The 136,900-nt window shown below is 44.5% G+C and overlaps 4 protein-coding genes and 2 pseudogenes across 8 annotated transcripts; 5 read left to right on the top strand and 1 right to left on the bottom strand.

The window, feature by feature from the left end:
- Positions 1-8,460: 8,460 nt before the first annotated feature.
- LOC132480829 (vomeronasal type-1 receptor 4-like) lies at positions 8,461-9,717 on the top strand (annotated as a pseudogene).
- A 6,826-nt stretch (positions 9,718-16,543) lies between these two features.
- On the top strand, positions 16,544-49,339 carry PPP2R1A (protein phosphatase 2 scaffold subunit Aalpha). 2 transcript variants are annotated; one of them, XM_060085253.1, is made up of 15 exons: positions 16,544-16,716; positions 28,389-28,479; positions 31,428-31,528; positions 36,671-36,903; positions 37,907-38,054; positions 38,174-38,329; positions 40,140-40,254; positions 40,364-40,434; positions 40,878-41,012; positions 44,349-44,522; positions 44,854-44,914; positions 45,631-45,785; positions 46,620-46,762; positions 48,644-48,735; positions 48,873-49,339. In XM_060085253.1, the coding sequence occupies exons 1-15, from the start codon at positions 16,639-16,641 to the stop codon at positions 48,905-48,907; spliced, it is 1,788 nt and encodes a 595-aa protein (XP_059941236.1). In that variant the 5' UTR covers positions 16,544-16,638; the 3' UTR covers positions 48,908-49,339. The 2 variants fall into 2 exon arrangements, with proteins under 2 accessions (XP_059941236.1, XP_059941237.1); XM_060085254.1 differs by having other exon boundaries at positions 16,545-16,716; positions 48,891-49,339.
- Positions 49,340-70,682: 21,343 nt separating this feature from the next.
- On the top strand, positions 70,683-71,628 carry LOC132480828 (vomeronasal type-1 receptor 4-like). Its single transcript, XM_060085327.1, is given in 3 exon segments — positions 70,683-70,883; positions 70,886-70,955; positions 70,958-71,628. Coding segments are annotated over 3 exon segments (942 nt in total).
- Positions 71,629-92,232: 20,604 nt separating this feature from the next.
- On the bottom strand, positions 92,233-110,731 carry LOC132480784 (zinc finger protein 677-like). Of its 4 annotated transcripts, XM_060085220.1 has the most exons (5): positions 110,588-110,731; positions 106,727-106,852; positions 106,325-106,416; positions 102,186-102,351; positions 92,233-95,207 (listed from the first exon to the last, which is right to left on the bottom strand). In XM_060085220.1, exons 3-5 carry the CDS (start codon positions 106,337-106,339, stop codon positions 93,121-93,123), a joined length of 2,268 nt encoding a protein of 755 aa, XP_059941203.1. In that variant the 5' UTR covers positions 106,340-106,416; positions 106,727-106,852; positions 110,588-110,731; the 3' UTR covers positions 92,233-93,120. The 4 variants fall into 4 exon arrangements, with proteins under 4 accessions (XP_059941203.1, XP_059941202.1, XP_059941204.1 ...); XM_060085219.1 differs by lacking the exon at positions 106,727-106,852; XM_060085221.1 differs by lacking the exon at positions 106,727-106,852 and having other exon boundaries at positions 102,225-102,351.
- LOC132480515 (tigger transposable element-derived protein 1-like) lies at positions 96,628-99,314 on the top strand (annotated as a pseudogene).
- Positions 110,732-114,089: 3,358 nt separating the features above from the next.
- On the top strand, positions 114,090-135,367 carry LOC132480806 (zinc finger protein 160-like). The gene is made up of 5 exons (XM_060085274.1): positions 114,090-114,167; positions 125,120-125,354; positions 125,859-125,946; positions 129,063-129,189; positions 132,817-135,367. The coding sequence occupies exons 3-5, from the start codon at positions 125,932-125,934 to the stop codon at positions 134,244-134,246; spliced, it is 1,572 nt and encodes a 523-aa protein (XP_059941257.1). The 5' UTR covers positions 114,090-114,167; positions 125,120-125,354; positions 125,859-125,931; the 3' UTR covers positions 134,247-135,367.
- The last annotated feature ends 1,533 nt before the right edge of the window (positions 135,368-136,900 follow it).

Below are 136,900 nucleotides of genomic sequence, written 5' to 3'. Positions count from 1 at the left end.
CAGCAAAGTGATTCAGTTATGTATCTAGGTATATTTTTTCAGATGATTTGTCATTGTCAGTTATTACAAGATATTGAATTTAGTTCCCTGTGCCATACAGTAAATCGTTGTTGCTTATCTATTTTATGTAAAATAGTTTGTCTGTTAACCCCATACTCCTAATTTATCCATCTCCCCACTCTCCCCCTTGGTAATCATAAATCTGTTTTCTATGTTTGTGAGTCTTTTTGTTTTATATATAGATTCACTTGTATTACTTTTAGATTCCACATATAAGTGATATCATATAATAATTGTCTTTCTCTGTCTGACTTACTTCACTTAGTATGATATTCTGTGAGTCCATCCATGTTGCTGCAAATGGCAATAATTCACTCTTTTTTACGTCTGAGTAATGTTCCATTGTATATATGCCACATCTTAAAAAAAATTTTTTTTAATTTATTTTTGGCTGTGTTGGGTGTTCATTGCTGCACATGGGCTTTCTCTAGCTGCAACAAGCAGGGGCTACTCTTTGCAGTGCGCAGGCTTCTGATTGCGGTGGCTTCTCTTGTTGGCAGAGCACAGACTCTAGGCGCGCGGGCTTCAGTAGTTGTGGCTCACAGGCTCAGTAGTTGTGGCGCACGGGCTTAGCTGCTCCGCGGCATGTGGGATCTTCCTGGACCAGGGCTCGAACCCGTGTCCCCTGCGTTGGCAGGCGGATTCTTAATCACTGTGCCACCAAGGAAGCCCACCACATCTTCTTAAGCTGGTCATCTGTTGATGGAAACTTGGGTTGCTTCCATGTCTTGGCTGTTGCAAATAGTGCTGCTGTGTACATTGGGGTGCATGTATCCTTTCTAATTAGAGTTTTCATTTTTTCTGGATATATGCTTATGAGTGGGATTGCTGGATCATAGGGTAGCTCTATTTTTAATTTTTTAAGGCCCATCCATACTGTCTTCCATAGTGGCTGCACGAGTTTACATTCCCACCAACAGTGTTGGAGATTCCTCTTTTCTCAGTGGAGATTACTAATGAGACACCTTTGTCAAAACACAACCTGTTTATACATTGAAAGAGTTGAATGTCCGCTGTTACATCATGGGCTGTGGATAGCTGGCCGTGTTGCCTTGTGCACACATGGATTATCTCAGTTGTTCTGAGGGATGGGACTGCTTCACCACCATGATTCGCAATCTCACTGTGGGTGCATAATTGCTAAATTGCTCGTGCAACTGGCTGTAAAATGTAATACCCTACCATCTGTGTACCCACATACTCCCACCTTTCATTTAATGATCACTTTTCATTTGGAAAAATTTAAACACGGAAATTTTAAAATACAGCAGGAAATACAGACCTACAGAACGTTGAACCTACCGCATACTCTTCATCTAGATTCACCAAACATTACTATTTTTTGCAAACATAACTGTTATCACAAGTTTTTTCACCTGTTTGTTTTTGCTGTTTCATGTGAGAATAATTTGTACACATTTTGACAATTTGCCTCTTGATATCTGAATATTTTCCTCTTTATTTCGAGGTCATTCTCTTATCTGACACAATAAACCATCATGCTTAACAAATCAACGCTATTGTGACACCATCATTGAATAGTTAGTCCATAAACAGATTTCCTGCAGTGAGACAGTGATGTGTTTTCTATCTGCTTTCATAAATCTAGGATCCAGTCATGGTATGAGGATTGCATTCCATTGTCTTGATTCTTTAGTTTCTTTAATCTAGAATACTTGCAGCTCTTTTTTTCTTCAGTGATACACTTTTTTTTTTTTTTTTTCGGTACACGGGCCTCTCACCGTTGTGGCCTCTCCCGTTGCGGAGCACAGGCTCCGGACGTGCAGGCTCAGCGGCCATGGCTCACGGGCCCAGCCACTCTGCGGCATGTGGGATCTTCCCGGACCAGGGCCCGAACCTGTGTCCCCTGCATCGGCAGGCAGACTTTCAACCACTGCGCCACCAGGGAAGCCCAGTGATATGCTTTTGAAGAATACACACTCACTGTTTTGCAGAACATCCTTCAGTGTAGATTTCTCTGATCGTGTGCCTCATCTTCAGACTCAGGTTTAACATTTGAGTAAAACTTCTACACCCAGATGACGGTGGAACCTTCTTGTTACATCACCTTGGAGGCACAGATTAGGGATATTTTCTGTTATTGGTGATGGGTTCGATTATTTGGTTTTGACTGCATACTAGGTTTACTTTTTTTAAAGGTGACTTTTCCCTGTGTAAGTGATAATGATCCCTGGAGTGATACCTTGAAGTTGCCTGAACAGCTTAAATACTTTGACCAAATTATTGTAGCATCCACTGTAGATAGTTCATCTGAATGAATCATCAGATGATGATTGCAGATCATTTTTTAACATTCTCCTATCTCATATGTATATTCATTGCCATTGCTCGGTAATGAAGAGATTTTTCTTGTATCTTTTGATAGTGGATTCAAGGATTCCTTTTCCTGTGAAGTGATATAATATTACTGTAATTTTCCTTTTTGGTGCTCAGATTTTCGCAGGTTTTTCCACTGGGAGATTCTTCAGCCTGGCCGTATCTTGTCAGGATTTTTTTGGTAAAAGTTTTTATTGAGTTAAAATACACGTAATGTGCAGTTCACCATTCTCAGGGGTACAATTCAGTGACCTGGAGTACATTCACAGTATTGTATAACCATTACCACTGTCTTGTTCCAGAACGTTGTCATAACCTCAAAAGGACATCTAGTTCCCTTGAGCCCTGCACTCCCCCCTTTTCTCCGTCACCCTGCCTGTCCTGTCAGACCCACCGTGTTTGATCTGATACACGGTACCCTGAAAGAAAAGAGAAAATACTGTTGAGTGTTGTTCACCCAAAATTTTAGATGCTGTCCTCTCTTGTAGAGTCCATTGAAGGGTACTGAGGGGTATTTTATCTGAGCAAGATTTTTGCCCATGAGCTGAAATTAAAAGCCATAAGAAACGAAAACAGCTTATTGAAGAGGTTTCAGCAATCCCTTGTTTATTACATCATTTTCACAACCTCCAAGATGTGGAAACAACCTAAATGTCTGGCAATGAATGACTGAATATATATTTGTAAAATATACACACAGAATGGAATATTATTCAGTCATGACAAAGAAGGAAATCCTGCCATTTGAGACAATAAGGATGGATCTTGAGGACATGCTAAGTGAGATTATTCAGACAAAGACAAACACTGTGTGATGTCATTTATATGTGGAATCTAAAGAAGCCAAACTCATAAAAACAGAGTAAAATGGTGGTTACCAGGGGTGGGAGGTGGGAGAATAGGAGAGTTGTTGTCTAAGGGTACAAAGTTGAAATTAGTAGGCAACTAGGGCCTGGAGATCCAACACAGTATAGTGATCATAGTCCACAATATTGTGTTTTACTCGTCCAGTGTAATCATTCTAACGACCTAAAGGAAGTGATCATTATGTGATGTGATACAGGTGCTATCATTCAGTGGTGATTAGATTACAATTTATAAAGACATGAAATCAACACATTGTACACCTTAACTTTACACAATGTTATATGTCAAATATAGGTCACTAAAACAAGGAACCAGCACTTTCCTGGTGGTGCAGTGGTTAAGAATCCGCCTGCCAATGCAGGGGACACGGGTTCGAGCCCTGGTCCGGGAAGATCCCTCATGCTGCTGAGCAACTAAGCCCCTGCACCACAGCTACTGAGCCTGTGCTCTAGAGCCCACGAGCTACAACTACTGAGCCCGCGAGCCACAACTACTGAAGTCTGTGTGCCTAGAACCCGTGCTCTGCAACAAGAGAAGCCACCGCAGTGAGAAGCCTGCGCAACATGACGAAGAGTAGCCCCTGCTCACCGCAACTAGAGAAAGCCCGCGTGCAGCAATGAAGACCCAACACAGCCAAAAATAAATTAAAAAAACAAAAAAGGAACCATAGATGACTGCTGTGATTTGATCATAAATGAGGGACTAGATGGAAGGCATAATCAGTTAGAGGCCTCCAGTCTCCCTCTGCCACCTACATCACTCCTGACTCATCCATGCTCTCACCCTACCTGTCTTCTCCCTGCTACATCCTTCATCTCCACCCTGTGATGTTTAGGCCTCCACTCAACTTCCTCCTGCTCTCTGACCTCCATCCACCTCCTTTAGGTTTCCGTATTGCACTCTCTACCTCCATTCTGGGACCTTTTTGATGCCCACCCCTCCATGACCATTATTCTAGGGACCTCTGTCTAACCCTCCTCAGCTGCATCACCCCAGCAAAGTCCATCGTCCATGCCCTCCTTCCTCTTGCTGTCCATCTGCACTCAGTCCAGAGATCTCATCCCATGCCCTGTGCCTTCTGTGCCCCTGCACTCTTACTTGCCTTGGCCCTCACCTCTCATCATCACCCCCATGGACCCAGTCCACATGCTTCATCCTTTGTCCTCAGCCCTGTAATCCCTGACCCTCTGTCCTGGACTCCTCGGTTCCCTCAATGCCCACTGTCCTATCCAGTTCTCTCATGTCCTGTGCCCCTTATTTCCCCTGGGCTCCATCCCCTTTCCCACACTCTATCTCACTGGGACTGTTATCTTCTACCAGGACCTGCCTACCCCATCTGAAGTCACCTTCTCCCTACACCGTGTTTTTGAAACCCATCCCACAACTGACCTTTGCTCACTTTTGCCCATTAACTTCTCATCCCCGTTGGAACTTTTGTTCCCATGACTCTGCACCCCTTAGCCCGCAGGTCCCCATATTCCCAGTATCTTAACTTCCTTGCCCACTTTGCCCACTTATATTTTCATCCCTGGCCTTGCACTTTAATACTTAACCAACATTAAAAACTCTCTGCCTTTTTTCTCTCTGCTTTCTCTCTTCCCCTGCACTCTCTATAGCCCCCTGCCCCCAGGCTCTCTTCACCACCCCCTTATCCTTAAGGCTCCTTTTCCCTGTGGCCTGTTCGTACTCCACTCTGTCACATACCCTCACACAGTCACTCCCCCAAAGACTCTACATTTCCCAGAGTGTGTCTTGACATTGGGTGGCAATGTTCACTGCACATTTTAGGTACTGTGCATTATAGTAAATATTGTCCTTGTGATTGTTGCAGGGTTGGAAGAAATGTAAATTGTAGGAAGGCTCCCCCTTTCAGGCATCCAGAAGTTTGGAGATACAATTATTTTTCTATGTAAGATCATGTCATTCACACACACTCGTGCATGTTGACTGTGCTTTTATGAAAGAGTATAATTCTGAGTTTCTGTGTATGTGTTTATATTTATGAGTATCTGTACATGTGAGAGGGAATTTTCATGTGTTCATTGTGTGCATTAATGCTTGTGAATGTGCAGTTGAAACTGTATGAGGATGTGAGTGATTGTGTGCATAAGTATGTGAATGTGTGTGACTCTATGTTTGAGTGTGTGAATGACCCTGCACGTGTGTGTAATTGAATTTGTGTGGGTGTGCATGTAGGATGGGTTGTCCACCATTATGGCTCTAACAACTGACTTAACAATTGGGAGTGAAATTCAACTCATATAAATATTTTTTCCTTGACCCTTCCAGAAGGTATTTCTTTTTTTTTTTAACTTAAAAGAAATACATTTATTTATTTATTTATTTATGGCTGCATTGGGTCTTCGTTGCTGCGTGCAGGCTTTCTCTACTTGCAGTGAGCGGGGGCTACTCTTCGTTGAGGTGTGAAGGCTTTTCATTGCAGTGGCTTCTCTTGTTGCTGAGCACGGGCTCTAGGCGCACCGTCTTCAGTAGTTGTGGCTCACAGCCTCTAGAGTGCAGGCTCAGTAGTTGCGGCGCACGGGCTTAGTTGCTCCGCAGCACGTGGGATCTTCCCGGCCCAGGGCTCGAACCCATGTTCCCTGCATGGGCAGGTGGATTCTTAACCACTGCACCACCAGGGAAGTCCGGGAATGTATTTCTTAATTAAAAAAGCAATCACAATTCCCTAATGAAAAATTTGCACAATAGTAAGTGTAGAGGACCGTATTGACCTCTTGATGGTCTTGAATTAAGTGAGTAGCATTGGCTTATCTGACAGTTATGGGAATAGTAGAATCTCCCTGGTAAACCATCTGATGCTGGTGCTTTTATTTGCAAGGGTCTCTTCTGGAACCTTCTCTGTTTCTTCTATGGATATTATCTACTTCGGCTTCTAAAACTACTGTAGGTCAGTATCAGTGAAGTTTATTTTCCTAACAATTTACATGTTCACTGATACTGAGTTGTGCAAATAAGTGCAGTGATATCTAATGTAGAGTGTTGGCATCGTGCTTCTTGTTACTCGTATCTGTTTTGAAAACCTTCTCAGATATTTGGACAAATTGCTTTGCTGATATGTTAATTGATGGTGCAGATAGCTCAGTTGTATGAAATTAGGAAAGAACTCTCTTGGGTAGAATTTCTCAGTGAAGCAGAACCTCCATTGAGACACATACTTGCAGCCAGTCTCTTACCTGTCAAACCTAAGTACTTCCTGCTCCCTACATGTGAGCCCTGTCTGCCTCCAGAGATCATGGAAAAGTAAGTGGCTTGTCACAAACCCTCCAACAGCCTCTTTAGACATATTGGCTAGAAACTTATCATTGTCCTTGGTAATTAGCAACTGGGAAACTGTTTTCAAAAATAATCACAGCTCCCAAGCCTGTTCCTGCCAGTGCTGCTCCAGGTGAAGTGATAATTGCAGTTCTGAGAGGAGGTGAGGTCACAGGATCACAAACTCATATCTCAGGGTGGAGCTACCCATCTCGCACGTGTACTGATTGCTTTGACCTTCGCATTGAGCCCACCATCCAGGCAGCAGGAAGAAGTTGATGGTTTTCTCTGTATTGGTATGAGAAGTAGGATTTGTATCAGGAATCTGGTAAGCGAACATATTGGACAAAGGGAATGTCCCGTGTATGAACCTGGTCCAGCACCAAAGCCATGCAGGAAAGTGGGATAAATCCTGAGGTGTGAACTGAGATAGTAAAGGGAGATGGGGTCCTAGAGCTTCACCAATCCCTGACGGCTCCTAATGTAATGTATGTAATCCTCGCTAACTGATTTTTGTGGTTTAATCCAAGTGATAATGACATCTGATTTTTCATGTGCTTAAGGACTGTATTTCCCCAGTCCATCTGCTGTTTCAGTCTACTTTTCAGGAATCATAGATATAGTTTTTAGGTTGAGAAGTACGGCCATAGTACTCCAGACTTGTAACAAAGAGTAGGATGAATCTGTAGGAATCGTCCGATCCTGTGCAAAAACAATGTGTTTAGCAGCCGTTGCTGGAATATATGATAAACGTTTTCTCTAACTACTGCTGTATGAAGTGCTGAGTAGATTTAATAATTGTGTCTCTATTGATTATGGAGAGGCTCTTCCCACGTAAAGTTAGGGAAGCAGAATTTAAGAGAAGTGGAACTTTATATGTTTCAGATACCATTTTTAGGCTCTGAAATATCTTGTGATATTTATGCTGCTTTTAAATATTATAATACTGATCAAAAAAATGTATGTCATTTATACAGTACACAAGTGACTCACGTAACATTCGATTTTGCATGTCTTGTAGTTTCATATCTTTCACAAACCTTGCCGTACTGCTAATATTTTTATTTGACTTAAGTATTAATAAATATATATACATATCTGAAAATAATAATTTTGTTTCTACCATGCACTTATTAATCAGGTATCAGTGTTTCCTTTCCCATAGTTCCTGTGACTTGTGCCATTGTACTTTTGTCCAGGAACGAAAGTAAATGAGTCTTTCAGCTTCCATCCTAATACTGAGCCATTCTTGTATTAATTAAATCCACCTTGTCATGGGGGCAGGTACCTGCAGTTATACTGCGGTCAGTACATCTACATTTAATTAAATCTCTAAAGCTTTATTCAGAGTTTGTATTTGCATATAGAATAAGTCTTTTTCAATGCGTGGAAACATGTCACTACCAACATTTTAAAATAAAATACCACCAACATAAATTGAAATGGCAAGGTGCAAAAGCAAAACTAAATTTAGATCTGGCTTATTGGAAGAACACAGGTGACCAGTATTTGAGTGTTTTCTGGATTAAATGCACCCCAGCCAGGGTCAAATCCTCACTAACCATCTGCCCCTAACCAGTGAGTGAATTTAGAGGAAATACTTCACCTTTCAGTGCCGAAGTTTGCCTCATCTGTATAAGGAATATAATAGCGTCTGACTCATGAATTTGTGAGGAATAAAGAAGTTAACGCATGTGTGGTTTCATCCTAGTGATTAGTACATATACGTTAGTGCATATACGTTCAACCCTTGGAAGCATTTACATGACAGGAAAACTTTAAGTAATTACTTCACAGTAAGAATTATTGGTAAGTGGAGAATGTTGGGTTTCAGTTGTCCTGGTACCTGCAGTCCATGCCTCATATTTTCATTCAGGATCCTCTAGCTCAGAAGACAACCATCAGTCACTGAGACCTGACGGCATGGCTGCGAGGGATTTGGCGGCAGGAACGACCTTTTTATTACAGACTGTATTTGGAATCCTGGGGAATTTCTGTATTCTTTACCATTATTTCTTGCTTGATTGCACTGGGTATAGGCTGAGGACCATAGATTTTATTGTCAGGAATGTGATAACAGCCAACATCTTGGTTCTGTTTTCTACTGGATTCCACAGTGAGAAATTTTGGGTGGCACCACATGGACAGTGATTTTACTTGCAGATTTTTCCCGTATGTTGGTGCGGTGGGCAGGGGAGTGTCCATTGGCACCACCTGCCTCTTGAGCATCTTCCAGGCCATCAGATCAGTCCCCGGACCTCCAGGTGGGCAAAGCCGAAAGTGAATGCTCTCAAGTGCTTTGTTCCTCCAATTTTCCTGTGCTGGATCCTGAACATGTTGGTAAATGTCATTTATCCTAGGTACATGAGTAGAATATTGAGAAACAAGAGCATCACAAACAGAAAAAGTTTCAGACACTGTTCTGCTGTTTGTCACGACCAAACCAGAGACGCATTATATGCAGCATTGCTATCCTTCCCTGATGTCTTATGTTTTGTGCTCATGATCTTGGCCAGCGGCTCCACGGTTTTCCTCCTGTACAGGCATAAGCAGAGGGTCCAAAACATTCATAGGATCAGTGTCTCCTCCGTATCCTCCCTTGAGTCCAGAGCCACCAAAACTGTCCTTCTCGTAGTGAGCACCTTTGTGTATTTTAACACCCTTTCCTCCATCTGTTACATTATTTTGGGTCTTTTGGACAATGCTAATTTGTTCATTTCCAACATCTCTGTAATAATCCCTTCATGTTTCCCATCTGTCAGCCCCTTTCTGCTCATGAGTTGTGACTCCAGAATATCCAGGCTCTGCTTTGCTGGGAAAAGGATACAAATTCCCCTGCCCTTATGAGAAAGATGTAAATAGTATGTATTTTCACTATGGGTCCAAAACATTCATAGGATCAATGCTCTGTATCCTCCCCTCAGTCCAGAGCCACCAAAACTGTCCTTCTCCTGGTGAGCACCTTATCTATTTCAACACCCTTTCCTTCATCAATAATATTATTTTGTCTTTTCTTTTAACAGTATTGAGTTTTTCTTTTTGAAAACCTCTGCAATAAATAGTTCATGTTTCCCAACTGTCAGCCCTTTTCAGCTCATGAGCTGTGACTCCAGAATGTCCAGGCTCTGCTTTGCTGGGGTAAGGAATAAAAATTCTCCTAATCCTATGAGAAAAATGTAAAATGTGTGTATTTGGACTGTATTCACTTGGTAATTCACTCACTTCTCTCAGAGTCCTTAGTGAAATTGTGAGTGGCTTACCAGAGGATGGTAAACAGGACATGGGAGCATCTTCTTCAAAGTAAACAATGTTATAATAGTAATTGTAATTAAATATCTAATTATCATGTAAATACTTATGTAATGGAAGTTTTCCTAGTACTTTTATTGGAGGAGCTCAGAATTTATGCAATAATAAACATCAGGTCCTGAAACAATCTGGATATTTTGGAGAAGTGTAGGAGTGTATAACTTAAATGTATCACAGTACATTTCTGAAAAATGTAGTAGACATGGAATATTAAGAAAACGTCTGTGAAAAGGGAAGAGCGTGTGGCAGATCATTACTGAAACTGAAGACAATAGTGCTGGAGGGGAAATTCAGTCCTTGAGTAAAGCTTTTGGGAGCCGGTCATGAGTTTTTGTCCATTGTGTCCTTAGAGAGACGGCAGTTACGTATTTGAAATGATATGTTATATAGGAAGGTGAGCATGTTTAAACATTCTCAGGTAGAAATGGCCAGACTGAACTGGAGTCAGCAAAGGAGAGCATAAAATTGCATTTTACCATATTTTGAAGTAATATCAGGTGATTGTGACAATTAAAAAAGATGTGAATAGCATGGAATTGGGATCTGTAGAAGGCACTTTTTCTCTTTTGTGAAGATGACCTGGGCAAGTTGTCAAGAAAGAGGTTTATAGGTATTGCTCGCGTCCCTAAAGCGATGAAATTAGTTTCTGCTGGAGACTTCCACTAAATTCAGAGCATCGCAGGAGGAGCCATTTGAAAGGGAAAGACATGGATCCATTTTGTGTATGTGGAGTTTGTAGTTTGGGGTTCCTTGATTATTTTTTTCTTGCCCCGCCCCTCAGTTTGTGGGATCTTAGTTCCCCGACCAGGGATCAAACCCGGGTTCCCTGCAGCGGACACGCAGAGTCCTAACCATGGGACTGCCACGGAATTCCCTGGGGCTCCTTGATTTTAAATGAGCAATGCGGATACTGCCTCAAAATTAGGAGAGATTTTTGTATGGTTTTCTCTGTATTGATATTCTGAAGCCAGTGACAGTATTGAGAATTCAACAGGTTGAAAAGCAAGAGTTATTCTGACCAAATTGATATATAGATTGAACCTTGTATCACAGAGAGAAATCAATATTTTTATTTCACATGAGACACTTAAATATTTACCAGACACTAGATCACAAAGGAAGAAGAAAAATATATAGGTAGACACATACCTACAAATGTGTATATATGTGTCTGTGATCCATGTATATATATGTATGTATGTGTGTCTAGATATATATATACACATGTGTCCCCTGCATTGGCAGGCAAATTCTTAACCACTGTGCCACCAGGGAAGCCCAGGAGTGATCTTTTTGATGATAGTCATTCTGACAGCATGTTCTATCTTTTTGATTGGCAATATTTTAAAATTGTGAAGACACATGCACAGTTTATACGTGCAGAGCTCAATGAAAATCCAGAGTGAACACATTTTGGTACTCAGTACCTAGATCTGTAAATTGAATATTGTCAGGCTCCCAGAAACTCTCTGCTCTTCCTTCCTATTCACTATTCCTCAGGGTAACCACTGCTCTGACATCCAACAGTATACAGCACTTTAGATTGTTTGAATTTTACGTAAAATAAGTGATGAAGCATAAACTTTTTTGTATTTGGCTTTTGTCATTTCTCATGTTCATGAATTTATTGCTGGGTGTTGTTATTGATCATTCGTTTGCGTTGCTGTGTAGGATTCTATCATGTGAATATAAAACAATTACTTTGGGCTTCCCTGGTGGCGCAGTGGTTGAGAGTCTGCCTGCTGATGCAGGGGACACGGGTTCGTGCCCCGGTCCGGGAAGATCCCACATGCCGCGGAGCGGCTGGGCCCGTGAGCCATGGCCGCTGAGCCTGCACGTCCGGAGCCTGTGCTCCGCAACGGGAGAGGCCACGACAGTGAGAGGCCCGTGAACCACAAAACAAAACAAAACAATTACTTTAATCATTCCACCGTTAGTTGGCATATGGGTTGTTTTCAGTTTGGGACTATTAGGAATAGTGCTGCTATGTAAATCGAGAACATGTTTTGATGAGGCGCATACTAATTTCTGTTGGCTATATATGTAATAACAGAATTGTTGGGTGACAGATTTACATCTTTACCTTTTAGAGACAGTGCCAAAGAGGTTTGGGAAATGTTTGGCCCAATTTCCACACTCACCAGCAGTGTAGGAGATTCTTGGTTTACCCACATCGTTGTCAACACTTCCAATTTTTTATTTTCATTTTTATTTTGGACTTCTGATGGTATGTGTTGGTATCAAGTAGTAATTTTATTTCCTTCACTGTTATGGAAGTTGAGCATATTTTCACATTTACTTCTCTTTACTGGGAAACCTCTTTGAAATGTATGTTTTAGCTTAGTTTTATCCATTTTTTCTATTGTGTTGCCTTCTTATTGATTTGTAGTAGTTCTATATAACTGTTGGACATGATGCCGTTCTTGATTGCCTTTATCTCATGTTCTCTCTGTCTTCCTGTGTGCGTGTGTGTGTGTGTGTGTGTGTGTCAAAGAGGAGAAAGCCTTAATTTTAATGTAACTTAATATTTCCTCCTTTATAATGTTTATTATTCTGTTTAAGAAATATTTCCCCATTCCAAGATGACAAGAGATGTTTGCCTTTGTTTTATTTTAAAATTTTTATTTAGCTTTAAAATTTAGATCAGCAGTCCATCCAGAATTGACTTGTATGTGTGGACAGTGAATCATACATTCTTCTGATAAGCCAGCAAATTTCAGTTCATTCAGAATATGTGACATTATTCTTTCTTTTCATTTGCTCTCACCTCTCACTGCTCACCCAGGTTAATGTCACCTCACCCACAAAGTCTCCTGATACATCTGTCTCTTTCTTACTTGTCCAGTCTTTTAACAATCGCACAGCACCACACAACCAAGGTCAGTCTTGTTATCAGAAATCTTCAATGAATCTCTTTACTTCTTCCCAAAAGTTGAAGGGGAAGGTGCACCTTATCGGGAGACAGTTCTCCACGAGCCTCTCGATTTTTTTTTTTTCTTCATGTCTTATATCAGCTTCTGTTCCGGACTATTTTGAAAGGGTTTTTTGTGTAACAGCCTTGGAAGATAGCAGTAGTGTCTGTCTTGGGGGCAAAGGCAGATTCATTACCTAACTAATATAATAAAGAGAATGCCTTCCTCACAGGGAAAGGTTGGTTGGTGTACTTACAATCCACATTAAAAGATAAGAATTTCTTAAGCATAATGTTCTCCATCTGTGACACGAAACCCCACTTTGTGTGCGGCATCCACTGGGACCTCTTTGCATGGCCCCCACGGGGCTTATGGGAGCAGTGGGGACAGGTGTGAACTTGCTGCCTGTTGTGCCACAAATAATAATATTCTGTCTCAGTCCCAGGCGTCTCACGTCTTGTGCCAGCATCTGTGAAACTGGCAAGTGACTTGGCTTGCAAATGGGGTAAAATCTTACACCCTTTACATTTCTTGAAAGTCCTGGCAATGAGGATGGGGTAGTGACTGAGCCATACAACCAAAAACCTTACTGCATTATCACAATTGCAGGGGGAAGCTAAATCGGTGAGGTAGTTGGGGGTCTATCTCAGTCTGTTTGGGCTGCTATAAAAAAAAAGTCCACAGACTGGGTGGCTCATAAACATCAATTTATGTCTCCTAGAGGCTGGAAGTCTGAGATGAAGGTGTCAGCATGGGCAGGTGAGGGCCCTCTTCTGGGTTGCAGACTTCTTGTATCTTCACAAGGCAGAAGGGGGCAAGGCTCTCTCAGGCCTCTTTCGAAAGGTCATTATAATCCCATTCATGAGGGCTCTGCCCTCAATGACCTAATCACCTGGCAAAGGCTCCACCTCCTCATACCATCACCTTGGGGGTTAGGTTTCAATATTTGAATTTTGAGTGCACACAAACAGACCACAGCAGGATCCTTCGGAAAAATTCAACATTCCACATCAGAATATATCAGGAATTGTTGTGTTACATGCTTGTGTTTCCCTATCCCACAAGGGCCAGAGGTGAGTATTCCAGTAAGGGTGAGATGCTGGTAGACAAGTGTTAGTGAGACAGACTACCTTTTTACTTGTCACCAGAGGTAACAGAGGGTGGGTAAGGATTTCAATCAAGTGCCGCTAACTTCTGATGTCCAAAGTTTTCATTATATAAATGATATTCTCTTTGTTGGCAAGTGAGAGGCCCCAGTCTCCACAGCCCTGTCTAACTTGTCATCACATCTCTGCCAGTTGGGGCAGCTGATATAACCTGACCAAATTCAAGTCCTGTTTTACAGCGAAAGTTTAATTTGACTCAGTGGGACTCAGATTACAATGCTCAATCCTTCCAGCAGTGAAGGAAAAACTGTTGTCTTTGACTCCCCGTTATCCAAAGGAGGCTCAGCCCTTACTAGACTCCTGGGACATGGGAGACAATGTCCTGATGATTTTGTCAGTTAGAGCCTCTGGCAAAGGGATGCAGCCTCCACCTAAAAGTCCCCATTGCTTTATGAACTCAGGGCCACTCTGACACTACCAACCAGGTGCACTGCTTTTTAAAAGCAGTAATTAGGGCCTCCCTGGTGGTGCAATGGTTGAGAGTCCGCCTGCTGATGCAGGGGACACAGGTTCGTGCCCCGGTCCGGGAGGATCCCATGTGCCATGGAGCGGCTGGGCCCGTGAGCCATGGCCGCTGAGCCTGCGCGTCCGGAGCCTGTGCTCCACAACGGGAGAGGCCACAGCGGTGAGAGGCCCGCATACTGCGAAAACAAACAAACAAAAAACCCCCCAGTAATTAGCTTGCTAGTAAATGCACCTCAAACCTGAAGCCTGATCTGTAGAAGCCTTGTGATTCTCTGGCTTGATATTCCAAATGTGGGGATGAATCAACTTGGACTCCACTACCAGCAAGGTAGGAAGGGCCCCCAAAGTCCTGCATCTCATGCAACGCACTTACTCAAGAATGAACCCAGACTGGCTCCAGCAACATCCTGGCTTTACAGGAATAAGTGGTACCTATCCCTTTGGGGGAAATTTTAAGCTCTACAGTACCCAAAGCCACTGGCACTACCAACCCTCAGTCCTCTGAGGCTTCCCTAAGCGCATGGTCTGACTATACTGATGGTTTAAGTAAGCTGAAAGCTGACGGTGTCCCCTGGGCCACTGTGGCTGGTTAGCCTTAGTGCCAGCTCTGCCAGAATAGAGAGCAGATGTGATTGTTCTCATCACTGGCCAGAGACTTGGACTGCTGCCGCTGTGTCCACGTGGCCCACAGGTGTTTACTGTGCCACTTGGACATCCCTCTTTTAGGACGTGAACTGTGCAAACAAGTTGCAGTGCTGAGAGAATTGTCTGGGTCACTCATTTAGATGCTCACGGTCAGGGCCTGCTCTTTGAAGAGTCTGACCAGAATCTAGCTGCTGACTGCATCTGTCCAATGCAGAGACTATCTCTGCAAGGCACACTTGGGACTTTTTTTTTTTGGGGGGGGGAGCTTTACTGAGGTATAACTGACAAATAAAATTCTAAGGTATTTAAAGTGCATCCTTAGCTAAGGAACCTGTAGTCTCAGTGGGCTAGCAGGGTTGGGTTGGGGGAAAGATCCTTGGAATAAGGACACCCCCTTTTATAGGGAGTAGTTTCCTAACTGGAGTGGGTAGGGGTCTTTGGAAAAGATGCCTGGACCTGTCCTAGAGTCCTAGCTCAGCTGTGCCCTTGAAGTGACACGATAAGGGGGAAGGTGCATCCCAGGCCTCCCCATCCCCCAACTCTGTTAGCGTGGTTCTAAAATTGCGGGTGAGGGGCTGTGTTGAGTGAGGCAAGGAACAGAGATTCGTCAGCCCCACCCCTGCTCTCACGCTGTGGGAGGAGACAGACTCCAGTGTACGGTCACAGCCCCAGCCAAGGGACAGGAATTTTGAGAGAGCGAGCCAGCGAGATTGATTACGTGGCTCTGGGGCTTGAGGACCAAGCCTAAAAGAGAGGAAGGGAAAGGGAGATATTTACGTAGAGATCGGACAATTTAATAGGAACTGCTCTCCAAATAGAACGTACGGTTTGGGCAAAGACTTGTTGGCATGAAAAAGCATGATGTGCTCAGGTAGCTAATTTTCCAGAACCGCTGCAGAGTAAAAAGGGAAGGTGGGAGACGTGCGTTCGGTAAGCAGATCCACATACCAACCTGAGGGGCGTGAGTTTTGTCCAGAGAGTAAGGCAAGTCGCCACCCTTCTCTGGGCCTCGGCATAATAAGGCAGAAATGAAAGACACACTCTCTCCTCCTCCCGCACAAAGGCTCTGGGAGTCCGCCCGCCAGCCGGAGGGGGCCACTGCCTCCCAAGCCGAAACCTGCAGACTGTATTGGTTCACCACCCCCCATGACGTCACGCACTGCTAGCGACGCACTCCTAGCGACGCACTCGCAGAAGCTTTCTCCGGGACTCGGAGAACGGGCTTCGCCACCTCCCAATCCTGCCCCTCATTGGCTAGAAACAACTGCTCGTCTAGGCCGTTGTTAGCGGCGACGTAGGCGGGCACAATCTTTGTCGCTAAGATAGTACGTACTTCCGTTTCCTCTTCCCCCTCTTCTAGGCTCTGGCAAACTTAATGTCCCTTCGGCCAATGGCAAATAGGCGGTAGGCGGGACTTCCTTTGTTCGGACCAAAGAAACGCAGGCTTGGCCCGGTCATTGGGCAATGACAGTGGGGCAGCCCCTGTAAAGTGGCTCGGGCGTCCCCACGCCCTCTTTTCCTCCTCCCAGCCCAGCCCAGCCCCTGCCTACCCCCGTTTTAGTAAGGCGCTGGCCGCAGTCTGACAGGAACCGGACGGAGCCAAGATGGCGGCGGCCGACGGCGACGATTCGCTCTACCCCATCGCGGTGCTCATAGACGAGCTCCGCAACGAGGATGTTCAGGTCCGGAGGCAACGGGGGACTTGGGGAAGACGGGAAGGGGGACCTGGGAGCACGGGCGTCCCTCGCGGAGAGGGTTCAGTGTTCGCCGAGAGTGGTGGAAGGGGGCGGCGGCCAATCAGCGTTCCGCTCTCATCTTTCTCGGTCCCCGGACTCAGTGAGACGGCGCCCGGGATTGGGTGTCAGCCCAGCGGCGCGCGGGGGCTAGGGCAAGCTTGGAGGGTCCCGGGCCTGCCAAGTGCGCGCGGCGGCCCCGGGCCTTGGGGGGCCGCAGCCCAGCAGGGGCTCGGACGTCTGGGTCGGGGAGAGACGAGGGGAGGGTGATAGGCGGCGGCCCTTGAATGGCCCCTTGGGGATGGGGTGGGCGCGTGACTTGCTCCGAGTTTGGGAGGGGCCGCCTGGTTGATGGGGACCCGGGTAGGTTTTCTCCCTGCTGGGGCTCAGCGCTGTGGGGTGTACCCTCCAGATGGGGACTGAGATGTGAAAGCTGACTTTCTAATTCCTGCCCTTCCACCCGCCTCCACTTGTGGTGTAGACCTCCGAAGGGGAGAGGGAGACGGAAAGTCCATTCCCAAGGGGGCAACTAGCTAAATTCAGCAGCAAATTACTAGGTGGAAAGTCGCCCCCCTTCTGGGAGCCTCCCATTGCCTGGGGGGTGGGCAGTGTACTAAACGGGCTACCATTTCTGGGGAGGGGGGGAGGGGGCTCAGGGCCCTGAGGCCAGCCGGCGAGGGATTGAGAAGAGGTAGGGTTCTAGGGTTTGCCCATCCCAGCCCCGCCTCTCACCCGCCGAGTGACCTTGTGCAGATTACCTCACGGATCTGGGCCTCTGTTTTCCGTAAACTGTGGTCTAATAATAGTCCCGGCCTCATTGGGTGGTTGTGAGGCACTGAACGAGTTAATAATACGAGTCACGTAGAATGGCGCCTGGTCTGTTGTAAGGGCGCAGTAAATGCTAGCTGTAGTTACGGGGAGTGGTGACTGAAGAGTTCGCATCTGGGCCTCAATTTCCCCGTTTATAAAATTGAGCGGGTTGCGCTGGCCCAGCCCCCAGCCTCTGAGGTCCCGGCTCTGTGACTCTAGTTCAGTAGTCAGACAGGCAGAGGGTGAGCTCCTGGCTGTTCCACTTCTTGCGGATGGACGTGGGCAAGTTAATCTCTCCAAGTCTCGGTTTCGTCTTCTCTCAAATAGAGGTGATTGTCTGACTCATAGGGCTGTAGTAGGAATTCGTTGGTTCAATAGACACCTGCCACATATCAGCTGTGGTGCTGAGGATGTGACTGATGGTGAGACCAGTAGTTATACAAGAGACAGATGTGAAACGGAACCGAATACATTATTCACACGTATGAGACGTGGTGGACAGGAAACAGCAGGATGTTGTGATAGCGAGTCAGTAAAAATTATTGGGCCTCTGCTGTGTGCTGGGCACTGTTCTAGGCACAGGTATACAACAGGGAGAAAGTCAGACAAAATCTGGCTTTGTGGAGCTTACCTTATAGTGAGGGGAAAAAAGACAATAAACAATAAGGAAAATACATGTTATGTTAGATGGGGATAAGTACTATGGAGAAAATAAAGGAAGCGGGTGGAGGATGCGGATTCGGAGTGGTCATTGGAGGCCTTGCTCAGAAGGTGGTGTCTGAGCAAAGATCTGAAGGGGGCAGGGGAAGGAGCCTTGAGGCTCTCTGGGCAGAGTACCCAGCAAGCACGGAGTGGGGTGGGGAAGATTCATTTTAAGACGGTCAGTCAGGGAAAACCCCTCTGAGGATGCAGTTTAAGACAAGACCAGAAGAAGGAGTCAGCTCCCAAAGGAACATGGGGAAGAGCCTTCCAGGAAGAGAGAGGAGACAAGTAATGGCACTGGCTCTCAACCCACGGTGATTTGTGCCCACGAGGGGACATCGGCAACGTCTGGAGACATTTTTGCTTGTCACAACTGGGGAAGTGCTACTGGCGTCTAGTGGATAGAGGTCAGGGATCTGCTAAACGTACAATGCATAGGACCGCCTGCACAGCAAAGGATCATCCACCCAAAATGTCCATCGTGATGAGATTGCGAGAAGCCCTCTGTGGGAAAGTCCTGAGGTAAATGTAGTGGTTTAAAAGAACACACATTTACTATCTTAGAGTTCTGGAGGTCAGTAGTCTGACACAGGTCTCACTGGGCTAAAATCACAGTGTTGTCAGGATTGTAGTCCTTTCTGGAGGCTCTAGAGGAGAATCCGTGTCTTTACCATTTTCCAGGTTCTGGAGGCTGCCCGCATTTCTTGGCTTGTGGCCCCTTTGTCCATCTCTAAAGCCAGCAGCGTTGCGTCTCTGTGACTGTTCTACTGTAGTCACATCTCCTGACCAGCCGGGGGAGGGTCTCTGATTTTAAGGATCCATGTGATGAGATTGGGCCCACCTGAGTAATCCAGGATACTCCCCATCTCAAGGTCCTTAACCTTGATCACACCTGCCAAGTCCCTGTTGCCATGTAAAGTGACATACAGCTTCTAGGGCTCAGGATATGGACATCTTTGGGAGGCCATTATTCTGCATACCATAGTCGCTGGGTTGCAAGGTAGAGATTGAGAGGGAAGAGCAGTAGGAGTCTGAGGATGGTGGTGAAGTGCTCCCTTTTTTTTTTTTTAACATTTTCAAGTAATTTAATTTTTCTTTTTGTTTATTTGTTACTTTTATTGCACTGAAGTCAGAAGGGGAATTCTTCAGGAAATAGGTAAGGAGTGCCGGGTGCGTGCTGGCTCCCTGAGATGGGGGCGTGCTCCGTGAGTTCAGGGAACAAGGCCAGCGTGGTAGCTGCAGTCAGGTGTCAGGTGTGGACTCATCCTGGGCTGGGTCAGGTGAGGCCTGTGGACCAGTGGGCAAAGACTCTGGTGAGGCGGGGGAGCCACTTCGAGGCTTTGCGAAGAGAAATGACACGTTCTGACTCCTGGCTGCCGAGAAGGGGCCGGGCAGGAGCAGATAGACTTACCAGGATGCCACTGCAGAGCAGCCAGGACCAGCGCTGGCAGGCAGGGAGTGGGAAGTGGTGAGATTGGGGGTATCTTGAAAAGGAGGGTCGTTGAGATTTGCTGATGGATTGGATGCACCGTGGTGAGTGATGTGGAAGGAGGAGTCAGGGATGACTGAGGTTTGAATCCCAGCTCTACCTGTTTGCTCCCTTTGAGCCCTGCACCAGTGCCTTCCCCATTTCTGGGTCCAGATTCCTCATCTGTAAGGCATAATGATGAGGAAGCAGCATCTACCGGCTTGGGAAGTTGCAGTGGAATTGGCATGGTAAGTGGCTGCCTCAGAGAAGGCGTTCAGGAAGTGCTGACCTTGTTCAGTTGTCATGGTGGCTTGGGGTTTTATACTTGGGAAAGTGAGCTGCAAAGAGATCGCCGCCCCAGCCAGTAAGAGGCAGTGGCTGGATTGCATTATCTCAGGGATGTTTGGGGCTCCATGTTTCTTAAAATGTGGTCCACTGGTTGAGAGGCCAGGTGTCTGTGTTATTAATACTGTCTCTGCCTCAGTTTTCTCATCTGTAAAAGGGACTAGGGAACTCCCTGGCGGTCCAGTGGTTGGGACTCGGCACTTTCACTGCTGTGGGCCCGGGGTTCAGTCCCTACTTGGGGAACCAGGATCCTTCAAGCTGTGCGGCTTGGCAAAAGAAAAAGAAAAGGAAAAAAAATGGGAATAAATTTTAATTCAGCAGTTCAGAGGGGTGTTGCGAGGATTAAATAGGTTCGTACGTGGAAAACGCTTAGAACAGTGCTTGATGTATTTTAAGTTTTCATTAAATGTCTGCTGGTGGTGGTGGCGAAATAAGGAAGGCCTCAGTTGTCCGAGGTGAGGTGCTGCAGGCCTTTTAAAAGCTCTTCCTCTAATGGTTACTCTAGAGCAGCAGTTCTTACCAGGGGACAGATGTCGGGACATTTTTGGTTGTCACGGCTGGTGGGGGGAGTGCTGCAGGCAGCCAGCGGGGGAGAGACCAGGGATGCTACCTGACACCCTGCACTGCCCAGGCCCTTCCCCGCCGCAGAGGATGGCCCAGCCCCGGGGGTCCGTGGTGCCAAGGTTGAGAAACCCTGCTGTATGCCAGCCTGCTAAGTGTTTTGTGTGCATTCGTTGAGTCTTCACAAAACACATCTGAGATAGGTGCTAGTTTTCTTTCCAGTAAATGTTTTTTGATTGTCAAATTTCAAACAACAGAGAAAATAGTACCAAATCCAGATTCAGCAGTTTTTTAAAAGTTTTACCATATTTTTTCACCTGTCCCTCATCCTTCTCCCCCCAGCCTTTTTTTTTTTTGGCTGAATATTTTAAAAATAAATCCCAGGCCCCAGATATTTTCTCCTACGTCTTTCGTCATGCACCTATAAAACAACAGACATTTAATAACCACAGTGCCGTTATCATAGCTAACAACGTTTTTGTTTCGTTTTTTATCATAGCTAACAAAGTTTTTACAGTGATTCGTTGGTATCACCTAGTAGTTGGTTCAAAATCAGATTTCTCTGATTGTTCCAGAAGTGTTCTTTTACAGTTAACTTGTTTAAATCAGATCCTGAATGTGAGTATGAATCTTCAGTCTGAAATTCTTCCCCCTTTTTTTTTTAAGGGCTTCAAATGCTTGGCTTTTTAATTAATTAATTAACTTATTTATTTATTTTTGGCTGTGTTGGGTCTTCATTTCTGTGCGAGGGCTTTCTCTAGTTGTGGCAAGCAGGGGCCACTCTTAATTGCGGTGCGTGGGCCTCTCACTATCGCGGCCTCTCTTGTTGTGGAGCACAGGCTCCAGACGCGCAGGCTCAGTAATTGTGGCTCACGGGCCCAGTTGCTCCGCGGCATGTGGGATCTTCCCAGACCAGGGCTCGAACCCGTGTCCCCTGCATTAGCAGTCAGATTCTCAACCACTGCGCCACCAGGGAAGCCCTCTTCCCATTTTTTACATAAGGCTACTCAGTCATTGTCCTACCACCCAGTAAATACTGAAACTAGGACTTAGCCAAGGGCACTGGGTTTCAGGGCAGCACTCTTCACCACCGAGCTGGGCCCCTGTGGGGACAGCGTGTAGGCCCAGAGGAGACAGAGGAGGCAGTGCCATGGGTGGACGCAGTCCAGGGCTTCAGATCCTGGACTGGCCACTTTAGGAGTTACTCTTCTGGGCCTTGATTTTCTTGTTAAATGAGGAAAAGGGTGGAAGACACACCTGGCAGGGCTGTTGTGAGGATTAAGTGAGAGAAACTGTAAAGACAGCAGGTGTTCACCACCATCAAAGCCATCGTGGCAGCATACCCGTGTCCTCATCTTAGAAGTACGGCTCCGACTTCTTTTCAAGGAGTACATGGAGATTTGAAGCAGAACTTAGGAATAAGGCTGCCCTCTGAGAGTTTAAAAAGAAGTTGGTATAGGGTGATGGTGAAGAACATGGGTTCAAGTTCCAGGCTCTGCCATGCCTTCACTGGGGGACCTGCATTTTTAAAAACTTGAAACATACGTATATTTTTGCTTTTTGATGTGCCCAGCCCAGTACTAGGGTCAGGAATCACCAGTTGGTAATAGTCGTGTCCCTTCTTCATCCCAGAGACAAGTCACCTTCCAAAAGGGGGAACAGGCACATCCATAAATAATTGTAACACCAGGCAAACTGCTAGGGAAGTGTTTGTTTGTGCTGCAGTTTCCAAGGGATGGTGAGATTACTTTTTCTGTTTCAATTTACCTTTTTCTTTCCCGTGCTCAAGAAATACAAATACGTGAGAAATAACGATGAGAATAATGGTTAACTCTTGGGTGCTTGCTACGTGCCAGGCTCTGTCTCTGTGTCTTCCTTATTTGATTATCCCAGCGGTCCTGTGAGGCAGGCATTGTTTGTAATAACCATCTTACAGTGAGGAAACTCAAGCTTTGAGGTGCCTGGGATTTATCTGGAGACCCTTAGCTGACTGGTGAAGCCAGAGTACCTGCTCATTCGTTACTTTAAAAAAGAAAAAAAAGCTCCAGAAAGAGAGATTGTGGTGCCCATTTCACTCTTGGGTGATGCAGAACTTTTCACACCCATCCACCCACACGTACCCACACACATTATGTTCATTTAAAAGCATGATTCTTCATGGAATGAGATGGAAGGACGTTTAGGACTTTTTTTTTTTTTTTTTTTTTTTTTTGGCTCTGTTGGGTCTTCATTGCTGCGTGCAGCCTTTCTCTAGTTGTGACCAGTGGGGGCTGCTCTTTGTTGTGGTGCATGGGCTTCTTATTGCAGTGGCTTCTTGTTGCGGAGCACGGGCTCTAGGCGCGTGGGCTCTAGAGCGCAGGCTCAGTAGTTGTGGCGCACGGGCTTAGTTGCTCCACAGCATGTGGGATCTTCCCGGACCAGGGATCGAACCCATGTTCGATCAGGCGGCAGGCGGATTCTTAACCACAGTGCCACCAGGGAAGTCCCGGTGTTTAGGATTTGATAGGAGGTGAAGAGGCACTTGTGTGGCTCACTGAGCATTTCCCCGGGCTGAGGCTCACTGTTAAAGCACCCACGTTGCAGACCCCTCCACACTGCTCATTATCAGCCACCAGCTCTACCAAACAGTAACAGTTTGGAGCATATTCCTCCACATTCTTTTGGACTCTTACTCTTTGCCAGGCACTCTCCTGGGATTTGGGGGCACAGAGTGCAGAAGACAGAGTCCCTGCCCTTGTGAAGCCCGCATTCTAGTGGGGAAGGATAAACAGTGAACAAAGAAGAACAGTTGACCCTTGAACAACACGGATTTGAACTGTGCAGGTCCACTTATGCAGATCGTTTTCAGTAGTAAATACTACAGTGCTACGTGATCTACACTTGGTTGAATCCGCAGATGTGAAACTTCAGATACGGAGGGACCACTATAACTTATACTCAGGTTTTCAAGTGCGGGGAGGGTGGGCACCCCTAACGCTCTTGTTCAAGGATCAGCTGCATATGTCGGAAGTGATGAGTTAAGACGTATAGGGAGTGACGGGGGCATGCTGGTTTACCCAGGGTGGTCATTGGTGAGGATGAAGCAGGGGCCTGAATGCAGTGAGAGGGGCCCTGGGCTGTCTGGGGGGAAGGGTGTCTCAGGCTGAGGAAGCAGCAAGTCAGCAAGCATGAAGACCTGGGCTAACAATACGTTTGCATTTTAGTTACTGTCAAGGGAACCACTGTGACAGGAGCCCAGGGAGCCAGAGGAGGGCGCGGGAAGTGAGGGTGGATCCGTGGACAGGGACCACGTCATGCTGGGCCTTGTAGTCCATAGCAGGGCCTTCGGGCTTTATTCGCTTGTGGAGGGAAGATGTACTGCCTGTGGGCTCGTACTGTACGTGGTCGTGTCAGGGAAGCTCCACGGATTGAACGTGACGTGGGTTTTAAAAAGTGAGTAGTGTTTCTATGTGGATGTAGTGGTGGGGAGGGAGATTTTATTGATTATTTAGTATGTCTCATGTACTAGCCTGAGGGCTGCTGGGGATGCCTGCATCCCCAGCCCATGGTGATAAGCGTGGCCATGGAACCATAGATGAGCATTGTGGTAGGTGTTGGTGGGGACATGCTTGGGGACAGTGCACAGGGAACTCGTATGGCTACAACTGGATGAAGGGACAGTGAAGGGTTCTTATTGATTTTAATAGCTGCTCTCTCAGGAACGTTCCAGAGAACTCAACCAACAGTCATTTAAATAAGCGTTCACTTTGGCCTCATGTAACCAGTTCGGCAGCTCAAGGATATCACAGAATTGGGTCAGAGTGTGCAGTTCTTTTGACCTGCTTCGTGTGGTCACGGGGTTGCTGCATCCATCTGCCGCCTTTACGTCCTCGTGGGACCACACTGAAAGCAGGGGCCGACTGGGACAAGGAGGCGGTTCTGGTCCTCCTCCCTTTTGTCAAAGAGGAAAATCTTTCCTGGAAGCTCCTTGGCCAGTTTGTCCTTATGTCTTTGTGCCCAGAACTAGGTCATTGACGGGGTTAGTTAGGATTAAGGTTGGCTGTGAATAATAGGAAAATTCTATAAATATATGAGACTTAAATGAGCTTGAAGTTTATTTCTGACTCACAGTCAAAAAGTCTAGTGGCAGTCCAAGCTGGTGTGTCATGCTAGGTGTTAGGGTCCCAGGCTCTTACACATTGTTCTCTGTTTGGCCTCCATCCTGCCCTCCCCATTCTCAGGTTATCTCAAGACCCCAAGATGGCTGCTGAAGCCCCAGCCATCATAGCCCCATTCTAAACAGGAAGGAAGGATGAAGGATGTGACCCTGTCTCTCCATAGGGACACTTCTAGAAGTCACACACACCATTCCCACTTGGATTTCACTGGCCAGACATTAGTCTCATGGTCATATCCAAATGCACAGGGGATTCAGAAATATCTTTGCCAGGGTTCATGCGCACAGGTGAAAACCAGAGGTTATATAGCCCAGTGCAGGAGCTCTTAACCTGGGGCCCATCTGGCATTCAGGGCAGGTCCAAGAATTTGGATGAGAAAAATAACAACTTTATTTTCACCAATCCCTAACTCAAATTTAGCTTCTCTTCTATTATGAATTACATTTATACATAATAGTGTATTATAGTGTATTATAAATAGTGTTAGCAAAACCTATGACTGTCACCAGTGGTAATCATAACTCTCCAGAGCTCATTTGAGCTGTTGCAAATACTTCTAGTGCTGTTTATGCTCACCTCTGTTTCAAAATTGTGATCATTTAAAAACCTGCTAAGGGGTTCATAGTGCACCTCCCAACTGAAAAACACCATAAAACAGAAATATGCATTGATGGTATTGGCTCAGAGCCAAGTGGCTGCGGTTCCCATCTTGCCACCTGAGAGCTGTGTGAGGTTTTGTTTTTTCTGCCCCAAGATGGGTGATCCTGTGTTTACCTCACAGTTGTGAGGGTCAAATGAGTGAAAACATTGGCCCCTAGAACACGACTGGCACATAGTGAGTACCAAGGAAATGTTGGTCATTATTACTGTGTCACTGTGAGAGAAGGGAAAAGAGACGTGGGTGGCCAGCTGGCCAGCTGCTGCACGTGTCCTGGATACGTGGACGAAAATCAGGGTGCTGTCAACGGAGCAGGGTTTCCATAGCTGCCACTATTCATCTCCCTCTGGTGCGAGGCTGTTCCCAGTATCATGTCACTTTGTACTCACAAAGTACAAAGGATAGGTATTATTACAGGCCCCCATTTCACAGATGAGAAAATTGAGACTCAAAAAGGTACAAAGAGTGGCCCAAGGTCCCACAGCTAATGTGAAAAGCAACTTAGCCTTGAACCCAGATAGTGTATCTGAAGCCCGCCCTGTTGCTGCCTTTCTTAAGCATTCACGGTGCCATTTATACTGAAGAAACCAGCAGCTGTTCTTAAAACCGAAAGCAGGATCTCCAGAGACGGCAGTGGAGGGAAGCGGGCTCTCCACCACGGCAGAGTCGGCCTGACTCTCCTGGGCCGGGTCCCTGGGCGTCGTTCCTCAGTGACAGTGTGATGTTGAGCTTAATAAGATCAGGGCATCTGGCTTCTGGGCACGGCTCTGCCCCTTTCCACCAAGTGACAGCTTCTCTGCACATCAGCGTGCTCACCTTTAAAAGGGAGGATTCTAGGAACAGTACCCACCTCAGAGCACAGTTCTAAGCAGTGAATGTGTTCATTATCCGTGTCAAGCACTGGAATGCTGCCAAGCACACAGTAAGCAATCAATAAATGCTAGTGGCTATTGTTACTGTCATTATGATTATCCCCTGCCAGCATCCTGTGCCCTGGCCCAGTGTACTTTTGCATGTAGCCCGGCTGAGAGAAGAACACAGAGATTCAACTTGGGGGTGACAGAGAAACAGGCAACTGAGAGTCCATACTTACTCTGATGTACTCTTGAGGAAAACTTGAAACGTACAGAACGTCGAAGGCCTAGCACAAGGGCCAGCACACTGCAGCCTGTGGGCCAGGTTCTGCCCCGCACGCGGCCTTGCAAGTGTGGCTTTATTGGAATGCAGTCATGCCCACTTGCTTACATCTTTGGCTGCTTTTGTGCTACGGAGACACAGTTGAGTAGTTGAGATAGAGACCGAGTGGCCTGCAAAGCTGAAAATACTCCCTGGCGATTTACAGAACGTCTGCCCACCTCTGGACTGGTGCAGTGAGCACCTGTGTGCTTACCTCTCAGGTTCACTGAGAGTCCTGTGCACCACATTTAGTTGTTTATCTGTTTCTATAGGTCTGTCTTTATATACATTTAATCTGGGGCTAAAAATAAGATGCAGGCCTTGTAGTACTTAATCTGAAGATCCTTTTACTACCAGGATGGTGAGTGCTTGGACGACCTCAGGCCCAGGTGCTCCAAAACCCAGTGACGTGGTATGAAAAGTGCGGTGTGTGTGTTTTTCTGAGGTGAGGCCACCATAGCATTTCTTGAGGTTCTCATCCTTGTGATTCCCACAGAGAGTCTTAACGCCTTAAACCAGAGGGGATGCAGGACGCCAGTCACCTGCAGACCTCTTCGCAGCTGCGTGGGGCCTGGGAGAGAATGGGCTGGGGGAGCCCTGGCTGCTCTCCTTGACCTGGTCCCTCCTATTCTTTCCTTCCTTCCGGGAGGAGGATTCCCGCTTGGCCTGGCGCGGCTTCCTCACCCTTGAGGGCGTCACCTTCCACTCACACACATGAGCTCACTGCGTTCGGCCGCAGCCCTGGGGCCTTGGCAGGAGCGGCCCTGTGGTCAGGATGGAGACACAGGAGGAGAGGTTTCCCAGTCAGACGGCAGCAGCTGGGGCTGGGTCTCAGTGCTCGCTCAGGCAGCTTTCTGTGCCTCCATCGTGGTGGAAATTTGGCGCTAGTCCTGCTCCCGGGGACGAGAGGATCAAGTGAGGTCCTAACACCGACAGGCTGAGCCTGAGACCCGCCGTGTGTCAGCGGAGTGTGTGAGATTCTGAGGGTCACCACAGCAAAGCATCACATCTTTGGTGGCTTAAAACAGCCAAGAGTGTTCTCTCTCAGTTCTGGAGGCCAGAAGTCTGAGATCAAGGTGTCAGTAGCGTTGGTTCCTTCGAGAGGCTGTGGGAAGAGCTGTCTGAGCCTCTGCCGAGCTTCTGGTGGCTGCCCGCCATTATAGTATTGTTTGTTCTGTTGTCACTGTTAGCCAACAGTCCTGGTTACAATCCCGCTCTACACCATCTAAGCTGTGTGACCCTTGGAAGGGACTTTCATTCCCTGAGCCCGTTTCCTCTTCTCTGGGGCAGGGCTTGTAACCCTCTGCTTGTCGTGAGAGTTAAATGAGACAGTGCAAGTGAGCGCTTGGGCTGGGCCTGGGCCCACAGTAAGCTGGGGACGTGGCTACCGCTGTTAGAGTCCAAGGCTCAGTGTGTTAGCCTTGCTGAGCGCAGGAGGGGGCAAAAGCAGGAGGGCGGGGACGGTGGGGAGGCGGGCGCAGTGTCGGACGGAGTGGTCCTCGGAAGTGCCACGAGGGGTGTTGGCTCAGTGAGACCCGAAGGATGCTTTTGCTGAGGCTGCTGCCGCCATTGTAATGTAATGACTCAAGGTCACAGAGGGACTTGGTAGACTTGCCAGGTTATTACTCAGCACCCCACACATGCTTAGCAAGACTTCCAGGGGCTGACTGGGTCCAGGGGTGTCAGACTCCCTTAAGTCTGGGCTTGCTAACATTCTCCCTTCCTCTTGTTGTTCCGTCATCAGCTTCGCCTCAACAGCATCAAGAAGCTGTCCACCATCGCCTTGGCCCTTGGCGTCGAAAGGACCCGCAGTGAGCTTCTACCCTTCCTCACAGGTACGGTCCTCCTGGGGCCCAGGTCGGCTGGGGGCTCCCGGGGTGGTTCCTGCCATGTAAGAGAGGCCCCTCTGGAGTTAACAAGCTGTTTGTAAGTGCCGTGTGCTGGGGGCTGGGGCTGGGGCAGGGACTGGTGAAAAGCGCTCTGGAGGCAGATAGAGCCAGGTCTGAATCGAAGCTCCAGTAGTTAGAAGCTGGTGACTTTAGGCGGGTTACTTCACTGTTCCATAGAGTTCTTATGTGTAAAATGGGCATAGTTGACATGTGATGTAGCATTGACGTGAACATTAAATAATAACAGTAACAGCTAACACTTACTGTATATATACCTGACGTGCCAGGTGGTGTTCTAAACCCTTTCTTGTGAGGATTGAGTTCGTTCACGTAGAGCTGTGCTCAGTAAATGTACACCACCATCGTTGTCCAAGTTAATCTCACAGTAACTCCTTAAGGTAGGTAAGACTGCTGCCCCCAGTTTATAGACGAGGAAACCGAGGCATGGAGAGATGAGGTAACTTATTTGGTCCTACAGTTAGGAGGTGCTCCAGAGGGGATATTTATCAAGTCACGCTGGCTCCAAACTCGACAGTGTTGGTTAATGACTCATAGCACAGACTTGGGTCCCAACTACCTGGGCTGAAATCACAGCCCTGCCACTTTCTAGCTGTGTGACCTCGGGCGAGGTATTTCGTATCTGCCCGCCTCCGATTCTTCATGTGTGAGAAGGGCATTAATAGTACGGCCTAATATGCAGATGAAGTAAGATCCCACGTAAGTGCTGCTCAGGTGTTAGCGATTAGACTGTTCCTGCGCTCTCCTGTCTGTGCAGATGTACTTAAAGCGCGTGACCCAATGTCTGACACAGACTGGATCACCGGTTAATGGTAAATGCTCTGTTCCCGTCATTCCTATTATGACTTCGTACCTCACACTAATTAAAATTGCCAGTAAAGGCTCAGAGTTAGCTGTGCTTTGTCTCTAGTGAAGCTCTTTCATCTCTGATCCTCTCACTGGGGCCTAGTGATGGTGCTGGGGGGCGGGAGGGAGGCAGGGAGTCTCACCCTCTCATTTCACACTGGGGGAGTTGAGGCTTGAGGCGATGTGCAGGGACTTGCCCACAGTCACAGCTGATGACTGAGGAGCTCAGGGGTGTCTGCCTCTGAACACCACATGGGGAGGAGGCATCTGCACACATGACATTGAGCAGATGACCTCAAACCAGTGGCTTCCACTGGTGAACTGTTGGAGAGACTTGAAGGCTTTAGAACACTGAGGCCCGGACGGCCTCGGGGGCAAGGGGTACAGGGAGTGTGGTACGGCAGTGTAAAGCAGTGGCTAAAAAGTTGTAGAGAAAAGAGTTGGAAGGACCTGGGTTTGAAACCCAGCTGTGCCACCAACCTGCTGGGCACACCTGGCTAAGCCATTCCACCTCTCCCAGCCTCAGCTCCCTTCTCTGCAGAGGGGGATAAAGCAGGCCCTAACTCACAGGGTGGCTGGAGGATCTGGTGCTCCACGCAGCACGTGCTGCTGGTAGTTTTTTGGTGGAGGTGGCGGGGAGGCTGCCTGGGAGGGAAGCCGGCAGGAGTGAACGGCAGACGGAGCCAGGATTGAACGTGGCGCTTTGCATGTTGAGGGCGCAGGGAGAGACGCAGGGGCAACGTTAGGGTGGAGGTTGAGAGGTCTGGGCCAGAGAGGCCGGGAGGGCAGTTGTGTAGAGGTGGGAAGGGTGGAGATCTGAGGTGCTGGCAGTTCCTGTATATTTGGCTTTCAGGGATGCAGCTTGGCCAAGGAGTCTGGACTGGAGGTTGAGTTGAGTTGAGTACGAGTTGAGGATGTCCTTAAGGTCTCCAGGAAAGGAACAGAACAGGGAGGGTGATCTGAACTGTCCACAGGGGGAGCCAGCGAAACCGAGGCTGGGAGGGAGCCTGAGAGCAGGAAACGCCAGAGCCACGCCGGCCAGAGTTTACTAAAGCACTGACTCTCGTGCTGAGCCCCACGCTGAGCTCTTCACAGAAAGCAGTTACTTCCCTTCAGTCTCAGAACAACGCTGTTGTTGTGATTTGGGGGATGAGAAGAGAGTCTCAGGCCAAGTGAGTTGCCACACACGCAGCCAACGATAGAGCAGGATCTGAACCTACCATGGGATGGGCACATGCCTCACGTAAACTCGGGGAGCTGAGATGCCAGCCTGGACGCCGGGGATGCTGGCATCTTCTGCCGTCGTCGTTCCCGTCGCCTCAGCGAAGGGAGGGTGGAGCTTGAGAAGGGCCTTTGGATTTAGGTGTCGGGACAGAGCAGTTCTCTCCGCGCACAATCGTCCCTTCTTTCAGCAAAGTTGAGCAGGTGGAGTGCCCGCTGTGCTCACCTCTGGCGGAAGCTGGGGCACAGAGAGGAGCCAGTCCTGGACTCGAGGGTCGTAGCCCGTGGTGAGGTCTCTGATAAGGGTGGCCTGGTCGGGCAGTGAGCCTGGAGGAGGGACCTGACCTGTCTGGGTGGCATCCTGGAAATCTTCCAGGAAGCGGTAACTAAACCAAGTGTCGAAGGACAGAGAAGACTTTCTCAGGCTGAAGAGAGCGAAGTTCCTGGCAGAGGGAACAGTGCTGAGCGTAGAAGCAGAAAGAGCTCCCGTGTACCGGGCTCTGCGCTCACACACATGGTCGCGTTTGCTCCTCAGTCCGGCCATCACTGCAGTGGAGGTGATTGGCACCATTTTCCAGGTGTGGAAACCGGGCTGCAGCGAGGTGGTCTCACTCCCCCAGTGTCCCACACCTAGTCACAGGCACTCTGTCAGCTGCCCCCAGCCTCTGCCTTCATCTCTGCCCACCCAGGTGGAGGGTGGCTGCCAGTTTGAGGAAGCAGAGTGGAGCCTGCTTGTTCCCAGCTTGGGTAACTGAAGGGTGGGGTCGTACTTGGGGTGGAACTCTAACCCAGTCTGTCTTGTCCCACAGACACCATCTACGATGAGGATGAGGTCCTCTTGGCCCTGGCGGAACAGCTGGGCACCTTCACCACTCTGGTCGGAGGCCCTGAGTACGTGCACTGCCTGCTGGTGAGTCTGGAAGGTGGGGAAGGCCCCTGCCTGCCCCTGGCGGGGTCAGACCCATGGTCCTGGCAGCCAGGGCGGGGAGGGGAGAGTGCAGGAGAGGCTGGGGTCAACTTCTCGGAATAGAAGATGGGCCTTGGACATTCACTTTAATCTGGCAAGTCAGCAGTGACATTTAATACATCAGCACGAAAACGCGGGTGTCCTCCTGACCGTTGACCGGGCGTGCCTGACCAGCGCCAGGCCCCACCGGCACTCTGTGCGTGAGGCTTTCAGTTTGGAGCCAGGCTGGGTTCTTCCACTGGTTGCTGTGTGACCTGTAAGTTACTTAACCTCGAGTCGTTAAAACGTACCTTGAGAATCGACTCAAGAAGCCCTTAGCACAGCACTTGGCATGTAGTAAGTACTCACAGATCTTAGCTCCGTTGTCATTAATGCCGTATGTTGAGAGGTCGTGTCCACCCTTTGGGGTAGAGACAGCCGCCTGGAGCACCGAGGTTCAGCGTCGAAGGTCGCACGGCTGGCGAGTGGCGGAGCTGGGGTTCCAGGTGTGTCCACCCACTGCCTGCCTGTGTGACCCTGTGCTGGGGGATGGCTGGGGACAGCGGTGGTCAGATACTGGTGGTAACTGCTGTTTGGGAGAAGAGGAGGGAGGCAGTGCTCCAGTCCTGTGACCTGGGTTGAAAGCCCCTTGGAGGCTGCTCGGTTTTCACTGTTCTTCAGAGCCGTGGAACAGCTCTCCCTCCGTTGTTTTCCTCCCAATAATTCTTCCGTGGTTCCTGAGGACATGTTATCATACTCTGGCATCTGCACTTGACGGTGTTGTACAGTTACTGTCAGCAGGCTTTGTTCCTCTTCGTGGTGTGTGAAATAATGTGCTCCTTATTGGGGTCTTGGATTGGAGCAGATATGGTCATTTGTTTTTTTCCAAACATGCATTAAGCATTAACTCTAAGAAACTGTGATAATTATCATTAGATTCTGGTATCCTGCCTCTCGTCTGAGTGCACATGTATAATTGTATATGTACGCACAGAAAATTGTATGAGAATGAGGTCATTTCATATATTTTATACAGAACAGGACTGCTTAACACCAGGAACGTGATGAGGTCCCTGGACCTACTGAAAGGGGTCCCTTGAACTCCATGGAACTATCTGCAGCCCCTGGTGTTTATCAGTCTTTCTGAGGAGAGAATTAATAGCTTTCAGCAGCTTCTCAGAGGACTCAGGAGCAGAGAACACTGTTGAGTACCCCACAGCTTCAACCAGAGCCACAGGCCTGCAGACAAAAGGCTGGAACCTGGCTTCCTTCCCCTGCCGAGTCAGGGTCTTCCACTGATCATTCCCAGTGAGGGAAACCCCTGTCATCCCGTGCTTCTGTTTGGGGAGCAGTCATGTGTGACCTCTGGAACTGGTATCCGTGAGGATCCTCTGGGCCAGGCAACACTGGGAACCCGCAGGCAAGTCAGGTCAGAATAGCTTCAGCCCACTCAGCACCTGCAGCGTGTGTTCTGAGTGCCTTATGTACAGTAACCCATTGTGTCCTGCAGCGACCCTGTGTGGCTTGTGCTGGTGTCACTTCACGGATGAGGAAACCGAGGCACAAGCTGGGAAGTGGCAGAGCTGGGATTTGAACCCAGGCCCCCAGCTCGCTGCCGCTACCGCTCCTCTGTGCTGTCTGCAGAGGCTCCTGGTGGCCCCACAGGCTGGTCCGAGCTGGAAGAAAGGGAAACCAGGGACCCGTAGAACCCAGAAGAGGCGGCTGGCCTGGGTTAGATGGGATGGGGGAGCCGTTGAGGAGGAGCTCCTGGAGGAGGTGGATTTGACAAGTTACGGGAAATGCCTCTTTTGCAAGCTGTTCATTCCATGAACATGAGCAAGGACTGTGGGCTCCGGGAACCCAGAGGTGGGTCACACCCGATCCCGGCCCTCGTGCTCTGCGGTGTGAGTGAGATGGAATTTCACAGAGATCCGTGTAGCTATAGTGTGAGGATTACTTCTGTATCAGCAGCTCTTAACCCTTTTGGAATCATGGGTCCCTTAGATGGAAACTCCAGACCCCCTCGTCAAACGAGCAGAGATGATTTTAGGAGGTTTGTGCCTTTCCCCCTCCCCAGGTTTGAGAGCCCCACCCTCCATTGCACAGAGGCCTCATGGCAGTGGGTCTTGGTTATGCAGGAGCACCATTTGGGGCTCCCTCAGTGTGCGCCTTCCCGGGCCCTGCCCCCAGAGTCTGACTCCTCAGGTCTGCGCCGGGAGAGGCCTCCTGGGTGGTCCTGCCGTGGGCGGTCTGGGAACCACACTGTGAGAACCTAACCTGTCCCTGCAGGAACCCACTGGGGCAGAGACCCTTGGGTGATGTAGCTACTGCTTAGCCTTGGGCCCCAGGCCTCTGTGATCGTGACAGGTTACCATACGTTCCACTTACAGTCACTTGCTGAGTATTAATCAATTCTTACTCAGTATTTACGGAGGGGCTCTAAATGGAAGATTGAGTGCCTCCCGTGTGCCAGCCTGGGCGGTGGGAAAACAAGGAAATAGGAGGAGCCCGCTCCCTGCAGTGACACCACGCCTGCAGCCGCACCCCTGTGAGCCGGCCCTGCACCCAGAGCCCTACGCTAGCGTGTCCCTGTGACACAGGCCGCACACTGAGGGTCCCCGGGCAGGCGTGGCTTTGTTTTCCTTTTGAATCATTGCCCCCTCCCTCCCTCCCTCCCTCCCTCCCATGGCTGTGTTGGGTTCCCGCCATTGCACGGAGGCCCTCTCCAGCTGCGGAGAGCGCGAGGCACTCTGCGCCGTGGTGCGCGGGCCTCTCATTGCAGTGGCCTCTCCTGTTGCGGAGCACAGGCTCTAGGCGCGTGGGCTTCAGTAGTTGTGGCACGTGAGCTCAGTAGTTGTGGCTCACCGGCTCTAGAGCGCCGGCTCAGTAGTTGTGGCTCACGGGCTTAGTTGCTCCGCGGCATGTGGCATCTTCCCCGACCAGGGCTCGAACCTGTGTCCCCTGCATTGGCAGGTGGATTCTTAACCACTGTGCCACCAGGGAAGCCCCCATTGCCACCTTTTTAAAATGAGTTTTTAAAAATTCTGTTTTTGATTTTTTTATCATGGTAAATTATAAATAATATTTACCATTTTAACCATTTTTAAGTGTACTCTTCCATGATGTTAAGTACATTCACGTTGTGGTGCAGCCATCACTACCATTCATCTCCAGAACTTTCTCATCTTCCCCAAAGAAACTCTGTACTCGTTAACCAGTGACCCCCAAGCTCCTTACCCCAGCCCCCATCAACCACCATTCCACTTTCTGTCTCTGTGAATCTGACTACAGACATACCTCAGAGATATTGTAGGCTTGGTCCCAGACTACCATAGTAAAGTGAATATTGCAATAAAACGAGTCACATGAATTTTTTTGTTTCCTAGTACATATAAAAGTTATGGTTAGGGCTTCCCTGGTGGTGCAGTGGTTGGGAGTCCGCCTGCCGATGCAGGGGACACAGGTTCGTGCCCCGGTCCGGGAAGATCCCACATGCCGCGGAGCGGCTGGGCCCGTGAGCCATGGCTGCTGAGCCTGCGCGTCCGGAGCCTGTGCTCTGCAATGGGAGAAGCCACAACAGTGAGAGGCCCGCGTACCGCAAAAAAAAAAAAAAAAAAAAAAAAAAAAAGTTATGGTTACACTTTACTGTAGTCTATTAAATGTGCAATAGCATTCTGTCAAAAAAAGGTACATAGACCTTAGTTAATACTTTCTTGCTAAAAAATACTAACCATCATCTGAGCCTTCAGCGAGTTGTAGTCTTTTTGCAATAGTAACATCAAAGGTCACTGATCGCAGGTCACCATAACAAATACATTACTAATGAACAAGTCTGAAATATTGGGAGAATTACCAGAATGTGACACAGACTTGAAGTGAGCAAATGCTGTTGGAAAAGTGACGTTGATGGAGTTGGTAGACGCCAGAGACCTTCAGTTTGTAAAACAGTGCCGTATCTGCAAAGTGCAGTAAAGTGAAGCCCAGTAAAACGAGGCGTGCCTGTGCTCTGGACACCCCACATAAAGGAGTCATTCAGTATGGAGTCTTTTGCAACTGGCTAATTTCATTTAGCATAATGTCTTCAAGGTTCATCCATGTTGGAGCATGTGTTAAATGAGGTTTTTTTCACAGATAAGAACCTGCCCCTTTTGGCTGCTTTTGGGAAACCAGATTTGCTTTTACCAGCCATGTTTCCCCATGGTGACAGCTGACAGAGCTGGAAAGCAGCTGTACTCCCTAGACTGTATGCTCTCCAGTTTGCCCCGGTCTCTGCCTCAGTTGTCCCGACCTGTCACCTTTGCCCATTGCTTCACTTCTGTTTCCTGCGTGGGCCCTGGAAGCGTTTCCATTTATCATTTCTTTCTACTTTCTTTACCTGTCAGGGCAGGGTTGACTTCAGACCACAGACCTCCACATCTTTGTTTGAACAGATTAGGGTAAATTGAGTCTCCCTTCATTAGGTCAGTAATTCCCGAGTTCCTGCCCTGTGCCAAGAGGTCTGCTGGGGTCGGGGGACACGGTGGTGAGCCAGTCAGATGTCCATAAAAGAACGTGATCATTCCAGGCCTCACAGTAACAAACCAGTGAGAGGCACGAGCCTCAGAGCCCCCAGTATTGTGAGATCCTGATGCAATTGCCTGTCAGAAACCACACCTTTGCTTTTCAGCCCTTTGGAGGTTCTGGAGCCAGCTGGCCCGGTTTAGATCCTGACTTGTGGCTGTTATGCTTGGGCAAGTTATTTAGCCTGTCTGTGCCTCAGTTTCCTCTTCATAGGACCTGCTTCATAGGATTCAGTGAGTTAGAACCAGTGCCCCCTAGAGGTGTGGCCCTGCTCAGAACACGTAGTAAATAGATGTTCCAGTCCACGTCAGCGATGATTCCTGCACTTTGAGAAGCTGATGACAGTTGCAGCCCTCTCCTCAGAAAGTGACGTGTGTAGTTTTGAGGTGTGTGGACCCCACTGAAGCGCCTCCAGGGACCTGTGAAAGAGGTTCTTCAGGAAAGGCAGGCTGGCTTGGGGCTCAGGGAAGGCCTGTTGGAGGAGCTGAGCAGTGTGGGTGGGGTGGGGGGAGGGACTTGGGCGGTGACCTCGTGTTCTGCCTCCAGCCACCCCTGGAGTCGCTGGCCACGGTGGAGGAAACCGTGGTGCGGGACAAGGCGGTGGAGTCCCTGCGGGCCATCTCGCACGAGCACTCGCCCTCCGACCTTGAGGCCCACTTCGTGCCGCTCGTGAAGCGGCTGGCGGGCGGCGACTGGTTCACCTCCCGCACGTCGGCCTGCGGCCTCTTCTCCGTCTGCTACCCCCGCGTGTCCAGTGCCGTCAAGGCGGAACTTCGACAGTGAGTCCCCTGGCAAGACCCAGCCTCCTCCCTCTGCTTGGTCCCCTCCTCTCAAGCCTCGGCCCCCTCTAGGCCCATCCAGGGCCCAAAGGCCCCGGAGCTCTTCCAGCCCCCACTCCACTCTGCCCACCCCTCAGAGACGTGGTGTCTGGACACAGCTGGGTGTGAACCCAGGCGCTGCCTCTTGGTCACTTAGGAAGTGGAGATAATGATGGTTCTTCCTCCCATTGGTTATTGTGAGGATTTAAAAGAATTACTACATACAAAATGCTTAGAACAGAATCTGGTACACAGAAGCACTCAACAAGTGATGTGCGATGCTATCTTAGGCCTGTTTCCACTTGGCAGACAGGAGGCCGCCTCCTCCACTACCCTTCTCCCCTTTGGCTTGATACCCCAGGGAATTGCTTGCATGTAAGACTTGGCTTCCAGAAGAACCAGTGAAAATATTTTTAATTGGATTAAACGTTCCTATTAACGTGTGTTTCCCCTCCCTCTGGACTTGTGTCCATCCACCATCTTCTTGAACCACTGAGCCGCCAGCCCAGGCCCTGGGCCAGCACTCCTGCCAGAACACTGGTTTACAGCTGCCTGCAGGCACGTAGGGGGCTGCACGTGCCCCCGTGCGTCTCTAACTGGGGCAGTCACTGCCGGAAGGGAAAATCTTTGAGTAGCCTCAGCCCAGCACCTTAGCCAAGCAATTTTATGTGGTCATAATAATATAATCAGTACCTACCATTCACTGTAGACTTAGTGCAGAAAGGCTGCTGATTGGTCCGTGCACATTGTCTCATTTAACCCTCATAACGACCCTGTAGGGTAGGTACTGTTATCAGCTCCATTGTGTAGGGCTGGGAAGATTCAGAGGCCTTCACTCGCCTAGGGTCACCCAGGCAAAGCCAGGAACTGCGTGACTACAGCGTCTGTGCTCGCCCTCCATGGTGTTGCCTGCTGCCTTGGGATCCCAGGGATCCCTCCTCCTGAGCCCCATCCCAACCCCCAGGTACTTCCGGAACCTGTGCTCAGATGACACCCCCATGGTGCGGCGGGCCGCAGCCTCCAAGCTGGGGGAGTTCGCCAAGGTGCTGGAGCTGGACAACGTCAAGAGTGAGATCATCCCCATGTTCTCCAACCTGGCCTCTGACGAGCAGGTGGGGTCTGCTCCACACCCCTCTCCTCTGTCTCCCTCCGGTGGACCCTGAGTCTGAAAGGTAGTCCCAGGGCTGATGGGGCCTCTGCTGCACTCTCCCTGTTCCCATCCTCTCCTCAGGACTCGGTGCGGCTGCTAGCGGTGGAGGCGTGTGTGAACATCGCCCAGCTCCTGCCCCAGGAGGATCTGGAGGCCCTGGTGATGCCCACCCTGCGCCAGGCTGCTGAGGACAAGTCCTGGCGCGTCCGATACATGGTGGCCGACAAGTTCACAGAGGTACATGAGGGGGCTGTTGGCAGCGTCTCACAGGTGCGGAGACTGAGGCCTTAGGCAAAGGGGAGGGGCCACATACAGGAGCTGGGATTTAGTGAAGCCCAGGGGAATCGTCGGGTGGTCAAGCGGTAAGGTCTCGGTAATCATCCATTTGGATCTCACTTCGCTTGCCAATCCTGATTGAAGGGTTCTGAGCCAACTTAAGGTTCTGTGGGAGAGAGCCACAGGAGCAGAGAAAGGGTAGCATGTATGTGTTCCTGACCTAATCGAACTTTATCTCCTTTTACAAAAGGGAAGACATAGTCTGTTTGCTGGGGCCGCTGTGGCCGAGTACCACAGACTGGGTGGTACTTTATTTCCCCACCGTTCTGGAGGCTAGAAGTCCGAAATCAAAGTGTCAGCAGGGCTGGTTTTTCTGAGACTTCTTTCCTTGGTTGTAGATGGCTCTCTTCTCCCCGTGTCTTTAATTGTGTGTCTGTGTTCTCATCTCCTCTCTTCTTATAAGGACGTTAGTCATTTTGGATTAGGGCTCACCCTAATGACCTTATTTTACCTTATGACTTCTTTAAAGACCCTGTCTTCAAGTACAGTCACATTCTGAGGTTCCAGGGAGGTGTGGAGTGTGTTAGGACTTCAGTGTATGAATTTCAGGGGAGAGACAGTTCAGCCCCATAACACAGCCCAGAGGTTAGACTGGTCACAGTGACACCATCAGGCGGGCAGAACAGGGACAAGATGCCACGTGTCCCAGGACAGTGCTCTTTCCACAGAAATCTTAGTTTGCTTATCGCACAAGCAGGTTTATTGAGCACCAGCTCTTTGCTGGGCATTGGGGTACGGTGAGTTCAGTACATCCCTGGCCTTCAGACAGCCTGAAGGGGGAGGCCAGCTGAGACAGAGGGAAGTGTAATGTTGAAGTGTGAGAGGTGCGGGGCTGGCGGGTGTTCCTGGGCCTGGAAGCAGGTCCTGGAAGATGAGTGGGTGAGGGCTGGGGTAGGGACTGTGTCTGGCCTGGGCAGCGGACACTGGGCGGTGAGGGCAAGTACAAGCAAGGACATGTGGGACTGGCTTTGGGGCGAGGGGACACTGGAGAGCTGGGCACCAGGCCCCCGGGGTCCTCACCTCTCCCCTTGGTCAGGAACCACCCTGCCTCCCCCGGGCCTCCAGAAGCGGCACGCCAGCAGGACCTGTGCGCCTGTTCTTGCCTGGTGTCATGAGATGCGGAGGGCCTAGCGTGCCTGCTTCCCTCTTGACATTTAGTATTTCATCTTCGTTACAAAAGTCACATGGGCTCTGGTAACCAATCTCAGAAAACACAGAAATATTTAAATCAAAAAGTGAGAGCCACCACACATCATTAGACTGTTTTTGGATCACGTAACAGAAAACCCAACCCCGAATAGCCTGAACAGGAAGGAGGTCTGTGGTTCTTTCTAATGCAGACAACAATACTGTGCAGTAAGTACCCTCGTGGTTTGAGGAGACAGAGGCCCAGAGACGTACAGGGACTCACCCAGGGTCGCACAGGTGGTAAGTAAGAGTAAGAATTTGAGCCAGGCAGTTGGACTCCAGAGCCATGCTCGTGACCACTGCACTACCCAGCCCAACTCGGCACTGTACAACAAGGAAGCCAAGGCTCAGAGAGGCTCCGAGACTTGGCCGAGGTCACCCCCATGGCCCTGGCATTACATCTCAGCAGTGATTTCAGGGACTGTTTTTACCCCATTCGTGGTGCCTTTATCTTTGATTTTGTTCTCATTCATTTAGAATACCTGCCAAGCCCTTTGACCCCCCTGACCTTCCCTTTCTGCAGCTCCAGAAAGCAGTGGGGCCTGAGATCACCAAGACGGACCTGGTCCCTGCCTTCCAGAACCTGATGAAAGACTGTGAGGCCGAGGTGAGGGCCGCAGCCTCCCACAAGGTCAAAGGTTGGTGCTGGCAACCAGGACACAGTAAGCGGGTGGGCGTCCGGGAGGCTGAAGGCAGAGCCAGGACGTCGGGTCTTACCTGCCGCCACCTCCCTTGCCCCGCCCACAGAATTCTGTGAAAACCTCTCAGCCGACTGTCGGGAGAATGTGATCATGACCCAGATCTTGCCCTGCATCAAGGTAACAGGGAACTTGGTGGGAGGAATAGAGCAGATCTGAGCCTTCTGGAAAGAAGGGACGGGGCTTGAGCATTAGTGGTAGCCAGATGCAAACCGAGTTCCCGGCCGTCCAGGAGCGGGCGGTCTTGGGTTTGGGGCAGTTAGGGGCCCTGAGTGCAGGCAGCGTCTGGGGCTCAGGGCTGGACGTGGGGGCAGGGAGTGCTTCCCCCTCGAAGCTCACTGGATCTCCTCATCCAGAGAGCTCTGGGATTGGGGTGAAAGCTGCTGGGAACAGGGGTCGTTGAACTCTAGGCAGGCCGGACACGTACGGACCTGCAATTCCCCGTGCACACCAAGCCTGCCCTGGATTGAGATGGCGAGAGTAGGCTGTGTCTAGGGCTTCTTAGGAGTTGGAGTCTTCTTGGCCACGGACCCTGTGGCTCCCGCATTCCTTCTCCCTCCCAGGAGCTGGTGTCAGACGCCAACCAACATGTCAAGTCGGCCCTGGCCTCAGTCATCATGGGCCTCTCTCCCATCCTGGGCAAAGACAACACGATCGAGCACCTCCTGCCCCTCTTCCTGGCTCAGCTGAAGGATGAGGTAAGGGCACCGGGAAGGCTCTGTGCTCTGGCTGTGACAGGTGGAGCAGCTGCTTTCCCAGGTTCGCCAGGATCTTCAGCAAACACCCAGGTTGCCAAGGAGTTGAATGTTTGTGGGCATGATGAACTGCACGTTAGCTTATTTGTTTATTAGGCATTTGTTTTGCATGCCCTTATTCTGTACTAGTCCTTTTTTCCTGGGCACTAGGGATTCCAAGAAAAAAAAAAGAACGAGACACTTTTGAGCCTCAAGGACCTTCAGAGACTGGCAGTGGAGAGGGACAGACGGGCAGTCCCATGATGCCCTGATCATACAGGTGCTGTGATACATTCATCATGATCAGAGTTCAGGCTAAGATGCTGTAATAGAGACCCCAAAATACAGTGGCTTAAATAAGAGAATTATTTCTCTCACAACAGTCCAGAGGTGGGGTGGACCTACACTGGGGGGTTGGCCCTGCTGACCTTGGCACTCTGTGGGTCTGAGGTGGCTGAAGGGGGAGGGCACCGACCAGCAGCAGGCCCAGTCCTCTCAACAGTAAGACCCCAAAGAGGGCACCCATCCTGTCTATTCACACCCCATTCGCCAGAGCCAGTCATGCGACTGACCTCAGCTAGCTATTTATTTGGCTTGGAGCACAAAAGATGAGAGAGAGCACCGCGCGATGGCTGGAGAGGCCGTGGGGTGACAGCCAGGGCAGGAGTGTGGACTTGAACCTGAGGTGGAGGAGGCGGAGCAGGTCTGGGTGTTGGGAAGGAGCCCTGAGACGTGTCGAAGGAAGGTGCAAGTGCTGCAGCCTGAAGAGGCGCAGGGAGACCAGACCGGAGGCTGCTGCTGGAGTCTGGGGGTGGGGGGGAGGCTGCAGAGGTGCGGCTGGTTTCGAGAGGTAGGAGGGGCCGTGCCGGGGCCTGGGGGCCCGCAGGCCCCCTGCTGTTTGCCTTGGTGGGGACTGGGCAGATGGTGATACCACAGGACCCGTTAGTGTAACTTCTGTGTTCGCAGAGACCTCACCCTGACATACATGCACATGCACACAAGCGTGCATACACCACACACACACACGGGCACACATAATGCGGTGCACTAGGAAGTTGGAGGGAACATTGTAACAGTTCATTTCTTCACAGGTGAGTCCCCTGCTGTACACACCCCTCCCCCAATTATGACAGTTGAGGCTTTTATAATCATTGGATATAACGTCCTTTTAAGAAAAGATAAGTAAACTTAAAATTAAATCATCTATGTTATTTATGTAAACAGTGTTTCATGAACATTCACAGCAGCTATATCTAGTGGAAGATTCAAAGGACTGTAACAGAAAAAGAGTGAAACTAACAAGCTGATGAGCCCTGGGCCGGTTCCTTCCCTCTCCGTCTCCCTGAGTATCCTTGGCTTTAGGAAGAAACACATTAATCCAGTGAAGGGGAGGGGGAAGTTGTGTTGGCTCTGAGAGTCGTCTTCAGTTCTTAGACTAGGTAGTAGGAAACTGGCTGTCTTTCATTCCTAAAGGAGACTATTGTTTTTGAGAAGCAGGACTTAGTGCTTTTCTCAAAGGATTTGTGGAGAGGCCTTTTGGGAAATCTCACTTTGGAGCCGGCAACTGAGGCTGTCTTGTCTTTTCAGCGGTTGCCATTACTCTTCTTCATTGCGTGCTGGGTCTTAGTCCCCATGGCCACCCTTAGCTCCAGTGACTTGCCTGAACAACCTTCGGACCTCAGAAAAGCTGTTATACTCATGGTCACTGTTGATTACAGTGAAAGGATACAGATTAATAGCAGCAAAGGAAGAAGGTGCATGAGACCAGGCGCCAGTTTCCAGTTATCTTCTGCCAATGGAGTTAAACATAGTGCGTTTAATTCTCCCAGCGCCAACGTGTGACAGCACATGAGGAGGCTGCCAGCCAGGGAAGCTCGCCGAGCCTTGGGTTCCAGGACTTTTACTGGGGGTTGGTCACTAGGCATGGAATGGAGCCATTCGCGTGGCTGACCTTAGGTTACTCTGTCTCCAGCCCCTGTAGAGGTCAAGTTGATGCCACATGGCTCAAGGTCCTCACCATAAATCACATTATTAGCATACTCTATCTGGCATGGCCCAAGGCCCCCAGGTAAACAAAAGACCCTTTTATCAGGTTGGATAGTCCAGGTGCTTAGAGATCACCTCCCAGGAGCTGGTCAAGGGCCAGTCCTTTGGAATGTGCCAAGTTTGAACAGCCTAGACCTGTCCAGTTAACCCTTTACTGCACACTTGCTTATTTGGTTCACTGATTCATTTCAGTGTTTGCTTCCTTACCCCACAGCTCCCAGAGGGATATGTAGAAAAAATTAACTGTGGTGTCTGCCATCCAGGAATATATGATGTTGGACAAGGAATTAGTTGTGTTTATGTGCCTTTTCTTAAAAGTTGCTTCAAAGGCTTTTAGAAGCAGATGGGGGCACAGATTTCCCTGCTATCCTAAGATAGAGCGTTCTCATGAACCTGTCATAAGTCGAAATGGTGTAGAGCAAAGGACTAGTTTTTTTCTCTCGTAAAAGCAAAAATCCTCTTTGGGTTTCTTTTGGTTAGCAAAAGCAGGCACCAGTGCAGGTCTTTTCATAAACTCAAAGTGGTGTAAAGCGAACTTATGAAAAGTGGGGGATACCCGCATATGTGCACATGTTGTAAGTCAGAGCTCATAATATTGGTAGTCACCTAGTTGTTCAAAAATATTTCTTTATTCCTTCGTTTTTTTCTTTCAGCTGGTGTATTGAGCACCTACTATGGTTCAGAAACTCTGCTGGGTACTGGAGACATAAGGATAAATGAGACGTGCTCCTTACAGAGCTCAAAGACTAGCAAAAAGAGTAAAAGCAACAGAAATGATAAAAGTAATAAACTCCCACATGCCTAAGCCCTTTGTGGATCAGGCAGTTCAGTAGCCTCTACCACCCTTTGGGATTAGATGGACGTTTCTGTGTCACAGATTGATATCCAGGAATGTTAAGCCCCTTGCCAAAGGGCTCCCAGCTAGCAAATGGCAGAGCTGGGATTAGTATCTTGTCTATTTTTCCCAGGGCACCGTGTTTTTGCACTGTGATTCCTGCAACTTCTTCAAAAGGGCTAAACATTTCTTGTGCTTCTATGATGAGATTTGAAAAGCTGTCCCATTTAATAATTCATGTTGCTTGCTTTGTGTGTGCTTTTAATGCGTCCCCAGGGCCGGGAGCTGGGCTTGGGCAGTGGTAGTCTGCCCTGCAGAGATGTGTATTCCACGAGGTCGGTGTGGTTGAGCCCTTTGTGCCCTGCCCTGGGTTCTGCGTGTGTTGGCCTTCTCCCAGAACCCTTCTGTCCTCTCCTCAGTGCCCGGAGGTGCGGCTGAACATCATCTCCAACCTGGACTGCGTAAACGAGGTGATTGGCATCCGGCAGCTGTCCCAGTCCCTGCTTCCCGCCATTGTGGAGCTGGCTGAGGATGCCAAGTGGCGAGTGCGGCTGGCCATCATTGAGTACATGCCTCTGCTGGCTGGACAGCTGGTGAGTGCAGAGGCCTGGTGCCAGGCACGCTGCCCTGGGAGAGGTGGACGGTGGAGTCTAGTCACAGTGCAGTGTGTCCTGGGCTGTGCCGGTGGACCTGGGGGCCGTGAGGGCTCAGTGGAAGGTGTGAGGACTGTCCGGGGAGTCGGAGGAAGGTGCACAGGAAATAGGGCCTTTATAAGGGATAGAATTAAATGAGAGAGAGGAGAGAGAGAAGCCCCTCAGGTGAAGCTGAGCAGTGTCCCGGCTGCTTGGGGTGGGTGTGGTTTCCCTGAGGTTTGCTGGAAACTACCCGGTCTCCCGTGATCCCTTACTTCCTTGTCTTCTGCAGGGGGTGGAGTTCTTTGATGAGAAACTCAACTCCTTGTGCATGGCCTGGCTTGTAGATCATGGTGAGTACTTCTGGTGTCTCTGGGAGGAGATGGGGGCTCCAGGAGGAAGGCAGGGGTGGGTTGCCTGGGGCAGGTCGGGGGAGGGAGGAGGCTAGAGTCACTCTCCCATGCTGTCAGATGCTCATGTGGACCAACTCCTTGCTTTTTGGAGTCCCAGAGAAGCGCAGGGGTCGGAGGTGGACATAACAGGTCACCCCGGGGCTGCCTGCTACAGTCAAGAGTCCTAGGGCCACCAAGCAGACAGCCTGGGTTTGAATCCCATCTCCTGGCTGTTGAAGCTTAAGCAAGTCACTTGCCATCTTTGAGCCCATGCTCATTCTGTGAAACATGGGACTTCTCATCCCAGTCTTTGAAGGCCATTGTGAGAACTGCTCATTGTTTTCACTAAGAGTGGCAAAAATAAAAGTTAACATTTTTCTGTAACAGGCAGGCTCCATTCCATGTACTAAGTACTAAATCATTTGCTTGGGCAAATCACTTCTCAGAGCCTCAGTGTGCCCGTCTGTATCTTGGAGCTCTTGAGGAGGTACTGTGTGGAAAGGAAACCCTACATTTAGCACACAGCAAGCCCTTTCTTTCTCTTGGAGTTTATTGGTTCGTATGTGGCCTGGTACCTAGGACTGCTCGGTAGGCAGTAGTAAGTGTGACTGTGACTCCCCGCCCGAGTCAGTCCTTCACCTCTGAATCACCGCCCCCTGTCCCTCATCCTTCTGCAGTCTATGCCATCCGTGAGGCGGCCACCAGCAACCTGAAGAAACTGGTGGAGAAGTTTGGGAAGGAGTGGGCCCATGCTACTATCATCCCCAAGGTCTTGGCCATGTCTGGGGACCCCAACTACCTGCACCGCATGACTACGCTCTTCTGCATCAATGTGAGCATGCCCACCTGCCTCTGGCCTGTCCCTGAGGGATGGGGAGTACCTAGGAGAGGAGGAATGGCAGAGGGTCCTCAGGGGAGAAGCCTGGCTTGGGGGTGGGGAGGTGATGGGATCTGGGGTTGCAGGGGTGAGTCCTTGGGGAACTGCAGGCCAGAGGTTGGGGCTCCCCAATCAGAGTCACAGGGCCTCTGGGGGTGGGGACCTGACGTTGTGGGAGGCCCAGGACTAGGGAGACTTGGCCTCTCGGAACAGTGATTGCCAAACCTTTCTGAGCACCCTCTCCTTCCCCACAAAATGTGTATATATTTATTTATGATATAATGGTTAAATGTGCAGTTTATAGAATCAGACCTGCTTTTTAATTCTAGCTCTGCCATATATTAGCTATACTTAATCACTTAAATAAACCATACACATAACTAGAAATTAAAGGATAGGATTTCAAAACTAACTAAGTGTTCTGATAATTTCTTCCCATGCCTCACTTTGGAGACCACTGCACTGAGGAAGGGATCCCAGGGGTCAGGAATCAAGTCCCATCCCAAGAGGATGAAGGGAAGTCTGAGGGTGGGGAGACAGAATGGGACAGTGTGGACTGGGGGTTTGCAGGGCAGGGAGACAGTGGTGTTAGGAGGGTGTTAGGGGAAATGGGAGCTTCTGGAGAATAAACTACCCTCAGGGTGGGCGAATCTGGGCTCAGAACTCCCCCTGTTGCTCAGCTTCATCCTCTGGCCTGACAGTCACCAGAGTGGCCTGGTCAGAAAGGGAGAGAAATGGGAGTTAGCCATGCACTTTGGGTAGTCACCCTCTGCTCCTCACTACCTCCAGGTGCTGTCTGAGGTCTGTGGGCAGGACATCACCACCAAGCACATGCTGCCCACAGTGCTGCGTATGGCTGGGGACCCCGTCGCCAATGTCCGCTTCAATGTGGCCAAGTCCCTGCAGAAGATAGGGCCCATCCTGGACAACAGGTGAGGCCTGGACCCTCCTTCACACACCAGCAGTGCTGGTTTTGGGCATCTTAATCTTTGACTTTTGAAGGCAGAGCTTAGGGTTTGAGGCCCGGCACTGCTGTTTGCTTGCTCTGTGACCGCGAGGTCTTAGTTTCTTCAAATGTAGAATGAGAATTCACATGACCTGCCTCACATAGTGGGAGGGGGTGAGAAGGTGGCAGTTCTATATAATAGCAACAAATCATTAGAAAATAAAATTAACAAGTGTGTGTGTGTAATTTACAATTGCACCACAACCATCAAATACCAAGTAATAAACTTAATGAAAGATGTGTAATACCTCTAGTGAAAACTATGAAATGTTGCTTTGGGAAATTAAAGAAGACATACATAATATTCATGGATGGGGTGGTTCCCCAGACTCATAAGTTTAGTATAATCTCAGTTCATCTCAGCAGGTTCTTTGTTGAAAAATTGACAAGTAGATTCTGCAATTAACATGAAAATGCAAAGATCTGGAATAAGCAAGTCGATCCTAAAGAATAACAGAGTTGGAAGACTTATGCTACCAGATACCAAGACTTAACTATGATGCCACAGTAATTAAAAAGTGAGGTGTTGGCACAATAATATTCAAATAGCTCAATGGCACAGAATTGAGGGCACAGAAACAGACCCTCGTGTATACCACAGCAGCTGCTACTGCAGTTCAGTGGGGGAAATGGATCGCTCTGTCAGAATGACTAAACTAAAACTCAGTGGTGCAGTGTTGGTGAAGGACACTCTGGTGTTGGTAGACGGCTGGAACTCTCATATCTTGCCGGTGGGGCTGTAAATAATAAATGGGTCTAATCATTGAAAATTAGTAGAGTTGAGTGAAGCTAATTAGACGTACACCCCATGAGCTGGCGTGTCCTCTCCCGGGTGTGTCCTCTCCCGGGTGGATATCCGAGAGAAAGGAGTGCTTGTTTCTAACAAAAAAATGTTCATGGTAGCTTTATTCATATTAACCATGAAGTGGAAACAGCACAAGTGCCTATCGACAGTATAGTGGATAAGTTGAGGTTTATTCATATGGTAGGAGACTGTATTTAGCAATAAAAAACCTCCTTCCTGCTGTATGCAGCAACCTAGGTGACTCTCAGAGACTCACCTGCGTGAGAAGCCAGGCCCAAGAAAACCTATCCTGGGATTCCATTCATATCAACTTCAAAAATGGATGAAGGGGCATGTAGGTGATGGAAATGAGAAAAGTGGTTATACTGGGGTGGGGGGGAGCTCTGTCAACTGGAAGGGGACATGTGACACCTGTACCTCTGACTTCTGTCTCTGTCCACGACACAGCTTCATACCTTTAGTTTCTCTCTGAAGTCCACCTTCATTTCCCCAGACAACCGAGTGTCAGTGCAGATGCGTTTCCTTGGGCCCCTTACCTCCCTGGGCCCCTTACCTCCCTGGGCCCCTTACCTCCCTGGGCTCCTGTAGGGCCAAGTCCCTCCATTTTGGCGCTTGCCTCTCCGGTTACTCTTCATCAGTTTGGTCTGTGTCTTCCTCCCATCCCAGGCTCCACGTGGGTGAGAATCAAGAGGGTTGGATTTTCCACTGTGTTCACATCTAATATGCAGTAGGCCTCAATAAATATGTTAAATGAATGGAAGGTACCGATTGCCAAGGCTCAGAGACTTGTGGGTTCTGGATTCCACTTTTCCACACTGTCTGACCTCCCTGTACCTGTTCTGGGCCCCAGAGGCCTCTGTCCTGGTTTGTCGGACTTTCAACCTTCAAAGTAACTGTTTCTCTGGCCCCTGAGACTCTTAATTCAATTGTGTGTCTGTCTGTGCACACCTCGTGCCCCCGGCCCCACCTGGCTGACCCCTTGCCCTCCTCTTCTCTTCCCAGCACACTGCAGAGCGAAGTCAAGCCCATCCTAGAGAAGCTGACCCAGGACCAGGACGTGGACGTCAAGTACTTTGCCCAGGAGGCTCTGACTGGTAAGGCATTGAGAACTCCGAGACCCCAGCGGCAGGGTGGTCTGCAAGGATGGCGCTAGGCCTGGGAGCAGCCGCTCCAGGTGGGGAGACACAGGAGCAGCTGTGGGCAGAGGGCTAGCTGCTCTTCTGACTCCCAGCTGTTCCTGTTCCCCCAGTTCTGTCTCTCGCCTGATGCTGGAAGAGGAGCCAACGCCGGCCTCTGGTGTCCACCCTCCCCCCCAGTCCCTCCCTCAGGGAGACACTGGGGGCCTTTGGCTGTCACTCCCTGTGCATGGTCTGACCCCAGGCCCCTCCCCCAGCACGGGTCCTCCCCTCCCCAGCCTGGGAATCCGACTTCTCACCGTCCACCTCCCAAGGGGCTGAGGGGAGCGCAAGTTGGGACAGGGCAGAGACCTTGGGAGGAAGGGGCCACTGCCGCCCGCGCTGGGGGAGAGATGTGAGCATCCCGGGTCACTGGCTCCTACTGCTGTAATGGGGACCCCCTCCGCCGTCTACTTCTCCACCTCCCTTCCCTCCCCTCAGTGGTTTTCTTTGTGTCAACTGTGTTGTTTTTATTTTATTCCTTCTTTTCCCCTTTTCACAGAGAAATAAAGGTCTAGAAATAGCTGGTCCTCTGGTGTTAGTTGCTGGCATGGAGAAGAGGGCACCACCTCAGTGCCACCGTCTTGCCCTTCTCTCTGGGGAGGACCAATTACTGGGCTCGCACACCCCTGTGTCCTGCGAGTGAGGAGGGTTCTCTGGGAAGCCGATGGGAGTGCAGCTGGCCCACTGGGTAGCGGGTCCACGAGGTGTCTCTGGCCAGCACAGTCCTGAGGTGCAGTTCAACTTCACAGACGTTGGCTGAGTATGTGGTGGTTAAGAGCAGGTGCCGTGGAGCAGACTGCTTGCATCCACATCCCAGTTCCTTCACTTAATAGCTGTGTGGCCTTGAGTAGGTTGCCCAGTCTTTCTGAACTCAGGTTACAAGAGTGTGTAAAATGGGGATAACAGTAGAACCAGATTGAGGGGCCAGGTGTGAAGACTCAATGAGTTAATACACATAAGGTGGATACTGACTCGGGCGTGAGAGGAGTCACTCGGGAGCTGTAACTTGCTGGAGAACCCCCTGTGATTGGGAGGTCTCAGGATAGTCACGGCTGTGACAGGGAGCAGGCCGGGGACTGTGGCTAGACAGAACCAGTTATCCCACAACATCTGTCTGCCTATTTCTTTACTAAGATAGACACCCTGATTTTTAGCTGGGCACATGACTACCTGGATTCAAGGCAGTTTCCCAGGGTCTCTTGAAATTTGGTGTGGCATTGCGACTAAATTCTGGCCAGTAATATGTGAACAAAGTGGTATGTGCAGCTCTTAGGAAGGGTTCCTAAGCGGGGAGGAGATAGGCTCCCCCTCCTTTCCTCCTTCCTGTGCTCTGGAATGTGGAACAGATGGCTGGAATGGAAGCAGCCATCCCAGGCCTGGAAGTGATCTTAGACGTGTAGGCCCAGCAAGGCAGCAGAACAAGATAGGCGGAGCCTGGGTTCCTGATGCTGCCGAGACCCACACAAGTTACCAGTCGCCTGGGAGAGTTAAACTGTTTAAGTGACTGTTTGGGGTTTCATCACTTACAGGTCACCCGAGTTCTAACTGATGCAGGGACCAAAGAGCCCCAGAGAGAGGAGCAGCAGACGTAGTGGATGGTGGTGCGTGTAAGGTTTCACAGAGGACATGACACCTGAGTGAAATCTGGCTCCGCAGGGTGGAGGGGAAGTTGGCATTGGGTGGCAAGGTGCTTTCACCAGCTCAGTCCTCATGTTACTGAGTCCCTACTGTTCGTTAGACCAAATCGAACCCTGGGGGGTGAGGGTGAAAGGGACTCTGTTCCTCCTGTTATTAGCTCACCTTCATTTCCTAAGGGCAGGGCCTGTGGTTTAAACTCAGTCCCCCCACCCCACCCAACCCAAATGTACCTTTCCTGGATTATAAACACGTGAAGGACTGGACGAGTGAAGAACTCACACGGTGGGCAGGCAGGCAGTGTACTAATCACTTGCAGCGTGATGTTGAACGTTCAAGCTTCGTCATCAGCCTGCCAGTCATGGTTGGAGGAGCGTTCACATGAGTGACTGTGGTGTCCCACTTAGTGTTTTACTGCGTGACAACCCAAACCCCCAAACTCAGTGACCTAAAACAATGGGATGTGTTACTCCTCGTAACTCTGTGGCCTGGGCTTGGCTCAGTTGGGAGGTTCTTCTGCTCCGTGTGGTGTCTGCTGGGGCTGCAGTGTTCAAGATGACTTCTTCATTGCCAAAACCCCTGTGGTTGCTTCTGCCTTCCAGGATAAAGCTGCAGTCTTCAGCTTGCTCCAAAATACTCTATATGCCCTGGAGTCAGCCTCATCTCTTTATGCTGTTGTTGCGTCCGCACGTCAGCAGCGGAGCTAAGGTGTCTCTGGACCACACATGGTAGGACTGTTACATTGGCGGCCTCCAGTGGACCATACTCTAGGGCTCACACCTTGAGTGGTCCCCTCCCACACTGGCTCTGGGCTTGGCCATGTGACTTGTTTTGGCAAAGGAGTGACAGTATCAGAATTGAAGGTGGGGAGACTTGAGGCTAAGAGATCCAGGAGGATTCTGGTCTAAGTGGGCTGGAGCAGGTGGAGTTGGGGAGGTGGCAGGTAACGAGGGTAACAGGAAAATTCCCAAGGAGACAGACTGGGACTTGGTGGCACCTGCATTAGGGGAGTAAAGGGAAGGTTGCTGTCACCTTGGCACCCAGGATTCAGATCTTCCCAGTCTCGCTACCCACCACTCCCTGGCAGACATTCTTGGCTCCTGCAAACCCACACATGCTTCAGCATCTCCAGCCTTTTGCCTGTAACATGAAACTCTACCTGGAAAGCTTTCCCTCTTCCTCCCTCATCAGGGAAACAAGTAATTAGTATGGAGAGTGGGGAAGTGAGACGGAGTTACCTGGGGAGCATGGAGGAGTAGGTAGGGGCCAGATCCCGAGGAGCCTCTAAATAGCAGGGCGCAGGGCTTGAACTTGGCCCTGAGGGACGGGGTCCAGTAAGACTTGGGGAGATCCTTCTGGGGTCAAACAAGGCCAGGAGGCCAGGGAAGAGGCTGGCATGGTGGTCCTGGAGGGTGAGGACCTCAGCTGGGCTGTGGTTGAGGACACAGGGCAGAGGGATGGAGGAGGTAGACCTGATGCCACTTCTCCTTTTCAAACCCACAAGAAATTACACAAGGAGCAGCCGGAAGGAAGGCCTGGTCTCTCTCCTGTCCTTGGTTCTCGTCAGAATATCTGAAGTTTCAGCACATACCTGTCATCAGCCCTCCTGTGTGGAGGAAATCCCCACGCCAGCCATTCCCTTAAGTGCTTCCCTGTCCAGCTGTGTTTCCCAGATGGGGGAACAGACCCAGAGTGTGTTGGGTGTGTGATGTGGGCCCTTACGGACCGACCAGACCAGAACTCCATAAATCTCCCAGAAGAAAGAAAATGCCTTGATTTCCTCTTGTAGCTTGAGATCCTCTTCAGCCCAGTCAAAGAAGGAAGCTGGCTTGACAAGGTAGACGAAGGAGGGACACGGCATGGCTGGCTTAGTAATACTACAGGAATACAAGTCCTGATCTCTTAGCCGTGTTGCACGTTGTGGAAATCCTTTTTAATGAGTCAGGGGGCAAAACCTGATCTGACCTGAACTGCTCTAGTGACAAAACCTGACTTAGGCTGTTATGTAGAGTTTTATCCCTTTTCTATGGAATATAAAGCACAACAGAAATGTTCCTGTGTTTGGAATATGTGGAATACACTGAATTAGTCCTCGAAGAAACTATCCACAAAGAGAAGCCCAGACCCAGATGGCTTTACTGAATTCTACCAAAACATTTAACTAATTAATACCGGTTCTTCACAAACTCTTCCAAAAAACAGAAGGGGAGGAAACACTTCCCAGCTTATTCTGAGACCAGTATTGCCCTGATACCTAAAACCAGACAAAAACGCCAAATGAAAGAGATCTACTAGACCATTATCTCTTAAGAACAAAGATGCAGAAATGCTCAAAAATACCTGAATTCAGCAACACATTAAAAAAAATTATACACCATGACCAAATGGAATTTATCCCAAGCATTCAAGGTTTAACATCAGAAAAATCAATGTAATACATCATTAGAATAAAACGCAAAACCACATAATCATCTCAGTTGATGCAGAAAAAGCATTTGACAAAATCCAACACCTTTTTGCGATAAAAACACTCAACAAACTAGGAATAGAGGGGAACCTCCTTAACATGATAAAAGACGTCTCCAAAACCCCACAGCTAACATAATACTTAACGGTGAAAGACTGGGTGCTTTCCACATAAGATCAGGAACAAGACACTCTTGTCCTTTCTACTCATTGTACTGGAAGTTCTAGCCAGAATATTTAGTCAAGAAAAAGCAAAGGCTTGCAGATTGGAAAGGAAGAAGTAAAACTGTTTGCAGATGACATGATCTTATATATAGGAAATCCTAAGGAGTCCACTAAAAAAAAAGATTGAGCTACTAAACATGTTTAGCAAGATGGCAGGATACAAGATCACAGAAATCATTTGTATTATTGCAGACAATAGCAAATGTTTGGTGAGGATGTGGAGATAATTGGAGCCCTCATGCACTGCTGGTGAGAATGTAAAATGGTGGACCCCCTTTGGAAAACATTACCAAGCAGTTCCACTGCTAGGTATATACCCAAGAGAATTGAAAACATGGCCACAGAACATGTACACGAATGCTGCTAACAGCATTGTTCACAAGAGCCAAAATGTGGGACCCACTCAAGTGTTTATCAGCTGATGAATGGACAAATAAAATGGGGGGTATCCATATAATGGATACTACTTAGCTATAAAAATGACCCAAGTACTGACATGTGCTACAACATGGGTGAACCTGGGAAAAAAAAATTACGCTAAGCGAAAGGAGCCAGACACAAGCGGCCATATATTGTGAACTTCCATTTACATGAAATGTCCAGATAGGCAGATCTATAGAGACAAAGTAGATAAGTGGCTGAGGTCGAGGGGTCGGGGTAGGGGGTAGTGGGCAATGGAAAGTGACTCTTTAATGAGTATCAGGCTTCTTTTGGGGGTGATGAAGCATCCTGGAACTAGTGGAAATGGTTTCACAACTTTGTAAATATACTAAAATCCATGTAATTGTACACTATTATAAGAGGGTAAATTTGATGATACATGAATTACATCTCAATGAAGAACGGTCACCACTAAGCCCTATCTGGCTACCCTGGTCTAGGTAAGTAGGTTTGTAAGAATAAAACAATTTTCTTCTGTCCTTTCCACAAAGTTATTTATACTTCAGTTGGCCCCCTGCACCGTCGGGTTGAAAATATTTGGGGGGAAAAAAATTCCAGAAAGTTTCAAACGCCAAATCTTGAACTTGCTGCATGCTGGCAACTATTTACATAGCGTTTACATTGCAGTAGGTATTATAAGTAATCTAGAGATTATTTAAAGTATATAAGAGGGTGTGCGTTGGTTATGTGCAATTACTACGGCACTTTATTTATTTATTTATTTATTTGCGGTACGTGGGCCTCTCACTGTTGTGGCCCCTCCCGTTGCGGAGCGCAGGCTCAGCGGCCATGGCTCACGGGCCCAGCCGCTCCGCGGCATGTGGGATCTTCCCGGACCGAGCCACGAACCCGTGTCCCCTGCATCGGCAGGCGGACTCTCAACCACTGCGCCACCAGGGAAGCCCTACTATGGCATTTTATATAAGGGGCTTGAGCATACATGGATTTTGGTATCCATGGGGGGTTCTGGGGTTAACCCACATATACCAAGGGATGACTAGTTTTTTCAGGTGCTGTTTAGAAGAGGACTTTCCTAATATTTGCTATCCATTTCTATCTTTGCAGTATAGTTAGAGAATATGTTTGATATTTTTTAAATCGTTTGATAACAGCTGAGACTTACCTTACGGGGCCCAGTATATGGTCAAGTGTTGTAACTCTCTTTGTGTCATTGAGTAGAGTCCGCAGCTGTGAGCAACATTCTGCAAGGTCCAAAAGACCAAGTTTATTTGTGGTAGGCAGATCTGCTATTCATTTCTAAATTTAGCTTTTAACAAATTAATACTAAGAAAATTGCTAAACTCCCACTTTAATTGTAGAATTGCCTGCTCTGTTTCGTAAATTTCTGCTTTATGTATTTTGAAGCCATGTTTATAGAGGCATTTTAAAATGAAGACTTTATATTTTGGTGAATTCAGTCTTATCATTATGAGATTACTTCTTTACATTGAGCAGGGACCTTTTCATGTCAAGTCTTATTTCTCTGATACTAATATAGATCCATCAGCTTTCTTTTGATTAGTATTTGCACAGTATGCTTTTCCCATCCTTTTGTTTTCAAACTTTCTGCAGCCTTAGGTTATATATATAGCGATCGTAAATGGCATATTTTTAGAAAATCCAGTCTGACGATCTTTGTTAACTGATATTTAGTTCCAATTATATTTAATGTACTTAGCTAATATATTTGTGCCTAAATCTGCCACCTCCCTTTATGCTTTCTATTTCTTCTACTCTTCTGTTTTTCTTTTTCTCATTGCCTCTTTGTGGATTGACTTAGGATTTATTTTACCAATTCTTTTCTCCCCTCTTCCTGGTTTGGAATCCACAGACTCTGTTTTTATTCTTTTAGTGGTTCCCCTACAACAGTGTTTCCCCACCTGAGTACTGTTGATATTTTCAGCCTGATAATTTGTTGTAGGGGTGGTGCTGTAGTAAATTTATCTGCATCCCCAGCTTCCACTAGTTAGCAGTCACACCTCCCACCTCCTCCATGGCCAGAATTGTCTCCAACGTGGCATTTATGCACTAGGAGGCAAAATCCCTCCCAGCTGAGACCGCTGCCCTAGAAATTAGCACACGCATAACCAACATATCAAAGTCTAACAATCAAAACCTTTATCCTCGTGTTAATACAAGAGCCTTAGAATCTTTTTTTTAAATTTATTTTTATTTTACTTTTGGCTGAGTTGGGTCTTCGTTGCTGCACGTGGGCTTTCTCTAGTTGTGGCGAGTGGGGGCTACTCTGTTGTGGAGCACGGGCTCTAGGTGCGTGGGCTTCAGTAGTTATGGCTCGCAGGCTCTAGAACGCAGGCTCAGTAGTTGTGGCACACGGACTTAGTTGCTCCGTGGCATGTGCGATCTTCCCGGACCAGGGCTCAAACCTGTGTCCCCTGCGTTGGCAGGTGGATTCTTAACCACTGTGCCACCAGAGAAGCCCAGAACCTTAGAATCTTGATACTCAGAATGCGGAATGGACCAACAGCCTTGGCATCCCCTGGGAACTTGTTAGAAATGCAGAATGTCTGATCACAACCCAGATCTGTTTGATTTTATATTTATGGTACTTCTTTTGTCTTTTATGCTGAAAAGCTTAGTTTTTAATTACATTGACATAATCATTTGTTTTATTCACATTGCAGGATATGTATATAATTATATAATACTTAGAATTACATTTTAGGATATTTGGAAACATTAAATATAATTATATAAAATATATAAGTATCACAGAGTATATGTTATATAATTACACATTCCGTATATCAGAAAGGCACATAAAATATTTGTAATAGTTCCAGAATGACTAACAGATGTACTAATAGTCTACTGAGTATAGCTTAACGTTTCTTTTTTTTAATTTTATTTATTTTTTTAGCTTAATGTTTATGGCTCTTTTTTTCTTTTCGTTTTTTTTTGAAGAAATTTCCCACTCATTGTGACCTGAGGTCAGTCACACGGCCCTTCTAATCCACCCACTCTCATTTGTTGAGAAATGCCTCAGCCATGGAGTACATGGAAAAGGTCACTGGCCCTCGGGGCCCATCCTCTGAGTTCTCCAGTCCTGTCTTTTCCACCTAGAGGGTGACTTGGCTTTTATGAACTTCAAGTTGGGAGAATCAAATAAAATGATGAATGTGTGATATTAAGTGTATTGTTATGAGCAGCACTCCCGGGCCACAGGCTTTGTTTGCTCTGTAAGCCGACCCTTTCTGTAAGAGCTGATGTTTGCTGCTCCAAGTCCTTGATCCGGTCAGAGTGAAGAGACCGGGGTGGAGATGGAATGAGCTACGTGGCCCTAATTTCTCGTCCCCCTGCAGGCTTGAATCAGCAGTGGTGCATCACTTGTCTCCAGTGGCCTCTTCCACAACACCATTCATGAGAACCCCCCACCCCAAAGTAACACTGTCTCCCTTTTTGATGACTCCACTTCTTTGGCTGGATTTTTTTTTTTTTTTTTTTTTTTTTTTAACCACCGGCTTCTCCATTCAGCCCTTCAAATGCTTCGACCTAGATGACCTGGAAGTGGATGAGTTTGAGGAGCCAGTTGGTACCTTTGGCTGCTTTAACTTCAATAGTCTGAGTAGAGGTCCTAGCAGAGCCCTAGAATTACTGTGTTCTCATGAGGTCAGCCTGTGGTGCATGAAATGCACGTGTCTCCTCGGAGGAGAATTACCATGGCTGCCCAAGCAGATAAGGGCCACAAGGGGGCGCTTTGTTCCTGATGTGCAAACTGTTCACAAGAAGGACAAGATTCTAAATATTGTCATCAAGTATGGATGGAAGGAAGGCACCGGGATCATCTTCCCAAATGGGTGATGACAGGCCTGAAAACATCTCTCAGACGTCTTTGTGCTTAAAGACAAGTTCCATGCACGTTTCTGCAGGGATGCATCAATGTGGCCTAGAGTTCATCCCTGAGCCACAAGGACATGGGACCTGGATCTGTGTGTATGGGGGGGGTGGCGAAGATGAAGATGATGGGAGTGTTTTCATTCATTCCCACCAGGCTGGCTGTTCTTTCCCCCCTTCATTCATTTCCTACTCATTCTATCTCAGCTGCTTTCTTACTCTCTGCCTCATTTTCACTACGGCAGCATGTGGTTACCTCATGAACACTCCCACCATTGCTCATTCTTCTGGCCAGTGTTCAACGGTCAAATAGCGGGCTACTGCAGACATACTCATGCGTCATTACCCTTCTCGCAGAACTGTTGGCCCAGACTCTAGGTTGAGATACTAAGGGAGAGGCAGTAACCTCAACACTCTTCATGTGGAGCAGGGAGCTGACCAAGGCCCACACCAGGGTTCCTGATCGCTCCCCTGCTTCCCCACACGTGGAGCTGGAAGGTCTATTTTTCCTAATACTCTATATACACACAGGGTAGGGGAACAGCAGAATAGGAACTGCTCTTCACTTTCATTAAAGCTAAACTACAGGGTGGGGGGTAGATTCCAGCTCCTCAGCCTCCATTGGGAAAGTAAGGAGCTCTGGGGGGCAGGGGGCAGCTACTCACCACGAAGAGTATCAGGGTCACATGTTTCTCTCCATCCACCTGAAATCAGAGTCTAGCCAACTCAAACTTCTAGTTTCTGGTTTTGTGACATGTGGAGCTACTTTTCTTTTACCCTCCTGGAGGCTGAGTGGGGAAAATCCAGCTCTACCAGGCCTGTAACCTACTCACCCACAGGTATGTGATGTTTAAAACATTGGGGGAGAAGGGTTGCTTGAGCCAGGTCCTGGGGTTGGGTCTTTATTAGATTTTCTCATTTGAACAAGTCCCTGGATTTTTTTTTTCCAATTTTTAAAATTGTAGCAAAAATACTCATAAAATTTACCATCTTAACCATTAAAAATTATACAGATCAGTGGTGTTAAATACATCCATAATGTGCAGCCATCACCACCATTCAGCTCTGTAACTCATTTCATCTTGTAAAACTGAAACTCTATGTATGCCGATTAAACAATAACTCCTCGTCTCCCCCTTTCCCCGATCCCTGGAAACCACCATACTTTCTGCCTTCTATGATTTTGACTACTATAAGTATCTCACATAGTGGAATCATACAGTATTTGTCCTTTTGTGACTGGTTTATTTCACTTAGTGTAATGCCCTTGTTAACCTAAAACAGCCAGCTATTTTACCAGCAAAATGGGTTTATGCAGGAGCTGCAAAGAATTACAATTTGGGACATGCACCTGTGAGGAAACGTGTAAGTCCAGTAAAGCAAAGAAGAGGAAAATTTTATAGAGGAGAAAGGGCAGTTGGGAGGGGCTGTTATACAAAAAATCCATTGGCGGAAACTGGGAGTTCAAAGTACAGTGGCTTTTCATTGAGTTGTGACAGTCTCTCATTGGCTAAACTGTTTCTAGGCAATGAGAAAATCTTGCTTCCTCTTGCTGGTGGCAGTAAAGTAGCGTCACTTCCTGCCAGAGATGCAAGGAAACACCTCTTCCGGGAATCTGTACTGAGATCCAGTGGTACGCGTGTGAGAGCTCCCCCTGCTGGTCTCCCGACACCGTCTTGGTGAGGGTTCCCTTTACTAATGTTCACATTCTCAAGGTTCATGTTGTATTATATCGCAGAATTTCCTTTCTTTTAAGACTGAGTAATATTGCATTTTATGTATATACCGCACTTGTTTGTTCATCTGTTGATGGACAGTTGGGTTGCTTCCATGTTTTAGCTATCAAATATCTCTTTGAGACCCTGCTTTCAATTCTTTTGTATAGGTACCCAGAAGTGGAATTGCTGGATCGTATTGTAATTTTATTTTCAATTTTCTGAGGAGCTGCCATCCTGTTTTCCAGCGGCTGTGCCATCTTACATTCCTACCAACAGTGCACAGGGTTCCAGTTTCTCCACATTCTTGCCATCACGCATTGTTTTCTATTATTTTGATAGTAGCCATCCTAATGGCTGTAAGATAGTATTTCATTGTAGTTTTGATTTTTTGATTTGCATTCACCTAATGAATAGTGATGTTGAGCATCTTTTCATGTGCTTATTTGTCATTTGTATATCTTCTGTGGAAAAATGGCTATTCACGTCCTTTGCCAATTTTTAAACTGGGTTATTTCTGGTTTTTTGATGTTGGGTTTTTTTTGAGTTTTAAGAGTTCTCTCTGTATTTTGGGTATTAATCTCTTATCAGGTATATGACTTGCAAATATTTTCTCCTATTCGGTGGATTGTCTTTTTACTCTGATGATTCTGTCTTTTGATGCACAAAAGCTTTTTAAATTTTGTGAAGTTCAGTTTGTGTTACCTGTGCCTTTGGTGTCAAACCCAAAGAAATCAGTGCCAAGTCTAATGTCACGAACCTTTTGCCCTTTGTTTTCTTCTAAGAGTTTTATTGTTTTAGGTCTTACATTTAGGTCTTTGATCCATTTTGAGTTAATTTTTGTATGAGGTGTTAAGGGTCCAACCTCCTTCTTTTGCATGTAGATATCCAATTTTCCCAGCATCATTTGTTGAAAAGGACTGTCCTTTTCTCACGTTGCCCAGAACTTGGGTGAGAAAATTTCCACTTGTTCTAGGAAGCATTCTCCTATCCCTTAACTGGGATTCTGAAGGATTTTTGTAATTTTCTCTCTGAGAAAATCTTGTCTCTCCCAGCATCACATCCTCCTCATCATGACTGTTAAGGAATGTGAGGAAATCTCTTAGATTTTACCCTCCCGGCAAGATAACAAATTATCCTGTCAACTTCGTGGATGCTGTCAGAAGGCATGAGACTCTGGGGTCTGAGAAAGAAGATTTTATTATTCATGACATAGTAAACAGCAGAAGCTTCATGTTTGCATTTATTCTTGTCCACCTCAAGTTCCTCAGAGATGATACAAAGAGGCCCAGGATGCATCACAAGTGAGGATGCATCACCAGTGAGGATGTTGTCAAGGTTAAGAAATCCAAATATTTAAAAGTTGGTCCTCGGGCTTCCCTGGTGGCGCAGTGGTTGAGAGTCCGCCTGCCGATGCAGGGGATGCGGGTTCGTGCCCCGGTGTGGGAGGACCCCACGTGCCGCGGAGCGGCTGGGCCCGTGAGCCGTGGCTGCTGAGCCTGCGCGTCTGGAGCCTGTGCTCCGCAACGGGAGAGGCCACAACAGTGAGAGGCCCACGTACCGCAAAAAAAAAAAAAAAGTTGGTCCTCAACAACCCTGCCGAAATTTTGCCTCAGAGGAAGGCACTATTTTTATTATGTTAGTCCAGTAATTAATCTGTCCTTTTCCCTGGAGGAGGTACTGCAGACATTATCTGAAACTGATTGTTATACAAAAAATCCTTGAAAAGGTAATTTAGGACAGAAGATGATACAAGCTGTGAAAAAACATAAGAGACCAAAAATTGTCTCTCAACATGGTGAAATTTTCCCTTTAAAACATGAGAATAATCAATGCTCTAAACAAAAATTTCCACTGAAGATTTCTGGTACCAAGACTGACCTTGATTGTGTGGCACACTGGGGTTGTAAAGATTGAAAGAGATAAGAAAGGCCTGAATCACCAGGAGACTTGACAGAAAATCAGCTCCGAGGGTGAGGTGATGTTAAACTAGATGAGGCAATGATAGATGACAGCAAATAAAAAGAAAGGCAAACAACATTTTCAGAATAAATGGGAGTGTGTTATCTTGATGGATAAAAAGACTTAAGTCTTTTTTACTAACACATATAACAAATTATTCTGAATAGATTGCTGATGTAAAATTTAAAGGTATAATGATTTTTTAGAGGAAAACAAAGAACATTTTTGAGATAATAGGAAAAGACTTCTTAAACAGAACAAAAATATTGACTACAAAGGAGAACATGACAAATGATGCTGTATTGAAGTTAAGAGCTTCTACTCATCAAAAGACAACAAGATAGAAAAAGCGATAAAGAGAGAGATAGAGCCAAGAAAGACCTCCTATTTAGTGTATATAGAGAACTTTTAAAAATTCAGTAAGAAAAGGACAGAAAACACACAAAAAATGACAAAGCAACAGACTCTTCAAGAAAAAAGTACTCAGTCCTCTTCATCAAGCTGGTGGAGTAAGAGGACTTGGAGCTCACCTCCTCCACAAACACATCAAAAATACATCTACTTGTGGAACAATTCTCACTGGAAAGTAACTGGAAGCTGGGAGAAGGACTCCTTTACAGCCAAGGCTGTAAGAAAGATACACGTGTAATCAGGTAGGAAGGGAAGAAAAGCAGTTGGGTCAGGACGTGTGTCCCACAGTGCACTTTAAACACACTGCACTCTTCAACCCTGTGTACATTTTAACCCTCTACAGTCTCTCTCTTTCTGCATTTTATCCCCCAACCCCCATGCTCCATGAATCTCCACAATCTTGCTCTTATATCCCCCTGTCCCTGTGCCCTCTTCCTTCCCGCCTCACTTTATCACGCCTATTCTCAGTCATACCCCACTAACTCCAACTTTCTCATCAAACTCTCCCCCGCCCTCACCTCTTGTGGCAGTGCTCAAAGACTTTTTTTTTCTATTTTTTATTATGATAAATAAAATACAATTTTACAATCTTAACTCTTTTTAAGTGTACAGTTTAGTGGTTAAATATATTCATATTTTTGTCCAACCTAATTACCACTATCCATCTCCAAGAACTCTTTTCATCTTGCAAAACTGAAACAGTAACTCCCCATCTCTCCTTCTGCAATACCCTGACAACCACCTTTCTACTTTTATTGCTGTGATTTTTATTGCTGTGATTTTTACTTCTATAAATATCTCATAAAAGTGGAATCGTACAGTATTTGTCTTTTTGCATAATGTCCTCAAAGTTCATCCATGTTGTGGCACGTGTCTTTATTTCCTCCCCTTTAAGCCTAAGTAATATTCCATTATAGGGACTTTCCTCGTGGTCCAGTGTTTGAGAATCTGCCTGCCAATGCAGGGGACACAGGTTCGAGCCCTGGTCCGGGAAGATCCCACATACCGTGGAGTAGCTAAGCCCACATGCCACAACTACTGAAGCCCGTGCGCCTAGAGCCTGTGCTCTGCAACAAGAGAAGTCACCACAATGAGAAGCCCGTGCACCACAGCAAAGAGTGGCCCCTGCTCGCCACAAGTAGAGACAGCCTGCACGCAGCAACAAAGACCCAACGCAGCCAAAAATAAAAATATATATAAGAATAAAATAATTATTAAATAAATAATATTCCATTGTATGTATATACCAGTTTATTTTTGTATATGGTGTGAGAAATTATTCCAGTTTGATAGATTTGCATGTAGCTGTCCAGTTCCCCAACACCATTTATTTGTGGAAGAGGCTGTCTTTGTCCTACTGTATCTGCTTGCCTCCTTTGTCATAGATTAATTGACCATGTAGGCATGGGTTTATTTCTGTTCTATCTATTCTGTTCCATTGATCTATGTGTCCATTGATCTTGTGCCAGTACCACATTGTTTTGATGCCTGAAGCTTTGTAGTATAGTTTGAAATCAGGGAGCATGACACCTCCAGCTTTGTTCTTCCTTCTCAAGATTATTTTGGCTATTCAGGGTCTTCTGTGTTTCCATACAAACTTTATAATTATTTGCTCTAGTCTGTGAAAAATGCCATTGGTATTTTGACAGGGATTCCATTGAACCTGTACCTTGTCTTAGGGACTATGATCATTTAATAATACTAATGCCTCCAATCCATAAATATGGTATTTCTTTCCATTTATTTGTGTTGTCTTCAATTTGTTTCATCAGGCTTATAGGTTTTTGTTTTGTTTTGTTTTGTTTCGCGGTACGCAGGCCTCTCACTGCTGTGGCCTCTCCCGTTGCGGAGCACAGGCTCCGGACGCGCAGGCTCAGCGGCCATGGCTCACGGGCTCAGCCGCTCCACAGCATGTGGGATCCTCCTGGACCAGGGCACAAACCTGTGTCCCCTGCATCGGCAGGCGGGCTCTCACCCACTGCGCCACCAGGGAAGCCCAGGCTTATAGTTTTTAAAGTACAGGTCTTTTACCTCCTTGGTTAGATGATTTCTTAGCTATCTTATTTTTTTCAGTGCAGTTTTAGGTGGTATTACTTTCTTAATTTTACTTTTTGATAGTTTATTGCTAATGTAACTCATGAATAATTTTATTGCTTAACTATTTGATCATTAAAGTTCTTCCTATGTTTTTTACTTTTATATTACCACAAACATTTACCAAAAACTTAAGTATCTTATTTATTTTATTTTTTATTGAAGTACAGTTGATTTACAATGTGTTAGTTTCTGGTGTACAGCAAAGTGAGTTAGTTTTATATATATACACATATATATTCTTTTTCATTATAAGTTATTACAAGATATTGATTATAGTTTCCTGTGCTATATAGTAGGACCTTGTTTTTTTATCTATTTTATATATAATAGTTTGTATCTGATAACCCCAAACTCCTAATTTATTCTTCCCCCCACCTTCACCTTTGGTAACCATAAATTTGTTTTCTATGTCTGAGTCTGTTCCTATTTTGTAAATAAGTTCATTTGTATCATATTTTAGATTCCACATACAAGCGATATCATATGATATTTGTCTTCCTCTGTCTGACTTACTTCACTTAGTATGATAACCTCTAGGTCCAACCATGTTGCTGCAAATGGCATTATTTTGTTCTTTTTTATGGCTGAGTAGTATTCCATTGTGTATATATACCACATCTTCTTTATCCATTCATCAGCTGATGGACATTTAGGTTGCTTCCATGTCTTGGCTATTGTAAATAGTGCTGCTGTAAACACTGGGGTGCATGTATCTTTTCAAATTAGGGTTTTCTCCAGATATATGCCCTGGAGTGGGATTGCTAGATCCTATGGTAACTCTATTTTTAGTTTTTTAAGGAACCTACATATTGTCTTCTGCAGTGGCTGCACCAATTTACATTCCCACCAACAGTGTAGGAGGGTTCCCTTTTCTCCACACCCTCTCCAGCATTTATTTTTTGTGGATTTTAAAATAATGGCCATTCTATACAGTGTCAGGTGATAGCTCATTGTAGTTTGGATTTGCATGTCTCTGATAATTAGAGATTTTGTGCATCTTTTCATGTGCCTGTTGCCCATCTGTATGTCTTCTTTGGAGGAATGTTTATTTAGGTCTTCTGCCCATTTTCTGATTGGGTTTTTTTTTATATTGAGCTGTATGAGATGTTTATACCTTTTGGAAATTAAGCCCTTGTCAGTCGCATCATTTGCAAATATTTTCACCCAGTCCGTAGATTGTCTTTTCAATTTCTTATGGTTTCCTTTGCTGTGCAAAAGCTTATAACTTTGATTAGGTTCCATTTGTTTATGTTTGCTTCTATTTCTTTTGCCTTGGGAGACTGATCTAAGAAAACATTGCTACAATTTACATCAGAGAATGTTTTGCCTATGTTCTCGTCTAGGAGTTTTATGGTATCCTATGTTATATTTAAGTCTTTAAGCCATTTTGAGTTTATTTTTGTATATGGTGTGAGGGAGTTTCCTAACTTCATTGATTTACATGAGGCTAATAAACAGCCTCTTTTGCATGACCTTCGGAAGTCACATCCTTTACGTGGTTTCCCAAACGAAGAGTGAAATGCTATTGTGTTGTTTACCCCAAAATTTAGCTTCCATCCTACATTGTATGTTCTATTTCAGCGGTTTGGGGGGCATTTTATATAAGCAAGATTTTTGCTCCCCTGAGCTGAAATTAGAAACTACACATGACTGTTGTGATTTGACCATAAATTGGAGAATTAATGGGTGGGAAATCAAATAGTGGCCTCCAATCTGCCCATTGCCACTTCCGTCTTTCCCAGTTCCATTCCTCCCCTCTTCTTTTGTGTATTTCCCCTCCCTCAGATACATCTTCTGTGCCCCCACCCCTGTGAGCTGTAGCCATGCACCAATCTCCTCAACTTCACTCAACTTTTTCAGACTCCTATATTGCATTCTCGACCTCCCTCCTGTCACTTTTTGGACATCCATTCCTATGTGATTCTAGTCTGGCCCGCCTCACCTTCCATCCCCCCTGCAAACCACATCATTTGAGCCTTTATTTTCTTACCCTGCATCTACTTCCAAGCCAAATATCTCAGCCCATCCCCCATGTACCCTACACCCACACCATCAAGGACCCCAGCCCCAACTCTCAGGCATCTTCAACTAATTCATAAACCAAATCCACAACCCACAACCCTCTTATCCCTGACCCTTTCTCCTGGACTCCTTGGCTCACTCATGCCCAACGTTCTCCCAGCTTCCTCACTGTCATGTGCCCATTTTTTTTCCTCTTCTCTTGGTCATCTTCACCAGGCTTCATGTCCTCTTTCAATTCTCTATTTCTGCCTTGGGCCACATTATATTTCCAGCATCTGCCTACCCCACAGGTATTCCCCTTCCTCCTCTCACTGTCTTTTTTTTTTTTTTTTTTGGCTGCGTTGGGTCTTTGTTGCTCCACTTGGGCTGTCTCTAATTGCAGCGAGCAGGGGCTGCTCTTCGTTGTGGTGCATGGTCTTCTCATTGTGGTGGCTTCTCTTGTTGCAGAGCATGGGCTCTAGGCATGTGGGTTTCAGTAGTTGTGGCACACGGGCTCAGTAGCTGTGGCTCATGGGCTCCAGAGCACAGGCCCAGCAGCTGTGGCATGCGGGCCCAGCTGCTCTGCGGCATGTGGGATCCTGGACCAGGGATCAAACCCACGTTCCCTGCATCGGCAGACAGACTCTCAACCACTGCACCACCAGGGAAGCCCTCACTATCATTTTAATCCCTCAAAGACAATAAGTCTCTTGGGAGTTTTATCAACCACTGACCTTTAACATTTTTGCCCCCGAACTCCTCATACCCTTATTTCCTTCATAACCATGGAATCCCGCACCTATTTCCCTCGAACCCGGTATGCCTCATACCCTTCACTTCGCCGCACTTTGCCTCGTTGTACTCTCAAAACCGGCAATGCACTTTAACCACTTGGGATTTTTCATATTCCTTTTTCTTTATCCTTCTGCCTTTTCTCTTTCCCCGTACTCTCTCCCACACTCCAGGCTTCCTTCACCGTGGTCTTATTTGTGTACCCCTTTTTCTATGCCCTCTCTCTCATACTGACCTATCACATACCCATTCACTGCCATGCCTCTGAGCACTCTACCTTTCTTACCCTCTGACCCACCTAAGGAGGTAATACGCATAGCAATTTTAGGCTGCATATAGCAAATATTGTCTGTTGGTTGTTGCAGCATTGAAAGGATTACAAACAATGGAAAGGACCCCTTTTTCCTACATCCAGAAGTCTGGAGATACAACTATTCTTCTGTATATGAACATGTCGTCCACAGATACACAGGAACTGTGTAAGTTAATTTTATGAAAGTGAATGCTTTCATATGAATGCGTCGTGTGTTTATGAATATGATGCGAGTTTGTGCTGAGCGTGTGCATGAATGTTTGTGAGTTTGCACCTGTAGTTGTGTGAGTATGTGACTTATGTATATGTATGTGAGTATATATGAGTACGTGAGTGTGAATGCACGTGTGTTTGCTTCTGCCTGTTAAGTGTTTAAATGAGTTCGTGTTTGTGTGCAGACATGGTTGACCACCATTATGGCTCCAAATCCTGACTTGAAAATTGACAATGATTGCATCGTGACTGTGCATCAAATGTGGATTTATTTGTAGGGAAAACTGAAAGATTACTTTCAACTCCTAATTTATATTTCTTAGTTATCAAAGCATCAAGTGCTCATTACTGAAAAATAGCACAATTAATTAATTAATTAATGTAGAGCAATCTGGTAACTACTTGATCCCCTTGAATTAAGTAATTGAGCATTGGTTCACCTGATATTTACAAGAATAGTAAAATCTCTCTGTTGAGCCATCAGAACTAGATGCTAATTTGTGAGACACTGTTTTTGAACCTTCTCATTTTTTTCTATGCATATTGTTCTGTGTCTAAGTCTAATCACTAATGGAGGTCAGTAATTGTAAAGTATATTTTCCTACAACCTCTCCATATTAATTGGCATTGATTTATGCAAATGAGTCCAATTAATTGGCTTTGATTTGTGCAGACATTTTCTATAATGAGTGATTTATCATATTCTTCCTTTTACTTGTGTCTCTTTGAATATACTTCTCAGGTATTTTGTCTCATTCCATTTCTCTACCAATGCTTTAACTGGTGGTTCAGTTCAGTGGTCTGAAGATTAGGAGAGAAACATCTCAGGAAAGTGAAGAATCTAGAGGAACACACACCCTTTATGCCAGTCTTTATTTGTGTGACTTAAGAATTTCCAACTCTCCTCCACGTGAGACCCTGTCTGCCTTCAGGGATCACGGAAAAGAAAATGCCCCTTGAAAACACTCCAGTTGTTTCCTAAGGGGGGCTAACTAGAAACTTGTAATTGTTTTTAGTAATTAATAACTGAGAGAAAAGTTTTCAGAAATGTTCCCAGATCCCAAGCCTATACTCCCATTGCTGCTGCAGGTGAAATGATTATTGCAGTTCTGATGGGAGGGGTGGGGAGGACACAGAATCTCAAACCCATATATCAGGCTCTGGCTAGCTCCCTGCCACACAGGTACTGGCTATAAAAACCATCACTCTGAGCCCATTGTCCTGGCAGCAGGAAGGAGTCAGGTAAGGATGTTCTATTTCATTCTGAGCAGCAGAGTCTGTAAGAGGAAGACAGATCAAGAGTCTGGGTAGGGCTTCCCTGGTGGCTCAGTGGTTGAGAGCCCGCCTGCCTATGCAGGGGACATGGGTTCCTGCCCCAGTCCGGGAAGATCCCACATGCTGCAGAGCAGCTGGGCCCATGAGCCATGGCCGCTGAGCCTGCGCGTCCGAAGCCTGTGCTCCGCAACGGGAGAGGCCACAACAGTGAGAGGCCCGCGTACCACACACACACACACAAAAGAGTTTGGGTAAGAGATCATATCAGAAAAAGGCAGTCTTGTGTGTAGTAACCTGATTCGGTGTGAACACCGTGCAGAAAGGTGGGGTAAGTCTGAGGCATGAGCTGAGCTAGTAAAGGTCCTAGAATCTACACCAATCTCTAAAGACTCCTCATGCAATTTAACGTAAACCTCTGACAGTGATTGTTGTGACTCATTCCAAGTTATAACAAAACCTGCTTTTTAAGTTGCTTAAAAATATTTGTATTCTAAGTTGTAAAATCAATCTGCTGTTGAGTCTACCTTATAGGAATCAGGATGACTAGAGGTGCACCAATAATCCCTCCAGGTTTGCAATAAAGAGTATGATGAATCTTCAAAAATCACCCAGTTCTGTGCAGAAGGTGTACGCAAATGGAAATGGCTTGAATAGAAAGGTTTTTTCTAACTCTGGATGTCTGATGCAATTAATGGAGACAGTAACTCTGTCTTAACTGAAAACCTCCGTAGTGTGTGGGTTATGGCGAGGTTATCATCACTCTTACATTTACAGAACAGTTGACATGATAATTATGAGTTAAAGGCCTCAGCTGGCAGTCTCATATCATGTTGTTTCCATTTGTTTAAAAAAATGCTGTTACTATCCATCTAAAAATCCAGTCTTTGAATTTATAGAATGCACAAGAATACATGCCTTGCAGATGCTGTTTTGCATATATGTCTTGTATGTCAGTATCATTCACAAATCTTCTTTGCTAGTCTTTTCACTTAACTCTGAAATTAACAAATAGATAAGTATATGAACTGAAAATAATAATAATGTAGTTTTGGCTTATGCTCTTTTATCATGTACTAGTGTTTTATGTCCCAAACTTTACAGCATTACATGTGCTTATTCAATAATTCCTGTGAGGGCTTCCCTGGTGGTGCAGTGGTTGAGAGTCCACCTGCCGATGCAGGGGACACGGGTTCGTGCCCCTGTCAGGAAAGATCCCACATGCCTCGGAGCGGCTGGGCCCGTGAGCCATGGCCGCTGAGCCTGCGCGTCTGGAGCCTGTGCTCCGCAACAGGAGAGGCCACAACAGTGAGAGGCCCGCATATTGCAAAAAAAAATAATAATAATAATAATAATAATTCCTGTGATAGGTGCCATTATACCTGCTTTTCTGACATAAAAATAAATAAGTCTGGGACTTCCCTAGTGGCACAGGGGTTAAGAATCTGCCTGCCAATGCAGGGGACATGGGTTCGATTCCCTGGTCTGGGAAGATCCCACATGCCATGGAGCAACTAAGCCCGTGCACCACAACTACTGAGCCTGCACTCTAGAGCCCTCGAGCCACAACTACTGAAACCCATGCGCCTAGAGCCTGTGCTCCGCAACAAGAGAAGCCACTGCAATGAGAAGCCTGTGCACCACAACGAAGAGTAGCCCCACTCGACACAACTAGAGAAAGCCTGCGGACAGCAACGAAGACCCAATGCAACCAAAAATAAATAAATAAATAAAAGACTCCACCAACTTTAAAATAAATAAATAAATAAATAAAGGAGTCTTCCTGTTGTTGTCCTAATACCGAGCCATTCTCATCTTCAAGACATTACCTTGTCCTGGAGCAGGTTCCTGCAATATTCTGCTGCTCACAGGGCATTTACATGTATTAAGATACCTAAAGCTTCATTCACAATACATAGTGCCCTACAAAATAAAACTTTACAAGAATGGAATCTTGTTATAATGAAAATATACCACCAATTTAAAATCAAATAAGTTGTGAAATCAAAACTAAATATGGACCTGGATTATTATTTGAATAGAACTAACTGGCTTTTTGGCAGAGAATGGTGGTTCAGTGCACTATCTTTACCAGCCTAATGGGTCTCAAGTCTTCACTCTGTCCTACACAGCAGATCTCAAGAAACATGTAACCTCTCTGTGTTACCCTTCCCTGTAAAATTGAAGTCACAGAAATCCCGGGCTCATGGATTTGTGAAGAATGAAGTGATCATGTGGAGTGCCTTCAATGAGTAATTTTATATATAAGTGCTCTTTAAAATTTATACATTCAACCCTTTTAAGGCTGCTAGTAACAAAAGCATGAAGTAAATTTTTCTAACTGGGAACTAACGGTAAGTGCAGAATATTGGATTTCAGCTGACATGATTCATGTAGCCCATGCCTCATATTCCCATGCAGGACATTTAGACTGACAAGACAAGTATCAGTGACTGTGAACTGAGAGGATGGCTAGCAGCGATTTGACAATGGATGTGATCTTCTTAACACAGACTGTGGTTGGAATCTTGGAGAATTTCTCACTTCTTTGTCATTATATCATCCTTTCCTTCACTGGCTACAGGTTAAGGTCCACAGATTTCATCCTTAAGCACCTGATTGTAGCCAACTTCTTGGTCCTCATCTCTAAAGGGGTCCCCCAGACAATTATTCCCCCTTTGGGTGGAAACATAGACCCAGTGATTTTGGATGCAGACTTCTTTTCTTTCTTCACAGAGTGGGGAGGGAGTGTCCACTGGTAGTATATGCCTCTTGAGTGTCTTTCAGGCCATCACGATCAGTCCCAGGAACTCCAGGTGGGCAGAGCTTAAAGTAAAAGCTCCCAAGTACATTGTTCCCTCTATTTTCCTGTGTTGGATGCTCCAAATGCTGGTAAATGTTGTTTTTCCTATCGATATAACTGGCAAATGGAGCAGCAAAAACATCACAAATGGAAAGGATTTTTGATACTGCTCTGCTGTTCATCATGACAAAACCAGACAGGCATTGTATGGAGCATCACTATTATTCCCTGATGTTTTCTGTTTGGGGCTCACGCTCTGGGCCAGTGGCTCCATGGTTTTCATCCTGTACAGGCATAAGCAGCAGGTCCAACACATCTGTAGGACCAACGCCTCCCCCAGGTCCCCCCACCTTGAGTCCAGAGCTGCCAAAACCATTCTTCTCCTGGTGAGCACCATTGTCTACTTTTATACGCTTTCCTCCATCTTTCAACTTCTTTTGTCTCTTTTTGATCATCCTAGCTGGTTCCCTGTGGACATCACTGTAATCACTGCTGCGTGCTTCCCAACTGTCAGCCCCTTTCTGCTCATGAGCCATGACTCCAGTGTACACAGGCTCTACTTTACCTGGTTGAGGAATACAAAATCCCCTACTATTATGAGAAATATGTAAATTGTGTGTATTCCCACAATGCACAGTTGCCAGTTCATTCATTCCTTCCTTCACCCTCAGTGTCCAAAGGAAAGTTTTGAACTGGAACCTGTGGGAGAACTGCTTTCGGGCTGATTCATGTTGTTGGCAGAATACGTTTCCTTTAATGACTCACTTCTGAGTATCTCCATCTAGAAAGGCAGCATTAGCAAATTGAATCCCTCTCCTGTTTTCAATCTCTTACTTCTTTCAGTCGTAACTATTTGGCATCTGTTCTTTAAAGCTCAGGTGATTATACTCAACCGACTTTCATTAACGAGGAAACTCTGTTTTAGTCAGCTAGGGCTGCTGTAACCAAGAATACCATGGGGGAATGCTCCAAGGTGATGGAGTAGGGAAACCGTGAGCTCTCCTCTTCTCCTGGACACACCAGTATTACAACTGTATACAGAGCAAGTATTGACGAGGAAAACCAGAAGCTACCAGGAAAGATCTTCTACAACTAACGGAATGCAGAAGGATCCACAGTGAGACAGGTAGGAGGGTTGGAGTCTCGGTAGAGTCAAGAACCATAGCCCTGGGTGTGTGACCTAGAAACAGGAGAATAATACAATTCCAAAGATTCTTCCCAAGGGGTGAGCATTCTGAGCCCTACATTGGGCTGGCACACTGGGAAGGTACGCCCCCAGCACATTTAGCTTTGAAAGGCAGCAGGGCTTTCTTTTGGGAGAGCCAGAGGGATGTGGGAAATACTGGGATGTAGAGACTCTTTTTTTTTTTTTTTTTGAGGTATGGTTGATCTACAATATTGTGTTTGCTTCAACTATACAGCAAAGTGACTCGGTTTTTTGTTTTTCAGAGTATATGCCACTATAGGTTATTACAAGATATTGTATATCCCTGTGCTATAAAGTAAATCCTTGTTACTAATCTATTTTATGTATAGAAGCTTGTATCTGTTAATTCCGTACTCCTGATTTGTCCCTCCCTCCCTCACCCCTTTGGTAACCATAAGTTTGTTTTCTATGTCTGCGAGTCTCTTTCTGTTTTGTATTTAGATTCATTCGTATTATTTTTAGATTCCACATGTGATATCATTTGGTATTTGTCTTTCTGACTTACTTCACTAAGTATAATATTCTCTCAGTCCCTCCATGTTGCTGCAGATGGCAATATTTCATTCTTTTTAATGGCTGAGTATTATTCCATTGCATATATATACATGTTTTCATGTCTTGGCTATTGTACAAAGTGATGCTATGAACATTGGAGTGCATGTATCTTTTCGAATTAGAGTTTTTGTTTTTCCAGATATATATATACCCAGGAGTCAGATTGCTGGATTATATAGTTAGTAGCTCAATGTTTAGTTTTTTAGGGAACATCCATACTGTTTTCCATAGTGGCTGCACCAATTTCCATTCCCACCAACCATATACGGGTGTTCCCTTTTCTCCACACCCTCTCCAGCAATCATTATTTGTGAACTTTGTGATGATAGTCATTCTGACCAGTTTGAGGTGATATCTCATTGTGATTTGATTTGTGTTTCTCTTATATTTAGTTATGTTGAACATCATGTGTTTGTTGGCCATCTGTATGTCTTTTTTGGAGAAATGTCTATTTAGGTCTTGTGCCCATTTTTTGATTGGGTTGCTGTTTTTTGTATAGAGTTCTATGACCTGTTTATATATTTTGGATATTAACCCCTTGTTGGTTGTAGGGTTTGCAAATATTTTCTCTCATTCCGTAGGTTGTCTTTCATTTTGTTGATGTTTTCCTTTGCTGTGCAAAAGCTTTGAAGTTTAATTAGGTCCCATTTGTTTATTTTTCCTTTTATTTCTTTTGCCTTGGGAGACTGATATAAACAAATAATTGCTGTGATTTATGTTTGAGAATGTTTTCCTGTGTTGTCTTGTAAAAGTTGACCGTGTTGTGACATACATAGTTCTTTAAACCATTTTGACTGTACTTGTTTAATATGTGAGGGAGTGTTCTAATTTCATTGATTTTTCACGTAGCTGTCCAGCTTTCCCAGTACCACTTATTGAAGAGACTGTCTTTTCTCCATTGTAATTTCTTGCTCCTTTGTCTTAGGTTAATTGACTGTAGGTGTGTGGATTTATTTCTGGACTCTCTATTCTGTTCCTCTGATCTGTATGTCTCTTTTTGTGCCAATACCACACTGTTTTCATTTATTTTGCTTTGTAGTATTGTCTGAAGTCTGGAAGGTTCATGCCTCCAGATTTGTTCTTTTTCCTCAGGATTGCTTTGACAATTCAGGGTCTTTTGTGGTTCTATATGAATTTAATGATTATTTGTTCTAGTTTTGTGAAAAATATCATGGGTATTTTGATAGGGATTGCATTAAATCTGTAGACTGCTTTGGGTAGTGTGGCCATTTTAACAAAAGTAATTCTTCCAACCCATGAGCATGGGATACCATTCCATTTCTTGGAATCATCTTCAGTTTTCTTCATCATTGTTTTTTAGTTTTCAGCATATACGTCTTTCACCTCCTTTGATAAGTTTATTCCTAGGTATTTTTTTGATGTGATTTTAAATGGAATTTTTAACTTTCTCTTTCTGATATTTCATTATTAGTGTAAGAAATGCAACAAATTCTGTATACTAGTCTTGTATCTTCTACCTTGCTGAATTCATTTATTGGTTCTAATAGTTTTTGTGGGGAGTCTTTAGGGTTTTCTATATAGAGTATCATGTCATCTCCATATAATGACAATTTTACCTCTTCCCTTCCAGTTTGGATACATTTTCTTTCCTTTTCCTGTCTGATTGCTGTGGCTAGGACTTCCAGTACTATGTTGAATAGAAGTGGTGAGAGTGGGCATCCTTGTCTTGTTCTAGATTTTAGCAGGAAGGCTTTCAGCTTTCCACCATTGAGTATTATGTTGGTGATGGTTTTGTCATAAATGGCCTTCATTATGTTGAGATATCTTCCCTGTATACCTGCTTTGGTGAGAGTTTTTATCATGAATGGACGTTGAATTTTGTCAAATGCTTTTGCAGTGTCTGTTGAGATGATCACGTGGTTTTTGTCCTTTCTTTTGTTAATCTGGTGTATCACATTGATTGATTTTGCGTATGTTGAACCATCCTTGCAACACTGGAATGAATACAACTTGATCATGGTGTATGATCCTTTTTACATATTATTAGACCCAGTTTGCTAATATTTTGTTGAGGATTTTTGCATCTATATTCATCAAAGATATTGGCCTATTTATAATTTTCTTTTTTAATTGTCTTTGTCTGGTTTTGGTATCAGGGTGATGGTGGCCTCATAGAATGAATTTGGGAGTGTTCCCTGATCTTCAGTTTTTTTGGATTGTTGGAGAATAATAAGTTGTTCTTTGTATCTTTGGTGGAATTCCCTAAGGAAGCCATTTGATCCTTGACTTTTGTTTTGCAGAGAGGTTTTTAAAAAATTTTAATTGCAAGTTCTATTTCACTTCTAGTGATATGATAAGAGTACATTTAATTTTATAAGAAAATGCCAAACTGTCTTCCAAAATGGCTCTATCTACCATTTTGTGTTCCCACATCAGTAAATGAGAGTATCTGTTGCTCAACATGCTTCCCAGCATTTTGTGTTGTCATTGATCTGGATTTTGGTCATTCCACTGGATGTGTAGTGGTATCTCATTGTTGTTTTGTTTTGCAACTCTCTCATGATACATGATGTTAATGTTATTTTCATATGCTTATGAAAATATCTGTATATCTTTTTTGGTGAAGTTTTTGTTCCTGTCTTTTTTGCATTTTCAAATCAGCTTGTTTGTTTCCTTATTGTTGAGTTTTAACAGTTCTTTGTATATTTTGAGTAGCAGTCCTTATTAGAATTCTGTTTTACAAATATTTTCTCCCAGTCTGTGGCTTGTCTTCTTATTCTCTTAATGTGTTTTGGAGAGCAGAAGTTTTAAATTTTAGTGAAGTCTAAATTATTCATGATTAACTGCATGGATTGTGCCTTTGGTGTTATATCTAAAAAGACATTGTGGGGATTTCCCTGGTGGTCCAGTGGGTAAGACTCCACACTCCCAGTGCAGGGGGCCTGGGTTCAATCCCTGGTCAGGGAACATGATCCCACATGCTGCAACTAAAGATTCCACATGCCGAAAATAAGACCGGTGCAGCCAAATAAATAAATCAAATAATTTTTAAAAAGACATGGTGAAACCAAAGGTCATCTAGATTTTTTCCTATGTTATTGTCTAGGAATTTTATAGTTATGCACTTTACATTTACATCTATAATCCATTCTGTGTTGAATTTTTTGAAAGGAATAAGGTCTATATCTAGATTCTTTTCTTTTCTTTTTTTAATGTGGATGTCCAATTGTTACAGCACCATTTGTTGAAAAGACTGCCTTTTCTCTATTGTATTGCCTTTGCTTCTCTGTCAAGATCAGTTGACTCTATTTGTGTAGGTCCATTCCTGGACTCTCATTATGTTCCTCTGATCTATTTGTCTATACTTTTGCCAATACCACAATGTCTTGATTACTGTATATTTGTAGTAAGCCTTGAAGTTGAGTAGTGTCGGTCTTCTGACTTCATTCATCTCCTTCAGTGTTTTTGGCTATTATGGGTCTTCCGACTCTCCAATTAAACTTTAGAATCAGTTTGTTGATATCCACAGAATAACTTGCTGGCATTTTGATTTGGAATGCATTTAATCTATAAGTCAAGTTGGGAGAAGCTGTCACCTTGAAAATACTGAGTTTTCTCTCCATGAACATGGAATATCTCTCCATTTATTTAGTTATTTGATTTCCCTTATCAGAGTTATGTAGATTTCCTCATATAGATCTTATACATATCATGTTACATTTATACCCAAGTATATCTTTTTTTTAGGTGCTGGTGTAAATGTTATTGAGCTTTCAATTTCAAATTACTGTTTATTACTGACTTATAGGAAAGCGACTGAGTTTTGTATATTAACTATCTTAGTCAGTTTGGGCTGCCATAACAAAGTACCACAGAAAGGGTGGTTTATAAACAGAAGACATTTCTCATAGTTCTAGAAGCTAAGAAGACCAAGATCAAGATGCTGGCTGATTTGGTGTCTGGTGGGAGCCCTCTGCCTGGTTGCAGATGACTGTCTTCTTGTATCCTCATATGGCAAAGAGTAAGAAAGCTCTCTGAAGTTTCTTTTATAAGGGCACTAATCTCATTCATGAGGGCTCCACCCTCATGACCTAATTACCTCCCAAAGGGCCCACCACCACATACCATCACATTGTGGGTTAGAATTTCAACATGTGAATGGGGCAGGGGATACAAACATTCAGTCCATTGGATAATATTAACCATGTATCCTTCAATCTTGGTATAATCACTTATTAGTTCTATAAGTTGTTGTTGATTCTCTTCAAGTTTCTACATAGATGTCATCTGTGAACCATGAAAGTTTTATATCTTCCTTCCCAGCAAACAAAAGTCCAGGACCAGAGAGATTCACAGGGGAACTCTAGCAAACATATAAAGAAGAACAAATGCCTATCTTTCTCAAACTATTCCCAAAACTTGAACAGAAAGGAACACCCTCAAATTCATTATAAAGGTCACCATTACCCTGTCTGATACAAAAACCAAAGAAAGACACTACAAAAAAAGAAAATTAAGGGCCAGTATCTTTGCTGAATATAGCTGCAAAAATCCTCAACAAAATGTTACCAAACTGAATCCAACAGTATATACAAACGATCATACACAATGATCAAGCTGGACTTTTCCAGGGACACAAGAACAGTTCAACATTCACAAATCAACCAATGAAATATACCAAATTAACAAAAAAATAATAAAAGTCACATGACAGTCTCAATAAATGAAGCAAAAGTATTTGACGAAATTCAACATACATTCATGATCAACACGTTCATCAAAGTGGGTATACAGGGAACATACCTTAACATAATAAAGACCATTTATGACAAACACACAACCAACATCATACTCAAGATGAAAAGCTGAAAGCCTTCACACTAAATTCAGGAAGAAGACAAGGGTGCCCACTCTTGCTACCTCTACTTAACATAGTATTGGAAGTCCTAGCCATAGCAGTCAGACAAGAAAAACAAAAGCTATCCAAATTAGAAGGGAAAAGATAAAACTGGCACTATTTGCAGCTGACATGATACTATATATAGAAAACCCTAAGGTCTCCACCCAAAAACTATTAGAACTGATAAATGAATTCAGAAATGTTGCAAGGGACTTCCCTGGTGGTGCAGTGGTTGAGAGTCCGCCTGCCGATGCAGGGGACGCGGGTTCGTGCCCCGGTCTGGGAGGATCCCACATGCCGCGGAGCGGCTGGGCCCATGAGCCATGGCCGCTGAGCCTGCACGTCCGGAGCCTGTGCTCTGCAACGGGAGAGGCCACAGCAGTGAGAGGCCCGCGTACCGCAAAAAAAAAAAAAAAAAAGTTGCAAGTTACAAGGCTAATATGCAGAAATCTGCTGCATTTTTATACAGTACTAATGAAATATCACAAATATAAAGTAAAAAAAATCCCATTTAAAATCAAATCAAAAAGAATAAAATACCTAGGAAAAAACTTAAGAAGGTGAAAGACCAATACTCTGAAAACTCTAAAATGTTTATGAAGGAAATTAAAGATGATATGAAGAAAGGGAAAGATATCCCATGTTCTTGAATTGAAAAAATTAATATTGTTAAAATGCACATACTACCTAAAGCAATCTACAGATGTAATGCAATCCCTATCAAAATACCTATGATGTTTTTCACAGAACTAGAATGAAGAATCCTAAAATTCATATGGAGCCACACAAGACCCCAAATTGCAAAAACAATCTTGAGGAAAAAGAACAAGGCTGGAGGTATCACCCTTCCAGGCTTCAGACTATACTACAAATCTATAGTCATCTAAACAGTATGGTACTGGCACAAAAACAGACACATAGATCAATAGAACAGAATAGAGAGCCCAGAAATACACCCATGCACTTATAGTCACTTAATCTATTACAAAGGAATCAAGAATACATAATGGAGAATAGATAGTCACTTCAACAAGTGGTGCTGGGAAAACTGGATAGTTACATGGAAAACAATGAGATTAGAACATTCCCTCCCACCATATACAAAAATAAACTCAAAATGTATTAAAGACATAAATGTAAGACCTAAAACCATAATGCAGCCATATGGAAAACAGTATGGAGGCTCTTCAAAAAACTAAAAATAAAACTATCATGTGATCCAGCAATTGCACTCCTGGGTGTATATCCAAAAGAAAAACAAACAAACCACTACTTGAAAAAATACATGCACCCCAATGTTCATAGCAACACTGTTTACAATAGCCAAGACATGGATACAACCCAAGTACCCATCAACAGAAGACTGGATTCAGAAGATGTGGAATATATGTAAACAATGGAATATTAGCCATTAAAAAAAAGAATGAAATTCTGCCATTTGCAGCAACATGGATGGATCTAGAGAATATTATGCTTAGTGAAATAAGTCAGAGAAATACAAATACTATATTATCGTTATCACTTATATGTGAAATCTAAAAAATAGTATAAATGACTGTATATGCACAACACCAACAGGCTCACACATATAGAAAACCAACTTGTGATTACCAAAAGGGAGAAGGAAGGGAGGAGGGACAGAATAGGGGCATGGGATTAAGGGATACAAACTACTACGTATAAAATAGATAAGTAATGAGTATATATTATATAGCACTGGGAATTATAGTCATTATCTTGTAATAACCTAAAATGGAGTATAATCAACAAAAATACTTATTCACTATGCTGTACACCTGGAACAAATATAATACTGTAAATCAACTATACTTCAATTAAAAAGAATGGACGTCAGAGATGATTATTATGGCAATGATAATAAACGGAAGAATTGGAGATGCTTTTAAGGTAAAATAAATATTGTGTTCCCTAAATCCCAGTACTAGATTTGTGGGGTATCAAAAGGCCTCCTAGTTCCAACTTAATAGATTTCAGTTCACCATTTTGTATTGTCCCACTTCTTTCATTGAACTAAAGATATAAAAGGACTCTCATTCTTCATACCTATAGAGCGTTTGCTTTGTACTTCTTATTGTCCTGGGTACGTTTTCATGTTTCAAACTCAAAAACAATCTTTAATTCATATATCTTAAAATTTTTTCACTGTAGTTACACAGGGAAATGTAGATTAAATCTATAAAGTGGGTTAAAAGATGTGGAAGAAAAATATAATGGTAAGGAAAATTTTCTAAAAAAGAAAGTTTACTAGAGTTAAAAAGAATCATATAATGCTATACTCACAAACTGAGATTTTTATAGCCTTTGAAAAACTGCTTTTCTAGTAAAATTATTTAATTATATTTATTGCCTGATGCATTGTCATGAAACTAGTGTAAAAATATCTTAGGCAATTTATCTAAACAGTATTTCAGAAGTACTTTTGACAGTTGTACTGGGTAAAGGGTCCTAGGTGTGCAGCCGGAAAGTGTATGCAAGCAGTTACTAACGTGAGAAAAACTGGTTTTTCCTAACCAAGGAATCAAGATATTTAACAGTAAATATTATATGCTGTATAAGAGTCTTACTCCAGTTTTTGACATTTGACCATGGATGGCTTTTTTTTTCTTTTTTTTTGACAAAGAGGATTTAAAAATTTTTTATTGTGACCCTCAGAAAGACATAACTTTTACACTGTGATCCAGAATAACACTTTCATATCTACACATGAGACTAAAATTAGAGTTACATGTAACAGTATTCACCTCTACTACATGCATTCTGGTATTTTCTGTTATATTATGTTTCATGCCATTCCATCCCATTCTGTTTCTCTTTTTAAAACTATTGATCAAAACACACTAAACATTGTTGCTTCAATTAATTAATGTTGGTATCCAGAAAATAAACTTGATGACTGTGGTGAAAGGAAGAGTAACTCAGCAATAATCATGCTTCCTCTTACTGTGTCTTCTTAAACTACACACACTCCAAACAAGTTACTTGCTCTTGCTGTAAGACTGGTTTTATAAGAAAATCTTATGGAATCTTACTTGTCTGTTAGACAGTTATTTATTGTAAATAGAGAAAAAGGTATATGTGTGTATAACCATGTAATTGCAGTAGTTTTTAAAAATTGCTTAAAGTTTTTGCTATTAATATGTTTTGTAGTTTTTAATGTATGATACAGTTTAAAATAGTCCATCTTCAAAATCATATTTTTTGTATAAAAAGTACCTTAAATATTTATTCCTTCAAAAACAACAAACAAACAAAAAAACACACTAAACAAATTAGTCAATGCTTTGACCCTTAGTTTGAAAAATATAGGCTAAAGGAAAATGAACATTCACCTTCCCTGACACATAAATGTATGTAAGCATCATACATTATTCCCTTGTAATTCATGTAAATAAGGTTTATAAATCATTGTATAAATGTCATATATTTTCAGCTACATTTTAAAGAATACAGTGTATTTGGGAGCATTTCAATTATCGACTCCAAATAATAATTTAGAATAAATTAAAACTCAGAACCAGTGAAAAATATAAAATCCACATATGATTGCCTCACAGCAACAGCTGTTATAACTTAGGAATGAGTGATTTTCAGACCAGCTGGAAGACAAGTAAATTCAACTAACTAGAACTCAACAATGCTTCCATCATTTCATGATCACATGTAATTGTTCATACATGGGACTAAAATTCAGAAACTAAACTTTAGCAGTAACTGAGGTCAACTAAAAAGTTGATTTTTCCTGGCTGTTGTTTAAATATAAGCTAAGATTTTGCTTATTTTAAAAGAGTCTATCATAAAAGAGAATATGACACAGAAAAATTATGTTAGACATAATACTAACATGTGCCTCACTCATGGCTTCCATCTAAGGTCTTGCTACTTCCACAGCTGCTACTCCCCAAGGCTTCTCTTCACCTTCAGGGTGCCTTCCCACCATGACATTCTCTGTTTCTTGGTGATTCGTCCAAACAAAAGAAGGACAACCATCCCACCATGATCCCTACCGCCATCAAGAAAATCTGTCCATTTCTGAAGACAAAAAAACAAGAAGTGTTGTTTCTTTCTAAGTATTTAAAAATAAACCTCAAACTTCCCTTGAGCAGGAAGCCTACAAGAATATCCCTCACCTCACACCATCCATTACTGAACCTGGTGGGCTAATTCTAATACTGTTCCAGCAGCACCTGGAAACTTCATAGAGCTCAACTACAGCTGCCCCCCAATGGGTTACAGTGGTGTTTGGCAAGTTTACACCAAGTATAACCACCTCTGGTGAAGAAGTCATTTCGGTTTGGGAGAAGTGAGTAATTTGGACATTTAATTTGCATTGTTCTGGAAGGTGCCAGACTTGTCCTGCCAGACATTAGTGTCAGAAACTTTCATCTTCCTTAGTTCTGCCTCCTCTCTGTGTGCAGAGCAGAACAAAGGGAGGAGGCCCCAAGGCAGTGCCATCCAAGGAGCAAAAGTGAGGTCTGGGTTTTGAATGTATGAGGACTTCTGAATTATAAATGCCTTTCCATGGAAGCTTTCACTCAAGACTTCTACTGACTTTACAAACTGGAATGATTCCAAGCTGGGGAGTACACCACCGGAAGTTCAGTGACAAGAACAGGTCCGTGATTATTCCTCCCACGAAAGATAAGTTCCCTGTGTTTCTTATTCTCTACAAACACATACAGAGGGGACATACACACGTTTTTTCCTATATTCTTACTTTGGAAAATATCACACATGTTGATAAACTTGTTTCTGTAAGTGACTCGGTACCTGATTTTAGCAAACTCCTACATGTAAGTGAAGTCACTCTGTAACTAGGAAGTGCACTGCTTATTTAAACATTTGGTTTCCCTTATGCTTGGAAGTATATGTGCTGCCGAAGCAAGCACTGGACAGCTTTTCTTAAAGTTTTTTATTGAAGTACAGTTGAGGTACAATATTATATAAGTTACAGGTATACAACCTGGTGATTCACATTTTTAAAAGGTTATACTACATTTATAGTTGTTATAAAATACTGGCTGTATTCCCTATATTGTACAATACGTCCTTGTAGCTTATTTTACACACGGTAGTTTTAAGCTCTTAATCCCCTACCCCAATCTTGCCCCTCCCCCTTCCCTCTCCTCACTGAAACCACTAGTTTGTTTTCTATATCTGTGAGTCAGTTTCATTTTTGTTATATTAACTAGCTTATTTTTTACATTCCACATATAAGTGCTACCATATGGTATTTGTCTTTCACTGTCTGACTCATTTCACATAGCATAATATCCACCAGGCCCATCCATGTTGTCGCAAATGGCAAAATTACATTCTTTTTTATGGCTGAGTAGTATTCCATTATATACATATACCATGCCATCTTTATCCATTCATCTGTTAATGGACCGTTAGGTTGCTTCCATATCTTGGCAAGTGTAAATAATGCTGTGATGAACATTGGGATGCACGTATATCTCTGAATTATTGTTTTCATTTTTCTCAGATAAACAGCCAGGATGGAATTGCTGAATCATACGGCAGTTCTATTTTTAGTTTTTTTTGAGGCACCCCCATACTGTCTTCCAAAGTGACTGCAGCAATTTACATTTCAACAGCAGTGTATGAGGGTTTCCTTTTCCCACATCCTTGCCAACATTTGTTATTTGTGTTCTTTTTGAAGATAGACATTCTGACAAGAATGAGGTGATATCTCATCGTGGTTTTCATTTGCATTTCTCTTATGATTAACAATGTTAAGCACCTTTTCACTTGCCTGTTGGCCATCTGTGTGTCCTCTTTAGAAAAATGTCTGTGCAGGCATTCTCCCCATTTTTTAATTGGGTTGTTTGGTTTTTTGATGTTGAGTTTTATGAGCTGTTTATGTATTTTGGATATTAACCCCTTATTGAACATATCATTTACAAATGCTTTCTCCCATTCAGTAGGTTGTTGTTTCATTTTGTTGATGGTTTCCTTTGCTGTGCAAAAATTTTAAGTTTTAATTCATTTGTTTATTTTTCTTTTTATTTCCTTTGCTTTAGGAGACAGGTCCCCCCCCAAAAAAAACTATTGCTACAATTTATGTCAAAGTGTGTTCTGCCTACATTATCTTCTAGGAGTTTTATGGTTTCAGATCTTACATTAAGGCCTTTAATCCATTTTGAGTTTATTTTTGTACATTGTGTTAGAAAATGTTCTAATTTTCGTTTTTGTTTTTGGCTGCACCACATGTTCCCTGACCAGGGGTCAAACCTGCACCACCTACATTGGAAGCACAGAGTCTTAACCACTGGACTACCAGGGAAGTCCTAATTTTTGTTCTTTTACATGTAGCTGTCCAGATTTCCCAGCACCATTTATTGAAGAGACTATCTTTTCTCCATTGTATATTCTTACTTCCTATGTTGTAGATTAACTGACCATAAATGTGTGAGTTTATTCCTGGGCTCTCTATTCTGTTCAATTGATCTATTTGTCTGTTTTTGTGCTGGTACCACACTGTTTTGATTACTGTAGCTTTGTACAGGAGTCTGAAGTAAGGGAATGTGATTCCTCCTGCACTGTTCTTCTTTCTCAAGATTGTCTTGGCTATTTGGGGTCTTTTGTGTTTCCATACAGATATTTTTTTTTTTTTTTTTGTGGTACACGGGCCTCTCACTGTTGTGGCCTCTCTCGCTGCGGAGCAAAGGCTCCAGAGGCGAAGGCTCAGCGGCCATGGCTCATGGGTCCAGCCGCTCCGTGGCATGTGGGATCTTCCCAGACCGGGGCACGAACCCATGTCCCCTGCATCGGCAGGCGGACTCTCAACCACTGCGCCACCAGGGAAGCCCCATACAAACTTTTTTTTTTTTTTTTTTTCTTTTTGCGGTATGCGGGCCTCTCACTGTTGTGGCCTCTCCCGTTGCGGAGCACAGGCTCCAGATGCGCAGGCCCAGCGGCCATGGCTCACGGGCCCAGCCGCTCCGCGGCATATGGGATCCTCCCAGATCGGGGCACGAACCCGTATCCCCTGCATCGGCAGGCGGACTCTCAACCACTGCGCCACCAGGGAGGCCCACCCCATACAAACTTTTTAATTTGTTCTAGTTCTCTTAAAAACGTCCTTGATATTTTGATGGGGATTGCATTGAATCTGCAGATTGCCTTGAACAGTATGTTCATTTTAACAATATTAATTCTTCCAATCCATAATCGTGGTATATCTTCCCATCTGTTTGTGTTGTCTTCAAGTTCTTTCATCAATGACTTATAGTTTTTTTTTTTTTGAGATCTTTTTAAAAATATTTATTTATTTATTTATTCCGGCTGCATTGGATCTTTTAGTTGCGGCATGTGGGCTCATAGTTGCGGCATGCAGACACTTAGTTGTGGCATGCAGACTCTTAGTTGCGCCATGCAAGCTCTTAGTTGCTGCATGCACACAGGATCTAGTTCCCCAACCAGGGATCAAACCCGGGCCCCCTGCATTGGGAGCGTGGAGTCTAACCCAGTAGACCACCAGGGAAGTCCCAGTGACCTGTAGTTTTAAGAGTACAGGTCTTTTACCTCCTTAGGTAGGTTTATTCCTAGATATTTTATGCTTAAAAAATTTTTTTATATTGGAGTATAGTTGATTTACAGTGTTGTGTTAGTTTCAGATATACAGCAAAGTGATTCAGTTATACATATACATATAACTATTCCTTTTTCAAATTCTTTTCCTATTTAGGTATTACAGAATATTGAGTAGAGTTCCTTTGCTATACAGTAGGTCCTTGTTCATTATCTATTTTAAATATAGTAGTATTTTGGGGAATCCCCTGGCAGTCCAGTGGTTAGGACTCCGTGCTTTCACTGCCATGGGCCTGGGTTCGATCTCTGGTCAGGGAACTAAGATCCTGCAAGCCATGCAGCACAGCCAAAATATATATATATATATATATATATATGTATATATAGTAGTATTTATTCTTTTTTTTCTATTTTTTTTATTAGTTTCTGCTTTATAACAAAGTGAATCAGTCATACATATACATCTGTTCCCACATCCCCTCCCTCATGCATCTCCCTCCCTCCCACCCTCCCCATCCCTCCCCTCCAGGCAGTCACAAAGCACCGAGCCGATCTCCCTGTGCTCTGCGGCTGCTTCCCACTATCTATCTACCTTACGTTTGGTACTGTATATATGTCCATGCCTCTCTTTCGCTTTGTCACAGCTTACCCTTCCCCCTCCCCATATCCTCAAGTCCATTCTCAAGTAGGTCTGTGTCTTTATTCCCGTTTTACCCCTAGGTTCTTCATGACATTTTTTTTCTTAAATTCCATATATATTTGTTAGCATACGGTATTTGTCTTTCTCTTTCTGACTTACTTCACTCTGTATGACAGACTCTAGGTCTATCCACCTCATTACAAATAGCTCAGTTTCGTTTCTTTTTATGGCTGAGTAATATTCCATTGTATATATGTGCCACATCTTCTTTATCCATTCATCCGATGATGGACACTTAGGTTGTTTCCAGCTCCTGGCTATTGTAAATAGGGCTGCTATGAACATTTTGGTACATGTCTCTTTTTGAATTATGGTTTTCTCAGGGTATATGCCTAGTAGTGGGATTGCTGGATCATATGGTAGTTCTATTTTTAGTTTTTTAAGGAACCTCCATACTGTTCTCCATAGTGGCTGTACCAATTCACATTCCCACCAGCAGTGCAAGAGTGTTCCCTTTTCTCCACACCCTCTCCAGCATTTATTGTTTCTAGATTTCTTGATGATGGCCATTCTGACTGGTGTGAGATGATATCTCATTGTAGTTTTGATTTGCATTTCTCTAATGATTAATGATGTTGAGCATTCTTTCATGTGTTTGTTGGCAGTCTGTATATCTTCTTTGGAGAAATGCCTATTTAAGTCTTCTGCCCATTTTTGGATTGGGTTGTTTGTTTTTTTGCTATTGAGCTGCATGAGCTGCTTATAAATTTTGGAGATTAATCCTTTGTCAGTTGCTTCATTTGCAAATATTTTCTCCCATTCTGAGGGTTGTCTTTTGGTCTTGTTTATGGTTTCCTTTGCTGTGCAAAAGCTTTGTAGTTTCATTAGGTCCCATGTGTTTATCTTTGTTTTTATTTCCATTTCTCTAGGAGGTGGGTCCAAAAGGATCTTGCTGTGATTTATGTCATAGAGTGTTCTACCTATGTTTTCCTCTAAGAGTTTGATAGTTTCTGGCCTTACATTTAAGTCTTTAATCTTTTTAATGAGATGGTAAATGGGATTGTTTCCTTAATTTCTATTTCTGATAGTTCATTGTTAGTGTATAAAAATGCAACAGATTTCTGTATATTAATTTTGTAGCCTGCAACTTTACCAAATTCGCTGATTGACCTCTAGTAGTTTTCTGGTGGCATCTTTAGGATCTTTTTTTTTAATTTATTTTTTTAATTAGTTTCTGCTTTATAACAAAGTGAATCAGTCATACATATACATCTGTTCCCACATCCCTTCCCTCATGCATCTCCCTCCCTCCCACCCTCCCCATCCCACACCTCCAGGCGGTCACAAAGCACCGAGCTGATCTCCCTGTGCTCTGTGGCTGCTTCCCACTATCTATCTACCTTACGTTTGGTAGTGTATATATGTCCATGCCTCACTTTCGCTTTGTCACAGGATTTTCTAAGTATAGTATCATGTCATCTGTAAACAGTGGCAGTTTTATTTCCTCCTTTCTAATTTAGATTACTTTTCTTTCTTTTCTTCTCTGATTCCTGTGGCTAGGACTTCAGAACTATGGTGAATAAAAATGGTGAGAGTGGACGTCCTTGTCTTGTTCCTGATCTTAGAGGAAATGCTTTCAGCTTTTCACTGTTGAGTATGATGTTAGCTGTGGGTTTGTCATATATGGCCTTTATTATGTTGAGGTTTGTTCCCTCTATGCCCACTTTCTGAAGAGTTTTTATCATAAATGGATGTTGGATCTTGTCAAAAGCTTTTTCTGCATCTATTGAAATGATCATATGATTTTTATTCTTCAATCTGTTAATGTGGTGTGTCACACTGATTGGTTTGCAGATGTTAAAAACCCTTGCATCCGTGGGATAAATCCCACTTGATCAAGGTGTATGGTCCTTTTAATGTATTTTTGGATTCAGTTTGCTAATATTTTATTAAGAATTTTTGCATCTTTGTTCATCAGTGATATTGGCCTCTAATTTTCTTGGGGTTTTCTTTTTGTGTGTGTGTGTGATATCTTTGTCTGGTTTTGGTATCAGGGTGATGCTGGCCTCTTAGAATGAGTTTGGGAGTGTTCATTTCTTTGCAATTTTTTGGAATAGTTGAAGGATAGGTGTTAACTCTTCTCTAAATATTTGATAAAATTCACCATGAAGCCATCTGGTCCTGGACTTTTGTTTATTGGGAGTTTTTAAATTACTGATTCAAGTTCATTACTGGTAATTGGTGTGCTCATATTTTCTATTTCTTCCTGGTTCAATCTTGGGAGATTGTACATTTCTAAGACTTTGTCCATTTCTTCTCATTTGTCCATTTTATTGGCATACAGTTGTTAGTAGCAGTCTCATGATCTTTTGTATTTCTGTGGTGTTGGTTATTACTTTTCTTTTTTCATTTCTGATATTATTGATTTGGCCCCCTCCCTTATTTTCTTGATGAGTCTGGCTAAAGGTTTATCAATTTTGTTTACCTTTTCCAAGAATCACCTCTTAGTTTCATTGATCTTTTCTATTGTTTATTTAGTCTCTATTTCATTTATTTCTGCTCTGATCTTTATGATTTCTTTCCTTCTACTAACTTTGGGTTTTGTTTATTCTTCTTTTGCTAGCTCCTTTAGGTGTAAGGTTAGGTTATTTGAGACTTTTATTTCCTGAGATAAGCTTGTACTGCTATAAACTTCCCTCTTAGAACTGCTTTTGCCATGTCCCATAGGTTTTGGATCATCATGTTTTCATTTTCATTTGTCTCCAGGTATTTTTTTGGTTTCCTCTTTGATTGCTTCAATGATCCATTGGTTGTTTAGTAGCATATTGTTTAGCCTCCACGTGTTTGTGTTTTTTGCAGTTTTTTTCTTGTAGTTGACTTCTAGTCTCACAGGGTTGTGGTCAGAAAAGATGCTTGATGTGATCTCAGTTTTCTTAAATTTACCAAGCCTTGTTTTGTGGCCTAGCATGTGATCTATTCTGGAGAATGTTCCATGTGTACTTGAAAAGAATGTGTATTCTGCTCCTTTTGGATGGAATGTTATGTGTGTGTGTGTGTGTGTGTGTGTGTATATATATATATATATATATATATATATATATATATGGTCCATCTAGTGTAATGAGTCATTTAAGGCCAGTGTTTCCTTATTGATTTTCTGTCCATTGATCGAATTGGGGTGTTAACGTCCCCTACTGTTATTGTTACTGTCTATTTCTCCCTTTACATCTGTTAATATTTGCTTTATGTATTTAGGTGCTCCTAAGCTGGGTGCATATATATTTACAGTTGGCCTCCTGTTGAGAAATCTGGGTCCTTAGGTTGCAGGACTATGGTTTTCCTATATCTGGTGTCTGCTCCCTGGTGAATGAGGCTGGTCCAGAGACTACAGCAGAATTCCTAGAGGACAGGGTCAGGGCCCAGAGGATTCTGGAGCTGATGCTTGCCCACTGGTGGGTGGAGCTAGATCCTGCATCCTCTGGTGGGCAGGGCCATGTCCAGAGGTGGATGTGAGCTCAGGGTGTCTTGAGGCAGCTTATGTGCTGAGAGGTGGGGCAGTGTCTCTGCCCAGTTAGTTTCTTGGCCTGAGGTGTCCCAGCACTGGTACCTACAGTCTGTTGCACCAGGGCAGGGCAGGGTCTTGGGGCTAATGAGCTAGAGGGAGGATTCTACAATGGCGCTTGCCAGCACCACTGTCCACATAGTAGAAGGAGCTTCCCAGAATGGCTGCTGCCAGTGTCTATGTCCACAGGGTGAGCTGCAGTTGCCTCCTGTCTCTCCAGGAGACTCTCCAAGATCAGCATGTAGGTCTGATGCAAGCTCCTGTCAAATTACTGCTTTTGCCCTGGGTCCCAGAGTACGTGATATTTTGTGTGTGCCATTTAAGAGTGAAGTCTCTATCTCCCCCAGCCCTCTGGGACTCCTGAAAGCCCCACTGGCTTTCTAAGCCAAATGCTCTGAGACTTGACTATATCACGACTCTGACCCTCCTAGCCATCTTGTTATAGTTCCTTCTTTATGTCTTTAGTGGTCTTTTCTGGCTGGTTCTGGTCTTTTTCATCAATGGTTGTTCTGTAAATAGTTGTGACTTTGGTGTGCCCATGAGATGAGGTGAGCTCAAGGTTTTTCTACTCCACCATCTTGACTGATCTCAGTTCTGGAGGATGAAAGTTCAAGACTATTGTGTCAGCATGGTCTGATTCTGGTGAGAATCCTCTTCCAGGATGCAGACTGCCGACTACTTCACAAATCCCTCATGGTAGAATGAGACTGACCATAGACAGCTTTTAAGCCTCGACCCCTCTCCCCATTTCTAGTACAGCTTATTGAGGTACAATTGACATACCAAAAAAACCCAACACATATTTATTGTGTCCTCCCTGTACTCTATAGTGCGGAAGCTTATAAGCCAAGGTGCTCCTTTGTTTGGTGCCCCCAGGAAAATCAGATCTCTTGAAGGACTCAAATTCTACATAAACCTAAAACAGGTCTCCTCTCCTTGCTCTCTCAAGCCATTTTGTGCCAACTTGGGAAGCCTGCACTGCTGTATCCAAAAAGTCTAATTATGTTTAAAACATTTTCATCCTCATTTGGTGTCTAGCATTACCAGTCTTGACATCTAAACCAGATTTTGGGTTCTAGATGTTGACCTAAAACAATAAAACAACCAGTTATTTTACAAGCAAAGTGGGTTTATTCAGAAACAGCAAAGAAGTGCAATTCAGGACATGCGATCTATGGCAGACCACAGGCAAGTCTGGAGAAACAAAGGAGAGAAACTTTTTCATAGAAGAGAAGGGGAACTTGTGAAGGGCTGTCATAAAAAAAAAAAAAAAAAGGTCCATTAAAGGAAACTGGGAGTTCAAAGTATAAAGGCTTCCCATTGGCTGAGTTGTGACAGTCTCTCATTGTCTGGGCTGTTGCTGGGCAAGGACAAATGATTCCTTCCTCCTGCTGGGTAGTAAAGTAGCAATGTTTCTCCAGGTGGATGGAAGAAACTTCTCTTCCTATTGGCTTTGCAGTTGATGTCAAGTGGGAGGACATGAGAGTTCCCCCTTCTGGCCTCCCGACTCCATTTTACAAGAGATTTCTGTATTAACTTTTGGAGGGTCCATCGTATATCTGTGGGATATCCAAAAGTGCAATTAACTATTTTTGAGGGGGGGGTCCATATGTTCAGTTCCTAGTTGGCCTATAAATAAAACAAAATAAACCAACCTTTCCTCCTTAAGTTAGTCTGTTTGTTCTTTTTTTTTTTAATTTATTTACTTTATTTATTTATTTTTGGCTGCGTTGGGTCTTCGTTGCTGCATGGGGGCTTTCTCTAGTTGCGGCGAGTGGGGGCTAATCTTCGTTGCAGTGCGCTGGCTTCTCATTTTGGTGGCTTCTCTTTGTTGCAGAGCACAGGCTCTAGGTGCGTGGGCTTCAGTAGCTGTGGCCCGTGGGCTCTAGAGTGCAGGCTCAGTAGTTGTGGCACATGAGCTTAGTTGCTCCATGGCATGTGGGATCTTCCCAGACCAAGGCTCGAACCCTCGTCCCCTGCATTGGCAGGTGGATTCTTAACCACTGCACCACCAGGGAAGTCCCGAGTCTGTTCATTCTTAAGGGGAAACTTATGATCAGTGATCTTTTCAAATTACTCCAGTAAGAGCTCCAAGAGTAAAATACTATTCCTATCTTTATTCCTTAAATTTTCTACTTCCTAACACTTCATATGCTTAATATGTTATTTTTTACCTCGTATACTGATAACTCAAGGCATTGCAAGCCATGAGTCTTATGCAGGCAAAAAACAGGGCACGTTGAAATATAATCATATCACATTTACAAATAGTACCTCAAATGTTAAAGAGGGCAGAGTCTAAAGTTGTACTGCTATGGTATTTTAATCATATCCACATGAATACCCAAGGGGCAGAGTGTAGGAAGAATAACTCAAGGATGTTGTGAATATATATTCATAAAATTGTATGTGGTTTGATTCCATCATGCAAAGAAATGGTTGCAGGTGCCTTTCAACCTTAACGTCCTAAAGATGTATTGTTAGTATTTGTTACGAAGTACCACAGTGAGGTGGCATAAGCTTGATAAGATAGAAAAAAACTCATTTAGAGTTTTAAAATGATTAAATTATATTAATAAAACATGACAACTCTGACACATTTTGAGTAAAATGGTATCAAAGTTGATACAGTGGTTAAACGTGAATCCTACACATGTACACGGCATTCTGGGTGTTTTGATTAAGTTCTCCTTTCTTTTCTTTTTTTTTAAACTTCTCCTTTCTGATAATTGTTCTCTTTAGTTACTAAGAATAAGACTATATTTTCTCTCATCTTTTTTTTTTTTTTTTTTTTTTTTTTTTGCCGTACGCGGGCCTCTCACTGTTGTGGCCTCTCCCGTTGCGGAGCACAGGCTCCGGATGCGCAGGCCCAGCGGCCATGGCTCACGGGCCCAGCCACTCCGCGGCATATGGGATCCTCCCAGACCGGGGCACGAACCCATATCCCCTGCATCGGCAGGCGGACTCTTAACCACTTGCGCCACCAGGGAGGCCCTTTTCTCTCATCTTTGACATCAGCTATTTTCTTTGAAAAGAGAGGAGGACCATCATTTCTTCTCCATTATTTCTACCACATAAGCAGTCCCTACTAACCTATCATCCTATTCTCAGGAAAATCTCAGTCTCTTAATCTTAAGGACTGCTCTGTTTCACCCTCAACTGGCAGAGCATTGGTTTCTGATAATCCAGTGGGTCCTCTGTTGTACCAACAAATCTGTAGAAGAGGATCTGAAATTATTATGATTTACATCATTGTTTTACATATATTTCCCAAGCTCTCATTCAAAAACAATGTTGTTTGTTAAAATTCAGTGTCCTGTTCCTTCAGAAAACATGAATATGAATGATCCCCACCTAATACAAGTAGGCCCTTTTATCTTAATGATCCCTTAGCAGAGCCCATCATGGTAACACATAAAAGCATGTGACGAAGGCATAACATCAATAAGTTTTAAACTTCAGGTTGAAAAGCATCAATAGTAATACAGCCTTTTCAAGAAACTTCATAAAATAAAAGTATTTTTAAAAAGAGGAAATGGTACATTTCCAAAGATCTCCTTGCTCTACCAATACCCATCATTTCATAAATTTGAAATGATCTTGACTTTTAATAACTGTGAAGAACTTAACATCTGAAATTGATTAATCTAGGACTAGTCTCCCTAGTATAAGTTATCTGATTATAGTCCATTGTTTAAAATGGTTAAATGATTTACACCATTCATTACATTTTTAAGGGTTTCTCTCCAGTATGAATTCTTTGGTGAATCCTAAGGTCAGACCATTGTCTAAAGGCCTTGCCACATTCAGTACATTTGTATGACTTCTCTCCACTATGCATTCTCTCATGACCCCAAAGGTGTGAACGTTTGATAAAAGCCTTACCACACATATGACATTTGTGTGGCTTCTCTCCAGGATGTATATTCTGATGTCTGGTGAGGCTTGAGTACTGCTTAAAGGCTTTGCCACATTCATTACATTTGTAAGGTTTCTCTCCAGTATGAATTCTCTGATGAATTGTTAGGTTTGAGTTTTGACTGAAGGCCTTGCTACATACATTACATTTATATGGTTTCTCTCCAGTATGGATCCTCTGATGTCGGGTGAGGCGTGAACACCAGTTAAAGGATTTGCCACATTCATTACATTTGTAAGGTTTCTCTCTACCATGAATTCTCTGATAATCCTCCAAGCTTGAGCTCTGAATAAAAGCATTATCAGGTACATTAGATTCATGATTTTTCTTTTTGGTATGTATTTTCTGATGTCTAGTAAGGTGTACGAATTGTGTATAGGCTTTATCACACTCATTACATTTGTAAGGTTTTTCTCCAGTATGGTTTCTTTTATGTTTAGTTAGGCTTGAACACACAGTGAAGGCCTTGCCACATTCATTACATTTATAAGGTTTCTCACCGGTATGGATTCTCTGATGTTCTATAAGACTTGAACTTTGGATGAAAGCCTTACCACATTCATTACATTTGTATGGTTTTTCTCCAGTATGAATTTTCTGATGTTTTACCAGACTTGAAATGTGGATAAAAGCTTTGCCACACACAGTACATTTGTGTGGCTTTTCTCCAGGATGTACATTCTGATGTTTAGTCAGGTGTGAGCACTGCTTAAAAGCTTTGCCACATTCATTACATTTATAAGGTTTCTCACCAGTATGAATTCTTCGGTGAATTCTGAGGGTAGACCACTGCCTAAAAACCTTGCCACATTCAATACATTTGTATGGTTTCTCTCCAGTATGAATTCTCTGATGATCCCAAAGATATGAACGTTTGGTAAAACCCTTACCACATTCACTACATTTGTAAGGTTTCTCTCCAGTATGAATTCTCTCATGACGCCAAAGGTCTGAACATTTGATAAAAGCCTTACCACATTCATTACACTTGTGTGGTTTCTCTCCAGTATGAATTCGCCAATGATTTGTAAGGTGGGAATTCTGATTAAAGACCTTGTCACATATATTACATTTATATGGTTTCTCTCCAGTGTGGATTCTCTGATGTCTTGTGAGGTTTGAGAACTGTTTAAAGGCTTTACTACACTCATTACATTTGTAAGGTCTCTGCTCAGAATGAATTCTCTGATGACTAGTAAGGACTGAATGATGGATAAAAGTCTTTCCACATTCACTACATTTGTATAATTTTTCTCTAATGTGTGTTTTCTGTTGCTGTGTAAGCAATGAAGGATACATAGGAATGAAGGAAGAAACCTTTCCATATGTGTTACAAATGTTGGTTTTGACACTAGGAGGAAATCTTTGAAGTGATGAAGTTGAGGAACAAGTTTTGACAGACTTCTCAACTTGATTACATTCATAAATTTTCTCTTCAGTTTGAAATCTCTGCAATTCAGCCAGATGTGACTGAAAGCTTAATCCAGTTCTATTTTCAAAATGTTCTGTATACTTGTTTCCTGCATAAACTATGTTATTTTTTATTTTTAACAAATTCTTTATAAAGGACTTCCTATTTTTTAAATATTGACATGCACTTTTTCTTAAAGAAACACTTTGTTTTAAAGGTAAGTTAATCCAGGATTTGCTGTATTGTTTATCTTTTCTACCAGTGTGATTTGTGTTATCTGTCATAAGCTCTCCTTTGGAATTTCTTTCTTCACATCCACACTTATTCTCAAATTCATACACAGTTCCCCTGACTTTGCTGAAGTCAAAATCCTCAATACCATGGCTTCCATGTCTTCCCAAGACCACTGGGTGGTATAATTCTCTGTTATTAATGTTTTTCTTCTTTAATAATTCCTTGGTCAGAAAACTAATGGAGATATCTGAAAGATAACCATAGTCTTCATATTAAGTAGAGTTGGAAGATGAATACTACACTAAAAGTAATACTTACATTGAAGAGATGAAAAACTTCTTAACCAAACTCTATAAATGTTTAAGAATAGAAAGTGAATAGAATCCTTTAATAAAATATACATGCATTTTAAATTATTTTAACTGAAGCCTACTTTCAAACACACTAAAACCAAATCACTCACACTATGTAAACTTACCTAATCTATGAAAGTGTATTCTTTGACTACCACACCAAAGAACACACCAATTGGCAGTAGACAAATGGTTGTCTCATACTGAAGAGAAACAGGTATTATACAAATGTAGATTTACTACATAAATTATTGCATGCAAATAAGTGCTAATGGTTAGCACCATATGAAGTAATGATAAATAATCCAAAAAAACATAATGATTAAGATAAATACATGAAAATTACAAATTGAACAACTAAAAAGGTAATAGCAAAATCAGGAAGAATTTAATAAAATATCGTTGTGACAAAATATTCTGAATATCTACTCTAAAACTATCTATATTCAAGCAGAATAGGCATTATACAACATTAACAGTTGGTGAACTGCAGTCATACTCTATGCTAGCTCCTGAAATCCATAATCTGTAAATGACAATAAATAAAAAATTTTAATAAACCAAGATAAAACCAACAGGTAAATAGTAAGTAACCACAGTTATACAAAATTACAGACTGTGGAAATCTAATGATTTCTCCCTTAAGAACAAGAAAAAGGACTTATATTCAAAGGAACACATAATATGAGAATTGGAAAATGTTGCATAACTCAAAACTCTCCCAGGGCAGAGATGCTATGCAGGGAGCACTTACCAAACATATTTAGGGACTTCCCTGGTGGCCCAGTGGTTAAGACTCCATGCTCCCAATGCAGGGGCATGGGTTTGATCCCTGGTTGGACTAAGATCCTACATGCCACATGGCATGGCCAAAAAAAAAAGGAAAAAGAAAAAACAACCATATATAAAGGGAAATGTATTAGCTGCTGACACTTGGGGCAAGAGACTAAAGTTGGGGCAAAGAGCAGACACATCGAAAAGCCAGGTTATAGTGGTTAGGATTCGGAGCTTTCACTGCTGTGGCCCCCAGGTTCAATCCCTGGTCAGGGACTGAGATCCCACAAGCTGTGCAGCATGGCCAAAACAAACAAAATAAACAGATAAGATGCAGAACCACAGATAAGAAGAAATCACATATACAGAAGAATTGCATATATGGAGGACTGACTATAAATTATAAACAGTTTTCCGCTGTGTGGAGGGTCAGTGCCGCAAACCCCCACATCATCCAAGGGCCAACTGTATAGTAAAGGAAACAGGAAGGAATCAAAATTGTACATTAGGAAATACCTATCTAACACAAAGAAGGCAGTAATGGAAGACTTGAGGGGAAAAGATATAAGGCACATGGAAAACAAACAGCTAGTGACAGAGGTCCTCCTTTATCACTAATTACAGTAAATGTAAATGGATTAAACTCCAATTAAAGGGTAGAGGTTTGCAGCAAGGATTAAAAAAATAGGATCCAGCTATACAGGCATACTTCCTTTTATTGCACTTCACTTTATTGCACTTCACATATATTGCATTATTTACAAATTGAAGGTTTCTGGCAACCTGTGTTGAGCAAATATGCTGGCACCGTTTTTCCAAGAGCATTTGCTCACTTTGTGTCTCTGTGTCACATTTTGATGATTCTTGCAGTATCTCAGACTTTTTCATTATTATTATATTCATTTTGGTGATCTGTGATCAGTGATCTATGATGTTATTACTGTAATTATTTTGAGGTACCACGAACTGCACCCCATATAGACAGCTAACTTAAATCAGTAAGTGAGTTGTGCTCTGATTGCTCCACTGACTGGCTATTCCCCCATCTCTCTCTCTCTCTTTCTTGGCCTCCCTATTCTCTGACACATAGCAATATTGAAATTAGGTCAAGTGTTCAAGTGAAAGGAAAAGCCACACATCTCTACATTTAAATCAAAAGCTAGAAACAACTAAGTTTAGTGGAGAAGGCATATTGAAAGCTGAAACAGGCCAAAAGGTAAGCCTCTTGCACCAAACAGCCAAGCTGTAAACACAAAGGAAAAGTTCTTGAAGGAAATTAAAAGTGCCACTCCAGTGAACACATGAATGATAAGAAAGCAAAATAGCCACATTGCTGATGATGTGCAGAAAGTTCTAATGGTCTGGATAGAAGACCAAACCAGCCACAACATTCCCTTAAGCCAAAGTCTAATCCAGAGCAAGTCCCTAACTCTCTTCTAAGAAGGCTGAAAGAAGTGAGGAAGCTGCAGAAGAAAAGTCTGAAGCTAATAGAGGTTGGTTCATGAAGTTTTAGGAAAGAAGCCATCTCCATAACATAAACGTGCAAGGTGAAGCATTAAGTGCTGATGTAGAAGCTGCAGCAAGTTATCCAGAAGATCTAGCTAAGATAATTAACGAAGGTGGCTACACTAAACAAATTTTCAATGTAGATAAAACAACCTTATATTGGAAGAAGATGCCATTTAGGACTTTCATAGCTAGAGAGGAGAAGTCAATGCCTGGCTTCAAAGCTTCAAAGGAGAGGCTGACTCTCTTGTTAAGATCTAATACAGCTGGTGATTTTAAGTTGAAGCCAATGCTCACTTACCATTCCCCAAATCCTAGGGCCCTAAAGAATTATGTTAAATCTTCTCTGCCTGTGCTCTATAAATGGACCAACAAAGCCTGGATGACAGCACATCTGTTTACAACATGGTTTACTGAATGTTTTAAGCCCAGTACTAAGACCTACTGCTCAGAAAAAAAGATTCTTTTCAAAATATTACTGCTCACAGACAATGCACCTGGTCACCCAAGAGCTCTGATGGAGATGTACAAAATTAATGTTGTTTTCATGACTGCTAACACAACATCCATTTTGCAGCCCATGGATTAAGGAGTAATTTCAACTTTCAAGTCTTATTATTCAGGAAATACATTCTGTAAGGCTATAGCTGCCATAGACAGTGATTCCTCTGATGGAGCTGGGCAAATTAAATTGAAAACCTTCTGGAAAGGAGCCACCATACTAAATGCCATTAAGAACATTCATGATTCATGGGAAGAGGCCAAAATATCAACATTTACAAGAGTTTGGGGGAAGTTGATTCCAATCCTCACGGATGACTTTGAGGGGTTCAAGACTTCAGTGGAAGTAACTACAGATGTGGCGAATATAGCAAGAGAACCAGAAGTGGAGCCTGAAGATGTGACTGAATTGCTGCAATCTCATGATAAAACTTTAACAGATGAGGAGTTGCTTCTTATGGATGAGCAAAGAAAGTGGTTTCTTGAGATGGAATCTATTCCTGGTGAAGATGCTGTGGAGACCACTGAAATGTTAAATAAAGGATTTAGAATATTACATAAACTTAGTTGATAAAGCAGCTGCAGGGTTTGAGAGGACTGACTCCAATTCTGAAAGAAGTTCGACTGTGGGTAAAGTGTTACCAAACAACATTGCTTGCTACATGAAAGGAAGAGTCACCCGCTGAGGCAAACTTCTTAGTTGTCTTATTCTAAAAAACTGCATCAACTATACTCCAATAAAAATGTTTAAAAAAAGAAAAGAAGGGCTTCCCTGGGGACGCAGTAGTTAAGAATCTGCCTGCCAATGCAGGGGACATGGGTTCGAGTCCTGGTCCGGGAAGATCCCACATGCCACAGAGCAGCTACGCCCGTGCGCCACAGCTACTGAGCCTGCGTGCCACAAGTACTGAAGCCCACAGCCTAGAGCCCGTGCTCCAGAACAAGAGAAGCCACCCCAATGAGAAGCTTGCGCACCTCAATGAAGAGTACCCCCTGCTCGCTGCAACTAGAGAAAGCCCGCATGCAGCAACAAAGACCCAACACAGACAAAAATAAATAAATAAATAAATAAATAAATAAAATTTAAAAAAAAGAAATTGCTATAGCCACCCAACCTTTAGCAACCACCACTCTGATCAGTCAGCAGCCATCAAACATCCAGGCAAGACCCTTCACCAGCAAAAGGATTATGACTCACTGAAGGCTCAGATGATCATTAGCGTGTTTTAGCAATAAAGTTTTTTTTTTTTTTGGCCGTGCCACACAGCATGCAGGATCTTAGTCCCCTGACCAGGAATTGAACCTGTGCCCCCCTGCAGTGGAAGCGCAGAGTCCTAATCACTGGACCAGCAGGGAATTTCCTAAAGTATTTTTTAATTAAGGTATGTACATTTTTTAGACATATTGCTATTGTACACTTAATAGAGTACCGTATAATGCAAATGTAACTTTCATATGCACCAGGAAACCAAAAAATTCGTGACTCACTTTACTGTGATATTTGCTTTATGGCAGTGGTCTAGAACCAAATCCACAATATCTCCAAGGTATGCCTATATTCTTCTATACGTAGGAGATTCACTTTAGATACAAAGATGCAAATAGGTTAGAAACGAAAGAACAGCAAATGAATCTGTTATGGGATGAACTGTGTCGCCCCCAAAATTATGGGGTGAATTGTGTCCCCCCAAAAATTGTGGTCCTAACATCAAATACCTCAAAATATGACTGTACTTAAAGGTAGGGCTTTTAGGGCTTCCCTGGTGGCACAGTGGTTGAGAGTCTGCCTGCCGATGCAGGGGACATGGGTTCGTGCCCCAGTCTGGGAGGATCCCACATGCCGCAGAGTGGCTGGGCCTGTGAGCCATGGCCGCTGAGCCTGCACATCCGGAGCCTGTGCTCACGGGAGAGGCCACAACAGTGAGAGGCCCGCGTACTGCCAAAAAAAAAAAAAAAAAAGATAGGGCTTTTAAAAGAGTAATTAAGGTTAAATGAGGTCAATGGAGTGGGCTCTAATGCCTGGTGTCCTTATAAGAAGAGGAGGTTGTGATACAGACACACAGAGGGAAGACCATGTGAAGACACAGGTAGGAAAAGACAGCCAGCCACAAGCCAAAGAGAATAACCTGGGATAACACAACTCTGCTGACAACCTGATCTCAGATTTCTAGCTTCCAAAACCGTGAGAAAATACATTTCTGATGTTTAAGCCACACAGGCTGTGGTACTTTGTTATGGCAGCCCTAGCAAACTAATACAAGTTCCATGCAAATCGTACCCAAAAGAGACCTGGAGTGCTATATTGTTATCAGACAAAATACACTTTAAGTCAAAATGTTTTATGAGACAAAGAAGGACATTATTTATTGTAAAAAGGATAACTCATCAAGGAATTACAACAAATATGAACATATACACACCTAAACAAGAGGGCCCCCAAATATATGAAGCGAACACTGACAGAATTTAAGGAAGAAATAAAAGCAGTTCTAGAATAACATTTGGAGACTTCCATTTCCCCCTTTTAATAGAGAGTACAGCCAGGCAGAAGTGCAGTAAGGACACAGGGGACTTGAGCACGACTATAAACCAACCAGCTCTCACAGACATATATAGAACACTCCACCCAATAAAAGCAAAACACACATTCTTCTCTAGGTGCCCATGGAACATTCTCTAGGAGAGACCATATATTAAACCATAAAACAAGTCTCAATAGGTTGAAAAAGACCGAAATCATACAAAGTATTTTCTCCGGCCACAGTAGAATGAAAATAGAAATGATTAACATAAGGAAAACTGGAAAGCTCACAAATATATGGAAATTTTAAAACACTCTTAAAACAACCAATGAGTCAGAGGTGATCTCACAAGGGAAATTAGAAAACACTCTAAGAAAGAAACAAAAGCACAACACACCAGAACTTAAGGTATGGTATGGTACTGCATATACTCCCGCTGAGTAAAAGCAATTTTACTGCTTGATCAAAAGACCCACACCACTTCTGTTACACATACTCCTTGATGTGTGGCAAAAGCAGAACTGAAGAAATGGCTGGGGGTCCTAAAGAGGCAGAGGACTTGAGATAGTCCCATGCACTCTCCTGGGGCCCCAGATGGCAGTGTTTTCCCATCCCATGAGAAGGTCTCCCAAGTATTGAAATGGGAATGGAACCTGGAGAAGAACTGGGGCCAGGACTGAGGAGGCTTCAGCTCTGATCTGTGTGGACTGAAAACTCGGTATAGAATGAGACCAAAGAAGAAAGAGGACCTCTTATAACCAGCCCTCCCAGTGCCCCACAAAGAGTGTCATAGGTCATGATCAAAACTTTGCCTTGGTCTTTGCATGAGCTGGAGCACCCCTGGAGGCTGGAAGGATGAACTTTTACATGTCTGAAGAAGAAAGCAAAAAGTGGAAGGGAAGAAAAATTTCCTTTGAGAGCTCACAAGAAATAAACATTTGTTTTCCCATAGAACTTTCCCACTTACAGGGACTTTCCCAAACAATGGTGCGGCTTCCTCTTTGCCCTTCTGAGCTCTTACCGATGTTCACACCTTTGATACATTCCCACCCACTAACTTTTTTCACTTCTTTCATTTTGTTCTCCACATTCTGGGGCTTTCTCCCTTGCTCCAAAATTTAAATAATATTCAGGTCAGAAAAAGAGTTTTCTGTTTATAAGAGAGGAACATAATGTGCTGTGGCTTTTCCAGAATACAATTCTAGCCCTTTGTTCTTTGGAGAGGACATTACAGATGTGTCTAAAAAAATGTTTCACAAATTTCTTCACTCACTATCTCATTGTGAATGCTTAAGGAGCATCTTTTAAAAAGATAACCTAGTTGTCTTCCAAGAACTACTGAATGAAAACTACAGGGATAAGAGTGGATCCAGAATTGGAAACTTTTAAAAATTTGCCATAAGATTTTGTTTTTACTCATCTTCTGGAGCCACTACTAACCTGATGTGTGTGACCATCTAAAGAGAGGGGAAGGTTAAACTCCAGATGCTGCATTATCCTATGTTTCATTTCATAGTCAACACAGCTTCAATCTCAGTCAAGCAAGGCAGGGGTTCTCAAGAGACTCACTAGGGCAGATCCCAACTTCTGGAGGGAAGTTATCCTCACCCAGGGAGAGCAGGTTCCTGCAGGTCTCCACCATCACGTCCCTGTACAAGGCCCTCTGAGCAGGGTCCAGGCATTCCCACTCCTCCTGAGAGAATTCTATGGCCACATCCCTGAATGTCAATAGTCCCTGAAATAAAAAACATGTTTCACTAAGAGACCATGGGGAGAGTTCTTGTCTTCACACAAAATGTGAGTAGAAAAGAGGTGTAGGGATTGATTCAGTTGAAGTGACAGATCATTCTGAGTAATTTATATGCCCCTAATTTTATATTTTTTCAGCAGAGGATATCAGACCCACTGAATCACTGTAGATTTCCCATTTTGAGGACAATGGAAGAAATATACAAATGAAATTATTCAACACAGGATTGTTTATGTGGAGGAGATACATATTATGTTCTACACACTAAGTGATATTCAGTACCTGGATAAGCTAGAGTATGAGTGGTATCTTCAAGCATGACAGAGTCCACATACGTGCAAAAACATAAATACAGGTCTATCCATTTAACTCAGATATTCAGCCACCAACAAAAGTCAAGTGGAGTTTATGCCACTAATAAAAAAAAAGTGATTCAAGATGAGGAAATTTACTAATGTTGTAGGTTAATTTAGCAGATTAAATAGAAAAAATGTTTATTATGGCAGTAGACTTTTGAAGAAATACTGGGTGATTAAAATTATGCCGGGCTTCCCTGGTGGCGCAGTGGTTAAGAATCCGCCTGTTAATGCAGGGGACATGGGTTCGAGCCCTGGTCTGGGAAGATCCCACATGCCGTGGAGCAACTAAGCCCATGTGCTGCAACTACTGAGCCCATGTGCCACAACTACTGAGCCCACGTGCTGCAACTACTGAAGCCCGCGTGCCGCAACGAGAAGCCACCACAATGAGAAGCCCGTGCACCACACAGAATAGCCCCCGCTCACCGCAACTAGAGAAAGCCCACGCACCACAAAGAAGACACAATGCAGCCAAAAAAATAAACAAATAAATAAAATGATGCCAAGTAGGGATAAGCAACAAGGTCCTACTGTATAGCACAGGAAACTATATTCAATATCCTGTGATAAGCCAGAATGGAAAAGAATATATATATGTATAATTGAGTCACTTTGCTGTACAGCAGAAATTAACACAACATTGTAAATCAACTATACTTCAATAAATATTTTTAAAAGTGGATATGGTAAACTAACCCCCCCAAAAAAATTATGCGAAATAGGAAATTAAAGGAACTGTTATTAAGTAACGTTATTTCACCAAGCATCATAATCACTGGAAGCACTGGAGGCATTTCCGCTAAAGGTAAGGCTGAGGCAAGTGGGCCAGCAGGCTCCTGCCATTCACCACTGCACAGGACGCCTAAGCCGGAGCCAGAAGAGGGAGAAGCAAATTCCCATTAGCGATTTTACTGTGACACCTATTCATAAGACATATGTGATGAAATTTTAAAAACTTTACCAAAGGATATAACAAAGACGTTATCCAAGACCAGCAAACCTACTTTTCGCTGGAAGATGTGGTGGCGTAAAGACCTCAGGGATTTAGAAATTCAGAGCAATTCAAAGGCAAAAGAAATGTGGGATTTCAAATAAAAAGCCTGCATTATATTTAGGAGACAGAATTTTTTTTTAATTTAATTTTTTTTTTTTTTTTTTTTTTGCTGTACGCGGGCCTCTCACTGTTGTGGCCTCTCCCGTTGCGGAGCACAGGCTCCGGACGCGCAGGCTCAGCGGCCATGGCCCACAGGCCCAGCCGCTCCACAGCATGTGGGATCTTCCCAGCCCGGGGCACGAACCCATGTCCCCTGCATCGGCAGGCGGACTATCAACCACTGCACCACCAGGGAAGCCCTAAATTTAATTTTATTTATTTATTTTTGGCTGTGTTCGTTGCTGCACGCGGGTTTTCTCTAGTTGCGGCGAGCGGGGGCTACTCTTTGTTGCGGTGCGCGGGTTTCTCATTGCAGTGGCTTCCCTCGTTGTGGAGCACGGGCTCTAGGCACACAGGCTTTAGTAGTTGTGGCACGCGGGCTCAGTAGTTGTGGCACACGAGCTTAGTTGCTCCGCGGCATGTGGGATCTTCCCGGGCCAGGGATCGAACCCGTGTCCCCTGCATTGGCAGGTGGATTCTCAACCACTGCGCCACCGGGGAAGCCCAGGAGAGAGAAAATTTTGAAGAGAAAAACAAAATGGTGGGCCTTGCCAAATTACATGTGAACCTATTGACATACGTGAATGTGTGTGTGGGGGGGTATTCACAGTGTGGGTAATATCTGAAACTAAAATGAATGAAATAAAATAGCTGCAAGATATACACAAAAAAGCCAAATTAGAGATTTAGTTAAATCCAAATTAAAGACATAATTATAAACAGGAACGATTAGGACTATACGGAACACAGTATTTTAAAATTATGCGATGTGAGGCCTTCTCAAGCAAGATCAGAAAGCAGAGGGCAAGGAGGAAAGATTTATGTTTCACTGCAAAGAAATGTTAAACTAAGAAGGATACCAGGGCATGTGTAAAGAATTAAACTATAAAATATAAAATAGCTTTTAAATATATATCCAAAGAAAACTGAGCAAAGTATGAAAATCCATGTTTTATTTCCATAAAAGAATAGACTTGACTCACAAGTAGTTGGAAATGGAAATACAAAGGATTGTCATTTTCCCCAAAATTTTCAAAATACAAAAAGAATACAGTAACAAGTTTTGCTTACATTGAGGGAAATCTCACATGTTGGTGGCGGGGAGGGAACCTTTGCAGTTTTAGGGGAGGACATCTGACAAAATCTATCAAAATGTGAAATGCACCATTCTTGACCCAGTAGTCACATGTCAGGTTGCCCAGAGAAATCCTCAGACATCTGCAGAGAAGTCAGCCTGCTCCAAGGCAGCCACTGACATGTTCTTTATGTCAGCAAAAAATTGTAAAGGTCCCATGAGTCTTCATTAAGAGAAAGTTCCAACGAAGGTCAAGCTGTATCTGTGTTTACTAATGTGAAAACCACTTCTAGACACATGCTGTGTATGTTTTTAAAATTTACAGAATAAAATATTACAACAAACATTCAATGAAGAATTTTTCCTATAATTGCATAATGATGTGAAATGCAGTCTTACAAGATCTGAACTGAGTCTTGCCACAAAACCTACAACAGTGGTTCCCCACTGAGACATGAGACATGGAGATAGGGAAGGGGATGCTTTACATCCTAGTACCTAAGCTGCTGCTTTGTTGGAAGTTTGAGCACCATATATATATATCTCACATGATGCTTAAAATAAAAGAATATAATATTTATTAATAACAGTGGAACCAGAATTTGGCTACAGCCTCTCTGATGACAACAATAAAGTTGTGGCTCCATGTCTTGGCTGAATTATAATCATTTTTACCTAAAACACCTGCTGCAAGATAGTCCTTGCGGGAACATCGTGGTCCCTATGGGATGGATGTGCTGAGAATAATTTTTTAAACCTCTTAATGATAGATATTTCGATTGACTCCATATTTTAAAACCAATTATCGAATAAAACATCCTCTATCACTGATGTCTGTTTCTGAACTTTCTTCTCCATTCATGATGGTAATGGAGAACATTAATGATTAATGTTTTGGAACCAGAAACATCATGATTCACTTGTTTGGCTTTGAAAGCATTATAAAGTCAGGCAGAGCTGGTTTCCTCTTATCACTCTTCTTTTCCAGAATTTTCCAACTATTCCTACACATTAGTACATGACTTATAGGTGCAGCTTCTTTATCGTGGTTGACAGAGAGCAGACAATGCATCTAGATGGGCTCCTAAGCAATCCCTGCCACCAAATAGCACTGACACCCTGTCTCCAGTCCATGGGTGTGAAGCCCTGCCCAGGACTACACCCAGTGGAGCCTCTTCACAAGTTCCAGGTCACTGGGTCATGGGGAGAAGGGATCTAAGTGGAGATGACAGGCCCTGAGGGAAGGACTTGGGTGGGTGTGACTGTACAGGTGTCAGGCAGGACACTTCAGAGTCAGATAAGATCAGTGAGTCCAAAAAAGGGCATTTCAGGAAGGACAGACAAAACAATCAACTGAGAAAATGACTTCACCTGAGATAGAGCCATTCCTGACTCCTGCTCTTTCCTCTTCCTCCTCTTGCAGATTTCTTCCTCAGGCAAAGATCAGTCTTGAGAAGACAATCCTGAGTGTCAAGAATAGGCTGTTTAATGCTTAGAATCGACACACCCCCTTCCTGAGTCGCAGCCACACACACAGGGAAGCCCTCAGCATGTGGAACAGACAGTCCTCTGCTGCCACTGTCCCAGGAAGGGCTCAGGACAGTAAACTCCTACAGAGACCAAGAGGTGAGTTCTCCCACCTTTCCTTCAGATCTCACTCCCCTCCTGAAGCCCCCACATACGCTGTAGCAGGGGGACTCGGGGCTGGATGGACCCTCCCCTTGGTCACAGACCAGCCCTGATCAAACTCCACTCAGAACAGAGGCCCCTCACCTCTCTGGATCATGGGCTGATCTCAGCTTCATAAATGGAGGACCCAGAGCCTTGGTGCTCAAAGCTGGGTACAGATCAGAATCACCGGAGGCACTTTAAACATTATGGACGTTCCATTCCACGTGACTATTTGAAGGGAAATCTCTGGTCAGGAGGCACAAAAGATGTATCTGCAAAATGCCTCAGCAATCTACTCTGATGCCAGCGTTGAGCACCACTCAGAGGAGGCAGGCCGAGCCCACCTCCCACCGTGTGGCTCTGCTCTCTCCTGGGGCCTTGCTGTCATGCGCATCCAGCCAGGGGAAGGGGACCGGGAAGGGGAAGGGGAAGGAAAGCAGCAGAGATACATGCAGAGCAGGCGACATGGACCGGAAGTAGGGGTGAGGGAGTGGCTGGAATGTTATTGGGGGGGCGGGGGAGGAGGGAGAAGCCAGAGAAGGTGCCAGTGAGAGGTGACAGCAGAACGAAGACCCGAGGAAAGAAGGGATTTTGCCACCTGCAAGTGAAGGGTCAGAGGCTTCTAGGCAGAGGGACACCACGGGAAGGCCCTGAAGTGGTAGCGTCCTGGTCCCAGAAAGGGCAAACAGGCCTGTGTGGCTTCAGTAGAGTGAGTGAGGAGGGGACAAGTAGGAGAAAAGATCAGAAGGGTATTAGAGGTACAAATGAACTTATTTACAAAACAGAAATAGACCCACAGACACAGAAAACACATTTATGATTACCAAAGGGGAGAGGGGTCAGGGATAAATTAGGAGGTTGGGATTAACATATACACAGTGCTATATATCAAACAGATAACCAACAAGGACCTACTGTATAGCACAGGGAACTATACTCAATATCCTGTGATAATCTATAAGGGAAAACAATCTGAAAAAGAATATATATAATATACAACTGAATCACTGTGCTGTACACCTGAGACTAACACAACATTGTAAATCAACTATACTTCAATTATATATATATATATATTTTTTAAAGGGTATTAAAGAAAGCAGATAAGAAAGGGCTGTGGTCTTCAAACCTTTTTCCTCATACCCCAGGAGATTTTAGAACCATGTATTATTCCCTTATCCATTTTAACTAAACATGTATTTTTAATTTTTTTTTGTCGTTAGTTAAAACACTAGCGAGTAAAACAATGTATATTTTTAAAACATGCTGAGATGCTCACCTAAGCCCCAGGACCTAAGTACAGGGTCGCCCTATACTGAGACGTGGAGGACGGCAAGAGAATATATCTGGGAGGGTTCGGGGGGTCATTTTTGGACATATTGAGGTGAAGATGCCAGTTGGCTGTCCCAGCAGAGATGCTGAGGTGACAGCTGGATAAGCTGGGTACAGGACTGCGGTTTCAGGGGAGAGGTCTGGGTGGAGACGTGAAAGGAGACATCAGTGTTTAAAGTTATGACATGAGATAGAAATAGAAACAGTGGGTGCAGACAGAGAAAAGAAATTCAAGGACTAAGGCCAGAGATACTCCCACAGTCAGAGACCAGGGAGGTTGGAGAAAGAGGCACAGGAAACTGAGAAGTGAACACGGAGAAGAAAATTAAAACAGACGGCTGGTAGCTAGCTAAATTTATTTTCTAAAAACAGCGTGATGTGAAAGCCAAGAAAAAAGTGCTTCCAGAAGACGGAGTGCAACAAGTTTTTGAAAGGACAAGATGATGACTGAGAATATACCACTAGATTTAGAAATACGTTTAGATAAGCAAAGTATCAGTGGAACAGTGGGTGTGAAAGCTGGACTGGATGGGTTTCAAATGAGAACTGGAAGCAAGAATTGAAGCAGTGAAACAAACAACTTTTTAGTTGTTTATTTTGTTCTGAAATGGAGAGTAAGAAAGGGCACTTACTAGAGTGGGAAATATAGCTAATTGAAGATTTTTTGTTTTAAAGATGGGCAAATGTAGTAAAGGGCTCTTTTTTGCTGTTTCTTTTTAAGATGGGACAATATCACCATCTGTATATGCTGAACAAAATAACTGCCCAGAGATACACACTGATGACACAGTGGCAGTGGCCAAAGGATGCTGTCCTGTCCTGACTTACAGCTCCTCCAGGTATATGCCCAGAGATCCACACCCAGCAAGCCCCCCCAAATGAAAACCCCCATCACTTGACCCCAGTCCCACCCCACACTCCCACAAGCTCCCAGTGCGCACCCCACAGTGTTACTGGACAGAATCCCCTACTGATCTGCACGCTCTGCCATGGCATCCCACACCACGTTCCAAACGTCAGTAGCTTTCGTTCTGGCAGGAAGACACCCACCAACCCAGGATCCCATATATTCCTTCTTGGAGACCTTGCCCTAAAGTCAGGCACTGCCATAATGTCATAATGCAAGAGTAATGTCTCCAACGATCCACATATTCCGATGGGACTCCAGTGTCTTCAGATGAAACCTTTCAAAATGTCATCTGTATCCCACAGAACCCACGTGACACCTTCAGTAACGCTTGGTCAGTAATAATGAGATTCCCCCATCCAAAATGGTCTGTGAAAAGTTTCCCTTTAACCCCTTATGGGTCGATGAACTTCACACTCCTAGGAGACCCCACAGAAGTTACTATGTAGAGCAAACCTCCTGAATCCACCCACCCCCTCAGGGTCCAGACACGAACTTCCTCACAGCCAAGAGTTTGGCTGCTGATGGCTCACAGCTCCACACCCCGACTCCCCTTGAAAACTGGACTCAGCCACAGGGAGCTGCCGCCCCAAAATCACGGCACCTCATTGGACAGCCGGCGTCCAATGTCTGATCAGTGCCGGATAGAAAAGCCTATTCCTTCCCTCGAATTGGACCAACTCCGGAGGGTCACCCCACCTCCAGAGCTCCCAGCTCTGTATAAAGTCATACAGTGGAGTCTGGATTTTCGTCCTGAGGGCAATGAGAAGGCATTGAAGGGATTAATGCCAGGGAATTTCCTCCCTGCTCTGTTTCTCCCTGTGCTCTTCCTGTCACCTCTTGCCCCTCTTTCTGTCCCAGCACCACGTGTCTCTGCTGTCCGTGGCCTGAACTCTTTGATTCCCTCCCCGTCTCTCAGTTCGATGTACCGGCCCCTTGCTGCTCCCACTTCTACCCCCATCGAGGTCCCTCTCGTCCAGTTTGCTTCCCTTTGTCTTTCTGGAGGCGCCCTTTGATCTAGGTTTCTTCCTCTGGTTCACTCTTCTGCTCTTACTGTATCTCCACATCCACCCGCCCCGTCCTCCATTCCACCCTCTCTTTTTCACTGTTACTTTCCCCCTCACTCTTTCTCATTCTCCCTCGGACTGTGCTCCATCCCCTGCCCTGTACATTCACAGGTATGGAAGAGAGAGAAAGATGTCCCTTGCCCACGAAGTGCATTTTCCAGTGGGGCTGCGGGAATGTAAACACACCACGACAAGCACAGACAGTGGGATGCGTTTTGTCCAGAACAAACACAAAGAGTGTCACCGAACGGGTGCATGTCACCTGTCCCAGTGCGTGGATCAGAGATCTCCAAAGCGGTGAGTGCAAAGTGGATGGCTAGGGAGGGGAGGGGCCCGGCCGACTCCAGAGGTCGCGAAGATGGGGAGGGTGTCAGGAGAGGGGTGATGTCGGTACGACCCCAAGGCCAAGGAGAAGATGTGGCCTCTGGGTCTGCACGGCCATCTCTGCCCGGGAAGGGTCGAATGGGAGGACGAGAATCCACCTCCGGAGTGAGGACTTGAAACAGCGCGTCTGAGAGGGAGAGGGGATCCGAGCCTGAGGAAGTCACTGAAGGGTTCTGAGCAGGAAAGCAACGCGGCAAGCGGTGTCTACCTGGACCTAGGGCGGAAAGGCCAGGGCGGAGACCTATAATGTCTCACGGTGCTGCCGGGACTTACCAGGCGCGGAACGAGCGGATGAAGGGGTTTTAACGTACGTGACAACCCCTGAACCTCGGGTGTGGCGGATCGAGCCTGGGGGCGTCCCAAAGACCCGGATTGAACCAGAAAAACCGAGGACTGTGCCCCTCGCTCCGCTTCCGGGTTTGCAGGCAACTGCGCGTGCGCGACCGTGCAGCAGGCGGGACCGAGGAGGGGTGGGGCGTGGTGAGGGGCGGGGCGTGAGCAGTAGCCTGGACTGAACAGAAAGCCAGGAGCGAGGCCGACGTGGGGCGGGGCCTGGAGGGAGCAGGGTCTGGACTTCCGCCCCGCCCCCGGACCTTTGGAGAACTGTTATTCTGCCCAGCATTACCTGAACTTCTGCTTTCGAATTCTTTGAATCTGTTTGGTGTCCTGTGGACCCAGCCGCTTCCTAGCTATTTTTTTTTAAACCATGGGCATGTATTACTTTTTTAAAAAAGTAATCTAATGTTTTATTTATTTATTTATTTTTGGCTGGGTTGGGTCTTTGTTGCTGTGTGCAGGCTTTCTCTAGCTGCTGCGAGCGGGGGGCTACTCTTCATTGCGGTGCGTGGGCTTCTCATTGCGGTGGCTTTTCTTGTTGCAGAGCACGGGCTCTAGAGCGTGCGGGCTTCAGTAGTTGTGGCTTGCGGGCTCTAGAGCAAACTTTACTTAAGATTCTCTCCTCTCCCAAGTGCCCTGAATTTTGGATCACTTTTGAGCACTGTAATTCAGAACAACCCTGCCATGACAACAGCCCAAGAGTAGGCAACTTCAGGGTAAACATTCCCTGATCAATTATAGGTAATGCAGCAACCTCATCCACTCTCACCTGTTTTTTGTTTTGTTTTGGCCTTGCCGCATGGCTTGCAGATCTTAGTTCCCTGACTAGGGATCGAGCGGGCGCCCCCTGCAGTGGAAGCGTGGATTCTTAACCACTGGACGGCCAGGGAAGTCCCACTCTCACCTGTTTTTTGTTTTTTTGTTTTTCTAGCCTTGTTTATCCTTCCTTATAAAGAAAAGCTCTTGTCTGTCTGCCTTTTGAGACTTTTGCGGATCATAAGTTTGGAGCATTCTCTCTAGTGCATCCTTTCAAACAAAACCTCTCCTTATCTAAGTTCAGATTTGTTTTCTTTTTGGCAGTGGTAACTATTTTAGTTGTTTCATCTGTGCTAGAAAATGTATATTCTCTATTTTTATGTCACAGGGTTTAATATTATAGTCATATTGAAACCAGACACCTCAGATTGGGACTTGAACCTGCGTGCTGGGACTCGAACCCGGCTAAAACCCACTGTCTTCCAACTGAGATCATACAGAATTCAGTGAGAGACAAGAATTCAGTGAGAAAGAATTCAGTGAGAGACAAAGTGACAGTTAAGAAGTGGATTTATTTAGAGAGAAACACACTCCACAGACAGAGTGTGGGCCATCTCAGAAGGTGAGAAAAGGCACCAGGGTATGGGGTGGTCAGTTTTTATAGTGGTGGGTAATTTCATAGGCTAATGAGTGGGAGGAGTATTCCAGCTATTTTGGGAAGAGGCTGGGATTTCCAGGAATTAGTCCACCACCCACTTTCTGATCCTTATGGTCAGTCTTGGAACTGTCATGGCGCCTGTGGGTGTGTCATTTAGCTTGCTGATGTGAACGTATACTGAGGTTCAAGGTCTAGTGGAAGTAGGCTTGTCCACCGTTTTGGACCCATTTGGCTCTAATCAGTTTATGTCATGTCCTCGGGCTATGTCATTCTTTCAAAGATTGTTCCCTGCCTCCTTCCCTCCTGTTTCAATATGATAATAATTTAATAATTAAACAAAGTTTAATATTATAATGATATAATAATCAACATATAATCATTAGGTCAAAATCGTTCCTTGTGGGAATTCCCTGGGGTCCAGTGGTTAGGACTCCGTGCTTTCACTGCATGAGTTCAATCCCTGGCCAGGGATCCCACAAGCTGCTCAGCATGGCCAAAAATAAAAACAAACAAACAACAACAACAAATTAGTTCCTTATGTTTTTCTTTCTTTCTTTCTTTCTTTTTTGGCTGTGCTGTGCAGCTTGCAGGATCTCAGTTCCCCAACCAGGGATTGAACCTGGGCCACTCAGTGAAAGCCTGGAATCCTAACCACTAGGCCACCAGGGAACTCCCTTCATATTTTTAAATCTTTAATAATTGGCATCTGTTTTTTGATATGACAAGATGTTGGGGCCCAGGGTGGGCCACCCAAAAATGTGCCTCAATGGTGTATTGATTATTTTGAATTAAAGCTACTTAAGAAATGGCCAAGGCAAGGGGGACACTTTGACCCTCCTTTTCTATCTCCTGAAACCAAGAAATAAATCTGTCATGTGAAAGGTTCATTCCATGCATCTGGAGGTAGAAGGACAACCCTTATGGCTAGAGATGGTAAATTCGGGCGAGATGCCTGTATAAACATTACTACTTCTTTAATTTACTACCCCAAGCTCAAATTCTGTTTAGATTCTTCACCAATTGAGCACCCGAAGCCTAAGTTTCTTTGTCCTGCCAAATTCCTCGCAAATCTTTTTTTTTTTGTCTAAAAAGTATAAAAGCTAAACAAAATAAAATAAAAAGTATAAAAGCTGCCTGCTTTGGCCCCTTCTTAGGTCCCTATGAAACCTCCATGTGCTCGAGTTAAAATTTATTTCTTTTTCTCCTGTCGTTACCTAACCAAACTTGGGTCTGCTCACCTGAGCACAGCTGCCAATCTACTGACCAATCTACTGACACCAGGTTGTGGTGAAGGAAAATGTGGCATTTATTGTAAAGGCACCAATACAAAGAGGACGGAATCCTCATGCTCAGAATCCTCGAACTCCCTGATGGTTTGGGGGGAGAAGTTTTTATAGGCAGAATTTGGGGTGAGGGCTGCAGGGTGTGTGACTTTCTTCTGATTGGTTGGTGGTGAGGTAACAGGGCGGGGTCCAGGAATCTTGCGCTTAGCCTGAAGTTACCATCCTCCACCTGAGTGGGGGCCTGAGTTCCTGCAGAAGAACTCAAAAATATTGTTATCTATATATTCCTTCAGAAGGAACCAGGATCGTGCTTTAATCTCTGCACTATTATTTCTTGATTGCTCCTGCTTTTCTTCTGCATTCTCTTACTTCTCTGATTAGCAACTATGTGAATCTGCCTTTTGGTACTGAAGGAAGGTCTAGGAGGCTGAAGCCTATTTACTATAAACAAGAACGGGGACAATAGAAAGGATCTGTACCCGGTAGGGCCCGACAGTGTCCTGCTCTGTTTCAACAGTAACTTAAAGTAAGCAGGAAGCAACAGGGCTGCACAGAAGAAACAGACAAGCACTTCCAAACCCTGAAAATCCAGAGGCACTGAAAGCGAAACCCTGGCCCCGCCCCTGCTTTGGCCCCACCCCTGCTTTGGCCCCACCCCTGCTTTGGGCCCGCCCAAGCCCGGCCTCTTTTACGTCTCTACGTTCCCGCCCAGCCCAGGCCCCGCCTCCAAGTTGCCCCGCCTCTTCCCTTGGTGCTCATGTGCAGTTTCCTGCAGACCCCGGAAGCGGTTACCGCGGAGCGAAGGTCGTCCTACGGGATCGTGAGTTTCATCTTTCTTGTTTAAACCTGCGCTTTGCGTTACCCCGTCCTCCATACCTGGGTCTGAGGGTCTATAGGGATCTTAAAATCCTGGCACTCCTCCTCCACCCAAAGTAAATGCAGACGTCGCCAGTGAGAGGTGGGGGGGGGGAGGGGGGAGGTGCCGTTTCTCCTTTTTGAAACGCGCGAGCTGAATCCCTGCCTTGCGCGCCCCTCAGACTCGTCCTCTCGGCGCCTGGAGGGCAGCGCCAACTGCCCCGCTTCAGAAGGGGCCGCGTCCTCTTTATGATCCTGGGATTCTGGAGAGTCCGCCCCGTTTCCTAAACACACCCACTTCCCTTCGCTTCGCGCACTTCTCAGCCGGGTCTTTCCGCTCCCCAGGCCTCTTGTTGGTCACCGCCTCTTCTCACCTTACGTTGGGGGAAGAGGCTAAAAAAGGGCCTGTCTTGAGTCACCCAGAGTTTTTCTGTCCCGAATTCTACCCCACTGGATAATGTGCTCTATTAATGTGGAATTAATAGGCGGGCATCTAACCCCATCTGTTGACTGAAAAAAAAAAAAACCACCACCTAGAAGTTGAGAATTATGTTTTATTTGGCAGACAGATCTGAGGACTTAAGCCCAGAAGACAGCGTCTCAGATCGCTCTTAGGGACCGCTCCCAAGAGGTAAGGGAGGAGCCAGGGTATATAGGAGTTTTGCAACAAAAACCAAGTAGTTAGAACATCAAGAGATTAGTTAATTTAAGAAACCCAGACATCTCCAGTTAATGAATTTAGTGCTTTTCTGTGTATGGGAAGATGCGAGTCTGGGCTCACTGAAATCATTCCTTTGGTACACACGTTAGCTATCTAGGGCTGGCATCCTGCTTTTCTCCACCCTGAATCCCCTTAGGGAGTCGGGGTGGCTGCAGCGTCCTTTGTTTAATGGCATGGCAGGAGACATTCTTCATCCACACAGCCCATTCCTGGGTGAATGAGGCACAGACCCGCCGAGAGAATGAGGAAAATGAGAAGAGAAGAGTGAGGAAGAACCGTAAATAGATGGTAAAGTGAAGGATAGATGGATGAGCTTGCCAAGAGACAGAGTTACTGCCCTAAAAACTAGAATAGCCCATTATTTTACCAGCAGAATGGGTTTCTTAAGGAATTGCAATACATGACAGGCAGACGGTAGCAAAACACCATAGGCAAGTCCAACAAGTCAAGGAGAGGAATGTTGCTTTATAGAGAAAAAGGAGGAAGTTGGGAGTGATTGTTTTGAACAAAAGTCCCTTGAAGGGAAGCAGAGAGCTTGGAGTTGGCAAGGCTTTTCCCGTTGGCTGGGTTTGTTGGTCGGCAGCGAGGAGAATAATTCTTTTTTCTTTTTTCTTTTTTTTTTGAGAATAATTCTTGTTTGCGATCTGTAATTGATGTCTTCCTGTTTGCGTTGGTAATTGACTTCTAGTGGTAGTGCCTGAGGGCTTTCCCTTAGAGCCTCCAGATGGATGAGGTTTTCCTTCTTCTGTTTCACAGAGTGAAAGAATAAGCTGAGAAAGTAGCAAGGGGAGAAAAAAAGATACAGGTTATTTAGAGTGTGTGCGGAGGGTCCTCTAGGGAGGTGAAGGGGGGCACATAGGGAGAGGAGGCCCTTGATCAGCACGAAGAGCGTGGATAATAAAGGGGCACGCGGGGCGTTTTACCCAGAGGGGGGGAAAAGGATAAAAGAGTTGGGCAGACAGCACCTTTGAGCTGGTGCAGAAGGAAGGGGCAACGGGAGACAAGAGGAGGAGAGCTCGCCGGGGCTGCCAGAGGGGCGACATGTCGGGTGTAGCGGGAAAAGAGCGAACGTAACAGAGAGCAAAGATGGGGGAAAGAAAGAGGCAGAAATACATGAAGATCTGGGACTATCCGGGGCGAAGGGAGCCAGATGAGTGGTGAGTTGATTGGATGTGGGTGATGAAGTGGCGAGATCTATTTATTTGTGACTTCCAACATAATGCATTGAAAATGTGGTTAAAATATGCATGAAAATGACATTTGCAAAACTCCTCTCTAAAAGGCTTGTGCATTTTGTAATGATTTGTATCAGAAGATAACTTCCATTTGCCATTGACGGAGCAGTGATTGGACTCGGTTGCGGGTCACCCTCTTCCCTTTTCCTAGCATGGGGTAGAGGGTCAGGGAGATGAGAAGGAGGGCAAGAAATGACTGTCACTATGTGGTGCCCTTTGTTTTTGGCTGCACCTCGCAGCTTTTGGGATCTTAGTACCCCGGCCAGGGATCAAACCCATGTCCCCTGCAGTGAAAGCGCAGAGTCCTAACCACTGGACTGCCAAGGAATTCCTTACATGGTGCCTTTTTATTTTATTTTTTATTTTTTAAAGCTTTAATTTAATTTATTTATTTTTGGCCGCACCACACAGCATGTGGGATATTATTTCCCCAACTGGGGATCAAACCCGTGCCCCCCTCATTGGAAGCGTGGAGTCTTAACCACTAGAACACCAGGGAAGTCCCCATGGTGCCTTTTTAAAGGAACACTAAAAGTGCTGTTTTTCATAATGGATTTACTTTTTTCTTCCTAATTCCTTTACAGTTAATACATTGCTTTATTTGAAGCTTGAAAGAAATCTTCGTTTATTCAGTTTACACTTTTCTGTAAATAATTTTAAACTTCTGACATAAGCTCTGGCGGCCCTCTATAGCAGCTCATGGCATTCTTTTCAAAGTATGACATATTTTCATTTTTTAAAAAAATTTGACTACGTAATTCATTAGATTTTTTTTTCTTCAATTTTTACACTATTTCCCTTTTAACTTGTGTCCAGTACAGACTGAGGCCTGCAGGCTCTCTGCTCTTTGTTAGAAACATTCTTTGGACTCTAGTAAATAAATTTAGTTTCTTTCAGTGTATACTTCGGTGAGGATGTCAATGATCTTTGGTCTTAACAGTCTAAACCTAGTTTAACCTGCTACTGTAAAATTACATTTTTTTATTTTTATGTGACCTATTAAAATAGTGAGCTGTGAGCTACCAAGTAGATGTTTCCCTCAAGTCCCTCTTGTCCACTCTCTGCAAATGTTGAAGGATGGCCGGGATTGACCTGGAACCTTCTTCCAACAGAGCCCAGCAGTTCATGATGGAGAAATTTGCTCAGAGCTTATTTCTGTAGGTGACCCTCTAGCAGTGCTGTCAGCAACAATTGCTATGTTCAGAATTATGTATTTTGTAAATGTTTTACTGTGATTTTTCTGGAAAAGAGGAGTTCGTTGCTTGAGATCAATGTGATCAAACCTTGAAATAGAAGTTTCCTTTGCTCAGGCATGTGAAAGATGGTCCTGGAATTTTTTTTTTAAAGATTTTTGGATGTGGACCATTTTTAAAGTCTTTATTGAATTTGTTACAATATTAGTTCTGTTTTATGATTTGTTTTTTTGGCCGCGAGACATGTGGGATCCCAATTCCCCGACCAGGGATCGAACCTGCACCCCCTGCGTTGGAAAGTGAATTCTTAACCGCTGGACTGCCAGGGAAGTCCCAGAAATTTTTTTTTTTTTTTTTTTTTTTTAAGGTCAAAGTGCTATGGCGGGGGGTGGGGGAAGGAAAGTTTTTTTTTTTTTTTTTTTGGCTGTGTTGGGTCTTCGTTTCTGTGCGAGGGCTTTCTCTAGTTGCAGCAAGCAGGGGCCACTCTTCATCGCGGTGCGCGGGCCTCTCACTGTTGCGGAGCACAGGCTCTAGACGCGCAGGCTCAGCAGTTGTGGCTCACGGGCCCAGTTGCTCCGCGGCATGTGGGATCTTCCCAGACCGGGGCTCGAACCCGTGTCCCCTGCATTGGCAGGCAGATTCTCAACCACTGCGCCACCAGGGAAGCCCAGTCCTGGAATTTTTAAGGGAGATCGATAAGGCTAAACTCTGCCCACTAGCCTCTCCGGGCCACCTTTTCAGAATTCAGTTCCGTCTGGTTCTGCTCACTCAGCTCAGACCTTCTCAGGGTAACTTGATGAAATGACCCCCTCTCCGGGGCCCAGTGAGCTCACCTCAACGAGGAGATGATGGGCTAAAGCAGCAACTCTGAATCGAGTGATACCAACCCCTGAAATGGTTAGTAAGATTCAGTGTGTGTCTGCATGTGGCAGTCATTGGATGGAGTGCCTAGTTGCCATGAGAATTTTTTTAATGGGTCCTAATCCTCCAAAACGAGGGCGGAAGGGGGAAGGTTGGAAGCAGGGGCATGGGCTCAGACAGCGAGACCATCTTTAGAGGGCTTATCCCTGCCTTAGAGTTATCAGGGGTAAGTCTGTAGGTAAATCATGCCACTACCTGGCATTGAACCCTCCATTAGGTCTCCTCATCATCAGCATGAAATCCCGACTCCTCCCTGTGGCTACTCAGCCCTGTGTCATCCTCAGGGCCCTACCAGTGTCCCCAGCCTCATCCTGGGAGCTGACCCTGTTCTCATGGTTCACTCTGCCCCGGTCACATTTGCTGTTTCTCTGGTCCCAGACACCAAAACCTTTTCTGTCTTAAGTCCCTGCTCTTACCCTAAATCATCCTGGCTCTGGCCCTTTCTCCTCCTTTAGGTCTAGGCTTAGAGATGTGTCGCCACCCCTCCAGGCCATTCATGTAAGGTTCCCTTCACCAATCAGTATCTGTCACGTTAACGCTGGTTTTATTGTCTCCAGATCAGTCACTCATATCAGAAATGCTCTTCTCTGTTGATTATTTTCAGTCATTCCCAGTTCCCCTCCATTGGAGAACACAGAGACTAACTTGCTTACAGAACAGCTGCCGCCTCTTACATTGGGGTTGGGCTGAGTACTCCTCAGCATAGATCAAGAGGCAGGGATGAGGATGGGTGCCATTTGGCTTCTGGAAATTTCAGCACCAGTTAATCTAAACCACCTGTGGTTCCTTATTTTACTCAAAAAGGAGCAAATCCCTGAGTACCTGGTGTCCTCCCCCAGTGTGCTGAGGTGTCCCCACGTTCGGCCTGCTGTGTCATTGTCTGACTTTAACCCCCAGGTCTTCCAGACTGTGCGTGTCACCAGGGACCAGTTACCATCTTGGGCAGGAGCTTTGCCTTCCACCAGGTCACCTTCTCAGAGCCAGGGACCCTAGTTTCCCTTCAACAAGGGTGGGGAGAAGGTCAGGAACCTAAGGAGGCATGAAAGAGGCACCCACCTAAGAGGTGGGGACTCTCGTAAGTTGCTGTGAGTGGGAGAAGACGAGACAACGGTAGCCTCTTCGAAGAGATCTGGGGCTTCTCTCTCTCCCTGTGACGTCCTCACTGAGCTCACTACAGCCAATTTTCAGCTGTGGGTTTGTTTTTCCTTTTTTTTTTTTTTTTCGGTCACACCCCTCGGCTTGTGGGATCTTAGTTCCCGACCGACCAGGCATCGAACCCGGGCCCTCAGCAGTGAGAGCTCGGAGCCCTAACCACTGGACCACCAGGGAATTCCCTCAACTGTTTTTAAACCAGAATGCGTGTTGTCCCCGGTTGCGGGCAGGTGTTCCCAACAGGGCTCACTTCTTGGCCTCCATACTGAAGGCCTGGTGTCCTTCTGTTTGCAGTTTGCATGCAGTACTGCACTGTCTGTGCCCAGAGGTCCCTGTGACTTTCAGTCCAGTTTGCTCGTGTGGAGGCGGAGTAGAAAAGGGGGGAAGCAGAGGGGAGCCCATAGGCGTCTCCAGAAGGGCCGTGGAAGCTAGAGCGGGCCTCTAGATAAGCCCAATGTATAGTGTGTGCACCTGTCCCAAGTGTGTTTGTGGGATTAAAGGGGTGTGTGGAAGCGTTGGCAAGGGAGTCTAAGATCTGCGAAGAGCGCGTGGAAATGGGTTAACGGGGCTGCGTTTTGGGGTGCCACTGTCTTAGGTCAGGTTCCCCGGGACACAGATGCCAAGACTGAGATTTGCATATGTGGGTTTAAGGGGGAAACTCACGGGCACACTTGAGGAATGACGGAAGTGCAATTCGGCCGAGAGAAACGATATCCTGCAACGTTACAACCAAGGCCTGAGCTGAGCCCATAGGGAGCTGTGGGTGCAGGAGGATGGGTGCCTTGGTCCTGAGGGGCGGGATCTAGCGGGCGCCCCCCAGCACCCACTCCACACGGTGACTTCCATGCGGTTTGCAGGAATCACTGCCCAAACCAGAGGATTTATAGGGAACGTCTCAGAGTGTATTTGGGGGGTACCTTTGGTATCTGGGGTTGTTTCGAGTCGCAAGGCTAAAAGGTTTCACGCGCATGTTGGAAGACTCACGTGAGCGTTCGGAGTGTGTCTGGAAGATGCCGGCGTCTCGGTGGGGCGTGTGCGCCCTTGCAGACGTCTCGTTTTCTCTGGTAGAGTTTGGTCGTGCCAGTGTTTGGGATGGAGTCACCATGAATGAAAACATGACGTCTTGTGTCCGTAGGTGCTTGGGTGTCTCTCTCTGTGTTATTCCGTTGTGAATTCATGAGTTACTGGGGCTTGTGGGATTTCATAGCGGGAGCGGGGTTCATCACGGAGTGTCTGGGGAGGCTGTGAGACCCCATGGGAGTTTGTAAGAGCGTCTGATTCCAGAAGGGGAACAGCTCAACTGGCAGATGGTTTTCATTGGGGAGAACTTACTGGGAGTGGGTAGGCAAAACACTGTCAGAGAGCTTACAAGGGGGCCATGATGTAGGGCAAGGTCTGTGAAAAATCAGAGGGCAACGACACCCCAGCGAAGCATCTGCAGCAGAAAGGCTCATCCTTGGGACTTTTTGTTTTTGTTTTTTTTGAACTGTAGTTGATTTATAGTTGTGTTAATTTCAGGTATACAGCACAGTGATTCAGTTTTATACAGATATACATAGAATATATATATATATATACTTTTTCAGATTCTTTTCCCTTATAGGTTACTACAAAATATAGAGTATAGTTCCCTGTACTATATAGTGGGTCCTTATTGGTCGTCTGTTTTATATGCAGTAGTGAATATTTTAATCCCAAACTCCTAATTTATCCCTCCCCCCTCCTCTCCCCTTCAGTAACCATAAGTTTGTTTTCTGTGTGGGTCTATTTGTTTTGTAAATCAGTTCATACGTATATTTTTCTTTTTTTTTTTAGATTCCACATATAATCGATTTCTTTTTTTTTAGATTCCACATATAACCGGTATGATATTTGTCTTTCTCTGTCTGGCTTTACTTCACTTAGTATGAGAATCTCTAGGGCTAGGTCACACTCTCCTTGAAAAGATACAGCCTAGCTTCCTTGCTGCTAGGCCAGTGGGGATTACTCTCTACTGGTCACACATACCACCACCCACCCACCCACGCAGAGTCACAGTGCACCTGGGGGAGCAGAGAGGCCAGATGTTCCAAACTCACTTTGCAACAAGGATATATCTTCAGCGAGCAGGAGCACGAGGTCCTGGGTAGGCAGCTGGGGAGAGGATGGGGAATGCTGGCTTTTGGGGGCAACAGCCCTGATGGTGGCAGGGAGACTCGGGAATTGGAGAAGGGGAAGCTCTGTGCATCCTCACTGGGGGACCCTCTCTTCAGCAGTGACTAGTATAGGACAGGGTGAGCTGGTGGGTTCATATTCAGAGAAGGGGTATCTTCTTTCCCACCAGCACAGTTGCCCCCAGCACGCCCTCCTCCCTCTCTCTCTGCTCTCTTCTCTAGAACAGCGGAAGGTGATGCTTCCGCAGGTGAGTGACCTGAGATGGGAGACATGGTTTGTCTATTGGTGCCTCTCCTGTGTCCCCTCCCTTCAGGCCTTCCACCTTCCTCTCTAATGTTCTGTTCAGACACACACACTTCCTGCTCTTCAACCCTCCGTTTGCACAATCCCAAGACCCTTGGATTGGGGGCTGTGACCACTTAAGCCAATGTCATAGCAAAGTGAGCATTGACACACCAGGATCCTTCCTCCGTTGAGGAGTCTGGGCAGCCAGGAGGCCTCTTCTCTTTCCGCCGAGGGTCGCCTCTTTCTTTGCTAACGTGTGTCTCCTCTCCTCCGGTGGCAGCCACCTGTGGGTCAGCTCGCTGCGATCCTGGCGGAACTTGCCCTTGCCCTTGCCACCTTTTGAGAGGGAGGAGAGTGATTTGAGGGAAGGACTCTCAGCTTGACCACCGTCCTCTGCTCCTGGTCAGCTCCCCGCTCACTTGTGAGGAAGGCTGATCAGTCCCCCAGAATGAAGGCCACGCCAGAGGGCGTACGAGTAGCACTTGGTGTGTGTCTGACCTGGCAGTTGTGCCCCGGTTGCCGGCCCCACTCAGTCTCCAGACAGTATGGCACCCTTCCTCCACTGCGTCTTCAACTTGCCTACCTCAGCAATCGTTTTGGTCGTTTGTTGTTGTCGTTTTTGTATCGTTTTTTGTTTGTGTTTTTTAATTGATGTATAGTTGATTTACATTGTTGTGTTAGTTTCAGGTGTACAGCAAAGTGATTCAGTTATTCATATATATATATATATATTCACTTTCAGATTCTTTTTTTTTTTTTTTTTTTTTGCGGTATGTGGGCCTCTCACTGTTGTGGCCTCTCCCATTGCGGAGCACAGGCTCCGGACGTGCAGGCTCAACGGCCATGGCTCATGGGCCAAGCCGCTCCGCGGCATGTGGGATCTTCCCAGACCGGGGCACGAACCCGTGTCCCCTGCATCGGCAGGCAGACTCTCAACCACTGCGCCACCAGGGAAGCCCCTCAGATTCTTTTCTGTTATAGAAAAGAATAACTCTATTCACTATGTTGTAGAAGATAGTGAATAGAGTTCCCTGTACTATACAGTACGTCCTTGTTGGTTATCTATTTTAGACATAGTAGTGTGCATACGTCAACCCCAATGTTTTGGTCATTTGTAATGGTGGTATTGTCCATCTTAAACACCCTCCTCAAATTTTTTATTCACTCCTTTCTTCCATCTTTAAAACAAGACATTCTCTATTAACTACATTTCCCTCTCTAGTAAGTACCCCTTTTCTGTGCTCCATTTCAGAGCACAAGGCCCTAAAATCTTGTGTATATTCTTCAGTTCTTCACTTGAACCTCATCCAATTAAGCTTTCACATCCTCCATGTCACTGACACTTTCTTTTTAAGAGTTGCTGATGACCTCCTCGTTTCTTTTTCTTTTTTAATTTATTTTATTGAAGTGTAGTTGATTTACAATGTGTTAATTTCTGCTGTGGAGCAAAGTGATTCATTTATATATATGTGTGTGTGTGTATATATAATATACTTTTTCATGTTCTTTTCTGTTATGGTTTAATACAGGATATTGAATATAGTTCCCCTTGGCAATCACCAGTCTGTTCTCCATGTCCATGATTCTGTTTCTGTTTTATATATAAGTTTGTGTCATATTTTATTTATTTATAAATTATTTATTTATTTAATTTATTTTTGGCTGCATTGGTGTTTGTTGCTGCGTGCGGGCTTTCTCTGGCTGCGGTGAGGGGGGGCTACTCTTCGTCACAGTGCACGGGCTTCTCATTGTGGTGGCTTCTCTTGTTGCAGAGCACGGGCTCTAGGCGCGCGGGCTCTGTTGTTGTGGCTCGCCAGCTCTAGAGCACAGGCTCGGTAGCTGTGGTGCACGGGCTTATTTGCTCCATGGCATGTGGGATCTTCCCGGACCAGGGATCGAACCCATGTCCCTTGCATTGGCAGGTGGATTCTTAACCACTGCCCCACCAGGGAAGCCCCTTGTGTCATATTTTAGATTCCACATATAAGTGATATCATATGTTGTCTTTCTCTGGCTTACTTCAGTCAACATGATAATCTCTAGGTCCATCCCTGTTACTGCAAATGGCATTATTTCATTCTTTTTTATGGCTGAGTAGTATTCCATTGTGTGTGTGTGTGTGTGTGTGTGTGTGTACACACCACATCTTCTTTATCCATTCATCTGTCAGTGAACACTTAGGTTGTTTTCATGTCTTGATTACTGTGAATAATACTGCTGTAAACATAGGGGTGCATGTATCTTTTTGACTTGTAGTTTTGTCTGGATATATGCCCAGAAGTGGGATTGCTGGATCATATGACAAGTCTGTTTTTAGTTTTTGAGGAACCTCCGTACTGTTTTCTATAGTAGCTGCACCAGTTTACATTCCCACCAACAGTGTATGACCTCGTTTCTAAATCCAGTATTTAACTTCCTGTGCACATTTGCTTTTCCTGTCAGCAGCAGGTGGCACAGGTCCTCACTCCCTCTTCCTTGAAACACTTTCTTTCCATGGTTTTGAGGATGTCCCACTAAACTTTATAAGCCTATCTACCTATTTGTTTTATTTTCTTCTCCCCTCCCTGTTCACTTCTTAGTTCCCTCTGCTGAATCCCTGGTCTCTGAATGTGGGTGCATCCCAAGGCTGAGTCCTGGCACCTCTTCTCTGTCTGTACCCGCTGCCTTTCCTCATCATCTCATCATATGGCTTTCAACACCACCTACGTGTCTCGCAGTTTATCCTCCCCATCCAGACTTCTGCCTTAAACTGTCAGTCCTGTGTCCAGCTGTCTCCTCGACATCTCTGCTGGGGACGTCTAACAGGCATCTCCACCTTAATTTGTCCGAAACTGGTCTTGACCTCCCCCAACCCTGTTCCGCTTGCCGTCCTCCACATCTCAGTTAAGGGCGACCCTGTGAATATCTCGGCATGATTTGAAGTATGCATTACATTATTTGTAAGTGTTTTAATGTACAAGATAAAAGAAATATTAGATGTTTACTTAAAGTGAGAGAAACAATACATAATTTCTAAAATTCTTTTGAGAGATGGGAGAAAAATGCTTGGAGACCAAGGTCCTTCCTCCTCAGCTTCCCCCGGTGCCTCTCTGACCTCCCCTCCCGCCCGCCTCCTCCTCACCCTGCTGCAGGCACCCAGCCCTCTTTCCCTCTCCAGGGATGAAGTTTGTACTGTCAGGGCCCTCACGGGGGTGTCTCTGTGCCTACAACTATCGGACTCAGGAGACGCAGGTGGCAAACACGCTTCCTCCCCCAGGTCTGTGGTCTGATGTCAGCGTCTGAGTGGAGCCTTCTCTGACCACCGCCCTCCCATTTAACATGCCAGCCACACCCTCACCCCCACCTCTGGTCCATGACGCCCGCTCTGCAAGTTTCCTCCTGCTGCTCCTTCCACTGGCTGAGTCCTGGTGACAGCAGTTCACCACGGGTCGAAGAGAGACAGAACGAAGGTGGGGACGGGCCGGCTTGCCTCCCGGCTTCACATTAGACAGGTGAGGCATCTTGCAGACGTTTTGTACCCCTCCCCCCATCAAAGAGTCTCGTCCAATGTAGCTGGGTGGGGCATGGCCCCAGAAATGTTTTACGGTGCCCCCAAAGGACTCTGATCTGTGGCCTGCACTGAGCACCAGGGCTCTGGGTCTTCCCTTTCTGAGGCTGAGATGAGCCCTTGGGAGAGGCAAGGGGACTCTGCTCTGCGTGGGGATGGATCGGGGCTGGTCTGTGACCTGCAGGGGATCGCCGGGTCCAGCTGAGGTGCCCGCTGCTGCTGGGTACGTGAGGGCCTCGCCAGGAGGGGAGCGAGATCTGAAGAAAGTGTGAGGAAACTCACCTGTTGGTCTCTGTGTGGGAGTTACTGTCCTGAGCCCCTCCTGGGACAGGGGGCAGCAGAGGACTGTCTGTTCCACATGCTGAGGGCTTCCCTGTGTGTGTGGTGGTGACTCAGGAAGGGGGTGTGCTGATTCTGAGCATTAAACAGCATCTTTTCCACTTTCAAGGTCGACTTGAAAGACTCATTGCCTGAGGAAGAAGCCCTGAAGAGGAGGGAGAGGAAAGAAGGAGGAGTCAGGAATGGCTCTTTCTCAGGTAAAGTCATTTTCTCAGTTGATTTCTCTGTCCTTCCTGAAATGCCCTTCTTTGGACTCACTGATCTTGTCTGACTCTGAAGTGTCCTGCCTGACACCTGTACAGTCACAGTCACCCAGGTCCTTCCCTCAGAACCTGTCATCTCCACTTAGATTCTGTCTCATGAGGACCCAGTGATGTGGAACTTGAAGAAGCTCCATTGTGGTCATCAAGAGACAACTCTTATTTCAGTAAATTTAAGTGTGTATATGTGTGTGTATGAGTGCATGGATGCTCAAGCCCATAGTTCTTATAAAATACATATCATTATTTCTAAATAAGTTAGGTATGGGAATTCCCTGGCGGTCCAGTGGTTAAGACTCCGCGCTTCCACTGCAGGGGGCACAGGTTCAATCCCTGGTTGGGGAACTAAGATCCCACAAGCTGCGTGGTATGGCCAAAAAAAATTATAAATAAATAAATAAATAAATAAATAAATTTTAAAAAAGTTACATATTATTTAGTTGTTGAAATTACATCATATGTATTTTTCATTGCGTTAAATTTTTTCTACACTATGACATTAATGAGTTAAATAGTTATAAAAAGAGTAACATGTATGTGCGTGTGTGTGCATGTCTGCATGATGACATTTTATGTAGTTCTAGGTTGTTAGCCTTGAACTTGTTTCAGGTTTCCTCAGGGAACCCTCTGTCAATGTACCTTTGATGCTTTTATATGACTTAAATTCTTTACATTTAAATTCAGAATCTAAACACCTGGGTTTATATGTTTGTTCTACCATCTTTAGCAGTTTGACCTGAGGCAGATTTCTTAGAATGTCGGTGATACAGCTGTCTCTGCCTTAAGATGGATGGGACCAGATCTTTTTTTTTTTTTTTTAATTTAAAAAAATTGTTTTAAATTTTATATTGGAGTATAGTTGATTAACAATGTTGTATTAGTTTCAGGTGTACAACAAAGTGATTCAGTTATACATACACAGGTATCTGTTCTTTTTCAAATTCTTTTCCCATTTAGGTGATTACAGAGTATTGGGCAGGGTCGCTTGTGCTATACAGTAGGTTCTTGTTGGTTATCTATTTTATTTTATTTAATTTATGTATTTATTTATTTATTTTTGGCTGCGTTGGGTCTTTGTTGCTGCACATGGGCTTTTCTCTAGTTGCAGGGAGCGGGGGCTACTCTTCGTTGCGGTGCGCGGGCTTCTCATTGTGGTGGCCTCTCTTGTTGCGGAGCACGGGCTCTAGGCGTGCAGGCTCAGTAGTTGTGGTGCACAGGCTTAGTCGCTCCGTGGCATGTGGGATCTTCCCAGACCAGGGCTTGAACCCGTGTCCCCTGCATTGGCAGGCGGATTCTCAACCACTGCGCCACCAGGGCAGTCCCTGGTTATCTATTTTAAACATAGCACTGTGTGTATTGTCAATCCCAAACTCCCAATTTATCCTTCCCCCACCCACCAGATCTTTTTATTATGTTTTTTAAAATTTTACTTATTTATATATTTTAAAAATAATTTTTATTGGAGTATAGTTGATTTACAGTGTTGTGTTAGTTTCAGGTGTGCAGCAAAGTGAATCAGTTATACATATACATATATCAATTCTTTTTCAGATTCTTTTCCCATGTAGGTTATTACAGACTGTTGAGTAAAGTTCCCTGTGCTATACAGTAGGTCCTTGTTGGTTATCTGTTTTATATGCAGTAGTGTGTGTATGTTAATCCCAAACTCCTAATTTATCCCCACCCCCACCCCCCCCTTTCCCCTTTGGTAACCATAAGTTTGTTTTCTATGTCTGTGAGTCTCTTTCTGTTTTGTTTATTTATTTAGTTTAATATTTTAATTTTATTGGAATATAGTTGATTTACAATGTTGTGTTACTTTCAGGTGTGCAGAAAAGTGAATCGGTTATACATGTATCCACTCTTTTTTAGATTCTTTTCAAATTTTTTTTTAATTTTTTAAATTAATTTTTATTGGAGTATAGTTGCTTTACAATGTTGTGTTAGTTTCTACTGTACAGCAAAGTGAATCAGCTCTACATATCCATATATCCCCTCTTTCTTGGATTTCTTTTCCATTTAGGTCACCACAGTGCATTAAGTAGAGTTTCCTGTGCTATACAGTATGTTCTCATTAGTTATCTATTTTATATGTAGTATCAATAGTGTATATGTGTTAATCCCAATCTCCCAATTCCTCCCACTCCCCCCCTTTTCCCCCTTGGTATCCATACATTTGTTTTCTACATCTGTGTCTCTATTTCTGCTTTGCAAATAAGATCATCTATACCATTTTTCTAGATTCCACATATATACATTAATATATGGTACTTGTTTTTCTCTTTCTGACTTACTTCACGCTGTATGACAGTCTCTGGGTCCATCCATGTCTCTACAAGTGATCCAATTTCATTCCTTTTTATGGCTGAGTAATATCCCATTGTATATATGTGCCACATCTTCTTTATCCATTCCTCTCTTGATGGACATTTAGGTTGCTTCCATGTCCTGGCCATTGTCAATAGTGCTGCTGTGAACATTGGGGTGCCTGTGTCCTTCTGAGTTATGGTTTTCTCAGGGCATATGCCCAGGAGTGGGATCGCTGGGTCAGATATTTTTTAATTTGGTATTACGTTGTTATACGAGTTAGTACGTGCAGAGCATTTAGAGGAATGCGTAGCACCTGAGAAGTGTTCAAGCACTTCTTGAGATTACTGTTGCTGTCATCGCAGTTTCTTTAAAGCCACTATAGACACTGTCATCTTTGAAGACGTCATTCCTGCTCTTGTTCCTCTAGACATTGAATATAACTTGGTGTGTGGAGCATATCTCACATTTCTATTCAGAGAATCCTGTGTTGATTGTGTGTGTTTCGTGTATTGTCCACAAAAATGGGAAGTCCACACTGATTTAGAGGCTATCATAACCTCTTATGGAAAAGTATAATAAACCCAAATTAGGGACACATAACTTGCTCAAAAATACCATAAGTGGATCTGTAACAATACTCACTTCAGTCTAATCGATCCTTTCCCCTCTCTCTCCTCTTCTCATTTTGTGTGAAAATAAGGACTCTCCTCATGGCCTGTTGGTGAAATGTGTTTTCATTTCAGGCACAGTTGACATTCAAGGATGTGGCCATCGAATTCACTCAGGAGGAGTGGGAATGCCTGGACCCTGCTCAGAGGGCCTTGTACAGGGACGTGATGTTGGAGACCTACAGGAACCTGATCTCCCTGGGTGAGGATAACTTCCCTCCAGCAGTCGGGACCTGTCCTTGGGTATCTTTGCATTTTCCCTTGTGTACCTCTTGGGAACCCCTACATTGCCTGCCTGAGATCAAAGCCCTGTTGACTCAGAAATGAAAAGCTTCATAATGTAGCATGAGGACTTTGAACTTGTCCTTTCTTCGTATGATCTTCCCATTTCATGATCAAGGGTGATTCCAGAGCTTAAATATGCATAAAATCTTATGGCAAACTTAAAATATCCAGTTCCCTCTTTTCTACCCCTGTGCTTTTTTTTTTTTTTTTTTTTTCTTTTTTTTTTTGCGGTATGCGGGCCTCTCACTGTTGTGGCCTCTCCCGTTGCGGAGCACAGGCTCCGGACGCGCAGGCCCAGAGGCCATGGCTCACAGGCCCAGCCGCTCCGCGGCATATGGGATCCTCCCAGATCGGGGCACGAACCCGTATCCCCTGCATCGGCAGGCGGACTCTCAACCACTGCGCCACCAGGGAAGCCCTACCCCTGTGCTTTTGATTCAGTAGTTCTTGGAAGAGAGCTAGATGTCTGCATATTATACTACGCTCTGTGCGTTCAGGACACAATCAGTGGGTGAATTTTTGAAATTGTTTGTTAGCTTTATTGAGATATAGTTGTCAAATAAAATTGTAATATATTTAAAGTGTACAACGCAATGATTTGATACACATATACATTGTGAAAGGATTCCCATCAAGTTAATTAACATAAGTTACCTCATACTTTTTTTTTTTTCCTTGGGGAGAACACTTAAGTTCTACTCTCATAGCACATTTTAGTTTTATAGTATTATCCACTATAGTCATCAAGTTTTATGTGAAATTTTCAGACCTCATTCATCTTGTGACGGAAATTGTGTGCCCTTTTATCAACCTCTCCCCATTTCCATAACCCCCAGCCCCAGGCAGCAGTTATTCTACTCTGTGTTTCTAGACCTGGTTTCTTCCCTCATCATTGTACTTCCTCCCATTGATTGACTGATTGATGACTGCGCCGGATCTTAGGTGCGGCATGCGGGCTCCTTACTTGCAGCATGCATGCGATATCTAGTTCCCTGACCAGGGATTGAACCCAGGACCCCTGCATTGGGAGCACAGAATCTTACCCACTGGACCACCAGGGAAGTCCCTGCACTCCCTTCCTTTTAGATCTCTTCCTTTTTGCCCCGTGTCCTATAGTTAAGAATGGGACAATATTATGCTACTTGCTAAGTCAGTTTCTCTTTTTTCCTAAGTCACTTTTAAGTGTCCGAATGCATTTATCTTCCCACAGGTTGGCAAGTACACAAACTGCCCACATGCCCGTTACTCCCTAGCCTCTACGCTTTTTAACTTTTTTTTAATTCTCTTTTTTTTTAATTGAAGTGTACTTGATTTACAATGTGTTAATTTCTGCTGTTCAGCAGAGTGATTCAGTTATATATATACATATACATTCTTTTTCACATTGTTTTCCATTATGGTTTACCCCAGGTTATTGAATATAGTTCCCTTGCTTATTTTTCAAAACACATTGTTTGTTTTCTTAGTTTTGAGAGTTCTTTCTATAACCTGGACACAAGTCCATGATGAGATATCTATCGTGCAAATACTTTCCCCTAGTCTGTAGCTGGTGTTTTCATTTTCTTAACAGTGTCTTTTTAAAAAAACTTTTTAAAAATTGAAGTATAGTTGGGAATTCCCTGAAGGTCCAGTGGTTAGGACTCTGCACTCTCAATGCTGAGGGCCCAGTTTCAATCCCTGGTCAGGGAACTAAGATCTTGCAAGCCGCTTGGCCAAAAAAAAAAAAAAAAAATTGAAGTATAGTTAATTTACAGTGTTGTGTTAATTTCTGCTGTACAGCAAAGTGATTCAGTTATACCTATGTATACATCCTTTTTTATATTCTTTTCCATTATGATTTATCACACAATATTGAATATAGTTCCCTGTGCTGTACAGTAGGACTTTGTTGTCTATTCATTCTGTATATAGTAGTTTGCATCTGCTAATCCCAAACTCCCAATCCATATCTCCCCCGCTCACCCTCCCTCTTGGCAACCACATGTCTGTTCTCTATGTCTGTGAGTCTGTTTCTGTTTCATTTGTGCCTTTTTTTTTTTTTGCCAGTGTGGCTTGCAGGATCTTAGTTCCTCCACCAGGGATTGAACCCTCACCCTCAGCAGTGAAAGCACAGAGTCCTAACCACTGGACCGCCAGGGAAGTCCCATGTACCATATTTTAGATTCCATATATGAGTGATATCACATGGTATTTGTCTTTCTCTTTCAAAAAGTCAGTGGTCTTAAGGTAAATTTCAGTTCCCGTTTTGTGTTGGTTCTGGAACAGAAGCCCTTGCTTTTTTTTTCTTCAGAAGGATTTGTTGAGAATTTCACAAACAATAGTTTCGTATAATTGCGGTTACTTATTATTTATACCCTGGTTTTATCATAGCTTACTAGAATGTTTTATTTACTAATTTTCTTTTTTTAATTGAAGTATAGTTGATTTACAATGTTGTGTTAATTACTGCTGTCCAGCAGAGTGACTGAGTCATACCTACACATATATACATTCTTTTCCATCATGTTTTATCACTGTTTGCTAATTTTCATTATGATTTATAGATGATGGCTTTTCAGTGGGTATTATGCAGTATAACTGACTCACATCACTGGTTAGTGTTGCAGAATGGCCATTCTGAGTGAATATAGTTCTATGACTCTTATAACTGGTATTCAGAGAATTACTGTATTTTTATAACATTGTTTTATTAAACTTCATTTCCACTTCTAAACTGCCATTTATTTATATTACTCATTAGTTAAAATTATGGCTTATTTACCATTAGAGTACTGTGCTTTAGCATTTATTGGTGCACAATCGATATGCAGTAAATATGTGTAATATCTTTATCCCTTCAAATCTGAAACCGCCATATGTTTTCTGTGAAGTGGTATGTGCTTTGGGGTCATGGTACAAAAATACCCCTCTTTCAGGGCTAACATGGGTGTACTATGGGTGTTTCAGCCATTGATTGTTTAAAGTAGGCTTCCCTAAAATTAATTTGAAATACATGTAATCACCCATTCTCTCTTTTTTTTCCCCTAATTTATTCATTTTTGGCTGCGTTGGGTCTTCATTGCTGCACGTGGGCTTTCTCTAGTTGCGGTGAGCGGGGGCTACTCTTTGTTGCAGTGCGCGGGCTTCTCATTGTGGTGGCTTCTCTTGTTGTGGAGCATGGGCTCTAGGCACGCGGGCTTCAGTAGTTGTGGCACGTGGGCTCAGTAGTTGTGGCTCACGGACTCTAGAATTCAGGCTCAGTAGTTGTGGCGCATGGGCTTAGTTGCTCTGTGGCATGTGGGATCTTCCCGGACCAGGGATCGAACCGTGTCCCCTGCATTGGCAGGCAGCTTCCTAACCACTGTGCCACCAGGGAAGTCCCACCCTTTCTTTATGAAAGAATCTCATTCCCTTTGTGTTCCTAAAAACTGAAGATCATGGTTGCAACATTTCTTAACTGTTCAAAATATGTAGTACTTCTGATATGATATTATGTTCTTCAATGTGAAATATTTCTTTCCAAACTGTAATTAATAGGAGACATACGATTCTTTATGTCTTGTAGATACCTCTCTTAAATGTGTGATCAAGGAATCAGCACCAAAAGAGAACAGTCATACAGGGGAAATGTTGCAAACAGTGTTGTTGGAAAGACATGAAAGCTGTGAGACTGAGGACTATGGCTATAGGGAAATCCAGAAAAATATGCATGACTTTGAGTACCAGTGGAGAAGTGACAAAAGAAATTACAGAGGAGTGCCTGTCACCTGTAAACAAAATCTTACTGGTAGAAGAGATCAACATGGTAGAAGAGATGAAGGAAACAAGCCTATTGAAAACAGGCTCGGACTAAGCTTTCAGTCACATCTGGCCGAACTGCAGATATTTCCAACTGAAGGGCAATTTTATGCCTATCATCAAGTTGAGAAGTCTAACAACAGTGGTTCCTCATTTTCAGTACTTCAGAGAATTCTTCCCAGTGTCCAAACCAACATTTTTAATGAATATGGGAATGATTTCTGGCATTCTTCATTACTCACACAAGACCAGAAAGCATACATTAGGGAAAAACCTTACAAGTGTGATGAGTATGACAAAGCAGTTAATCATGGCTCACATCTCACTAACCATCAGGTAATCTACACAGGTGTGAAACCTTACAAATGTAATGTATGTGGCAAAGCCTTTAATCAGAGCTCACATCTCACTAGACATCAAAGAATCCACACAAGAGGGAAACATCACAAGTGTGAGGTATGTGGTAAGGGCTTCAGTTACAGTTCACACCTTGTACGTCATCGCAGAATTCATACCGGAGAGAAACCCTACCAGTGTGGCGAGTGTGACAAAGCCTTTAGTGTGTATTCAAGTCTTATTTATCATCAGGTTGTCCATACTAGAGAGAAGCCTTACAAATGTAATGAGTGTGGTAAAGTCTTTAGTCAGAGTTCAAGCCTTACTAATCATCGCAGGATTCATACTGGAGAGAAACCATACAAATGTAATAAATGTGGCAAAGCCTTTAATCAGAGGTCCCACCTCACTCGACATCAGGTCATGCACACTGGAGAGAAACCTTACAAATGTAGTGAGTGTGGGAAGGTCTTCACTCAAAACTCAAGCCTCGTAAGTCATCGGAGAATTCATACTGGGGAGAAGCCATACAAATGCAATGAGTGCGGCAAAGCATTTGGTGTGTATTCAAGTCTTAATTATCATCAGGTCACCCATACTAGAGAGAAACCTTACAAATGTAATGAGTGTGGCAAGGTCTTCAGTCAGAGTTCAAGCCTTCCTAGTCATCGCCGGATTCATACCGGAGAGAAACCTTACAAATGTAATCAGTGCGGCAAATCCTTTATTCATTGCTCAAACTTCAACAGACATAAGAAAATTCACACTGGAGAGAAACCTTACCGATGCAGTGAGTGTGGCAAGGTCTTCACTCAAAACTCAAGCCTTGTAAGTCATCGGAGAATTCATGCTAGAGAGTAACCTGACCAATGTATGTAACGAGTGTGGCAAAATAACACAAATTCAAGCATGGATTGACACCAGAGAGTCCACACTAAAGAGAAAATCAGTGTAACATATAGGACAGAGGACTTGTACAGACTGCGCAACTCACTAGACATCAGCATATACATCATTGATGAAGCCACAAGAATGTAATGTGTGTATAAAGACTCTCATCTGTAGATCAAAACTACAGAACATCGCAAGATTCCTACTGGGGAGCAGCCTTACAAATGTAATGAATGTGGGAAGGCTTTTTATTAAACATTCATGGCTTTGATGTCATGAGAGGATTTATACCTGAGAGAAACCAGGGAAATTTACTGAATGTGGAAAGGCCTTTAAGCAACAGTGTCCCCTCAGGATTCACCAAAGAATTCATAATGGAAAGAAACCTTACAAACGTAATGAATATTTAACATTTCTTCAAGACTTTTCACAACAGAATCCACATCAGAGCATTCACATGAGGAATAACTAAGTCTCAAGTTTAGTCTGAAATATTACATACTGCAGAATAAAATTAAAAGTCAAAATATGTTAAAACTTAGGTAGATATATAGATAGATCCTGAGGATGTTATCCTATGGTTTCTTTTCTAAATCTCTTATAATTTAAAGTAGTATGGTTTTACATTTCACGTTTAAAGCTATGACCAAGTTTGAGCTAATATTTGTACAGGTGTGAAGTTTTGGTGGAGATTCTTTCTTTTTTTTTTTTTCCTAGTATGGAAGATCAGTTGATATGGTGTAATTTTTTCAGATTCTTGCTTCATTCAGTTTTCTTGGTACCTTTGTCAAAACTCAGTTGCAAGTAATTGTGTGGGACTATTTCTGGGTTCTCTGTTTTGTTCCCTCGTTCTGTATGTCTCACTCCACAAATATCAGTCTTGATTACTTTTTATCTTATTAGAAGTTTTGAATTGAATGAGTGATTCCAACCAACTTATTCTTCTTAAGATATTTTAGCTATTCTAGTTCCTTTGCCTTTCCATATAAGTTTTAGAAAAATCTTGTTTGTGCCTACAAAATATCTTGATAGAAAATGCATTAAGCCTGTCTATCAGTTTGCGATCATTTGACATCATTTCTATATTATGCCTTCCAATAAATGGCTGTAGTATGTCTATTTATTTGTCTGATCTTTGGTTTCTTTCACCAGTATTTTATAGATTTCAGCATCAAAATCCCGTTAACGTTTTGTTTGATTAACACATTTCTACTTCTTCTTTTTTGAATAATCGGACATGTTATTTTTAACTTGTTTCCATGCGTTAATTGCTACTATATAGAAATACAATAGATTTTTGAATGTTGATCTTGTATCCTTAGAATTTACTAGTCTCACTTATTCTAGAGGTATTCATAGATGACTTGGACTTGTCTGTATATATCATTTCATTAGTTTCCTAATGCAGCTTGTTGACGAAAATTCAATTATCTATCAAGAAGAAGAAGAAAAAAAGGGAATTTTATGCACGCCAAATTGAGGGCTATAATCCAGGAAGCAGATTCTCAGAAAGCTGTGAGAACTGTTCCAGCTGTTAGAGTTCAAGGTACAGTCATACACATTTTTGAGACAAAGGATCATGCATCAAAATGACATACTGATATTTTACATAAAGTTCACCAAGGATACGTAGTCCAGGTGAGTACATACAACAACGCGAGCAGCAAGTCACCATGACCCCCTACAGAGTTGGGAAAGGACGCTATTCTTTTGAGAAGTTAAATTGCTAGTGTCGAAAGGAAAAAAATTTGACCTTTCCGGTTGGTGGGCAGGCACTCCCACGTTTGAGGATCTGTGGTTAATGTGTGATGCAGATGCACACTGCACACTCGGGAGGGAGGAGGCCCAAACAGAGAATTTTATGTTAATTTTTTTCTTGTCTTGCCTTAAAATATAAATTTTATTTCATCAGGCGGTAAGAAATTACCACAAACTAGGTGGATTAAAACAATAAAATGTATTCTCTTTCAGTTCAGGTCAGACGTCTAAAATGGGTATGTTAACAGAACTGTAACCCTGACATTCCAGGGAGGAATTTATTTCCTTGCACTTGCAAATTCTGCAGACTGCTTATATGCTTTGCCACTTCATCCATCGTCAAAGTCAGCCAGGTACCATCTTAATATCTTTTTATCTCCGTCCTGCTTCCACCACACTAGCAACTTCTATGTGGCCAAGTCCTTCTTATTCAACCCCTTCTGATTATACCATGTTTATCAGATAATCCAGGGTAATCTTTCATCTCAAGATCCTTAACACTTGAAGGTTACAGGGGTGAGCATGTGGCTGTCCTTTGGTGGCGGGAGGTGATTGTTCAACCCACCACCACAATGATACCTCCTGCTGATGGATACACTATTATATCTTCTTTCTGACCTTTATCACTTCTATTTCCTTTTATTTCCTTATTTCATTGGCCGTAACTTCTAATTGCATGTTGACTAACAGTGGTAAAAGCGGACATACTTGTCTTATCCTCAGTCTCTGTGGGGGAAGCATTCAGTCTTTCACCATTAAGAATGATGTTGTAAGGTAAGCTTTCTTAGGTGTTCTTTATTGAGTTGAGGAAATTTCCCTCTATTCCTGGTTCTCTGAAAGCTTAAACTGAGTGTTGAATATTGTCA

Source organism: Mesoplodon densirostris, chromosome 19 (genome assembly GCF_025265405.1).
Source record: "Mesoplodon densirostris isolate mMesDen1 chromosome 19, mMesDen1 primary haplotype, whole genome shotgun sequence".
NCBI lineage: Eukaryota > Metazoa > Chordata > Mammalia > Artiodactyla > Ziphiidae > Mesoplodon > Mesoplodon densirostris.
Note: the sequence above shows the minus strand (reverse complement) of the source record. Positions and strands in the feature narration are given on the sequence as shown.

Excerpts from the sequence above, each read along its gene's own strand:
- PPP2R1A (XM_060085253.1), top strand. The coding sequence starts at position 16,639 with ATGGCGGCGGCCGACGGCGACGATTCGCTCTACCCCATCGCGGTGCTC. Across the intron at positions 28,480-31,427 it reads GCTTCTACCCTTCCTCACAG|ACACCATCTACGATGAGGAT; the intron begins GTACGGTCCTCC and ends CTTGTCCCACAG. Across the intron at positions 31,529-36,670 it reads AGTACGTGCACTGCCTGCTG|CCACCCCTGGAGTCGCTGGC; the intron begins GTGAGTCTGGAA and ends TTCTGCCTCCAG.
- LOC132480806 (XM_060085274.1), top strand. Across the intron at positions 129,190-132,816 it reads CAGGAACCTGATCTCCCTGG|ATACCTCTCTTAAATGTGTG; the intron begins GTGAGGATAACT and ends TATGTCTTGTAG.
- LOC132480784 (XM_060085218.1), bottom strand. The coding sequence starts at position 96,287 with ATGTGTCTGCTCTTTGCCCCAACTTTAGTCTCTTGCCCCAAGTGTCAG. Across the intron at positions 95,208-96,067 it reads GAAGTCCCTAAATATGTTTG|ATATCTCCATTAGTTTTCTG; the intron begins GTAAGTGCTCCC and ends GTTATCTTTCAG.